At 39.7% G+C, this 113,389-nt stretch overlaps 4 protein-coding genes and 3 non-coding genes across 7 annotated transcripts; 5 read left to right on the forward strand and 2 right to left on the reverse strand.

Moving 5' to 3' along the window:
• The first annotated feature begins 9,011 nt into the window (after nt 1-9,011).
• LOC128383451 (E3 ubiquitin-protein ligase TRIM21-like) lies at nt 9,012-13,004 on the forward strand. Its single transcript, XM_053343071.1, has 8 exons — nt 9,012-9,042; nt 9,628-10,072; nt 10,656-10,791; nt 10,893-10,988; nt 11,230-11,463; nt 11,677-11,836; nt 12,199-12,374; nt 12,642-13,004. The coding sequence occupies exons 1-8, from the start codon at nt 9,012-9,014 to the stop codon at nt 13,002-13,004; spliced, it is 1,641 nt and encodes a 546-aa protein (XP_053199046.1).
• Nucleotides 13,005-15,416: 2,412 nt separating this feature from the next.
• On the forward strand, nt 15,417-18,852 carry LOC128383452 (carbohydrate sulfotransferase 12-like). Its single transcript, XM_053343072.1, has 5 exons — nt 15,417-15,519; nt 16,211-16,386; nt 17,551-17,694; nt 17,833-18,140; nt 18,612-18,852. The coding sequence occupies exons 1-5, from the start codon at nt 15,417-15,419 to the stop codon at nt 18,850-18,852; spliced, it is 972 nt and encodes a 323-aa protein (XP_053199047.1).
• Nucleotides 18,853-19,351: 499 nt separating this feature from the next.
• ndufb11 (NADH:ubiquinone oxidoreductase subunit B11) lies at nt 19,352-22,046 on the reverse strand. The gene is made up of 3 exons (XM_053343365.1): nt 21,810-22,046; nt 20,353-20,483; nt 19,352-19,566 (listed from the first exon to the last, which is right to left on the reverse strand). Exons 1-3 carry the CDS (start codon nt 21,978-21,980, stop codon nt 19,437-19,439), a joined length of 432 nt encoding a protein of 143 aa, XP_053199340.1. The 5' UTR covers nt 21,981-22,046; the 3' UTR covers nt 19,352-19,436.
• A 2,345-nt stretch (nt 22,047-24,391) lies between these two features.
• sema4f (sema domain, immunoglobulin domain (Ig), transmembrane domain (TM) and short cytoplasmic domain, (semaphorin) 4F) lies at nt 24,392-75,680 on the reverse strand. Its single transcript, XM_053343351.1, has 15 exons — nt 75,227-75,680; nt 34,095-34,240; nt 33,519-33,578; nt 29,253-29,351; nt 28,950-29,061; nt 28,694-28,813; nt 28,420-28,574; nt 28,151-28,332; nt 27,851-27,989; nt 27,536-27,749; nt 27,310-27,419; nt 27,046-27,191; nt 26,550-26,605; nt 26,193-26,383; nt 24,392-26,059 (listed from the first exon to the last, which is right to left on the reverse strand). Exons 1-15 carry the CDS (start codon nt 75,312-75,314, stop codon nt 25,334-25,336), a joined length of 2,544 nt encoding a protein of 847 aa, XP_053199326.1. The 5' UTR covers nt 75,315-75,680; the 3' UTR covers nt 24,392-25,333.
• A 5,235-nt stretch (nt 75,681-80,915) lies between these two features.
• On the forward strand, nt 80,916-80,987 carry trnaa-ugc (transfer RNA alanine (anticodon UGC)). Its single transcript has one exon. It is a non-coding gene; the product is annotated as a tRNA-Ala (tRNA).
• Nucleotides 80,988-86,797: 5,810 nt separating this feature from the next.
• Nucleotides 86,798-86,869, forward strand: trnaa-cgc (transfer RNA alanine (anticodon CGC)). Its single transcript has one exon. It is a non-coding gene; the product is annotated as a tRNA-Ala (tRNA).
• Nucleotides 86,870-87,058: 189 nt separating this feature from the next.
• trnaa-ugc (transfer RNA alanine (anticodon UGC)) lies at nt 87,059-87,130 on the forward strand. The gene has a single exon. It is a non-coding gene; the product is annotated as a tRNA-Ala (tRNA).
• The last annotated feature ends 26,259 nt before the right edge of the window (nt 87,131-113,389 follow it).

Below are 113,389 nucleotides of genomic sequence, written 5' to 3' on the forward strand. Positions count from 1 at the left end.
CTGTTTCTTACTGTGCATCTTTATTTGAATGTTTCAGTGTAAAACTATCTGGAGTGATACAAACTGTTAATAAATACATTTAGAACACATATGTATTTACAATATAGAAAAATACCAAAACAATGTGGATTGTGATTTTGTTTCATCTTGCTTGTTTGATGGTTTTCTTGCAATAACTATACTGTCTAATTTACATTTTAAATATATAACTTGGTTTTTATTTAGCTATACTACAGAATATTGGTAAAAAATGTCTGCTTTAAATTCAAGACTGTGTGAAACCCAAATAAATTCAATTAGCGGGAACTCCTTTTGTCATTTGCTGTATTTCTTTGTAATCTTAAAATATCTTTAAAGCACAGACTTCAGCTTCTTCAAATACAGTATTGAACTGTAATAATATGATAAATAGCAAATGATGTACATATTATAGTCAGCAACATGATACTGTGTGTTTCATCCACTGTGGTGGCAGCTGGTTGGCTGTGACCCTGGTGGTTTAAACCAAGGAAGAGATAGAGAAATTAATAGATATGCAGTATCTGGTACAAACCTTAGACTCCTCAACTATGAATCCAGTATTTCAGGATTTTTCCATCTGAACTATATTCCATCAAGCATTGTGCAGAAGGTGTTGACATTTTTAATCTGCATATCAACACTGACCAAACGTCTAGCTTTTACTTTGTGTTTTTATGCAGCAAAAACTGTAGGCTATTTGATGTAAACCACTGATCTGTACTTCCTTTATTATTTAATGCTATGCTATAGGTCTCAGCAGAGTCTGTTACTGGGCTTGGTGCAGCCTGGCTCCTGGATGGTGAAGAAAAGTAAATTACCCGATGACTTTCCACCAGTGGATGGATTTCTGCAGAATAACTGCCTCAGTTAGTGACATCTGCAGAAAACATCTGGAGAATCTGTGACACAAAGGCAGATAACCATAATATGCCAGACTCTGAAAAGATAGCCTTGTTGAAACATAGTTTAGTATCCTAACAAATACATGCATATAAACTACAAACAGATGTTTGTTTTGTACAGTTGTTCAAGCATTAATATCACTCTGCTTCAGCAGGGTGTTTCGAATCCCTTCCCCTTCCCCATCCCTAATCTATACATATTATTTTACCTGTGCCTGGTTATGTATGATGTTCTGATTGTACACTGGTGGTCCTTGGTAACCTATAGGAGCAGAGTGTTCAACATTAGTCCAGGAGCAGACATCAGTGGACTGAAAGCTGAGTGGAACTGCTCCCACTGGGATACACTCATTGTATCCTCCTGTAAGACTCTCCACTGGTTCAAAGTGTTCAGAGGAGGAGTTGGAGATTGTACTGTGGAGTTGAGTGTGTCGCTGAACATGTTTATCACATCCTGGAGTGTGCTAATTCTGCACGGTACATCTCATTTGCAGAAGTTGTGTGGGCTGTCTGCTGGGTTACAACATTTTTTCAGGCACACAATAACAAGGGTCTGTGTCTAACTCTCTGCTGGCAACAACACAATGTCACAGAGCCCCCTAGTGGATTATATACTCTCGATTTTACACTTACAAGGTCTATAAGTGAAAATAATGTTCAAAAACGTCAGAGTGAAAGTTTCACATAGTGAGTATGTTGAGAAAAGAGAACTGACATATACTGGAGTTAACATTGTGTAGACTTTACTTTCTTCCATTCAATGTGTTATAAATAGTTACTGATCAGCCTAAAAAGTAACTACAGATGCAATATATAAACTTATAGATTAATTATTTAATTATTTGCACAACCATGAATGTGAATGTATTAAAAAAGGGAAGATTTCAGATTTTTGTATAACCAAGCATTATATCCAAAGGCAAGGGCAATGTCAGTACAACACAAAGTACAAAGTTTCTGATGTTACCTGTAAGGTGAAGGGAGGAAGGGCTTTGAATGACGTGACACACCACTTTAAATAATCTTGATGTATGCTCCCACAAGGCATAGGATAGTATCTGCTGGCTCCCATTCCTTATTATCTTAAAGCTGCATCTTTTTTCACTTTTACTTTCATTTTTTTACATAAACATTGGTGGCACTTTACAGGAAAATACTGGCGTCATTTGATGTTGTTACATAACACAAACCACAGTCACACAATAACAATATTACTGTAATGTATATCAAATGTATATTTCATTTAATATATTCTTCACTGCTGTATATTACATAACATGTTATGGTTCTATCCTAGTTTGGCTCTCAATTTATATTACAGGCAGGTTTAATATTCAGACCACTATGCTTTATAGATTTATTGGTTCTTGTTTATCAAGAACAAATTACCCTTCTAGTCTTCATGGTAAAGGTTTCTAGGCTTATTCAGTGTGACTGACTGTCTGTTTTTGAATGGTTTTCCCCTATCTGCTCTTCCATCTATACCTGCCGGGAATTCAGTCTCGTTAGCCCTGCCCTGCTCCCTCCTGCCAGCCAATCATCTCCCAGCCTGCCCTTCTGTCTCATCCCTTGTCCCTTGTTGTTATTTCATTGGTTCAGTTTGGATTTATGTAAATTGGATCCTTTAATCAGTTTGCTCTATCTATTCTGCTCTGTTCAGTTTATATCTGTCTGGACTTGAGCCAAATTTGTGCGGGTGCTGAGGAGTTCAGGTGAAGTTGATAATGCTACTTTTTTTAAATCTATATTTAGATAGTGCCTTTAGGTATCTAATGTTTTATTATACTATTGAAATAAACTGGACTTCACTTGTTAGCTTTCTGTAATACCCCCCAGGAGTTTAGTTGTTTGTTTTTTTACAAATAAATGTAGCTTAAAATATAAAGAATGTCTCTCATGTAGATCAGTTAGTTGGTATGTGGTTACTGATGGAGTCATATTCCTGTAAAGTGAAACCGACAATCTGAGTTACTGCTTAAGTGAAACTTAAGGGACAACTTCAGTAGGAAGATATACAAAGCAGTGCAGCCAGGTGAACATGTATATTACCAAGCAGGTTAGGTGGGAAGTGCATCCATGCCGACTATATAAAGCATTATGTGCGCTGTCACCTTATCATTCATCCCTCCTCAGCTATACTGTAGCTCATCTTCCATTCACCTCACAGGTAAGATCAGAAACATTGTATCGCATTTATATTGCAGATTGAATTTTTAAAAAGTTATAGGTTAAGTTGCAGTTTGAGGACTTCTGTTCAAATCTTCATTTATACTCATTGTGTTATTTCTTTCAAGCTCATACACAGTTTAATTGAGTACAGCGATGGCAGCAACACGCATCCAAACCACCAAAGACCTGTACTTCACCTTCACTCTGCTGTGTCTGGTTTGCCTTGCAAGTTCACTGATGACCAAGGATGAACTGGTAAATAAATTGTTGCTTTCTATAGAAAACAATGAGATATTCATTGTAAGATGTTTTTATCTCCAGTGTTCTATTTGAGCTGCTGTCATGTTAATGTAACAGCATGTTGATTCTCACTCTGGGTTTGCAGGAAAAGCTCAAGCTTAATATCCAGGAAATACAACAACAACAAGAAGACAGCTTAAAGGTGAGTCAGTCAGACTCCATGTTGTTTTAGAGTTACTTTAATCATAGAACTAGTACTCTGACAGGTTGAGAGAGTTGTAACCACTTCATAACTGACTTACTGTATAACCATGCATTGGGCCAAACAACGGCCCTTATCTGTGATACAATTATAATACACCACTGTGCGTTGTGAAATATTACTTAATTATAAAATGCAGTGGAAACAACTTAATTATTAACTGTGACATTTCTTGAAAATGTTTTATTTTTACTGCTTTAGGTAGTGCACGAGTCAATTGTCCGTAATTTAGGGTTCCTTGATGACCATCTGAACAATACGGAGAAAATAGGAGCCTGGGTGAAGAAAATTGACTTACCTGATGACTTTCCATCAGTGGATGGACTTGTGCAGAATACCAAGGACTTCATTGAGAAACTCAAGACTGAAATTGGAAGGAGGAATGAGGAGTTTGATGAAAAAATTGAAAAAATTGATGAGAAAGTCAGAAACATAATGAAATTAATTGAATTTCTTCAGGAGAGTCAAGCTGAATTGTAACAGTTTCCAGTTAGTTAGTGCCTGTATCACTGATACTATGTCTACGTTTTAATTTTCTATTTCTTACTGTTTCTTACTGTGCATCTTTATTTCAATGTTTCAGTGTAAAACTGTCTGGAGTGATACAAACTGTCAATAAATACATTTAAACACATATGTATTTACAATATAGAAAAATACCAAAACAATGTGGATTGTGATTTTGTTTCATCTTGCTTGTTTGATGTTTTTCTTGCAATAACTATACTGTCTAATTTACATTTTAAATATATAACTTGTTTTTTATTTAGCTATATTACAGAATATTGGTAAAAAAAAAAGTCTGCTTTAAATTCAAGACTGTGTGAAACCCAAATAAATTCAATTAGCGGGAACTCCTTTTGTCATTTGCTGTCTTTCTTTGTAATCTTAAAATATCTTTAAAGCACAGACTTCAGTTTCTTCAAATACAGTATTGAACTGTAATACTATGATAAATAGCAAATGATGTATATATTATAGTCAGCAACATGATACCGTGTGTTTCATCCACTGTGGTGGCAGCTGGTTGGCTGTGACCCTGGTGGTTTAAGCCAAGGAAGAGATGGAAATTTGTGCGGGTGCTGAGGAGTTCAGGTGAAGTTGATAATGCTACTTTTTTAAATCTATATTTAGATAGTGCCTTTAGGTATCTAATGTTTTATTATACTGTTGAAATAAACTGGGCTTCACTTGTTAGAAATGTATTCACTTTAATTAAAGATTTCAGTTACATCTTATTTAGTTGTCTTTTATTATGAAATACAGTCAGATAGCAATAATATGGAGTTAGATGACCTTACACCTTTGTCTTCTGTCCAGGTTATAATGAGGATATATATTGATCCTCATTATAACCTCATCCTGATATATCTTATCAACATTTGTTTGCATTAAGGTCTCTTTTATTTATGGACCATCACCTTGTCCTTTTTTATTATTTATATTTTCAACAAGCTACTTTTTTTACTTTACTTGAGTACATTTATACCAGTACTTTTAAAATGTCATCAAAGTAGTGGTACTTTTACTTGAGTAGAATATTTCAGTATTCTTTCCACCAGACTATTTGCCTGTGTAAGACTTGACTGAGAGGGAGAAGGACAGATAAGACACATCATATATTATTTTTAAGGGACCACTTGATATACTGTTGCTTGCTACATTCACTCTCTACATTCTATTATGAACCAACCAACATTTTATTTCTAAATTCACTTGCTCTCAAATTCAGGGATCTGGTGGACTTTACAACTGCACAGTTAATGTATGAGGTGAAAAATAAGTTGCTTCCAGACTGTACCCAGAGGCTGTTCCAAATTCAAATGAATCATTATGAATTAAGAGGAAATCAGCATGTTTACAAAACTAAAGATTAGAAGCAAAGATGTTTATCAGTGGAGGGAGTTAATTTGTAGAACATGCTTTAAAATTAATTTAAAATTGTGTAACACACTTTATATATATTTTTTTTAAATTTAAAAAAAAAGAGGACAAACAAATATAAAATTGAAGCATAAATGTTATTGTACATGAACTTTAAATTGGATTGCTTTTAGGGATATATAGCCATGCAAATGTTGTGGGGTGTGTGTGCAAGATGCCTACACTTTTGTCTTCTGTCCAGGGTTTAATGAGGACTGTAGTAACATATCAGAGGCTTATGTTTAAAAAAGAAATAAGAAAAGAGAAAAAAGGGACTTTATTTCTTACACCAAAGAATAGCTGCGCAGCTAGCTACCAGCATGTCCGCAGGCACACATGGCACTTCTCTTTAAGCAACAACACAATGTCACAGAGCCCCCTAGTGGACTTGTATTATACTTTTTCTCAGTACTTTATGGCTTTGTTTGCATTAAGGTGTCTTTTATTGTAAAGAAGCAGCAAAAATAAACCAGCAAAGGAAACAGAAATACACTGTTTAAACTTCACTGTCAAGCTAACACCAGTCACCAAACAACAAACAAAACAACAGAACATAATTGTATACAATTTAATATGATCAAGTTATCAAAGTAACAGCATGTGAGTCAAGTGTGTAACATTAAGACCTCAAATTTGTTCATTTTCAAGATGTTTGTATATATCACAACTCCAATGTCCTGTGTGAAGTCCTGTTACAATAGTCAGTTTAATTTTGCACCCTGATAAGTAATTGAGAGTGATTCATGATTTCAAGACCAGTTCACAGAAACAATATGAAAGAAGAGTTTGATGATACAACAGATACAATAGCAAATATTAACAGACTTGGATGCTGGTTACAACTCATTGTGCTTCTCCTCAAGGTATTTTATCAGTTGCTTATATTCCCTCACTTTTTGTTCACTGCTCCTGAAGTGTGCAGCCATTTCCTCACCGCTTTTATCCGTGTAAGCCTTGGATTTCTTCAAGAGGATCTTCAACTTGTCCATCAACTCCAGCAGTGGCAAGTAAGGCGCTGTTTGCTTAGTTACTGCAATCAAAGGATCCATGAAGCTCATGTATTCATCCATCATTTCTGAATGGAAGCCATGACTTGACTCATATTCTGCCTGATGTAGGAAAATAAAATAACTTATTCAGTACATACTTCAACAAAACTAAAATGTACAGTGCTCTCTTTTCATACATTCATAAATAATGATGATAAAATGGTGGACAAATACATTTCTAGCAAATAGATTACATACATGTTGAAATGGACCAATGAATTTTAAAAAACAGCACGGCTTAAACTTATTCGATTCTACAACATATGCATATATTTCTGCAACATATTTTCCACAACCTGCAATGACAAAATTCAGTTAATACAGGATAAGGTCCATCCACAAAATATACTGCATGGCTACACAGAGGGAAACACATGTCCACATGGTGCAAATTCAACAGAGCACTTCTCTTGTTCACACTTTCTGGCTCTGCAAAAATTACACTGAGATACAATTACAAGAATGTATCCTGAATGTGTTATGAGCTCCTCATGTAGCATTTGTAATTGAGTTGTACTTAGTCAGTTTGGTATTTATTTTGTATCATTTTGTGTTATGTTGGTTTGTTGTATGTTATATGTGTTTCTGTATTGTTCTTATGGAGCAAATAAGCAAAACTATCTCACCTTTGCTTTCGCTGTTTTTTGCTCTAGATTCATCAGCATTTTCTTGGCTTTTTCCTGAGAAGATCAACATTTACAGTTGCACTTAGGTCATGTGAAAATCTGAAATCAGCTGTAACACACTGAAGCACCTGAGCACGGGTAAGAAACAAGTAATTTACCAGTCTTTCTGTAATTGTGAGAGAACTTGCCAGGCAAACCAGACACAGCAGAGTGAAGATGAAGTACAGGCCTTTGGTGGTTCGGACACCAGCCGCTCCTCTGCTTCTTGACAAGGCTCCTGCTGCCATCGCTGTTCTGATTAAAATAATGTGTTAGATGGGAAAATAACAGACTTTTTGTCAGTACAGCACAAAGTACAAAGTTTCTGATGTTATCTGTAAGTTGAAGGGAGGAAGAGCTTTGAATGACATGACACCACAAACAAGGCTTTAAATAATCTTGATGTATCCACCCCGAAGGCAGAGCTGCATGTTCAGTTTTACTTTCATTTAGTAGACATTGGTGCCACTTTACGGGAAACACCTACGTTATTTGATGTTGTTACACAACACAGACCACAGTCACGCAACATTACTTATTACTGTGTAATGCAAAATATACGTTTTATTTAATATATTTTACACTGCTGTATATTACAATGTTCTAGTTCTGTCCCAGTCTGGCTCTATGTCTCTCCACCAGTCCACCAGATGCCCTCAGACTTTTTTGCCTGTGTAAGACTTGACTGAGAGGGAGAAGGACAGATAAGAGACATCATATATTATTTTTAAGGGACCACTTGATATAATGTTTCTTGCTACATACTCAGAGTAACAGGTGTTTTTCAGTCTAATTTATGTTACAGGCAGCCTTAATATGCAGACCACTATGCTTTATACATTTATTGGTTCTTGTTTATCAACAACAAATTATACTTCTAGTTATGTTAAAGGTTTCTAGGTTGGCAATGTATGCTTAATAGAATAGAATAGAACTTTATTGTCCATGATGGTGGAAAATTGTCTTTGGCATGTTGTGGACTTCTTTTTGGCTTATTGATGAAAGGTCTGTTTTTGCATTGCTGACAGCAGTTACTGACTTCTGTGTTTTTCCTTGTTTCCCCAGCCTGCCGGGAAATCGGTCTCGTTAGCCCTGCCCTGCTCAGTCAATCAGCTCCCAGCCTGCCCTTGTGGCTCTCACTTGTCCTTTAGTGTTGTTTCATTAGTTCAGTTTATATTTATTCAAGTCCTCATTTTCAGTTCTATATTGTCAGATCCTTTAATAAGTTTGCTCTATCTGTTCTGCTCTGCTCAGTTTATGTCTACCTGGACTTGAACCAAAATAAAGATATCCTTCTGCTCTGTTCTTGACATACAAATGCAACACAAGCTAAACTTAACAAAGTTGTTGAACACAATTTAAACCACAGCTCAGCCAGTCCACAGCTGACTTCTTTGGCGCTCCTGTTGTTTCATTTCCTTCATGGTATTTGTGCCACCTTATCATCAAGTATAAAGTGGAAGTGTTTTATAGTTTAAAGTTATGGTCAGAAGTTTAAAGGGAACTAAACGGTTTCCATTTCCATGAAAAATAGCTGACGAGAGTAAATAAGATCTTAATGTTGCATGACTGACTGTAAGCACATTATGGGAAATACCTACATTACCGACTGGTACATGATAACATCATGAAGTGAGCATCATGACTGTCTGTATTGTCATGGATTCTTTCAGTTTCAAAGTGTTCTTACTGGAAATTCCTATCCCACGCCTATTGTTGCGGACAGATGCAGGCAGTCAGTTGACATTCTTCTCCAGGTATAAATAAAGGCCAGGTGCGGATGGACTCACAGAGGAACACAGAGAGACAAGGTAAGCAATCAACTAATAATTGGATCATGAAATAATTGCCAACACACACATATGTACAGTTAATGCCTTTTTCCTTCAATTACAGTATTATTTTTAAGAATATGTAGTATTGTTTGGAGTAATACTAATACACTATGGTAATAGCATTGTTGGTTACTATGTGATACTTGTCATTATTACCATTAGTGGCAGTGGTTGTGGCACTAGCAGTGTATTTGTATTTCTATATTATAGTATTAACATTCATGTTGGTGTTAGTTTTATTTTACTATTAGCTTTCATGTTTCTCTCACTGTACCAGTTTATTGTTATTGGTGTCAGTATTGCTATCATCAGTGTAAACAAACCAACAAGCCAGATCCATCAGACTGGTTTCATATCAAGGCCATATCACTAGTAACTTTGGTAGTGGTAGCTGTAATTATATTATATTTAAAGTAATCTTGACATCGGTCTGTCTTTTCATGGGGAGGTACTTTCTTCCTTTTCTAATAATCATGCTTGTGAGACCAGCCGTCTTAGTGTCTTGTATTTGTTAGCAATGGAAATCGTTATCACAAATTTGATCTTGTCTTTTTTGAACAGGTGACATACACACAATGGCCACCACCACTTCTCACCAGTCTATTTTCAGATGTCCTATTTGTCTTGATGACTTCGCTGACCCTGTCTCCATCCCTTGTGGACACAACTTTTGCAAACTCTGCATAAACACCCACTGGGATTCAGCAGACATTATCCTGTGTCCACTTTGTCAGCAAGAATTCAAGAAAAAGCCGCAGTTGAGCGTTAATGTCCTGCTCAGAGAGCTCATTGAGCACAAACAGAGAGATATTCAGAAAGTTCCAGAGACCGAGACCAAAACTCAGGACATTTTTTGTGATGTGTGTACTGGAGAGAAGGTGATGGCAGTCAAGTCCTGTCTGCACTGTGAGGACTCTTTTTGTTCTGAGCACCTGAAACCTCACCAAGAAGATGCTGAGCTAAAGACTCATGAGCTGCTGGATCCTGTTGGCAAGCTGAAGGAGAGGTGAGGCCTGGACATGCACTTTTGCACAGTAGTTATTTATGTCATTCTATTGTAGCATGTATTATATAACAATGGTTTTCTGCAAAGCAATCTGTAACTGAATGCTTTGTCTTGACAATCTATCCAATGGTTGTGGTATCTTACTCAAAGCCACAAATTTGTCAACGTCAATGTGGCACTTGTATGTATGTATGCATCATCAGTCAGTAGATTCATCCTCTCGCAACCATGGATGGCTGGACAGAAGTCCACAGTAATCCATCTAAAGTGGTGGGTAGACCAAGTCCACCACATTACTGGATGTCCAGACAAAAAATGCCCTTTGGTTTTGGCACTTGAGATCCATAATTTATAGGAAAAATAATTGTGCTTCAATTGGTCTTCAGTTTCACACAAAAGCAATTGTGTTTTCTTCAAATATTACAAGACAGGTCGACAGTTTATTAAACATCAGCAGTAAACAGCTATTTACATTTTACAGGCTTTAGTCAAGAAAGGTAATCTATAAACTTATATGAATTAAGCCCTCCATAAATATATATGAAATTCCATATGAATGTGCATAAATGAATTTCACCAACAGGGTCTGCAAAAAGCACAGAGCTCCTTTGGAACTGGTCTGCTATCAGGACCTGACTTGTGTGTGTTTGTCATGCATCAAATCAACTCACCAAGGCCATAAGTGTGTCCCATTGAAGAAGCGCCTGAATAAGAAGAAAGTAGGACTAACAGAATAACTATAGCTGATCACACTATTAATAATGTGTTGACATAGCTTCATTTGAAGTTTGAATTATTGACTATGTTTTTTTCTGCTCAGGCCCAGATAGACAAAGAATTGGCAGAGGTGCAGCAGGAGATCAACTACAGAAAAAAGCTGGTAGATACGTTTGACAAATCAAGGACATTCAATGAGGTAAGCTAATATGGATGGGTGGGTGGATGGATGGATGGATGAATGAATGGATGGATGGATGGATGGATGCATGGATGGATGGATGGATTTAGCTTCTGAAAAGTAACAATCCGTGTGTGAAATCTTAATTTTTGCAGTAGCTAGTAGCTTTGTTAGAGGAGTAAAGTAGGACTAACGTGAAATATACTTTAGGAGTTGAGTTAAGTCAAATTTGTGACTTCTGAAAACAATTCTATCACAGGAGAACACCAGAGAAGACATTACAGACACCCTGAAGATCTTTACTCACATGGTACAAGTTGTAAAGATGAATGAGGCGACACTTGTGACTGCCCTCACCTTGCTACAGAGAAAAGCTGAAAATCGCAATGAGTCTGTCAAAGAAAAGCTTGAAGAGGAACTCAGTGAACTGAAGGAGAGAAAAAGTGAGCTGGAGCAGCTCTCTCAAATTGGGGATGATCTCTGTCTTCTTCAGGTACTCTGTGGCATTTTTCTTCCGCTTTTTCATATTTTGGAACTTCCTTCTTTCTTCAGTGTTAATAAAATAAAAAAGATATTACACTTTGATTGCTATGGTCTTCCATAGAAACAAGTGACTGTATGTTCAGTGATGTAATGATCAAATCATGCTAACTTTGTTGCACACACAGCTTCAGATTCAAGTATTTGTCCTACATTGTCACTACAGAGTATGAATTCTCTATGTGAACCACCCGATACCAACGACTGGTCTGATGTCAGTGCCTACAGCGATTCAGCAGTGGGGTCCATGCGATGTGCTGTCAGTAAGACATTAATGGAGCTTCACGTTGCAATGACTGCCAAATTGAAAGAATTGGTTACAAAAGGTAAGGCCAAGTAATGTTGTTTTCTCTCTTTTTTGACATACATAAAATTACCAGTAGTTGATATTTGACATGTTTGTTCAGCAGTATCCAAGTTTACCTTAAAATGTGCAATCCATCATCCAAAGTATACGAAGTCATGTGTTTGTTTTTCATGCCTATTCACTGTCATTAATCTTTTTCATCTATTTGTTCATGAATGCCCATACAGAGATAAAGAGAGTTCAAAAATATGCAGGTGAATCTTATATTTTATATTACTTATTAATACACAAATGCTGTTTTTCTTTTGTTTGTTTTTTTAAGGATTTTTTTTTTTTTAACCAATAAATGTAAACTCCTGTTGTTCTTGTGCTCTCTAACAGTGGATGTAGTTCTGGACTCCGATACAGCAAACAGTCTCCTCATTGTGTCAAATGATGGGAAACAAGTGAGGCATGGAAAAACTCCTCAGAAACTACCAGACAACCCAGAAAGGTTTGACACTCTTCTCGGTGTCCTGGGAAAAGAAGGCTATTCATCTGGTGCCTTCTACTTTGAGGTCAGTGACTTTGTAGTTTCATTAAGACTCATGAATAGCAAATGATAAGACAAAGCACTTGTTTTATTTCTTTCTTAATTCTGTCAAGTAATTACCAACCAATTACTTAGATGCTAATATTCCATATGTTGACCACAAGTCTGGTTTGCACCCAAATACAGATACCATTTGAAGCTAAAATATACCAATGCAGATTGTAGCTTTGCTTCATTAATGCAGATTTTACAATGTGTGTTTATTTCAAAATATTATCTTCATCATCCAAAGGTGCAAGTTGAAGGCAAGGCTAGTTGGGACATTGGGGTTGCCCTGGAAACAGTCGACAGGAAGAAGCAATTTGATGTCTGTCTGAGCCAAGGTTTCGCTGTCCTTATGCTGCGGGATGGGAAGACACTTAAAGCTTGTAACCAACCCCAAGTGGAGCTTAATCTTCCCATGAAGCTCAAGAAGGTCGGGGTGTTTGTCGACCATGAGGAGGGAGAGGTTTGTTTCTACGATGTCGAGAATAAGGCCCATATCTTCACCTTTAGTGGCCAGTTTCCCAAGAGGAAATTACACCCTTACTTCAACCCCCGTACCCAACATGAGGGCAATAACTCAGCCCCAATGGTAATCACTCCCATCAGTTAAAAAAGAATAAATGACCTAAAGATTATATAAAAGGTGGCAGTTTTATGTCAGAAACACTTTGTATTTAATCAGTGTGTTTATGTATGAGCTAGCATTATGACAAGTTTCAACACCAGTATGAAAACTAGTCAAATCAAAGAACTAAATAATGTTTTGGTATTTTACAAAATGATCAACATACTCCATTAGTCTGTTATAACTGTGGTGATCAGATTTCTTTGCATTGAAATCCACTGACCATATTTCATCAAATGTGCTAATGAGAAAATGTAGAATGTGGCTTTGTCAGTAAACAATATTAATATAAATGAGTGTGAGGGTGTATTTAGGAGAAACATTTAACAAAGAAAGATGTCACATTCCTTATTAATTGCTGTGTTTCATTCATGTATTTTTGGAAGAATCTTCAGCTTTTGGAAGAAACTGTGTAGTAATTATTTATTTTTTGTAAGTCTGTATGTCTATGTAAGGATGGAGTCATTTGGTGTATATAAAGGCAGGTTTTAAATTCTGCCAGCAAGAACTCAACACAAATGCTGTCATACTGTCATCTTCATCTAATATATGTGATTTTACTGTACTTAAAATCAAGAAATACTAAGTAGTAAGTAAAAAGTAAGCAGTTTTTTAAAATGCAAAACAACCTATTACTATGTGCTCTTTCAGTTTAATTTTAAAAAATATAGAGCGCGCTGCCCAGACATTCAAACATCAACAAAACTATATCCAGAAATAAAGTCTTTGATTTTTGTCACTATTGTTCTTGCGTTTTTAATGTTTTTTTTGTCTTTTTTACTACAAATAAATGAACAAAGAAACAAAACAAATTAAAGTTACAAGCAGTGATGAATGTGCCCTCGCACCTCACAGGTCAAAGGGAGCAGCAGCTGTGAGATGGCTACCTGACAACTATTGACACAGCTCTAAATATTGAGGATTATCGGACACTGTATGGGTAAATATTTACTGTGTGCAGGACGTGGCATTGGAGATGACGTAATAGAAGCTATGTATACATTTGATGACCTACGCCTCATTTAGGCTTCACTTCCTGTTGCCTGTAGGCAATACTACAAAAATGAAATATTAATGCAGTAATATATTTTCCAGAAAGCAACTGACATGGATACACATTTTCAGAGATAACAATCACCTCCTGTGACCACTACATGGCGCTAGATAACACCCACTTATTATATGTCATGTTGCTGTATATCGTGTAGACCACACCATGTAAATCTCATGTCATCTCTCATGATGTTTGTAACATAAGGCTGACTTCCTATTGTCAGGGCACTATGACTATGACTCAATATTGGCATGTAGATGTGTTCAGACCTGGACTCTTATCAAGCAGGACACATTTGGGCCAGATTGGACAATGTAAAGTAACAACAACTATGGAGTTAGAACAACTTCCTGTTTCAAAACTCAAAAGCTTCACAATTTAAGGTCATTACATGTCACCTTCCAAATTTGAAGTCAGATTAGTTCTTGTCAAAGGGGGGCTGACTTCCTGTTGGGCGAAAAAATGTAAAAATGGAATATGTCAAGAATGAGCAATAATCCTACTGAATTTCAAGAACATCAAAGCAACTTTACTCCAACCTGATCCTGCATTTGGGGGCATTATGGTGCTTGCTGGCCAGAGTTTTCAAGCATCCCAAGCCCCTACAAAATGCAGAGGTGTGGGGGAATAATGATCATCTTTACAAAAACTAAAGGATATTTCCATTTTCAGCACCAGGGACTGTTGGCCACACCTGCTTGGGTCCTAATAAGTGACACACCCATTTTTATTGGACAGAGCATTTGGCACTCAATACGCAAAGAGGTGTGGATGAGTTTTAAACACTGGATAAGCTGTGCCCCTCTATTGTTACACTCATATTTGTTTGTCTTCTGCTTAATGGAGTTCACTCTGATCTCAAAGTCATCATACTGCAGTGGTGATGAAACTTTTGCCGATAAAGATCTCAAACAGTATTCAGGATTCCAACAGTATACAGACATGTTCCTGTAGGCTGAGGCAGTGATCAGTGATTTTCCCTCTGAACTTTGCAGCAAGGTGAGTGATTTGATGATTATGTGTGATGTTTTTACTGAACTCTAGAGCATAAATAGAATATGTCGTGCTCATTTGAAGAACAGTGAAAGTAATGCATGTGGCTTCAGCTTCAGTTTAAATGTGTACACCATGTTTTTTGCAAAGTGTAATATATTATGTAAAATCCTCAGTTTATCTGTACTGTATGTCTTTTGTGATGTTTTTATAGAGTAATTCATTAAGAAAGGAATATTGGCTTAATCACTTTTACGAGAGTAAGGAAGTGCTCTTAAAAGTCTGAACACTGACTGTCATTGTTTCTGGTTTATCAGTAAAGGCTGTAACATTGTAAAACTGCAGCTGTAATGGCAGCACACAGAGGATACCTGCTCCTCCTTGGATTTCTGGGATTCATATTCCTCATCATTTTGTTCTATTACCAATGGGACATTTCACAACAACAGCGAGGTACAATATTTTTTCCACGTGTATGTGTGGGCAGCTGTCTTTCTATCTTTGAAAGAATCAATTTCAGTTAAAAAAAAACAACATTGTGAAGACATTTTGGCCGGTCCTCAGGACTTCAAAGGGCAATTTGAGGGTTAAGACTTGGTTTTAATGTTAAGGTTAGAATTGGGTTTCAGGGTAAGAGTTGGGTTTGGGCTTGTAGTTGTGATGGTTAAGGTTAGGGTAAGGGGCAAAAGAATGCATTATGTCAATGAGTGTCCTCAGGGATATAAAGGGATACAAACATCTATCTCTGTCTCTGTCTCTGTGTGTGAGAGAGATAATAAGGATAATATTAACATAAGGATATACTGTAAAGACAAATGAGTCTTCCCACCACTGCTGCTCTTTAAGAATGAACATGGTTTGTGTGATGTACGTTTTGTTTGTATTTTATGCTTCATAGCCAGTGCAACGAATAGGTAAATAATAATCCATCAGGGGATAGTGAGTGGTAGCCTCACCCCTGATTGCTTTTGGATTATCATGGATTACATTCATTTAACATAATTCCTGTCTTTAGCCAGGCGGGGGCTTTGAAAAAGGCAAATGTTTGACTTTGACTTTCACCTGAAATCATCAGTCATCTCCACCATAAAGCAGACTAAATTTAGCACTCATAATATTACTATTTTGGTTCTTCTTATCACAGCAGAGAGGACGTATCAGCAACAGGAGCTGAGACAGCAGCTGCTAAGAGAAATGTGCAATGGTGACAAAGAGGCATTCTCTGAGGGGAAGTACAGTTTAGATGACTTAAGTGACGAAGAGATGAAGAACTTAATTGTGGATGACAATCACGGCATCATCTACTGTTATATTCCCAAGGTGATAAACACATAAAACACACTCACAGTACACAATGTGGACACACTGTCCTCAACAACTATTCAAGAACTTGCTCAATTTAGTCTTTTTTCATCCCTAGGAACTCAATTCTTTCACTCAGCATTTCAGGCCTAAACTCCACTTACAGTACTTGATGGCATTTTGCATTTGAACTCATCATATTTGGTTCTTTCTGCTACAACGCAACCCTTAAGTTTAAATGTAAATGTTTTTTTTTCTTTGTATATTCAGTCAAAGTGATGATAATACTATATCTATACCTGTCAAAGACTTGTGGATTGAGTTTATAGGTATCTGTAGTATAAAATATAGTGTATGTTATTGTCAGGTTCAGGCAACCTAAAACACTTAAAATATCAAACAAAGGAAGACAAGACAACAGGATTAGAGTTTCTACTTGCAAGGAGAACGGACAGAGATCTGCTCAGTTACAATCTCCAACCCGCTCTGAGCAAACCTTGCAGAACCCTTTCTTTTTATTGGCTTCAGGATTTCCCTAATTTACATAGTCATTACTGCTCTAAAGGGTGGGGGTCACAAGTCGGTCACAAATCGGTCACAGGTGGACACACACACTTCAAAGACGTCCTGAGCAGGGTCACAAGTTCTGAAAAACAATTTTAAAACAACATGCTGGTAGACTATAAAGGTCAATGTTTATAGAAAGGGGTAAATATGAGATAACTTTATGTACAATAATTCCAACAGTCAGTGAAGGACAGAAAGACTATTACCTTACTGTGTATATACGTATTTACTGAAATTGATTGGATTTTTTAGTTAGGGAGGAGTATGTGGATTTTATATGGTAATAAGACTTTTAGTGAAAAAAACCCATATCAGACACAGATTATTGTTCCAAGCAGAATATTTTTATGTCTAAATACATGGTCCTTGAGGGGTCTTTAACTTGACAGAAGAGCTAATTAGAAATGTCTAAATACATGGTCCTTGAGGGATCTTTAACTTGACAGAAGAGCTAATTAGAAAATGTAGCATTCTAACAAGCTAAACTAAGATGGTTAACGATACCCGTTAAACATCAGGATGTTAGCATTGTCTCTTATATCACTAAGCTCAAAGCACCACTGTCACATCACTGCTAGCATGGCTGTAGACTCTTAATGTTGTTCTTATCTACAGGTGGCCTGTACCAACTGGAAGAGGGTTATGTTTGTCCTGAAACAGGGTGAGCCATATGTTGACCCCATGTCCATCTCTGGTGACTTGGTCCACGAGGCAAATGAGCTCACTCAACTAACCAACTTCTCAAGAACAGAGATAAAGGTCAGTTCATACAGTGACATTAGAAAAAGAAAGTGTACCTGTCTTTGTTTCTAGAGTAATTAGACTTAACAAGTGTAGTATATTAGTAGCTGATTCAGTGTGACAGAGGGTTCATATATTCTCATTTGTTGACTACAGGTAAGGCTGAAGTACTACAGCAAATTCATGTTTGTCCGGGACCCGTTTGTCCGTCTTATCTCAGCCTACCGAGACAAGTTCCTGCGGTACAATGAGTACTACTATGAAAACTTTGGCCGGACCATTCTGCGTCTGTATGGGAATAATCCTGATCCACCACAGACTTTGGAGGAAGCGTTCGCATCAAACATACGCCCCTCTTTCTACAACTTTATTCAGTACCTCCTGGACCCCCTGACAGAGAAGCAGGAGCCCTTTGAACCCCACTGGAGGCAGATGTACCGCATGTGCCACCCCTGCCTCATACAGTAAGATCTTTTGTGTGAATGAGCTGTAGCTATAAAGGTAACATCCTCTGTGTTGCCTCTGGACTGGACCTTGCAGCACTGTTTACCATGGTTGAGGTTTTCAATCAAATCTAAATAGAGGTGAATTATTCAGCTCAAACTCCAAGAACTGTGGATCCTGCACTTTCCATAATGCATCTCGATAGCATATCTTTGTTAGACCCTTCCTGCCAAGCAAATAATTTTGTCTTTCATACTCCACACCCCCAGTTTTAATGCAATATATCTTTTAAAGAGTTATAGCCTCTGAGCCAAAAGCTCAGATCACCCCAATGACATCATTAGAGTTATTTTAGAAGATGTCAGAATGCTTCTTCAAGACCCCAAAAGCCGTTGACAGTAAAACTGTGCTGAATAGTATTACTAATAAGTAAACTAATGTAAAATTGGTGGAATGCACTTTTAACATGAAATTGATTTGTTTTTTTCCAGGTATGATTTTGTTGGCCATCAGGAGACTCTTCAGGACGATGCCGAACTGCTGCTAGGTAACCTGCAACTGAAGGATGAAATCAATTTCCCGCCTTCTTACGAAAACATGACATCCCCTTATTCAATGTCGGATTGGTATGAAACAGTGCCCCTAGAGGACAGGAGGAGGTTGTACAAGCTCTATGAGGAGGACTTCAGGATGTTTGGCTACAGTAAACCCACCACATTGCTTGATGATTGAGATGAAGTCACAGTCTACATTTCCCTATGCAACCAGTGAGCATAGTAATAACAATATTTAGATCTGAGGCAAGAGTAATCAATAGGATTTTATACAGATAAATTATAAAAAGAAAATAATAAATATTTGATTAACTGGTATTCTGTCATCCATAAATTATAAGCAGCATGGTTGCATATCAGCTTTCATTTGTTTAGTTAAAAGTATGAAATAAAGTGAAATGGGATCAATTTTGATTTCAGGCTGGAGGTTTGTAACACTTTGGAACACAGACACTGCACATGTCATCAGCTGTAGTATGTATTTAGTTCTAAGAGGAAAATATTAGCTTGATAACACTCAAGAGATGTTAGTGCTGTGCCTGTCTACCTGTCCAGTACCAAACAGTAGACAAGTTAGCATCTGACTTAACATAGAGGGACCTTTAGTAGCAAATTCGGCAGACACCAAAAGATGGAGGAGAGTAATATTTCACAAACTCATTGTCCACTCATAACAGTTACACAAGTCAACATGTACAATATTTATTCTGTCATAGAGAAATACAGTTATCCTGAAACACATTAAGTTGGACGTTGGACATCCTACTCCTCTCCAGCAGTGGGCAGAATAAGCTTGCTTGGGTCATAGTAGTTCTCCGTTATGAGAGGAACACCCTCTTTCTCTTTCTGCACGATCAGACGCTCAGCCTCCCTTCTGGCCCACTTCCGCATGCTGGAAAACACAGAGAGAGAGAATATTTTACCACTATACATCAATAATAAACCCAAGCTTGACTGTAAACTCCCTTTAATCCTCCCACTGAGACCAAACCTGTTCAGATGCACCATTTGCTCGCCAGCCAATCACATTTACAACTGCTGACCGAAGACCTGAACCACAAAGCAAGTTCAACCTAGTCTGGCTTTCTTTTTTATTTTGGATAACCTGTATCACAAACCTGATTATCAACTAGCTGGGTTTTCCAGATTCATTTGTTAAAGCAAAATTTCTAGTTCAAATTGCTGGTTTCAGCTTCTCAAATGGGATTATTTAATGCTTTTTATTTAAAATATACATGGCAGTACGACATACGTGTTCCTATATTACTGTTACTGCTGATATTTTGTTCTACATTGTGCTAAACAATATTTCTACTGTTTCTACACTTTGATCACTGTTAAACTATTATGTCACCGGTCAATGTTTTTTATGCATAGTTGAGTTTATGTCCTTTCACTCAAGTCTCCTGAACTAAATGTGAAAAGTGCACAAACTGTAATTTTGTTGTGTATTTTATCATGTACAAGTCTAGACAACTCTTCATTATAAAAATTAACAGATAATTTATCGATGTGTGTTCTCATCCATTTTTGTTCAATATAAATCTAAGAAAGCCAAAATATTTGTATTTGAAAATAAATCCATGTTTGGTTTGTTGTGATAGAACTGTTTTCATCTTTTTTTTTTTAACAACTGCAAAAGTGATACCAGATATCAAAGCCTGAAGAGAGAACTCACCCGTGGTCTGGTAAGTAGTTGATAAATGTTCCTCCGATGACAAGAACCACTGAGATGCCAAAGAAGAAGCCCACTTTCATGTTCCAGTCATCCACCACGGGATCGCTGGAGAAGCCATGGTAGTCTGGATTCTATGAAAACACAAATATATGACATGATCACACTGACCTCCTGTAACAGCTACATGAGTGTCAAGTTTGACCTGTAAGATTCAAGTTTTAATGTTGTTGTTCATCATCAGTGTAACAAGTGTGCTTCCTGGTAATAATTCAGTTCTAAAATCTAAATGGCTCTAAATTGGCTACTGACAGTGCTGCATCTAAAAATGTCACAAATTTAGTCATTGAAAAAGGAATACTCAAAACAGGTTTATTGAAGTAGCCTAGTATTTAGAGACAGTGAAAACACTGATTAGCATGGGGTAGAACAGAGGTGTCCAAACTATTCCATAAAGGGCTGTGTGGTCTGCAAGTTTTCATTCCAACCAAAGAGGAGCACACCAGGTTTGACTCATTTAATCAACTGATCTCAGTCTTCAGACAAGCTGACTGGTCAAATCGTGCCCTCTTGATGCAGACGCACGGTCCTTTATGGAATAGTTTGGACATGCCTGGTGTAGAACAACACTGGTGAACATAACATATAGAACTGTGGAATTAGACAAAAATGGGTATGGAAGAGGAAGCTATCACTGGAGTTGTACAGCATCAGCCCAGAGAGGGACCTCCATTCTCCTGATAGCTGGAGATCATCTTCAGGTCAAGCACAGACAGACAGAACAGAAAAGCCTATATCAGACTTTGCTAACTCTGAGTAACAGCACACCAGTGACTGTGTTACTTGGTATGTTTGTTTGATCCACATAATTGAACTGACTGCAGCGTAGACAGAGTAAGTAAGCCTGATTGGACGTGACACGCAGTGCATTCTGGTTGTTGTAGGATTGCCCTTTAATAGTAATATGGAGAATCTACAAACTTTTTCTGTTGTCTCTAGACATGGGAACCAATTTAAAATATAAAAATAACTGTTCTTCAGCTTAGGTGACCTAGTTTTAAAACAAAGTTATACACAAAGCAGTGAAATGCCCCTTTAATTTAATGCATGTTCTTATTTTAGTTTATCACTTCTTCTGCGCCAGTTCTTAGTTTTTTTGTTTGTTTTTGACTCAGCACCTGGACAAGTGTATGTTCTTTAAAGTCTATTAATAAATTCAAATTGGCATGCCAATCTGTGTAAAAAGCAAAAGTCATAGTCATCCACCATGAGTGTTGTAAACAAAGGGAGCTGAAGCTGACAGTAACGCGGGTAAAAGCTGCATACAGACCTGTAAGTTAGCTCTGATACAGAGGACAGAGGGACACGGTACATTTTAGTGTAATAACACGTTTAATATGTCAGAGCCACTGTCTGCTGTGTGTGTGAGTGTGTGTACATGCTCCATGAGAGGAACTCACCTTCACATAGGGGCTGACCTCGCCGTGTCCGGCCTCTGCAGCGGGGTGCAGCTCTGTCACAGCGGCCGAACCGGCGGCTCCGGTAGGTTTCGACTGTGACACATACCGAGCTTGAACATTCGAGAGTAACCGGGGGACAGCGGGCCCGTACCGCGTCAATCGGGTCAACATGTCGCCGCTATGGCTGAATCCAATGTCTACCCTCTAGACTTCTGGACTAAAGCCGTAGCGAACTTCCGGCGCACGTACCTTGACGTTTACGACGTCACTACGTCTAGTCTGCGGGGACTTCCTGTGGCGCCACCAAGTGGAGTGGAGTGTAGATGCGGCATCGAACTATAAAATAACTAATTATATTAATACTTTAAAGAAAAAAACCTGAGAACAAATACAATTGAGAAAATAACGCTCTTTAACTGTATGTCTTTAAGGTTCAGTATCAGTTCCCTATCTCAGCATCATATTTTGGACAGAAATGCAGAAAACTATAAAAATAACACTTTCCCAGATTTACTATTTTAAATAATGTGCTGTTCAATCCTGTATGACTAAAACACATCCTGGATTTGTTTATTTTTTCTAATTTTTCTTTGAATTTTGTGCAATCACCTTCCTTTTCTCTCTTCTTCCCACTGCTTTTGCCACCTTCATTTCAGCTTATGTTTTATTGTGATATTCATTTCCATTTGTCAGTGTGATTAATTTTTGTGGCTTCCTTTTCCTGGCACACTTGTCAGCTATTTCATTTGCATTGATTCCTACATGTGCTAGTATCCATACAAATGCTATAGCCTACTTGGTCACACAATTTCAATTATATATAAAGTTGGGTATATCTCTATTTAAAACTCCTGTTCTTAAAGCTGGATAATAGCAAGCTGGAATGAGAGCATATGCATATATGAGAGCATTCTCAAAGGTGTCCATCCCTGATTCATTTGCTAATTTTTTTAGGTTTAGGTTTAGGTTTAGGGTTTTTTTTATAGGTTTTTATTGTCTATGGATAGAAAATAAATGTCCATTTTCATCAACAAAATTGAACAACTTCCTTATTCTTACTTGAATTAATCTTCCATTGAAAAAGTCCTTGATCCAACTTGACATCAGGCCTTTCACCCCAATATACTTAAATTTATAATTCTTCCTCACACATCACATCATGGGTCTTCTCATCTTACTAAGACACTTTATGTTGTTTTTTACTTTAATTTGTCTGTATGTATACCATTAATGTGAAGGATGGGTGGGTGGAGGATTACATACTGTACTGAAATATGCATCACAGCCACCATCCATAAAAAGCCTGGTCTCTTTAAAGGATGGTGCCATTTCTAATGGAAAATTCTTTGTCTAAATTTTTAATGAATATGCTCTATGGTACATGCAAGTTAAGGGTGCTACATGCACTAGAACATTTTTAAAAGTTATTTTTATAATCACTGTAATACTTACGTCAACTTATCTTTTCCTATCCAAACTTTTAATATCCATTGTCAGAATCCATTATGTTATTTCTAACATTAAAAGCAAACTGGCCTGGCTGTCTTAAAGTTGTGATGCAACTAAGCTTGTACTGAACTGCTGGTTTAATTTTATTCTAATTCGCTGTCATTTGAGTCAATTTAAATCTGCTTTCTCAATGTAATCCTCTTGTTCATACTGGCTATTAAGAGATCCCCTTCAACACCACTTTTAATATAAGTGATGGGGGGCAGAAACTGTCACACTGAATGATATCAATACACATTTATGTCTGAAACATGACTATTCATGGCTTTGTGGCTTTTGGCTTTTATCCTGCTGAATGTCAGTTTCTATTACAGGCCATATCCTGTCATTTCCCCACTGACACTATTATACTGTCAGGAAGCATTAGCTCAATTAAGGAGAAGCACAGAGAATATTTCATCTCCATTTTCTCCTGTGATGTTCACTGTGTCTGAAATGAGCTTTAATCTTATTTAAATCATAACTTAGAAAGATGATATTTGATAAGAAAGCTTCTACTTTCAAATATTCAAAGTATAATGTCTTACACTTGTACTGATATGTCTTTACTCAGAGAGGCAGATGTTTTTTAATCTTTTTATCTGAATTTTAATCAGAATATCTGTTTGATTCAGGGGCAATTTAGAGTTTCCAATCAGCCTAACCTGCATGTATTTGTGCTGTTGGGGGAATCCCAAGCAGACACAAGGAGAACATGCAAGGTTTATGGGTAATTTTCCAAGTCAAGTGTGGTGAAGTTTGCACCCTATGCAGACTCTTGGGTAGTCTTCAGAAAATCCACTTAAGCACCCTTGTGAACTTCATGAATTGGGTATGAACTCACCATTTTATGTCTTAAAAAGATACACACATACACCCGTAGCCACATAGACAACTTCACACACACTCACACACACAAAAGGTGCAGAAATTACTTTCAAATCAGTGAACTCTCTCACAGTCAGACTTTCACCAGACATCTACCAGATAGGAGCAACTTTTTTAGGCTTTATTACAAAACAACATGACAAAAACAATACATTGTGTACGTTTTGAAATCCACACATACACACAACAAGGAGATGGTGGTTTTGTGTCTGGACAGGTCCATTCTGAGAAGCATTTGCACTCTCTGTCAGTAACTGTGAAAATGAACAGTGGCAGATCTGGACAGCTGTCAGTTCTTTGCATGCTGTGCATTCTTTGTTTTCCACAGACATAAATCTGACAGGTGACTGTGAACCTTATCATCCTCTTGACCTTTGCAGCAGCGTAGGCAGGAACAGCCCCATCATGGTCACTGTGGCTCATCTGCTTCCTCAATGAATTTATGGTTCATTAGTCTCTGACAGTGACATCTCTCAGTCTTATGCCCAAGATCAGTGCAGTTTGACTGGGCAGTCTATGGCTCAATAGTCCTTTGGTGCCTTTGGACTCATCAAAGTCTGGGATTGTGTTTAATTTGTGTGTCAGAGAGAGAAACAGAGATAGACAGAGAGGTGCTGAAAAAGTCAAATGTGCAATTTTTTTTCTTTTGCAGAGCCATTAGGAGAAGAAGAGAATTAGACAGCAAACCACAACAGAAGACAAGGAGAAGGATAGTATGGCTTTTCTATGCCTGCACAAGCAGACATATAGTCTTTGATTTTTTGAAACATTTGAATTGTGTCTTATCACGCTCACTTTCAGACTGTTTATATATACATTTATATGTACATCTGACACACTTATTTAGCTGTGGCTCCCATCCTGAGTGACTGACAATAAGCAGTCTATTCCAACAATTAAATATGTTTTCTGTCTCACAGTTCTCTCCATATGGAATGATTCAGCTATCTTTCTCACATGCTTAGACATAACTTATCATATATTTCTTTTATATCTCTTCACTCTCTCTTCATGCCACAGCTCCCATCCAAAGGCATTTGGCTACAGCCATTTTGAGGCCCGTTTTGCATTCCTCGCACTGTTATCAAGTTTATTTGGAGGATGCAAAATGGTTTACTAGTACAGTAGAGCATATTTGGATCACCTTTTCATATTGAGCTTTCTTCACACTTAGCCAGGGGTGCTGGCGATTTATACACAGGAAGGTTTGCAAGTTCCTCCTCTAGTCCTTTTAACCCTGCTAATCCATCCCCCAGCCCTTCATCCACCTCGCCCCCCTCTCCCGACTCCCTCTCTCCCCCCTCAGGCCTTCCCCTCTCCCTCTCCCCCGTCCTTCCATCCAGCATGTCTGCATCTAAAATTTCGGAGGGGAATTTCAGATGGCTGTTGCTTGTGTTGCAGTTGGAGTACAGGGAATTCCCATGGCCATTGCTGGAGTTGCTGTTGATCAGGGTGCCGCTATAGCTGTTTCCATGGTGACCACCATTACCCTGGTTGCTGAGTAACGTTGTGGTCGTATTTGTGGTTGCTGTCCCATTCCTTTTTTCAGTCAACCGGAATCCTTCAGACAGCAGGCTGGCACTGCTGGGTGACTGTGGAGTGGCTGAGGAGCCAAGCAGATCCCGCCCCTTCTCTGACGACAGCGAATTATCTGGCAGGTGGTGGCCCTGGCGCCCAAAACTGCGCCGATGTATAACCAAGCAGTAGAGAAATACAGCAAATCCTATACCACCTAAGAAGAAAACGACATAGAAGGCCATGAAATGACGACTTCCTGCTATCGCCACTGCTCCTCCAGCACTGGGGCCCTCTAGTGTCAGATGATAGGCTGCTCTGCGACAGGGGGTGGGGTCTCTGACACTTGGCCCTGCCTCCTGCAGTAGATAGATATGACAGAGAATAGGAAGAGAGAGGTGTGACTTAGTATTTTCAATCAGCTGAGAAACAGAATTTAGTGAACACGGCCTTTTAACGGTAGGTGTTCATATGTGCATGTTTTCTCTGTACCTGGCACGTGCAGATGTATTTTCCCAGGCTTTCCGTGGTGACGGTCACCTCGAGGTCAGAGTGGTGCTGCCTCGTGTGTCTGTGGGGAGGATGCTCCCAACTACAGGGCCTGGGAGACAGTTGGAAGCATGGCAACAGGAGGCGTAGACCTATGGAAACTCGCAGCTCCCTCATGGATGGGGAGCAACGCCCTGGAGGGGAGAACAAACAGGAAGGCTTGGACTTAGACTTAGAGACAGATATTTCAGGTAAATATGCAACAGGGAATAATAATTATTAATATATTCCTCTTTAAAAGCGATGAAGAACTTGACAGTTACATTGTCTTTGATTAGTTTTCAAAGGGGAAAGCCTTACCCTCCGTTGTATCACATTTCCTCAAGGAATCGTCGACCATATCACCTGGAACAGGTCTGCACACACACAATACATATAGATATATAAACAGTATAATACACAATGGCTGAAAAAAATCATTGAATTGCTTATTCTCTCTTTTTGTGTTGTTGGTGACACTGCATAATTTGTCATTGTATGGAGTAAATGACACATTTATGAATAAAAGACAAATTAATTAATTCATATACTAATTTGTGATTTTATAATGTGACAGTCTGCTAGTGCTGAATGTAAAGGAAACACAGGTGTGCTTCCTAACTTTACAAACTCTACATTTCTTACACACTACATTACTTTACTATTGTGACTATTCTAAAAGTGTGCTTAGGTGTTTGGAGAATCTTGGTAATTCAAAAAGATTAATTATCAAAAACATACATACAAATCATTTCCTGCCTTTGCCTTTCACTTTTGGGGGCCTTCAATTTCTCTATGATGCTAACGTAGTACTTACTCTGCCGTTGTGTACTGGCAGGCATCTTCCTTCCACACGCAGCCCAGTCCTCTGGCTCTGGCACACACCTCACAGCTGGGATACACACCGCAGCCTTCAGCATGGACACGAGCCAAAGACAGAGGGCTGCCCACCAGAGTCCGGCCCTGGAAACAATAGGAACCATTACAGAATCACTGAGCACAAAGACTGATGTTTCCAGGCACTGTAGATGAATACATGGAGGTGTGTGAATGTGAGTGTAGTGCTGTGCAGATCATTTACCTTGTACAGTAATATATTATTAACAGGCTCCTGTGATGTGAACAGAGGAATCTCATGCAGTAAGGTGGCATTTTGTCCCACTACTGCCACACGATGGAGCTCCCCACGGTCTGCAACACACAATGTTTGGTTTATTTTTGATTTACTTGTTTTATAAGTCAAATAATGAACTTGAAATTATGACATAAACTGTTTTTAGTATCCATGTCAGTGTAATTTCTATCACCTGTTCCAAGGTGCAGCACTGCTCCCCTCCGCTCATCTTTGCTTCCCGTCTGTGTTACAGCCAGTTTGGTGTATTTGATCCCTTTTCGGACCAGCAGGGGCGCTGCAGTAACACTGTTCTCCATCAGAGGGTACTCTCTCACAAATGTCAGCACCTTGTCAGGGAGTTTCAGTGAAGATTCAAACCCTTCAGCCTTCATAGCGTTGTTCAGACACTGTGAGAAAAGATATTGTCTGAGTCATTTACAGTAATATAACGCAATAAAAGACATTGCAAAAAGCAGATACAGCAACAGTAGAGGTGAAGGTTTAGTACCTGGCCGGGCCTTGGTGTGGGGACAGGTTCAGGGCTGATCCGGTTCTCGCAAGTCTTTAATGCTTTAAAGGGACCGTACATCACTTTGCTGATGTCAGACAGACTGAAAACACACACTGCTGATAACTCCTCGTTTTCCCTGTGACACAGACACAGGAACAAAGAAAGGAAGGTCAAAGTGATGTTACTTTTGGAGGCAAAACGTTGTACGAAGTCTTACTATCCTTTAAACTTTTAATATGCAGCTACAGTCAGCAGCCTGTTAGTTTAGCTTATGTGTTAGTGTGTTCCTCAGCTCACCATTGAGAGGTGAAAAGCCCATAGAAGTGTGTGCTGCTTGGGTCTCCTGGCGTGTGTTGAGTGGTGAAAACATCGGTCAGGATGTTGTAACGCTGGTCACTGGGTTTGTCCTCACACACCAACTGGGCCTTGAGAAAGGTGGTCCAACGCCTCTGCAGGGTCTTCATCCCTCCCACATCCGACTGAAGGAAAGACAAACCCAAATTAATGCAAGGCGATCAATTGGTCAATGAATCAATGAATCAATCGAGATATTACCAAGAGCTTACCTTGCAGACTCGTGCCACCCTGGGCACCTTGACTTTGGTATATAGGTCGTACTCCCTGGCCACCTCATTGAAGAAGAAGTAGATCTTGTCATCATCTCCTGTCGGGTTGCTGTCTGCATTCTGCTCTATGAAAGCTGAGCTCACAAACTCTGGGTCTGTGAAACACACACACACACACACACAAATGTACCTGTTTACACACTTGTTCTTGTGTGAATGTATGATAAATGTACGGATGCCTGGTGAAAGTTGTGTGCAGATGTGTATGTCTTACCATTGAGCCAGTTGCTGGATTGTTCAGTTCGGATGCGCTCCTGCTCACGACCTGTTGCCCGGGAGATGTCGAAGAGTGTTCCCAGGAAATTGCTGGTGGTTGCTGTGTACAGGGTGCCACCTATAAAGATAAGAAAAGAGAAAAAAGGTGAGTTTTATTTAAATACTGCATATAAGCCTTTATAATGATATATTAGATTGCAATGATATGCTGATCAACAAACAAACAAGTCATCAGTCCTGCAATCCTGACTCACCTGCCATAACAGCCGTGTAGTGCTGACTGGGCTCAAAGGGACACTTCCCCTTCCCTGTCTCCATCTTTGTCCCCCCATTCTCCACTTTCTCCAGAGTGAAGGAGGAGATATCCTGCAGGACGACAGGAAAAGAGAGAGAAATGTTAGAACTACAAAGACAACATCTAGATGCAGAAATAAAGAATTCACTTTTCTCTGCAGTCTTGTTTCAATGTGATCTGTTCAGGTTGCATTTCAGTTAGGATGAATGTGTGTTTCCATGCAAACACAGACCGACAACAGGATAAACACAACCACACTAACCAGGAAGGCACACTGGGGGTCGAAGGCGTAGGTGCCACACACGTAGATGCGTCCATCTCCTAGAAACTCTAGCAAGCGGATGTAGTTGTAGCAGTCCACCTGCAGGGGGAGACAAACATCCAGAAATCAAAAAGTTGAACATCCAGGTTCAACTACAAAATAAAGGAAAAACAAACAGTACTTTTTAAATTTGATTTTATTATCAATAGTCTGACTCAGTTTCTGGGTATGAAACATCTTCTCCATATGAAGAGGAGCTTCTTTTTACAGTTATACAATAATAAATACGAGTTTAAAGTATAGAACTTTATCATGTCTTTAAATTACAATTTGATTAGTGTTTACAATACATAACTACAGAAATATTCACAACTCAGAGGATACGAATATAAACTAATATTTATTACAGAAATCTATAGTATTATACATTCTATTCTATTCTATTATATATATCACTATTATATTGTATTAAATATTATATACTGTATTAAATTAATTAATCTGTGTTGGTGTCACATATTTTTGTAAATTAACTATCTTGTTTCAGAACCAAAATCGAAGCTCATGGAGTTTGGAGAGGATTCTCAGAATAGCTGGAGTATCAATGATTCTGATTGGAAACCAGAGACCCTCACTGCTGCAAGAGACACTCGAGACCCCCATTTATACCAGCAGAGACCACTCAATCACACACACGCACACACACACACACACACACACAGACACACACACGCACACACACACACAACCACAGACACACACACACACACACACACACATACACAGACAGACAGAAACACACAAGCATGCACACTGTAACAGAAAACCATTATTCTCATGCATAAATCATATACAAATGCATAAAAAAACAGCATTTTGTGCTCCATTGTCCCATAAATACATAGTGTAGATTATGTATTTGTTGAGAACACAAGCCCCCCCTTCTCTCTTTCTCTCCATCTCTCCTTTCTTTTACAAATACAAACACATTCAGTCCATATCTGTTATGGAAAAATACCCTCCTTTGTTCCTCCTTGGTAACCGTGAAACCATGACGCAAGCAATTTCGGTGAACTTGTGTGTGTGTGTGTGTGAGCCTTTGCGTGCAAAAACACATACAGTATGCCATCCTGGATTAGCTTCAGGCATGAGTCACCTTCACTCCAGGGACCTGATCCTGTCTGATGCCCAGATCATATCCCCCAAATCACTACCTAGCCATCCTCAGCACATACTAACCTTCGCGTAGGTACAGCTCCACGTAAGACGGACAGAGAGCCACATAGAGACAAAGAGAGCTCAGGTTGGTAACAACGGGATCATCTTGGGATTATCTACTCCTTCAGCTCAAATTAACCTCAATTTCTACTAATAAGCTTCATTTCCAATCCAGCATGAGGTGAATCGAATGGATCTATTCTATTCCACTCTGTTCTATGCCAGTGTGTCGGAGGCCATAATTCAAACTAATTATGCTTTCTTATGTTAAAAGCTTCCGTGACTTCAGTGTGGACAGTGAAAATTAAATGACTCGCCACCAAAACATCTAAAAAGCTTTAGTGACACTAAGAGCAATTTAGTAATAATTACAGAGAATTACATGTGTGTGTGCACATGGCAGGACTTTATTCTTTTTTCCTCCTAATGCTTGACTTTCAACCTCTATTCTCTCACTTCTTCTCCTCTGCTAACTTACTCTTAGACAGTACTTTCTTACACCAGATTTCATAGCAGAGTGATATTATCATAAAACAAGCTTACATCTTTTTTTCTTTTAAAGCTGCTCCAATCAATATTTTTAGATCAACAATCATGTGTAATATGAAAGGTGTAATTCATATTGACAAACCCACAGAGTATTATCACCCAACTTTGCATTGTTTCCGTCTCTTTTAGCTCACTGTTTGATTTGAGTTTTATGGCTTTATTGCTATGTTTTTATCTCACTGCCCTCATTGTCATTTCCCACCACAACAGGCAGCTGCTATCAACAAAAAAGCTATAAAAACCCAATTTACAATACATGACAGATAAAGTTAGTGACTAGCTGGTGAGCTTAGTGGAGCATTTAGCAGTTAAAGAGTGTCATATTTCCTACAGGAGCTGATGAAGTCCAAAAAAGGTCTACTGTATAGGAGAGTGGATAAGTTGAGAGAATACTTCAGTGATAATGTGTCAGTGTTAGTTCTAACAGCTTGTTGCACTGCCCTCTAGTGGCCACAAATATAATACAGGTTTAAGCATACAAACAACTCCTTTCTGGTTTTAAAAAATTGACCAGGCACGCATCTTCATTTAGGAGTGTTGATAGCCATCTTTTAACAGCCCCCACAAAAACATGTACATTATCTAGGAGAGTCTCCAGTCAACACCAGATAATATCATCTTATCAGTCAACAGATATTGATACGGGAGTCACAGGATGTTTAATATTAGATTCCAAGTAGGCTAGGATGTGGTGGATATTATTCCAACAGAGATTTGTGTGTTACAGTGAATGCAAGTCCAGTGAACTAGCATTTTATTTTATTTATTACAACATCCCTAATTTCCAGTGTGTAGTAACATCTTGGTACGAGCAGTGAAGGATTTTGCAACATGGCAGACGTGTCCTGATTTGTCCTTCTGAGCCTATGAGCGAGTTAGTTGCAAGACACACACACACACAGAGACACACACACACACACACACAGAGACACACACACACACACACACCACGTCTCAGGTACTGTCTTGTTATGTCTGTAGTCTTGTCCCTTTTCTCTCCTGCACTGCATCTCGCTCTATCTCATAACAATGCTCCTCATCCTTTGTTGCTTACTCCAGTCTATCCACCCCCCCCCCCCCCTCCCCACCCACCCACCCACCCACCAACCCCCCTTCTTACCATTTCCTTCCTTCTCTCCCCTCCTTCTTCTTCCAACAGACTCACATATAATCTTATAATCAATGTCTTTGGAAAAATACAACCCTTCTCTTTACGGTCATTCACCTTTTTTTATCGCCTTACAGTGTAAAAACGATAACTACCCTGATGATTGTATAAAGTGAGTCAGAACTACTAAAGCTCTTTGTTTCCTTGAAAACACTGACCTTCCATTGGCTTTGTTTATCTTTACACTTGACCTAATTTTGCTGAACTTGGAGGCATTTATCAGGCTTGTTTTTTTTAGCATTATCAGGTCCAGTTAGCATGAGTATACAGTAGTTGAGGTATTATTCTCCATTAGAAGGATAGATTGTGACACTTAATACTAGTACTGCCTGGAAAACTGTCAAAGCAAACAGAGTGAGACATAACTCGACAAATAAAGCTCCAGTGTACAGTTGGTTGACTGTAAACAATTTGGTTGATTTCCTATTGTTGACAAAGCATAATGAGATGTACAGCTTGAGTGTACGGAGCGTCCTATTTAATCACTTTCCTCAGACGGTTTATTGGACATCTGTGGCTTCACATACACTCTCTCTTACTCTTACTCTCTTTTATTACAGAGATCCAGTACAGACACACACACGCACACACTCACATATATACACACACACGCATATCCCTGATGAGGACTTGGCGTGATTCCCAGAACTTCCCATCCCATTCCTAACAGTAAAGGGTTGTGACCCCTACATAAGCAGCCATGCTTGAACACACAATACAGGCACCAGCACAAAAAAAATTGCACATTTCAAATGTTTGAGGGCACTTAAAACCAACAAACCAGCGTTGCTAGAGTTGGGATTGGGATTTGAGAGCACTTTATCACATCTAGATATCACATGTAGATTTAGCTTTCAATAACTGCACGAACAAAATGATGAAATAGTGTATTATTTGAAAAGTAAATCCTCAAAGACTGACACTAAAGCACTAAAATTCAATAATAGATTTGTTGGACTTGACGTTTCATAAAGGAAGATGATATTACAGAGGTTCAGTGAAGTTTCAGAACATTTAAATGACACAACACACGTTATCTGGACCGGTAAAAAATTCAGAGGTTGCGCTTACGAGGATATTCCTGGATGTTTCAATAGCATCATCACTCACAACAAGGTTACAACAGGATTATTGGAGGAAAGAACTACTGCAAATACTGTGAGTCACTGTAAATCACCCATCAGTCATAAGTATGTGTTCCCAGTACCTTTCTTACAGCTCTAGGATGAATACAGTGCTCATGTGATGCAGATATTACTGTAAACTGAATTAGACAACAGGAAAGGGTGTGTGAGAGGAAACACACACACACACATACACACAGTGCTCACCTCTGTCTTTCCCTTTGCGACACATGACCTCCTCTTCTCCTCTGGCACATCCCAAACAATCTGAAGCAAGAGAATAACATTAACAATGACTCCTTTCTAATGAACTCTACAAGTATCTGGAATCTGAAGCAGTTAAATGGAATTCAGTCATCATGTATATTAGTATTTATTCCTGTTAGTCCTGCTGTGACAGGTCAAAACAGACAAAAAGGATGTTAGCGCAACAGTTAAATGCATTCACAATGAATTTTCCAGAGACTCCTAACCTCTACCTACGCAAAAAAACTGTAAAATTGATTTTTTTTTTTTTTGACCATGCAAACATCACTTAGCATTTTGAATCCAGTCTAATAGTCCCATATGATATTTTATGGTTAAACATAACATCACTGCAGTCTAATATACTACTCTTTGCCCAAAGGTCAAGCAAAGGTCTAACTTGGATGTAGCAATATTAAGTGGATGTAGCAATAATAAGTGGATGTACTGTAGCAATATTAAGACCCCTTAAATCAAATATGATAACTACTGAGGTCCCACTCAAAAACCACAGACACAAACACACATCTCTTCTACCTTGCGCGGTTTTTGGTTGAGTTTGTTGATGTCCACGGCCAGTATGGCGTCCCTGGCACCGAGGAAGAGCGTGCCTGTGCTTTGGTCCAGTAGGAAAGTGCTGAAGTTGGCCACGCCCTCTAACTTGTCCGGACCCAGCATGATGTCTGAGGACAAAGAGAGGGAGAGGTGAGATTTTCTGTTTTCATTCATCAGATCTAACATCAGTTCTAATGACAGAATCAGTGGACAGGAAGCTTGTGAAGCCGACAGGAAGCTGTACAAACAACATAGAACAAAACAAATCTCTTTATTTCCTCCTTTAGCCATGGAAATGTGAGGAGGAAAAAAAGGTTGCCAGGAGGAAATCAATCAAACACCACATTCCCAGCAAGTGGTTTAAAGAGATAAAGAGATGAGGGGTGAGAGACCCATGTTTCATTCTGCCCTCGCACACAATCACAGCTACAGATTAAACCCTTTAATCCTTCACAGCGTAACTCTTTATCATTCTTTTTGTGACTTTATTTCTTATTTCCCTTCTTTACGATCATACAGACGACAAACAACGATCTCCATTACTCTTGAAACGTCCTTCTGGATCTCTACATGCTTGTATATCAAATATTTTTTCCTACATATTAATTCCAAGTCAAATCCACTGCGGGAAGAAATACAATAAACTTAATTATGCATAATCATGACATATAATGAATAATGCAATATACTTGTACATAATACATGATGTGTAATCTCAGCTATATTTGTCTCCTTAATCTCAAAACTATCACATGAATCAAATCCCAAAAGCTTCCAAATTGTGTTTCAGTTCTTGTTTCTCTTACTCTATCCGTCTGCCATCATCCACCACGGGACAAAGCTCTGTCTGAGTATGAATGTGTGTGTGTGTGTGTGTGTTTGTGTGTCAGTGTGTCCCAGCTGCTGGGAGGAAAGAGCACAGCTGTGTACTGAACTTCTTTGGAGTGGTGTAGCATGTGTGTGTGTGTGTGTGTGTGTGTGTGTGTGTGTGTGTGTGTGTGTGTGTGTGTGTGTGTGTGTGTCTGAAGAAATCCTCAGGTTTTTTTTTTTTGGTTTTTTTTTAAGTCCTACACAGCTGATCTTTTTTGACCTTAATGAAAAAGGCCAGACATGCTCAGAGAAAGAACAGAAAATCCACAAAGACAGTTTTATTACCAATGAAGGTAGAACCGGTAATTGGTTTCTGAATTGCTACATCCCTGTGAAACACCCACACACATGCACAACCTCATCACACACTACAAAGAAAGGAACACATTGAGCTACAGATTAACTCAACAGGGGACAGATTAAAGACTAATGCTAATGAATGAAGCCTGTGAGATTAATTTAACCTCAAACGAATCAACCAAAGCTAAAAAAAAAAAGAAAAAAATTACATACAATTCAAACAACTAATGAAACATGACTAAACACTCGTACTTGTTCACACACATGAGCAGATGTAGACTCAAAAATTAATTTAACGTACTGCGCTAAACATCTGGGACAACACTCACACACAAAAACATGAACACGCTAATGAACTACTCTGGCAAACTTGAACCAAACCATATTTTTGATATCACAATGACTCATAGCTGAGTCCGAAATCACTCCCTATTTACTTTATGGTGCACTACAGTATATTTAACAGTCCCACCAGGCAATGTGCAGCATTTTAATGATGCAAAAATTACAGTATTGCAACACTTAACCCCTCTGTGATCATGTAAAGTGATGATTTTCTTATATTTTTGTCAGAAATCTCAATTTAAAGCTCATTACTTGAGTAAATGAGTAATGAATGAGTGAATCAAGGACTGATTTCAGACACACACACACACACACACACACACACACACACACATACACACTCTCCTCTACTTCATGTGCAGGTGTTAAACATAAAAAATAAACCATTAAACAAGCAACAGAACAAACTTCTTCATTTTTGTCATGTATTGGCAAAAACACTCACATGCATGATTTCCTCCTCAAATATAATTATTCCCTTTCATATAATCAATATAATTGCTCATGGGGGATCATAAGCAAGTTAAGTATTATGATTATGATTGATTATGATTATCTCAAATGGGTAGTTTTGAAGAACATGATCCCCCCACTTTGGCAGAAGTCCACTACCATCGCAATCATCCTGTCTTCCTGTTATGGTGGACCCTACTCAAAATACCACATCAGGATATTCTAACAAATGATGCTCGGCGTTGACATGGTTTTCCACTTAGAAAAAAAAAAAGACCCCAATACGCTGACATCTGCCTGTAACTAAATCACAGACATCTTCTCTCTCCCCCTGCCTCCACCCAGACTCCCTCATCCAGTCAGTCTGTGTCTGTTTCCCGTAAAAAAATTCACATGAATGTCATTTCTCATTCACTAAGAAGCCATCTGTTCAGCTAAAAGCCTCCTGGCAGTCAAACAGCGAGCCCCGCTCTGATTTGCTCATCGGATGGCCATCACTTCCTGAAAATCAGCCAGTGTGAGGAGAGAGACTGCAGTCTGTTGTAGCAGATGCATATGACAGACAGAGACACACATACACACACACATACACACACACACATTTGTTTTACTATTCCTCAAATATAAAATATGTGGGAGTCTGTTTGTGTAGTTTAGTGCCTTTTTTCCACTTTTGCACACCAATGAAATAAACACTTTCCCCTTCAATTTGTCAATCAAAGATGACTTGAAATGAAAAATGAAGGAGATGGGAAAGGCGGCGACAAAAACAATGGAGACGTTTCAGTCTGTCTGTCTTCTTTTCATACTTCTGTCTCTTTTGTCTCTTCTTTTCTTCTGCTCTGTCATCCATCCATTTTTTTTCATCACCCTGCAGCCTCACTCAGCCATTCACTCTACAGCCTCTGTCCTTCTGGTGGTCTAATACATACACACACACACACACACACACACATATATGCTTCGATGTAGACATAAATGTTAGTGACACAGGCCAAAGGCAAGGTCTGCAGAGATGTCCTTGTAAACTGGTCCTTGCTGGCTGTGTAGGACGTAACGACAGACACACACACACACATATATATGCACACACAAACATGCACGCGATGCCACCACCTGCCGTGCACCCTAATGCAGAGAGATGATTCCTAGAGCTACACCATCTGCCCCTCTCTCTCTCTCTCTCTAACACACTCACACACCTCTAACCCTACACATCCAGACACACGCCAAAAAAAAAAGGCACGACGCATGACTCAGAAAGAAAACAGAACATACAAATGACTTCTTTTTCATCTACTCTTTCTTTGTCTTTCATCTTCACGATGACATACGTAGCTGTTTGTTAGCAGCTCATTATGAATAAATTTGAGCTGACATGTGTCACAAGGGAGGAGAAGATGCTCTGCAGGTTGGTTAAATGCCTCCTCTTTGACAGCGGCAGCCTGCAGCTCACCACGTATCAAATATCACGTCCTGCTTGTGTGTGTCTTTGTGTGTTCGTTCAGTACCGATTCATGTGTACATGCGTGTGATGTGGTTGCACGAGCAGATGTGTGCGAGTTTGGTGTTGACGTCATGTAAAAGGCCACATGTTGCAGCGGAGAACATCAGGTCAGGGTTTTCACTTCTAATTTCTACAAACTTCACACAGCGCCTTTTTAAGAAGCTATGATGCTACATCTTTGAACAGAATCATTTAACAGTACAAGAGTGATAGGTTCATAGAGTGGATCTCATGTCAGTAAGCGCCTTTTATCAATTCATTTGACATAATAGAACATGTCAGCCAGGATCAAACTATTTTCAAGTATGCTCTTTGTCTTTAATAGAAAAATACATTTATGATAACTGTATCTGTATTTTTATTGCCATGCTTTTGTTGTTTCTGGGTAGCTGAGAAGAACCTTCACTTTTATAATACAAGAAATTCTCTATTTTTTGGCCACTTCAGGGCCTTAAAACAAGCTGTAAACAGAACCCTGGACATGTAACCCCATTTTACAGTACATATACATGGTGATATTATTATACTTTTATCTGATGAGTGGAATACTCACTCCCGCTCTGTTCACCTGATAGACGCTAACTAACTCTGTCCACTGTTTGGGGCTGGTTAGTCATACTGGGTTTATCAGAGCTTATTTGCTGAGAATAGCTGCGCTTGGAAATGAGGTTGATGAGAGCGGTGAGAGAGGAGCAGAACTGTGAGGTTGTGGGCTGTAAAATCAAAGCAATGATCTAAAAAACCTTAAAAGTCTCAGTAGAAGTGATAGAAACAGCAGATGTGGGTGATAATTCTCTTCAGATTTGTTACTAGGAGTGACACCTTTCACATTATCTATAGTCATTTCACCGTTAAAGTAAAAATAGTGATATGGCAGATTTAACTATGCATGTGAAGCAGGTTGTTGCTAAAAAAAGGATTCTTCGCCCACACACCTTCCCTGTCCTCCCTGGATGAATAATATTACAAATAGGACAGTAATAAATAAAGGGCTTTTTAAATGCTACAATGTGGACATAACTGGAACAATAAAAAAGACAGAAAATTAGGAATGGCACATCAAAATAATTCAAAAGTGGCGCAGAAAACCTGGCAACCTGACAGCCTTTTAAAAAAAAAAAATCACACACAGGGTATAATTTTAAAAAGCGACTGGTGTGAGTATAAATGAATAAGCAGTCCTAAAATACAAAATCCTCTCCCCTGCCATGAATCTTTCATTCATAATACATTAAACATGACTGAGGGGCAGCCAGGGAGAGAGACCAACTGTGTATGTGTGTGTGTGTGTGTGTGTGTGTGTGTGTGTGTGTGTCCATTAAAGGTTTAATAAACTGGCTTTTGCTCTGGGGGACCAACTCAAGTCTCTAGCTGCAGGGCATTGCGGGTTAGGACCAACCAGGAAGTGATAAATTATACACCTCTCTCCTTCATCTGTCAGTCAAAACTGACGAGATGGAGAGAAAAGATGCAAAGAGGTGCACACAACATGCTCCTGCCCCCACATTTTTTTTAACACACACACACACACACACACACACACACACACACACACACATACACACACACTGGCCCCTACGGTGAGACAGGACACAGCTGCATGAGTCCCACACTCTGCAGAAACACACATTTATAGCAATATTATCCACTCAGCCTTTTTCCAGCTGCTGTTTCCTCTGAATTGTTCCGCTGAAGTCGATCGCAGACAGATGTCCTCCACAGGTTAAAGGAATACACCAGCTCTTAGCAGACTGTCCCATTAGAGGGCGTACCCATTAGCGGCCTCCCTTGCGTCATGCTAACACTTCAGCATGCATTATGTTAAGTGACAGCAGACAATAAGCATCATCTTAAGTGAGACAACTGGTGTGTCTTTTACACGTGGCTGTTAAGGCTGACTGTGTTTTTCATAAGTAGAAAATAAATGATACAAATTATGATGATTTATGACTACTGTTTAAGTCAGTGAAGACAGCTGAACATCTGGCAACATCATTTCTGAGGACACTTATAACCAAAATGCACCAAAGGAACACAGGGTAGCCATCAGTAAAAGCAAGTAAACTCAAGCACTATAAAGGCTGTTCAGAGAATAAAATGAACTTCCATTGACTATATTCTGTTTGTGCTGTTCAGACAGGATGAAATCTATAATAAACAGTAGTGTCATTTGAATATGATTCATAACAAGAAAACTACAGTGTATGCTCCAGCCTCCAGACAATAAAAAGGGTTTCTTACATTGTGCATGTGTGTGTGTATGTGTGTGTGTGTATGTAATGTTTGGTTAACCCCTTCTTATTGTTCCTAAATGGTTCATTGTCTTAGCTTTGATTGATGACAGAGGTCAGCTATTCAGGCATATCCTGTCTCAAGAGCTGTTTCTAGAGTGTCAAAGTAAGACAGAGGGAGGGGAGGGGTCAACGAAGAGAATGTGAATTGAAAATGCAAAAATAAATATAAATAGGCCTGCATCTGTTGTGTAGACAGATATTTTCCTGTAGATTTGTTGTGTTTCTGCAGTAGAGACAACATCATCTCTTAGTCATTTATCATGTGTGACAGAGATGAAGAGAGGGAGAATGAAAGAGAGACAGACAAGCATCCTCTTGTAGTGGTCATGGTCAATTTCAGCCTTTTTTTTTTCTTCTTCCCCCCCGGTCAATAAATGGGCCTTACACAGGCATCAAAGGATCAAAGCTGTGTGCTCGTTAGATCTACACAGAGAACACTATAGCCATCATTTAGCTCCTGTTAGCATCAATCTATACGTACCAACACAGCTGAATGCTACACAACAGCCAAAACATGTGACATTTTCTATATGGGGAAATACTTCATGTTGAAAATGATTTAATTTAATTTAACTGAAGTCTTTGCAGCTGTGGTTTGATTCATTTACTGGCAATCAATCAACTGTGAGGAGCAAGAGACACACTGCAAACAGAATGTGCAATTGCCCAAAATAAGATCAATGTTTCATCTTTCTTAAAGACTGAAGTTTCTGAAATATTAATTGTATTGTCGGTAGGAGCAACCATGTCTAAACAGAAGCAGCATTAGACTGTGAAATGAGCAATTTATATACACACTGTCACCATTAACTAACTAAATTAAAAACTATATGTAGTGTAATATACTAAATATATGGGAGAATACAAGACTATACTGTAGACCATATAGAACAATGTCACTCTTATAACTCATAAGTGAATATGCAGACACATTATAGACTCCTCTATCAAGGTCTTATTTTTCCTTTAAGTTTGATATATTAGAGTCACAGTAAAGCTTTGCCCTTATACTAGTCTGTCTGCAAACTTCATCATGTCCAATTTAATAGCTTGTCAGAGCTTTTATGGCAGTTTTAATAAACTATAAAAACTAGTTTCCCCTCTGGAATAATATTCTAAATGATAAACCAGTTTGTCCTGTCAGAGTAAGAGCGTCAGTGTGTGCATGACTGAGCAGATTTCTCACTAGAAAAACAGCATACATAGAAAGATGATTTTTAGGACCTTAAGGCACCTATCTTCATCTTCAGTGACTACTGTTGATTTATGCTTTGTTAACTGCTAATGAAGCATTGACTAACAATTTAAAGATAATTTAGAAACCATGCATTAAAACACATTTTTAGGTCAGTACAAGGTTGTAAAAAAATCCCTTTGGCTGCCAGCAGGTGTTTATTTTTTTTGATTTAGTAGTGTGGTTAAAGAAGTTTGGTAATAAATGAATAAATGTTTTATGCAATAATCGATTCAATCTGCAGTTATAAATGTAATTAATTGTACTTTCTTCCTGATTAATTAAAGAGGTACAAAGACAAAGCAAGTGTGGAGGTGAAGAGGAGGAGGTGAGGATGTACAAAGCACCAAATGACCCTGACACACAAAGCCGACCTGTCTTTTGAAGTTCTGCTTTGCTGAGAGCAAACGCACATGCACGCACACACACACACACACACACACACACACACACACAGACAAACAAAGTTAATGTCCTGAGGGAACCTGGAGGATTACCAGGCAGAAAGAAAAGAGGGTGAGAGAGGAGAAAAGGGGAGGACTGATGTAAGAATGTAAGATGTAGGAAGATGAAGGAGAAGAAATAGCATCAGAGAGCAAATGATACAAGGACACAGGGAGAGGGAGGAGCAGAGCTGTAGGGAGGAGGAGGAGGAGGAGGTCCAAGGTTGCGGTGGCTGATTGCCCACTTCATCACTTAATGCTCCGCTATTCTTTATCGTCTTCTTCTGTGTCTTTTTTTCATTATTCCCTTGTTCCCCTTGGCGTGTGCAGCTGTGTGTAGTTGTGTGTGTGTTAATATTTGGATGATTTTCAATGAGCAAAAAAAAAATGATGATGCTGGATAACAAATTCCTTTCTGTGAATCCAAATTGCTATACATTAAGCTCGTGCCACCTTCTCCCAGTTCCCAACCTCCCACTACCTTTTCCGCTTTCCCAATTTCTCTCCCACCCCCAACCTCCCCCTCTCTCCCTCTTGCTCTCTCTCTTTCTCTCTTTCTCTCTCTCTCTCTCTCTCTCTCTCGGGTAGGAGGCTGCTGGCTCTGGGTGATAAGCAGTAGCACTACTAATCAGGCTTGCCCTAAATTCGCCCATGCCCTGCAGGATTAGTATGTGCATGTGCGAGTGTGTGTGCTATATGTGCGTGCGTGTGTGTGTGTGTTGGTTTAGAAGCCCGGTGCCTCCAGCAATCACCAGCCCTCACACAGGAGGTGCGTGCATTAAGCCCAGTGTGTGTATGTGTGTGTGTATATGTGTGTGTAATGGAGAGTGTATCTGTATGAATGAGCTACTGTATCAACACAATCCAGTTATTTTTATCTTACAGTAAAACTGTACTTCTAGATATTATAAAGCTGTTGCATAATATAAATATCTCAGTATAATCCTACGCAATCATGAATCTTTAAATATAGTAGATTATCTTTTGCTGTATAATGGGAGGAGGCAGAGAGGCATTAAAAAGTATGGTGGAGTTAATATAAAAGTATATGATACAGATTGAGGACATCTAGTGTTTCCCTCTATAGGATAGGGTGGGAAAAAAAGGTATAAACCCCAAAACCTTACTGCATTTTTTACATCTACAAGTCAATCTGACATAAATCTTTGTCAGTGTACAGTACAGAAACGTCTTTCATTCAAAGACACACACATATCACTCACCTGCCTCTCTGTGTTTAGGTTGTGGTCGATGGATTCAGACTAAACAGTGAGAGAATCCGTGTCTCCGAAGACAAACAGAGAAGAAGTAGCCATAACATCTGTTATACTAAAACAGTGGTTCGGAACTTTTTTTGGCTTGTGAAAATACGACAATAGCTACTTATGACCTCAGCGCAGACGTGGGCTGTTTAAATAAGAGAGTAGATTGTTTCATTGGATGGGTGTGTAGAGATATGACATGAAGGTTCCATGAAGTAGAGACATGAAAAAAAATCTTTTTAAGAAGTTGTAAAAGCTAAACATGATTCTGTGTAAAAGGAAGCTGGACAATAGGATAACAGAAGTTGAGATAACAAATGAAGCAATGGAGAAATCAACGCAACAGGTGCTGCGATAGTCGATGGAGGGCAACTGCCGGCTGCTACTGATAACTGCCAACTGATGCTGATCCTGCAGCTGAGGAGGATCCCAGGACTAATCATTCTTCGCTGTGCCACTGCAGCTTGTGTTATGCGCTCTCTTGTGTAATATTGTTGCTACAGATGTTTCCCCTCGGGTACAGTGAAAACAACAGGAGACTGAGCGAAAAAGAAGGAAAGAAATGGAGTTAGACTGGCAAACGCAGCATGAAAGAGAGGTATCCAGGCAAAAACTAAACCTAATGGCGTGAGATTAACCCACTTGCGCCAACACCACAGGGACCTTAAAGCAATACACAACATACACACACACACACACACACATACATACCACCTGATGTTTTTGGCTGGTGGCAGTTTTAAATTGTGGGTTTCAGTTTGTGCTACTGTTAAATCCAGGCCAGTACACTTACATACAGACACACACACACACACACACACACACACACACACACACACACACACACACACACACACACACACACACACACAATGTTACCACTCACTGTAGAGGCTATTTTATTGCAACTACATGTGAGGTTGCGTGCATATGTGTGTGTGTGTGTCATATGCTACTATACCATACTGTGTAATTGGATATTTCCATGTGATAGCTTTAATTTCATCAGCAGTTCTTCTAGACTTAAAACCTAACTAAACGTCTTTATCCGCTGCACACAACCACACAAAGACCCCACACATTTCTCATTAAAACAGCGGAAACCTCAAAGTTCTAGCTAACATCTGCATCGCATACATTCTCTGTCTCTCTGTCTCTCTCTCACACACACACACACACACATTTAAGTGGTGAAGCAACAGCTGGTCAGTGTCACATGAGAGTCACTGATGACCTCTGGGGTCATAAGGCAAAGGTTGGAGTTGACCTGCTGTTCAAGCTGGGAGATCAATAGGATCTGAACCCAAGTGCACAGACTCTAGCACACAATCTGCTCTTTTTAGTATTTAATCTGTATTATTGCACACCAGTATTGTGTTTTTTCAGCGAGTCCTTTGGAAAAGTGTAAAAAAAAAAAAAAAAAAATGAAAGAAGAAATATTTTACAAATGTTAACCCTATGAAAAAAGTCTGAAGCTGCGGAGATCAATATTTGATACATCATGTTTAAATCTGACATTAAATGTTGAAGATTTCACTCAAAGGACAAATACTTTCAGTCAAGCGGCTACTAATTCTCTGAAACACCAATTGGACCATGAACTACCTCAGATCTCCTTTCCATGGAAAACCACACGAGCAGTCATGTCGGTTTAGTGACAGAAAAACCCAGGCCTTCGACTGAAACTGGAACCACAGAGTCCAGCAAGAAGGTCAAACAATGACTAGTAATGAGTGGGAGCCTGTATGTTACAAGAAAAACTCCCACAACTAACCTTAAATGTGACCAGAATAGTTTAACAATTAACAACCCCACTTTTTAGCAGCAATGACACAATGATCACACAGTTCATCCAAAGTCACTTCCTTTTTTATGTTGTTTCAAGACACAAAAAGTAACAAAGGGATCATACAAATGGACAGCAAATGACAAAAGAGAGAAAGAGAGATGAGAGAACAGGTTTTAAAAGCAAGCCGGCAGCTTGTCTATTAGTGGACCAGATAGTAATCGAGGCTAATAGGGAAGAGAGACTGAGCTAATCAATAATAGATATGTCAATTAGCTGCCTGCTGGCCTGGATAGCTGGGAGGAAAGAGATTTTGGATTATGTTGACAAGGCATTAGTGTAATGGGAATGTGGACCATTTGTTTCTGTCTCCTCTTCTCCTTTTCTGTATTCTCTTTACGTATTAAACTCTGAATCATCCACCTTCCTCTCCGTAATCCTGTTTTACCCGTGATGTCATCACTCATGCCCTGAGGGATGAATCAGAGGTTAAAGGTCAAGTCATTAATAGCGAATTAGACATAAAGAAGTGGGGTGTGTAGGTGTCAAGAGCAAGACAGAGGAGTTGTTCCTACGTCAACACTAATGACAAAGGGTAATAATATATAAGTGCATGGCAGCTGAGTCTAGCTCTTCAACACACAGGGAGTGGAAACAGAGCGTGGAACAATTCAAATGTGGGAAAATATTTGTCAAAACCAAAAAAGTTTACCTCTCATCTGATAAAAATAAAATGTCTTCCATTCACATAGTCAGCCAAACCCACAGAAACACATTCACACACATACCAGGTGACCCCACACATACCACAACCCAAACCCATCATCAGACAAGCGCTTTCATGATCGTCTGCTTCTGTGAACCACATTTGTTTCCATCCTCTGCATTACGTCATCTCGAAAATCCAACTCTATCTCGATAATGTGCCATGGCAACAAATTTGTTTGTGGCTACTACTACCTCGTTAAGATTAAAAAACCGCAACAAACCTCTCTTTAAAAGCTGATGCGTGCATTGAAAATTAAACATATTGACTCCACGTTTCCTCCAAAACACCCATTGTGCTCATGATGTCTGGGGTTGGGTCCATTCTCCACAGTAGAACAAAGTAGCCAGTGTGTCGAGCTGAATTCGGCCACTGACACAGACCACAGATCAAAGCACCCAACATTTAACCACTGACAAGTGACTGTCCCTGAGGGGATGTGTGTGTGTGTGTTTGTGAGAGGAGCTGTGTGTATGCATGAGTGTTTCTGCCACATTGCTTGAAGCCATCAGTACTGCCATTTAAGCAAGTGGCCATGTCAGTGTTTAATGTCTGTCAGTGTCAAATTTTCTATAATTTTCTGGCTCTATGGATCCCAGAATGGCTCCACCTAAATGGATAGAGACACTCTCAGTTCCCCCTGTCTCTGCTGGTTCTCCATTTCTCTCTCTTCAGCTTCAAAGTGAAGAACAATGGGGCGCATTGTTACAGAGACACAAGTGAATCTCACATTACCAAAATATCTGCTTCTTTCTGCACACTGGAGTCCAAGCTACATGTTTAGTGTCACAGAGTGCGTGACACGGAGCTAAAAATCACACAAACACACACCTCAGCTGCGTGAGCGTCAGTGTGTTTATATTAGAGGTTCCACTCGAGCAGTTCTCACCAGATACTGACACAAACATGACACCCTCTTTGACCTGTGACCCTTCTCTCCATGTCGCCTGATCCTTTCACACACTTTTAACGCCACAGTGACTGATAACAGTGTGGAGTCCGTATCGTTGTGAATGTGTGTGTGTATGTGTGTGTGTGTGTGTGTGTGTGTGTATGGTGGCAAAGAGTGGACAATGACCTTGCAGCTGCACAGAAACCAGTCTCGCCAAACACCATGATGAAAACATGGAGAGATTCCAAAATACAGAGGCAGAGACACAGAGGATGAGAGAGAAAGAAACACAAAAATCCTTTCCTCCTGCCTTTCCTCGCCTCTTTTGTTCTCTTTCCTCCTCTTTTTCCCTGCTGCCCTTCTTTCCCTCCATACTTGGCTGGTTTATCAAGGTTAGCTGGATCACAGTTTGTTCAGATGCTCCTTCAAATTGGATTTGTTAGAGACTCGCTACCTCCCTCGCTATGAGTGTGAGCGTTAGTGTATGTGTGTGCAGTTTTAGAAGCTATTTAGCATACCTCCAAATCACACAAGAGGGACTCCACAGGGGGGGAGAAAAGAAAAAGGGAGAGAGAGAAAAAGAGGAAGAGGCATTGGGGAATCTGAATAAATAAAGGTACTATAGAGAGTGAAAGGAAAGTGGAGAGAGAGGGTGAGTGAGAGGGAGAGAAGCAGAGAAGCAGAGACAGGAGAGATGGGGAGATGAAGGGTATAGAAAGGAGAGTCCAGGAAGTGAAGAGCAAATACAAAAAAAGCCATCTGCACCATTCCTGTAGAAAAGTCTGTGATTGTGCCAATAATCCTCATAGTGGTACTAAAATGAGCAACTGATAACATATTGCAATCCAATGAAATAAACTATACAGTATTGTGAAGTGTTCCTGTTATTTTGTGCAGCACCCAATTACTATTTGATATGCAGCTAACTTTTATCATTATTATTGATTAGTCAGTTTACTCATTGTATTTTTCAACAAATTAAATGTTGGAAAATAGTGAAAAATACTCATCATAATTCCCCACAATGAATAGATGCAAGACATTTTCATAATACAGTAAATTTATCATACTGTAAGTGTTATGAGTGGGATATATGAAATAAATTCGATTTTAATTTGAAAATCAAGTTATTACAATATGTAGAAAAGGTTTACTTTCAGTCAAAAGGTAGCATACATGATAGCAGGAAGTCTTGAGTCATGACAGAGGCGTAAACTATTACTACTACTACTACCACTGTGTGCGTGTGTGTCTGCCACTACGGGACTGTCATGACTCACAGGTGTCTCCAGACTCCAGGTGGGTAGCTGGCTCTGGATATCTTGAATCATATCTAATGGTGGCATGTACAAAGTTTAAAAGGAAATAAAAAAGGTCAGTTTGTGTGTGTATCATCTCAGGTATCATCTCTGGTTACATGAAGTAAAGCCATTGTCTACATCTTCTGCTGGGAAACCCCCTGCTATGATTGTTTAACTAGACCTCTTGAACTCACTTACTGAATACAGGTATGCAAATTCACCTACTGTATATAAAAAGCAGTAATCATTATCAATTAGCACGCACTATTTATATGATCCTACAACCTTTTCAAAGATTCTGAATATCTGTATCGAAGAGAAAATCAGTTTGAACCCAATAAGGACCGATAACCAATAAGGTTTTCTTGTTGTATTGCTTGTACAGCAATCCTCTCTGTCTCTCTCTTCCTCTGTATAGAGCAATAAGGCACAAACTCACTGACCTGAGAGCAAGAAAAAGCTGCAAGGTAGACACACACAGCTTTGTGGTGAAGCTATAGGGCCATTTTCTGAGCTCCCTTTTATGTGCAGCGCTGCGGTCGTTCAGTGTGTGTGGGTGCACGTCTTAGTTGATATATAGCGGTAAAGGTCGACGGGTTAAGTGCTCTGTTCATGTGAAATGGGTGCTGAGGGTCCCTGTGTGTCTGCAGAGCTGATATCTCTATCTGTCCTGCAGGCAACTCTCAGGATCAACAGAGCAAACTGGAAGAGCAGATGCAGGGTCGAACAACATCCACCTCTGTTCCAGACATCAGTCTTTTAAATACTTATTTATCTGGACATGTTGACTAAAAACACACTTCAACTCAGGGTTGACAGTATGGCCATATGGAGAAATAATTATCTTTAATTGAAGGTCTGTCAATAACCACTACTGATGATGGATATTGCAGATGACAGATGATGTTGTTTGTTTGATAAATAGGATTTTTCTGGGTCTCAGTATTATCCTTTTTTCTGGAGCTTTTTCACACTGAGGAGAGTAAAGCATTGCAATTATTAGTTCTGAGTAAATATTAGCTATTAAAACCTACTGTGTCGTCCAAGTGCACACAAAACAGCAGGGATGTTAAAACAAGAAAATAATTGTATTAAGAACTGAGGCAAACTGATTGAGACCACATTTGATTTAACCCAGCAAGTGCTCTATTATGGTTTAATAGTTCATTTCTAATATGTAAATTAAGACATATACCACTTTCACTCAGTAATAAATAACTTGTATACACTGGATGGAAAGTTTGTTGCATGGCATTTTCCAAATGTCAGCTTTCCAGGAAATGAATGAAACACAGCTTTTAATTTGGCTGGATGTCCATTCTCCTTTGAAATTGAATTTGTGCTGGATTTTCAGAATCCCAAAGGTTATTAAACTTTGTCATTTAATCTTAAGAGGGAGATCAGGGAGGCAATGCGACACTGCCAAATGGCTTTCGAGCCCCACGCTATCAATCAGCTCATACAAAAACATATAAATTAAAAACTCGTCAGCTGGAAGGTATTTCAGAGATTAAAGATACAGAAGAAAGAGCGAAAGAAAAGCTAAATGTTATCATGTGTCAACAAATGTGTGCGTGAGAATTTGAGAATGTGTGTGCATAGTGTCATGAATCTCTGACCCCAAATCATTGTCTACCTTGACTTCTCTTGTTGAGTTGAGTGACTTACGAGCCACACCTCTTACACACATACACACACACGCAGTCACCCATGAATAAAACATGTGTTAAGAGATCAGGGTGTGAGTATGTGTGTGTGTGATTATGTGTCACAAACAATAGATCAGTGGAAAGTCACAAGGGATGAATGCCCTCATATAAGTCTATGGCATACAGTCAGTTTTATTTATTCATTGTCTGCCATGGTCAAAGGCTACTGCATCACTGAGACAGAGACAGTCTCAGAATGCTTGTTGTCCTTGCTGGATCATTGACCAGCTTCATACCATCCACACATACTTTTTCTTTTCTCTCTCTCAAACTCTCCTTTTCATCCTTCCCACAACAACTTCTGACATTTTTTGAGTGTCAACACCATTGAACGTCTTCTAGGAGAGACTGTCCAAAAGTGTGTGATGTACAATTCATTGTGTCGAGGCTACAAAGACTCACAACAAACAAAGAGAGATGTGTGACTCATCATGGCCATTTCAGACAACTGTCAACATTTTTTTCCATGTCATACAACTTCATTCAAGCATACTGATCCTTTACAGAGGACATAAGATTATGAATGGTTTTTACTTCCAGACCGTAGTCAGTTCGATGTCTTCAATCAAATACTGCAAATATATCAATAACTTGAAATAAGTGAATACTGGAGACATGGCTGCCAGAAGCATTAAAATGTTGGACTAGAAAAGTTCTTTAGTATGTTGCTTGAAAGGACAGGCACTTCTTAAAGGCATGCTTAATATATATAATACAGATTCAATAGACAAGAGTTTGTCCTTAATCATAGATAAAAGATCTGCTGCAGTTATAATACTTTAAACAGTCCTGCTGAGAGACTGATTCATTTAATTTTTTTTTTTTTTTTAACTTTATTTTTTGGGGCTTTTTGCCTTTAATGTACAGGTTAGTAGAGAGAGACAGGAAATGGGAGGCAGAGGCCTGCAGTGAGGACTGTAGCCTCAACACATGGGGCGGGTGCTCTACCCACTAAGCTAAACACCGCCACCTGATTCATTTAATTTAATTAATTCATTTGGCTCAGCGGTACAACAATGGATCATCCTCATCAGAATATAAAGAGATGCTACAGTTACAAATGTAAATACATGTAATGGACTTATTTTGCAGTACAGTACATGTTGTGTTACTATACATTTCCATTGAGGGACATTCAGTTTTAAACATTGTGTTTCTTTGGTATGAAGTGCAGTTATGTTCAATAAAGACTAAAGGCTTGTATCTATTTGGGTTGTATAAAGATGCACGTTTAAGCTATTGGTTTTCTTCCAACTGAACATCAAGAAGAGTTAATACTATTGTGTTATTATTATACATTATTAATAGTTACATAAATATTAATACATATGTAATTCTTAATTTGTTGGTCCTAATGCTGATGTCATTAAGCCAGTTCTTTGGAGGGTTCTGTTTTGACATCATGATGCTTCTAGAATGCAGAGAGAGCATTTACAACACAATCCTTCAGCACAGAGCATGTGAGCCATCAAATCACTGCATCTTTCATCCTGTGAGTGCAAACAGATAGAGGTAAGTTTGGAAATCAGTGTCAAGTGTATATAAATACAATTATTATCAGTGTTATTAAGTCTACACACAAGTTTTGATCATTACAAGAATATTAATAGTATTATTAGAAATCATATTTTTATTTTTATTTCAATTTAGAATTTAATCACTTCTATATGTATTGTTTCAGTTTAGTTTAGTTTATTAAGGTGATTGTCCAAATATTCTCTCTCTTAGTATTGTAAAGGCGAGGATTCCCTCATGGAAGCATTAAGAGAGACGATGACCAGATTGACAATTAGTGAAAACACACTAGATTGGAAAATTCCCACTGAGGATGGTGTCATGGCCATCACAGCGGTCATGGCACGGCACATGATAAGTGGAGAAAAACATCCAACTCCTTCAAAAGTCTTAAGGAGGGGGAAGTCCAAGGCCATTGAAAGCCCCAGACTGATGACCACCAATGGTGAGCCCACCAAAGTTGGGAGGACTCTTATTGAGGATGCAAAAGTCTGGTGGGACACAGCCGTGCTGCCCCAGAAAAAGGTGCAGCCCTCCCTTCATTCAGAGGTCCAGAAGGAGGCGAAAGTCAACATCCTCTCAAGGCCTGATGCAAGCCCCACACCAAAGACCACTGACGGTGAGCCCACCAGAGTTGGGCAGACTCTGATTGAGGATGCAAAAGTCTGGTGGGACACAGCCGTGCTGCCCCAGACAGAGGTGCAGCCCTCCCTTCATTCAGAGGTCCTGAAGGAGGCAAAATTCAACATCCTCTGTAGGCCCGATGCAAGCCCCACACCAAAGACGACTGATGGTGAGCCCACCAGAGTTGGGCAGACTCTGATTGAGGATGCAAAAGTCTGGTGGGACACAGTCGTGCTGCCTCAGAAAGAGGCACAGGGTCTAAAAGGACCTAAAAGGAGGTGGGAGGCTAATGATGCAGCTGACAGCAGAAGGTAGATGTTACATTATTTTGTTGTGCTGATTATTCATTGATGTAGATTCTAGAGATTAAAACAACTGTTCATGTTTATGCAGAAGCTCAGACAGACCTGCAGAGAAGAGGGCCAGGAGTAGAACAGTGGTCAATACAAGTGGCACCAGCACAACATACTGCAGCAACCACTACATGCCATAGCAGGAGCATGGGGCACACAGAAGAATGTAAAATAATGTGTGCTGTGTAAAATACTTTATGTAGACCTGCTCTATGACATGTGCATTGAGAAAAATGTAAATATATGTATATATTTTTTTAATGGTTTAGTGCTTTAATTAAAAAAAAATGACATTTCCTCAATGTGTCCTCTTATCTCACTTTCCATTTGTGTCTAGCTGTGTCAGTTACACTTTTCCTTTGTGTGCAATTCTATTTTTTAAAGATGCCTCTTTCAGTATGAAGTTATGCAGAAAATGAACCACACTAACATGAAACCCACTCACATGGAAGTAACAAGAGCTCTTATTGGTCAGGGACAGAGGGGTCTTTCAGCCCTCCAAATATAGTGAAAACGTGGAGTTTCATTGATTTGGGCATTTTCTCAATAAGCAAGCAGAATGGATTTGATAATGAAACACAGCGCTCTGAAAACAACACTGAATGGATAGACTGATGCACTGATTTTCAACATGGTAAAAGTGGGGGGTCTAAACTCATTTTGACTGGAGATGTTTTCCACAAGCAAACGGTATTAGAAAATAAGTGAGTCTGGGCACATATTTTCAGTCCTTGTGCGTGTGTGTGTGTGTGCGTGTGTGTGTGTGCGCAGATCAGTACGATCCCTATCATCAAACGTACAACATCAAGTCATATGTCTCTGAAGATGCTGAAAATGTGTGCCTTTGTGTGTGTGTGAGCATCAGAATGATCTTTATCATCAGATATTGCGCTGTCACAATTCACACATCTCTCAGTGTGTAAGCTGGAAATGCTGAAATTGAATGCCTGCGCTGTCTGCCTGTGCGTGTGTGTCTGTGTGTGTGTGTTTTCAGACTGAGATTAGATGATACATGACAGTAATTAGTATCTTTGTTGAGACATTTACTGCTAAAGAAGGTAATTTTAGACAGGTGAGAAAATAATCTATTCTTACCTAACGTACATGTATCACAAACACACATGTTAGACACATTTTTAAGACATGATGATGAGAGCTTGGACTTTGAACCCTAAACAGACATGCACACACACACACACGAGCAGTCGACGCTAAATAAATGATGTGTATTGTTTCCACATGGCTGAAGCTCCTGTGCTGATTCACTGTCAGTGAGCTGGAGTACACATGCACACAAACACACACACTCTACATGCATGCACACACCATTAAGCTCAACTGAAACATTAAACATGAAGCACGGTGTTTTCATGAACTCATGTCGCCTATGTGAAAGGCAGTTAGAGCATTTGAAGGCGGAGGGAGGAGTGAAGGAGTTCAATGGGGAGGCAGGAGTCGAGGCAGATTGTTTATATAAAACATTTAAAGTGAGGCGGGACGAGAGGTGACACGAAGTTCAGCCAGCAAGAGGCCACGGGGCCGCAGCTCTCAGGCCTGTCCTAGCTGTAGAGTATGACGAGTGGCTGTATATGCCACTGATGTCTTCCTCGTTCATTCAAAAACAGCAGTTGATTCTCTGGAAATGTTGTCACTCAAGCTTACAGTCACAAAAAACCCACGGTAGATTGAGTTTCACGAGTTGTTTACATGCCGTATGTATCAAGTTTACTTCATGATCGGCACTTCCCTGCAGGGGAAAACAGTCCTTAACACAGAGGTACAGCTGGAGCTCCGGTGTGTATCTTTCTATCTTTGCATAGAGAGAAGTGTAAGCTGCACATTCCTCTTGTGTCACTTTCCTGTTTAAAACACTTTTCACTTGATTAAACATAAACCTGAACCTGCGTCCAACTTCAAACAGGAAATGTCATTTCTAAAGCCACTTCAGATGGTGAAGTGGACAGTCAGTCTTCAACTCAAATGTTGCCTAACACAAGCTTAAGTTAGGTGTTTTTGGCTTTAACTTCAGTATGTCAGTATTTCATTTTTACCATTCTCTTGTAAACAATAATAAATATAGTATTTAATCAAATGTCTGAGCTGAGAAACATCGTGCAGTTGTTATTGACCTCTATTCTGACTGCATCTAAAGGCTGCAGCTGTCCTGTATCTATTCCAGTGAGAGAACTGAAGCTTAAAGTCACACGTTCAAAATACAAATACTCAACCTATAAAGCCCAGAAATCCCATCAATCAATAAATAGACATTATCTCCCCCTCTCTCTCTCTCTCTCTGTCTCTCTCTCGCTGCATCATATGATTACTGCCTGACTAGAAATCAATACTCTTCACTCCGATATGTGGGTGGATGAGAGTGAAGGGTTCTTCATTTACTGCACTCTGCACATTCCACACGCTCTGTGAGCACCACTTCCACACTTGGATAAATGTTTGTAAGTTCAAGACAAGAATCTGACAGTGAGAGCTGGAAAATAGCACAGACACTTAACCGTCTGTCTCTGACGCCCTTTACTGCAGGACGCGTCTGCTTTCGTCTTCTGTTCGCTGCATGAGATGCTGATGTAAAACTGTAATTGGCAGCGCATCATGACTACGCACACACACACACACACACACACACACACACACACACACACACACATCTACATAAATCCTATATTTGCCTGCAGGGTCAAGATAATGCAAGTTTGACATTTAGAAAATATCGGTTGTTGAGAGGAGATGCGAGAAGAGGATAAACAGTCAAATGGAAAGATAGAGGAAAATAGTGCAAGAGCTGTAAGAGCAGACACACACACACACACACACGCGCACACACTCAGTGGGATGTGTTAGATGGATGTTGGGTTTCACCTCTCTGTATCTCTACAGCATTACCCATAAGCTATTTCCCTCCCCCACATTCAGGCCCCATATGTGATAGCAGCATCCTCACATCTCCCTCGACATGCTTGGCTCTTCAATTACATATGATCCATTTTAAAATTCAGCTTGTGCATCTTTCAGTTTGTCTCATATGCCCTACGTGTCTTTAAATTCTTATGTCGGGTAGTATGACACCAAAATAAAAACTAATAGCACATATCTCATGCATATTTATTTTTTATAAATAGTTTCCCTGAACTGAACTGAACTGAACTTCTGCTTGATGTACTTATTAGGCAAGCAGTGTCGCTTTCAGTCAGGAGCTAATACTCATGTCAGGACTGAGTGATATTTCTCGTAACTTCTCAAATGCGTCATTATTTTTTATTTTGCACATAGCATCTGCTCTAATAGTCATGCTGTGCCTAAATAAAATACAGTCACACATACCAAATTAACATCATGAGAATATGACAAAGATTCCGATGCACACTTTTGGCACTTGACAGTTTTTGATACTCAGTGCTGAGGTTACTGGATGAAGAAACTCAGAGTCAATACGCAGCAATGTTTGCAGATAAAGTAAATAAGTACATGTTTTAGTCCATGGAGGCCATTTTTCATGCACTTCTTTGCTCAGCATTTATTTATCACGTGGATGTAAAAACTCAGCTAGAGTAAATACACAGTAAATGTTGCTTACTGTGCACAGCAGCACACTTCATTTTCCTGAGCTTCGATTAATGTTAATACAATCCTGACACGTACAGATTGAGGTGAGCATTGACACACTGGGGTATACACACACACACACACACACACAAAAGTCTAAACACTTGAACGCAGCAGGCCTATGTCTAGTCGTTAATCATGTCAGTGGGGTTACCTCCATCCATTTATCTAGCCCCTCACCCCTTTCCTCACACACACACAGACAAATAGCTGACATGAGGAGAATATTCCAATACCTAGAGATGAGATTCCCAGTCCCACAAGCCCAGCCCCCTTAACCTGATTTGATTTATCTTCCTCTTTTTCGCCCTCTCTCTCTTTTGCATACACACACACACACACTAACAGGGTTTGTAAATGTATGTGTGTGCGCCTGCGGAGTACGTATGTGAACATCTCGTGTGCAAGGGTCTAAAGGTCATTTCCCACGATGCCCCCGCAGCTCGAGGGTCCTCTGTAACGTCATCGTCACCCTGGGCGACAAGGGGGAAATAAAGAGGCGGGGCTTTCCTTCCTGACCCTCTCTCCAATACAATGGAGACGCACACTCAGTTTTGGTCGAGTGCAGGAAAAGCTCTCACATGGGTTTATGCAAATATTGTGTGTTTTTAAACGTGTGTGTAAGTGTGTATATGTGTGTGTGTGGGTATTCTATGTTTTATGAACTCCACTGTGCTGTTCCTGTTGGAAGGGTGAGTAACGAATACAGAACAAGGACACACACCTTACACCAGATCTTAAGGAGTTAAAGCGTGACTCATTTCCATACAAGGGGAAGTAGAACTAAATCTCAGGTGCAGGTGGTCGTCAGGTGGAAACTAGAAAACAGAAGTTGAAAGTTTTTGGTTCTTTGTCCCCCATGTTAAAGAAAGAGCATAAACAGACAAATACTGAACCAAAAGCAAAGAAAATGTCAACACAATACTGCAATGACTGAATGAAATGAGAGGAAGTAATGTATGACACAGTAGTGTTACCAGTTTAATACTAAATAAGAAAATAAACATATTACAAATTCTGATTTTTGAAAATAGGAACTGTTTTATAGGATGAGGAACCAACACATTTAGTAGAATTTGTTTGTGGATTTCTAGAAAACTGACCTTCTCAGGTTAAAAAGCAGAAACAAGTTTGGCTGCTCTTCAGCACTTCTCACGAAGCTCATTTTACACAGTTCGTCTGAGAGACTTCATAAAAGTGCGGGTGTGCCAATAAGGTCACACACTCCCACACACACACACACACACACACACACACACACAAATTAAATTTCAATCAGGGACCACCAGTTTTTGATTCTACAGTTTAAACATGTTTTACTCGGCCTTCAAGTGTCTCAGCGCATCCAAAAGTGGCCTTTTCCTGCAAGAAGATGCTGACCGACATAGTTTACAAGACTAAGTAAGGTCCTGTATTGAGCTCTCCAACTCTTTTACTAACATCAGATGAAGTAAAAATGGAGAGAAAACACAAATCAGCTGCTTATTGTGCACAAAAGTCCATAGTAAGTAAAAAAAGAGTAATGCAATGGTGTTTTCCTAATCAGATTTTTACCCTTATTTTTAAAAGTCAATTTTGCAATAGAAAATCCCTGATTATTATTAATAATACTAAACACAACAAAGTATCATATAGAGAGATACACACACCAGCAAACCATATTCACACGGTGATGCACATATAGATGCATACATACTGTACACTTGCCTTTAGGCTGTTTTGGAGAACCTGTATCCCCAGGTGCATTCCGCCTCCTCACTCTTTCCTGCCAGTCACACACATACACACACACACACACACCTGCAGGACCTGCTCTACAACTGTCCTGATTGTAGTATGTTGAGTAACACTAAAATTGGGTCAGCTTGGGTGTGTGTGTGGGGGGGGGCAATCATCAGCCACAACCTGGCAGATTGTTCTAGTGCCAAAAAAACACATTACGGATGAGAGAGAAAGAGAGTTTATGGTTGCTGTGATACAGTCGTACAGTGTGTGGTAGCTAATTGCATTAGTCTTTTCCTGGAATGCAACTTTTTACGGTGGCAACATCCTCCATGTGTTTCCTCTAAACTGCCTGGCTAACAGACATTCTGCTGCAGGACTTGACCTCTTTTTTTCCCTCTTTTTTTTAATATACTGTACATCACCCCTCTAAACTGTGTTTGCACCTTCATGTGTGTGAGAAGTGTGCTGGTAGAAAAAACAGATTCTTCTACTTTAATAATGGTGACCATACCAGATAAACCAGAGAATCAGCAACCATGTGTTTCAAGTATGCTTAAGCAGCCCGATTAGACTGTAGAGTTCATGCATTAAATGTTTAAACTATAAAATAATGATGGTTGTTGATTAAAACACAACTGTGAGAATACACCCTTTTTTTAAGGAAACTATAAAAGCATGAAGCAGAGATGGATTTTGCCTCTATAGCAACTCTAACCAGCATATTTACAGTTTCAAATGAACCAGTTTTCCATATTGTTATCATGGTGGCTCAGATCGCCCTGCTCCTCCTGTGAGTGGTCTGATATGTGTGCTGCTTCATTAGTGCAAGGAAGCACAAGGAGGCATGAGTCAGCACAGTGCAGCATCACAACACAGGTGATTTACGTTCACCTTGCTGTGCTGCAGCCCATAACTCCAGATCAGAGCAAGCAGCTCGCTGAAGTTATGCCGGCTGAAAAAAAAATGGGGGAAAAAAAAGGAAGGAGCAGCCAGGACTTTATAAAGTATTGAAAGGATGAGTCTCATTACATCCTCCCTTAGCCTGAGGAGAGAGTGTGCTGGAACAAAAACTCCAGAGAGCTGCTGCGTCGTTACATAATCAGCACTACAGATCAGTCATTCATGTGTGAGGACATTTCTGTGTGTGTGTAGGGGTGGGGTAGCAGAAACACACACACACACACACAAGAAAATATGTGCACATGCTTTCCAATATGTATACAGACTGTGTACAGAGTCTCTTTCTTTCTCTCTGTGTCTGTCTCTCACATACACACATACACACACACACACACACACACACACATGTACACACACACACACACAAAGCAGTGTAATCATATTGACATGGACAGCACCAGCAACCACTGCACATTTAACTGATGTTGACCTTCTGAACTGAGACAGCAGATCTTTGCGGTGCCTGTAATTCACTTTCATGTCACATTAATTAAAAAAGAATTCTTCCTATCTGTCACTTTCATCTTCCTCCAAGGAAAAAGGTAGTTTCTCTTCTCTTCTGCCCTCCCCACAGTGCAACACCCCCCCCCCCCCCTCCCCCCCTCCAGCCACCTCTCTCTGTCATGAGACGGCTCCATCCACTGTGTAAGCCAGCAGGGGTGGTCGCTCACATCTAATAAGCCCCTGTCACACAGATTAATGCCCGCTGATGATAAATATCCCCCCGGAACGGGTCGAACCAACTGTCTGCTTGATTAAACCCAAAGGGAGAGTCAGAGCAGGTCACACAAGGAGAGAGGGAGAGGGAGAGAGGCAGACAGAGAAGGCAAAAAAAAAAAGGCAAAAAAAAAAGAAATCTCTCTTTTCATCTCCTCTCAGGCTGCCATCAGTCTACAGGACATGACAGCTCTTCTTGACTTCCTGCCCTTGTTTCCCCTTTCTTCCCATCTTCTTTCATTTTCTCCCGGTGATGAGAAAATGTCTCGCTCGCTTCATTTTCCTCCCACTCGATCCCCACCATAATTTCCATCCACTGAAAATGAGCTAAAACTATTCTTTTTATCTCCTCCTGTTTTTCCTGTCCTCTCTTTCCAAAATTTGGCAGGATGAGACCTCACTCTTTTCATCTCTCATCCTCTACTCCTGGCAACACCTCACCTCATCTTTTTTCACAGCACCTCATACAGGCTGAATGCAATTATATTTAATACTGAATTCTTCTAATGATACTTCTCACTTCTCTCCTCATGTTGTATATTCAGGAGCACAGAAATATCTTGTAATTTAAGACCAGGGCCTAACCTGAGCTGGATTATTCAGGCTGATACTAAGAGTGATTAGTTGCCCCGATAACGATATCAGTGCTGGTTTTATATTTGGTTATTGTGACCAAAATGTGATCAGAGTGGCAAATTTTAGTGGTGGAAACTGACAAAGTACATTTTAACCAATTACTGTACAGTTTTAAGATACTTTCACTTCTATTCCATCACATTTCAGAAAGAAATATGGCACCAACACAGCCCATTTACCTCACTTTTGGTTATTCACTGGTCGATATATACTCACATATATACAATTTACCTGGGATAAGCTAAAATTGGATCAATATAATGTATCAGCTGTATTCTAATAAAGATCTTACATTTAAAAACAGCTTTGTGGTCAAAAGAAAATCAAAAGAAACAGCACTTTTAATCTTCTCTATCTCTCGCCTTCATAATCACTAAAAGGCATCAAATCCTCTTGTTTTCTCCACACAACTCATACAATCATCTAGCAGGTCTGATTTGTTTTTGTGGGTGTGTGTGTGTTTGTGTATTACACTTTCATAACACAAAGGCACGTGCAAACCCACAAATATTACGCATGCTAAAGATGAGTGGACAAAAACAAAACATATGGAATTCAGTTCAGGCAGCTCCGCCCTGTCAAGATCTGTTTATTTGCACATTGCAACACACGCACGTACGCACACACGTGGTTGCACCTGTATGTGACGACACACCTGAGCACAGAGAGAAGCTTACGAACGATAACAGAAAGAAGCAGAGGAAAGCTGAGAGAGAGAAAGTATTCACTTGCAAAAGGAAAACAAGGACTGAAAAGGACTGTGTCCCAGACAGAAACTTTTCTCTACCCTCTTTGTGTGTGCATGCATTCATGTGTGTGTACATATGAGTGTGTATATAAATCAGCAGTCAGTGTGTGTATGTGAAAGTGAATTTGGTCAGTTTGCTCCAAGCAGAGCAAGATTAATCACCCTTAGCTCATTCCTGGCAAACGGTCAAATCTGTGTGTGTGTGTGTGTGTGTGTGTCTGTGTGGGAATGACTTAAGCCACTTTCAGGGACACAAACCAGACTTAACACCAGTTGACAGGGGACAGCTTGTGCAATTGGGGACAAAACTAGTGAAATGTGGATTTTTGTGTCAGTGGTTAAGGTGGTAAGGGCTGGGATTGGGCAATGTCAGTCTATATAAATACCCCAAAAGTTACTGAAATAAGTGTGTGTGTCTGTGTGTAAGTGTGTGTGTGTGTGTGTGTGTGTGTGTGTGTGTGTCTGTGTGCCACTTGCTGATCAGCTTATGTGCATCAATCTGTTCGATCTCCCATGCGCCTTGATGTTGTATCTTGCGTCTCGAAAAAGAGACATGGAAATCTCGGTTTCAATCTCTGAACTTGAAACTGAACTTCTTGTATATGTCTAAAATTAAAAACGTAGCACTGGCTGCTTCCTCTCTGAACTTATTTCCATAACATTAGCAGTGCATGTTACTTGACATCTTTATCAGTGGTTGATAGCTGTACAGCCAATATAACAGCACTGACTGCTTCACAATGGGTTGGTTGGCCTGCTGACAAGCCATCAGCTAACACACACACACACACACCCACACAGACATACAGATAAGCAAAGGCACATAGACAGACACAACACTGGAAAAACACACACACTTACATTATGCTATGTGTATAAAACATCATGCATGAACTCAAACATGTCTCATAATGATATTCTCATTCATGTATCCTACACAAGGACTCTTCATATTCTACATCAGAACCTAACAGCATTCAAACACTCATCATACAGCTCGCACGGCTCTCATGAAGTGACACACACACACACACACACACACAAAACACACACTTCAGCGCACAGTTAAAGCTTGTCTGAAGCGATCGACTAAAATAACAGAAGGTAAAAAGGTTAGGCGTGAATAATTGACTAATCCATTAGCTCTCTTTCCCTCACTCCCTACAGTACCTCACCTTACCACTGGTCCACATTTCTTCCTACCTTTAACTCTCAATCTTCTTGAATGTCTATTTTAGTTCAAACATTGCAGTGTTGAATCATCAGCATTGTTTAGTGTTGGACTGGCATATTCACTGTAGATTCATTTCTCTGACTGGAATAGTCCGTTCACACCATAACCTTTGCACATGAAGCAACCCTTAATTGCCTGCTATGTTGTTTAATTCTTGCAATGCAATCAATATGTGAGTGTGAATGACATCAGTGGTTTCGATCAAGCACTGAACATAGCCTACATATGAAAATACACATTCTGTGAAAGGTAAAGGAAGTTAGATTAGCTAGCAAGTTATTTACAGACAGCGTGATGTTGTTGTTGCACAGAAAGTTGAGCAAGAACAGCTAGAAGTACAATAAGCTTAAAAAGAAACCTCTATTTTCTGTTTTCTTTGCCCTGTACAATAGCAAACCAATATATTTTATTACGTCACCTTGGGCTTTGGGAAATTTAAAGACCAAACAACTTATCGATTCATTGAGAAAACAGTGGACAGATTTATCAATAGTGAAAATAATCATTAGTTGCGGCCCTACAGTAAACAAGATGAAGGGCAACTTAAAGCTGACAACATATAAAATTGCTCTTACCCCTGGAAACATCAATAGTCAAATTGGAGTCAGAAAGCTGAAGACCAGGGAGCTGAACTTAGGCTCTTTTTCTAAATATTTTAAGAAGGCCTGCTTTATTTCACCAGCCCAAACAGTTACCTTAGTTACTGCCCTGATAAAATATTAATAAGACTAAGTTTAGCTTCCTTTTTTAAAACCTGGATTCAAAAAAGGAGTCCTTGACCCCTCTGTACCGACACATAGACTGTGAATTACTTCTGTCTCAATCCGGCTAACATACACCAGCTTACAGTAAGAACTAATTTGTCTGTTACACCCTTGTTCAACCTTCAGTTGATATGTTAGCTCCATATTTCTCTCCTTGCACTATAAATAGCGTCGTAAATGGCAGTTATGGTGGCTGTTAATGGAACTGTGCCTTTAACACTAAGATAATGCAGCACTTTGTACGTCCCACTCCTCACCTTCAACTGTCATCACCACCACGAGTCCCTGTGTGTATTTTGTGTGTTTGTATTAAAGGAAAAAAAGACTCCAGGGTAGGATTTGGAGTCAGCTGACACACTATACTTGAAAGCATAAACACACAGTTGTATTGAATGTACACACAGGAATATACTGAAGGGACAGGAAAAAGAAATGTCATTTTTATCAGTGAGAACTATGAGAAAAAAGCAACAATACTGAGAATACAGAACCATTTTCCTCTAGTAGTCTCATACTTTTTCTCCCATAAAGATTTTCACAAGTTTGACTGCAAAACCTATTTGCTTCCAAATCTTTGTTTAGGTTTGAATGTGTAACTCTTTGGCTGTTTTGAGCACATAAAACAATTCAATAGCCTGTAAAAAAAATTTGATTTCCACTGAGTGACTGACACACTGGTTTCCAAAAATTACCTTATCTGTTGAAACAAATAGCTGTTGCACTGTTAGGAACTGTGTTAAATAAAGGGATGGTTAGCTCAAAATCCGGTTTTACAACACAATTCAATACATGGGATTATTTGTACAGGTAGGTAAATAATAGCTACCTGGGCACCATGAATAAGCCATTATTCTGTTAATCATTAATCATCAACTCAAGTCAAGTCATAAACACTTCCATGCACACACACTCAGCAGGACAAACCAGGATGTGTGTGTGTGTGTTTGTGAATAAGACACACACGGACACGCTCAGACAATCACAAGTGATGCATAAAGAGCCTGTTAGTGTTTCTTAAAGTAACCACCTACCAACTGTACAACATCATCAGCTCACACACAGGCATTGAATAAAACTCATTATCAAAGTAATTCACAAACTTTAATCTTATTAACTAATGTCACACCCCTAAACACACACACACTGATGCAAAAGTCTGACCTAACCCATATGTTGGGGGGAGGATAAATCCAAATCACCTCTTAGTGTCTTTAAAGCATTAAATCCTTCCTTTAAATTCTCTGTCAATGCAACAGCCATACACACACACATGCATGCACACACACACACACACACATACACTACACACTACAATTAACAGATTACAATCCATTCAATACCCAGTTAGTGTAATAGCTGGAGGCCATCATTTACCAAATGTAACTTTGACTTGAAGCGCATTTGAGCATCCATCAAATTCCAGTTTTGAATAATTCGACTGCACATGCAAATCACTTCCATGCAGTTTTTCAGCAGTGATGTAATGGTAACAGGTGAGCTCAGCAAACCATCAACAGGAAGTACCCTACAGTATATGCCTTAAAAAATACTACTGGTAAACAGTAAAAACAAATGCATGAAAAGTTTTCAAGAGCTCTTAGAATTGTTTATTCTTTAGTCTTTTTTAAGCAGTAGAGTAATCAAGAGTCAGTTAAAGGGAATTCTCTGTTATTTTTATACTGTTATAATATTGGATGTTTATGTTAAATATGGTCCAAAATATGGGGTGAATGTACTTATGTAATTGGAGGCCTTAAAGAGACAGAGGCATGAGGAGCCAGCATAAGATAACTAAGGAGACTTTAACTGTAAATGACGTACAGATCTTCCAGTAAAGCCTCATAATATATAATATACACCCGCTTTAAAAAGTTCACCACATACAAACTATAAAATTGGGTTTATCATTTATCATAAACTATAAAAAGTCTATTTTTGTACGAGTGCTTGAATTAAATATCCGCACACAGCACTGTATATTACACGTTCCTTTAGCAACATATCAGGCAGCATGATATCAATCTAATCTAGACTGCTGGGATCTCATTTCCATTCAGCCCCATGTGGACAAAGGGGGCCGTTATATAAGAGCACTTACACTGATGAGATGGGCCAAGATGCTGGACGCTGTGATGTCATGATACCATCTGATGGACTGCACACTCTGCGGGTATGATGTCACAGCGGAAATTTTTGATCATCTCTTCTAATCATGATTGGATCAATTTCATCATGGGACTGTTTCATATTGTTTCTGATATCAAGAGGCCTGTACAGTAAGTATATGGTATCGATTTTTAACCTCACCTGTCTCTCATGGATTCCATTTATTTGAAGTCCCAGAACCCAAGTACGTTGTTCTGTCATTTATTTTAATCAGCATCAGTCCTAACTTTGATCTGCACTCTCTCTCTGTGAAAAACAAAGACTCACTTAACATGTTCTTACTGTGATGCCACCATTTCTGTGTAGTGCTTTGTAATGCCGACATGCTTTATACATCAGTGTGATAATGCTTTCAGGAGGCTTTTCCATCATCTGTGATGTCACACACACACATACACACACACACACACACACAAACACACATTTTAGGCACCCTGTCTTCTATTGTAATGTTAAGCTAAAAGATGAAAGTATGGTGTCTGTCTGGCTCTAAAGACCCTCTCTCCCTTTTTCTATTCCCACTGGACACACACACACATACACACACGCACGCACAAAGTACACATACAGGCTCAGCAGACACCTCAATTATGATAATGTGGATCAGCATTAATGTATCCTTACAGCACGGCTGGCATTCAGAAATGTGATGTGTGTGTGTGTGTGTGTGTGTGTGTGTGTGTGTGTGTGTGTGTGTGTGTGTGTGTGTGTGTGTATGTGTCCCAGACAGCCGGAGAGGAGGGGCAGCTACTGTATCTCATTTAACGCAGGTTACTCCCCCCCCCAAAAAAGCGAAATGCCACAACCTTCAACATTTCTACCTTTATGCACAGCACATACATATACATATAGACTTTTAAATGAAAGTTTGTTATGGATGCAACAAAGGGAAGGATGCACAGAAAGATGGGAAGCTTCATGAAAATGCTGGAGCCTGTGTCTGCTGAGAAAAGGAAGAATCCTGTTAGACAAAGAAAAGGACAAAATGACAAAAGGAGTGAGTAATAAACAGAGAAGAGGCACACAGGCAGCAGATCGATTAGTTGCCATCTATTAAATGAATCACCAGCTAGTCTGATAATAGATTCCATTTGAGTCATTTCTTTCTCTGCTTCTCATATATCAATATTGCCTCAAATGTGAACACAAGTCAAACATATTCTGAACTATGTAAAACATTCACCAAGAATATGCAGCAGTGTAGTACAGCTGATATTTTCATTGTTGATTCAATATTTTCTCAATTCAATACATTTTAAGCTTATTATATGTCATGAAATGAAGTCTTCAAGCTTATTTTAACTGCCCATTCTGATTTGAACACATAAGACAAAGAAAAGCAGCAGATTTTCACATCTGAGTCTGGAACTGGGGAGTATTTGGCTGTTTTTCCATAAAAACAACCTTTATGGTTAATTGATTATCAAAGTAACTGCAGCTCTACAGCACAGTCACTCACACAAATGTTTTATTTGAACAGCCAAACTATTCATGAAACATTTACAAAGTGAGCATAAAGTGCACTCAATGAACCAACACACCTTTGCATAGTAAGTATAAACCCTCTACTTAAGGCCTGTAGAAGCAGGATGAACAATATAAGAGAAAACTCCTTTTGGTCAGTTCTCAACAACCACCTCATTTGAAAGGGTATCTCCCCTCTCTCGACCCTTCCACTACTCTTTCATCACAAACAGGCTGTTCCATACCTCACCTTCTCGTCTTCCCTCCTTCCTCCTCCCCCTCTCCTCCCTCCTCCCTCCCCCTTCCTACTTCCTCCCAGCCCCAGACTCCCACCCTCCCTGTAATTACCACCTCAGACTCCAATTAAAAGAAACCACAATAAAGAGAGCGGAGGAGAGAGACCGAGGGGCGGTGAGGGAAAGAGAGAAGGGACCGCGGGAGAGAGACTTAGGGGGGAATTTAATGAGAGGTTTGCACACACACACACACACACATATATATATATATAAGCATACACACCAACACTGGTAGCACAAGTGGGCAATGCAACATTTAAAAAGTTAACTTTAAAAGTTAATTTATGTTTGTTCATGAGTGAGTGAGTGAACGAGTGAGTTAGTGAGTGAGTGAGTGAGTGAGTGAGTGAGTGAACGAGAGAGTTAGAGAGCAAGCGAGTGAGTGAGTCAGTGAGTGAGCGAGCAAGGGGGACTGCTGACAGTTTTTCCTTTGTTTGCCCCTGCCTGTTTCCTGCCATTAAGGTTCCCCATGTTGCTCTCCTTTCCTTAGCAGCACACACACACACACACACACACACACCACATACACACACCACACACACACATAGACAACATTGAACAGAAGGTCAATATGTAGAAAGAGTATGACAAAAAACAAGAGAGGGTGAACAGGAAAACAGGTCAGAAAACAACCCAGTCGATATGTGATTTTTAAAGCTGACCAGTGTGTGCACACATACACACACACACCACACACACACACACATAGAAAGACTAGTTGACAGTAAGGGCCACCCTGCTGTTCCTACTTTGTGTTTATTGATTGTTAGTGTCTTCCGCTGTGGAGAGTTTCTGTGGTAATATTGTGCGTGTGTGTGTGTGTTAGTGTGTGTAAAGAAGAAATGGGCCTCATGGTTGTGTGCCAACCAAGACTGCCAAAAGACACACACACACACACACACACACACAAAAGAGTGGGAGAGAAGGAGTGTAGAGAGGTGGTTTGATTTACTAGGCTGCCAAAGAGAGAAGAAGTTCAATACGCAGAGAGGAAATAAATATCAGGGTTCATTACAGTACACAAGCGCACACACAAATACACACACACACACACACGCACACATGCACACAAGTTTATCCTTTTTATTTGGAAGATCCGTTACTCAGCTTCTCTTTGTAGACTATTAGTGTGTGTGTGTGTGTGTGTGTGTGTGTGTGTGTGTGTGTGTGTGCATGTGTGTGCACGTGTGTGCATGTGTGTGCACGTGTGTGTCAAGACAGGAGTCACTATGCTAATTTTTAAGACCAGGTCTTCTACCTTGATCACAGCAGGAGACCTTAACTTGCTCTGTGTGACACACCAAACACCCTGTGGCGCGTGTGTGTGTGTGTGTGTGTGTGTGTGTGTGTGTGTGTGTGTGTGTGTGTGTTCGCATGTGTTTGTATGAATGCAAACTTTCCTCTCCAGCTATAGCTTCATTGAACTGTAAATGAACTACATGCCATGTTTGCTGTGTTTCTATTTTCTCTAGAACTGGTTGAACCAAAGAGTGACAGTGACGTGCAAACCAGTTTAACCTGATGGTCCAGTTGTGGTGAAAGGTACAATTTCAAAGAAAAACAGTGTGTAATTACCCGAGTGACCCAAATATTAACACATGTTATCACCTGACTAATAGTATCTATAAATAAATGGAGGGTGGGAGCGGTTTATTTATTTATTTATTTACGTACATGTTACTATAATTATCTTACAGGTAAAATAAGGTAACGAGTAAACAGCTGTACTAGCTTTTACTGCATACACACTCTTTAACTGCTTTGTCATGTTGAGTGATATTGTGGTTTAGTGGTGCATATTCCCAAACACATTTACAGTCAAATTAGAGCAAACTAATAGGTAAGCAGTGAAGCCAGAAGCTTTCAGTGCTTGATTGATACTTAAGCCTGGGATCAACCCAAATTTCCATTTCATCTAAATTCAAGCAAAGTGAGGTTAATGCAAAAAATAACACTTTGTGGCAGCTTTGCTCAAGTGATTAATCAAAAATAGACAACTACAATTAAGCAACTCATCCATGGCATTTCGTTGTCCCGGGCTGCACTCATAATGTAGAACTGTAGTTACATCATGGTCACTATCATATTGGTGCTGAGGTCAGAACTTGACAGTGGTGGCAGTGTGTTTTTCAGCATTAATATTATTTCAATTTGACTGAATGTGTTAATATCTTTGTCACTCACTGGGGTATAATCCTGGCACATCTACAGTACAGTATGTTAATGATGTTATAATTAAATTCAACAACAGCTTTCTGACTATAAAGTTTTTTCCCCCAATTAAAGTGAAAGTTAAATGTAATGAGGGGTGGACATTGCCCCAGTTATGTCATCGTTATTAAATTTTTTCATCTAGTGAAACTAATTTTGCAGTTTTGAGTTTGCAGGGAAACATCAGTGCCGTGAGAAAGCAGCAAAGTCGAAATTTACAACACATTTTGTTCAGTTCTCAAACTCAGCAGTCTGCACACGGTGGCTTCTTGCAGCTTCCAACTGTCACTGAGAAGAAAAAATGCCATCCGGCACAAATCTGGAATAAGCTGACTGCTTGCTACTGCCAGTGCAGCGCTGATGTGAGGAGTTTCACCACAAAATGATCAAGTGTCCACCTTCGAAACAATGCAACACCTCTTTTGATACAAAAACTGAGACAGTAACACACTATTCATACAGTTTTATGTTTGATTTTGGGTGCTGATGCGACTGAAATACAGAAATCAATAGCCAAAAACAAGTATGGTAGATGAAGTGTGTGTGTTTGTTTGTGTGTGTGTCTGGCTGGAGAGGATCCAAGGAAATATAGCAGTCTACCCATGAGATGAGAGAGAGAGGGTTCTGTGTGTGTGGGGGGGGGGGGGGGGGGGAGGGGGGGGTTTCCTTCCTTCCCTTCCATACTCGTCCCCTGCCTTAATGCTGACAAAGGTCCTGTATAAAGAGCATCACATACACTCAAAGCCTTAAATGTAAACAATTCACGTTACAATCTCAATCAGGTTAGTCTATCGATTGATTGATCAGCATCAATAATCCTGCTTAATGCCACATATAAAGATTAGTATCATAAACTGACTGAAAAATGAGAAAAACACTAAATTTATACATTTATTCGTGAAACAGATGTGAAGATGGGTAAACAGATGGAACGTGCCTTCACATTCCTGTCTTTCCGTTAATGGATACACTCACCAGACTGAAGACACACACACACACACATATGTAGACACACAGCAAAGCCATCAGACATAAGACAGACATATTGACTGATAGGCTGATTGATTGAAGACTTTTGTTGATTCTAGACTTCCAATTAGCCACCAAATCTCAAAAGGACCGTCTCATTGTGACTGCAGTTTGCATGTGTGTGCTAGCAGGTTAAGTGGATGCTGTCAGTTCCTAAACATGAACAAGGTGACCCAGCATGACCTCTGACCTTGTCTTAAGCCTGTGACGCCCAACAGTTCCCGTCTGTCCGGTTGCTTTTGTCCTGAACGAGACGGATCAATCGCACCCTTCGCATTTCATCAATAACAAATACTTTCTGTCCTTTTTCCCCCAAAAAGCTTATCTGATCCATTTCCAATTTTCCTATTCTCTTGCTCCTCTTCCTTTTAATTTCACCCTCTCCTCTTTCTCTTTTCATCTATTTCACCCTTTCATCTGTTCAACTGCCTCCTCTCTGTCCTTCCTTGTTCTCCTTTCCTTCACCTTGAGCCGATGAACGATATGATCAATACTGATTAATAAGACTGATGATTGGTCCCAAGCACACCCTGCGTTATTGAACAGTGTGGCCTCTCAGACAAGAAATAGTCCTCCGATTGCGTGAAATAAAAGTTTAAACCCATAATGCCTCCAGTATTGTCTACGTTTGATTAAAATACTAAAAAGGCTGCACTTAACCGAAAATTAAATAGAACAAGGGGCAGAAAAAAACCTAAGGCTTAAGTGTACCCCTCTGTGTCTAAATGCTGAAAACTGTTCTCTACGAATTATAATTGGTTTCAACTTGCTTTCTATCAGATGGGATTTTCACGCAGCAGAGGGCTGAAGCGGAGAGAGTGATGCGGGGCGAAAGCAAGGAGTGAATTCCAATGTCTTCATGATATATATGTTTGAGCTGGGCACTGCAATCATTTCTTCTTTCACACTTGCGTGCCCTCTCCGCTACACCCTGCGAGACTTTAAATCAGGAACACTCAGCAGACTTTAAAACGCCGTATCGAACGTCACGACACGGCACTTTTTTTTTTGGCAAGATTTTTATGCCCGAGGGAGTAAGAGCACAGCTGGAAGGAATAAGGGATGGTGGAAAAGATAAAAGGGCGGAGAAGAATTCCTCAAACTCAACCTACAATATCAGAGTACTGTATCACTGATCTTTGAGTGCTTTGTGTTTAAAGTGCACACAAGTTGGGGATAGATAAAGAGATGCAGAATTAAGGATGGAGCGGCAAAGAATCCCAATCATGACAACGTCCAAGGGAATGCAGAAAAGACAATCTGCTTGCGTAGACTGTGTGTGTGTGAATGAATGTGTGTGTGCGTATGTGTGTGTGTGGCCTTTGACATCTGACTCGGATTGACCTTTACAGTGACAAGCTCCAGTCACAGGAGTGCTTGTGTGGGCCGACCGTTCGCAAACAACGTGGGAGAGTGCACGAACAACTATGTACGTGTGCGGGGCTAATGTCATTCTCAGAGTCAGAGCTGATGTCGGGGATCTTATAGAGAGAGCATTATGAGCCAAACGCGTATGAGAAGCTAATGAACTTTGCTGACGAATGCAAGAAGGAGGGAGAGAATATTTTCTGTAGGTGGCGGATAACGGTTGGGAATTTACTCCTCTTATCCTTCTTTCATTCACATCCTCACTTCCTCCTCTTCTCATTCACATTTTGCCAACTTTAGCAAACTTTTTTCCCCACAAATATAATATTACTAAGCCTTCACACGAGTCCGTAATGCTCAGCAGAAACGTTTTCCACTGGCAAAAAAAAAAAACACTCTAACACTTTGTTTATGCTTTAGTCGGAGGTTTAGCATCAGCTTAGTCTCCTTTTCTCTGACGCTTCGCTCAGTAAAAAAGAGAGAGAAAGGAGGATTTGGAAGATAAAACATGAAGGATAATAAAAGCAGAGAAAACAGGGGATTTGGAGTAAACAGAAAACAGCGAGGAAAGAGACGAAAATAAAAAATAAGAAGTAGCAATAGAAAGAGACGCTAAGTTCGGAGTCAGTTACGAACCACGCGAGCAATGGTGGGAACGTTCAACCCAATTGAGAAATTCATGACAGAGTGAAAGAGAGATAAAGATAGGGGAACAGGTTTTAAAGCGTCACAGCTTTATGTAGTGCACTCAAGCTAAGCAGAGAGCTGAGGCATATCAGAAAAAAAATAAAGGAAGTGCTAAAAGCATTTCTGATGCCTTGTCTCCATTCCCATGGTACCACTCAAATCCACCAGCGCCTATCAGCTACACTTAGAGGAAAGAGAGGGATGAGGGTTGGGGAAACAATGACAGAGAAAGAGAGAGAGAGAGAATGGGATGGAGGGATGAGAAAGGAGGAAAGACTGTTCTCTTGTCTTTGCATAACCAAGTCATATTCCCTGGTGGGAGACAACAATGCAGCCTCCACACGAACACATAATCTAGTGTAGTCCGCATGTGTATTCTCATAAGCACAGCCTGCTTTAGACTGTTTAATGTGGTTATGCTCTTATTGCCATAATTCCCCCAAGCTTTCTCTGATCTGGAAACATTGCAATGATGAGAATTTAGATTAATATATAAGTTGACTTTTTCCATGCTAATATCAATCAGCAGCAACAGTTTTACCTGGCATGAAGCACAGACTAGACTACTATAATGAAACTTCTCAGACTGCCTTGAGTAGTTTTCTTTTTCTTTTTTTTTTTACAAGGAAGTACCTTCACACTCTCACACAAACACATACTTCACAGCTAGCCAAGTACAAATGTTGGCACCAAAACAGAAAAGTACAATAGGGCAATGAACGTCCCGTCGCTGAAAGTTAGTGGAGCGATAAATGTTTGAATAGAGATTCTGTTAAGCTCCTGTTGACTGCAAACAAAGAAAAGTATAGTTTTGGTGAGCAGGCAGGCGGGCTGATCTGCTAACAAAGCAGGTGGTACTGTAGATGATCACTGGGTGGTCTTAAGAGGAACATCATGCTAACTACTCTCATGTATACCTGCGTAGTTTCTGAGTAACTACGCTAACCAGATTAGACACATGTCCTCTCTCCTTCGCTGTAAATGGACATTGATCCATGCAGTCGCTGCACCGCTGGGAGCCAGACCCTCCCCTTGTGTGCTGACACCCAAATGAGTTTCACGTGAGGGGCATTAAAACGGCTGCTAGACCAGTGAAACTGACTGGAGCTGGAAGAGAAGCCACAGTGCTCCTGTTACAGATCCACACACACACACATACACACAATGTAAAGCCAAGTGGAGATTTGTTTATAACACTCATGAGGCATCTGTAACAAACCACACCTTGACTAAAATGTGCAGTACATCTATATGCTGTTGCTTTAGATGATTTTAATATCTTTAAAGCTACTTATTAGAGAAGTGCAGTTTCACTTTAGCAATTTTTTTATCCAGATGTTAAATTGCATTTAAAAGCACAGTCATGACCAACTTAATAGGTTTGTTTGTAATTTCTTTGAATTACAATCCCACCCTCTCATGGTAACTTCATTATGCAGTGGGTGTTATTTCATGGAAGCAGTTTTTACGACTTTTCCCTCAAATACTTTGCCAGAGAGCTGGAACAATTCCTCATCAGTCTAATTGGCCAACACAACCTCTTAGAAGCACAACAAATAAAGATGTATCATGATATCAGTGACACAGTGAGACATGGACATCATACATAATACATGACAATGTCTAGAGCCACACGATAGCCCTGTGAGGCTATAATGATAATTACACACCAGGAAACAAACTTAATAAACATTTGAACTTCTGGTGGTGCTAAATGAAAAAGGGGGGGTGGGAATCACCAGAGTTATTAGGATTCAGTCTCATAAATATCAGCCAGCATGGAGAGGCTTCTAGAGGAGCTGCAGCTGCAAGCAGGATGCATTACTGTCAACACTCATCTGTCCCCTACTGTGCATGCACACCAAGTACATACACAGACAAACACACACACACACACACCACCTGACTACTTGTTCATAACAACAACAATGCCTTACATAATAGGATCTAATCATTAATCATAACACACATACAAGCACAGAAGCATGCACACACACATGACACACACCCTGATGAGGATGGCATCTATGTTTACCTTGTGACTTCCTGTAAAATGCTTGCAAGTGCATGTTTGTACACTGCAGATAACACCTGTGTATCTAATTGGATAAAATAGTAACAGTTTATATCTACACTTATAAATAAAGAGACTGTGGGGGATCATATTTGAGTGTCTTCCGCTCCCATTGCTGTTTACTGGCACTCGCTCTGACTGTACTTGTTGTGGGGCCAGCGTGCCACAGACCACTGTTGCATAATGATATACAGAGAGAGGCAGCTAACTTACAGACACTGCATTCATTCAGCTCGTGAGCCTGATTCAACAGCAAGAAGAAACTGAAGAATGCAGGCTGGTCACATATTGGAAATACAAAGGGTTAAAGCAGCAGTGGCTCAAAGCCCATTACTACAGTCAGGTGACCGGCCGGAGCACAGGCTCATGTTCAACGGACAACCAGTGACGCAACCTTTAAATCTTTCCCTCCTCACTGAATCTGGCTGTAAACATCATCACAAGGTGGAGAGAGTCAGAGAGGACAAGGAGAAATTCATCTGACACAATAGTGAAAAGGGAAAGAAAGGAAGACGAAAATGTGGAAGGAAGAAACAATAAGGTCAAATACACAGAAACACATTGCAGTTCTGTATACAAAGAGAAAACATTCAAAACATGTATAAACAAACACTTTGCACGCACTGCAATCCAATCTCCTAAGGGTCACAAAATAGCTCTGTAGCACTATTTCCCCATAAGCTTCTTATTATTTTGTTGTGATAGATGTCTCCTTTCATTTTACAACTTCCATTTCAGCAGTCTGTCATTTTCCAGAAAACAGGAAGGCTGGCGAGTCTGAGCCGATGACCCTGCCGGTCACAACACAAAGAGGCAGCTTGTTAGAGAGCCTCGCTTGTCTTTCACTCACTGAGCCCTCCACATCTGTCTCTGGCTCGCTCTTGCTCACCTCATCATTTTCTTGCTCAATATATAAACACGCAAACATAATGCAATCACATAGGAGACGTGACTTTGCATAATAGCAATGAATGTGATGCATGCAAACCACTTTCTAGGAAAAGTGATGGCAAGTTTGGATTGGGGAATGAACTCAAGACACCCACCCTCTAAATCTATAGTTCAGGCTCTTGCACCCACTCTGCTGAAGTGTCCCCCTGAACAAGATGCTGAATCACTGCCAGCTTACAAAAGCGGCTGACCTCTGCCCTCTCCAGAGGAGGCCAAATGAAGTGACAAAATTCCCTGCAGGCATCAATCCCTACTGACTGAACTATCCCTTTAAATTTAAAAGCCGCTACGTGTTTGGATGAAGTAGCCTGGTGTTTCTGCCCAGTCTGTTGCACTTGTTGTTGGCTTTCAGCAGAACACGTCTGGCACCTGCTTGCTTCGCCAGCATCACCATCTATCAAAGCAACAATAAAGGCAGAAGGCAGCGTTTTGGCACTGCGCCCCCAGCGCGTAAAACAGCAGAGCAGAGAGGTGGACTGCACAAATGCTGGTTTAACTTTGGATAAAACGATTATTTGCTCTCAACACAGCCAAAGCTTACCAGACATAATTTAAGGGATACTCTTGAGGCTGTGCATGTGGTTAAATAGTATGAAACAACATGTGCAACTATGGTGAAGTTGCTCCAACGATTTGTTTTGGTACCTGTGTTTCCACTGAAAAGGCGTAAAAACAGCCTATCAAATAGAGAGAAGTTATTTCTATAGAGAAGATGAATCGTTTTTTATCACATAAGCTTTGATCACCACTACTAATGATCAATATTGTCGCTCTGAGTTTGTGTTTTCCTCCACCATGCCGGTTGCACTCACCTCTCTGCCCGCTCAGAGTCGCCGCGGAGGCTCCTGAGAGCAGATAGCACACCGGGAGCAGGATCAACACCACACCGCCAGGAGTCATCGTGATTCGGGGCTCCTGTCCTGGTCCCCTGGTCCAGGAGGGAAAGGTAGAGGTCCGCCCTCTCTATCTAAATTTCAACACCAAAGTCCCGAACTCGTGGTTTCAGCTGCTACGCATCCTGATCCTGATCCGCTTCTCTTAAGTTCTGTCAAAAATGCGCAGGGCTCGGTCCAAGATGAAGATGAGGATGAACAAGTTGAGGGTGATTACTTCTGAATACAATAATGTCTAATCAAATATTTGATTGTGTTATTTTATCACAGATGACTATTTTAACGGAGCTGCAGTCTGCACAAAGCGCGCAGAAGGGCATGCATCCGCTCAGCGCATATGACGGATTGGTTTTCCACTAAAGAAAAAGCGACACAGTGAGAAACAGAAGATATATTATTCTATTTATATTTATGGTGTGTTGCAGTCACAAACTGTGTGCCAAAGTAATCCAAAGTAGTCTATTCTCGTGCAGGAATAACGTCCGGTGTCCTGGGCTATAATAAGCTGAAGCTTCGCTCTTATCACCGGTCTGTGCCCCGGTGTCGCCAAGCCTGTCCCGCTGCTACAAAACAAACCTCCGTTCGCCTTCTGCTTCAGATCATTTCAGTCAATTCAAACAAGAAAAAGATATTCAAGTCCGTGATTTAAAAAATAAAAATCCCGCAGCGCGCCGTGTGGTTTCGGTGAGGCTCGGGCGCACGAGCGGGTGTTCAGTGATCTGGTAGGTTGGTGGTGGCAGAGGATGTTCTGCTGCGAAGCTCGAGCCTGGGAGTAAGGCTCGTGCCCCGCCCTCCGTGAACCAACACAACACAACAGGTAGAGGGGGTGATGTCACGGCGACAGGTGCAGAGCTAGGGTTATTTGTGTTTAAACACATGAGGTCATTTTCTTCAGAAGCCCTACTGCTTATTAATATATAGAGCTAATGCTGAAATTGAATGTATTTGTTTTAGGAGGTTAATATTTTAAGTCATGTGTGGGAATGATATCAATCATAGGTTGAACCTTAACCACTATAACCTACTATTTCCTTGTTGTGGACGTGTCATACAATAATATCAAGGCTTTTATTGGTGAGAATGAAACCAAAAGTCATTTTTAGGAGTGTAACTTGTTGACAAGAAGCCTAATTGGAGACACACCTGACCTTTTCAAATCAATTTGTAACTTGAGACCTAATTTAATTCTCTGTCTCTCTACATTTGTAAAACTACAAACTGTGTATTATGTTTAATAGAACTAGAATGATAAATAGACCTTATTGTTAATATATTTTTCTTTTGATGTATTTCCAACTATGAAACATTCTATGACTAAATCCATTCTGCTCAGGCTTTAATGTGTAATAAAAGCTGATTTGTTACTTAATTCTGAGTAGGATAAGCCACTGTTCAAATGCTTTACAGTGTTTCTCTGCACTGAACTGAACGACCCTTCATTTATGGCTATTGTTGAAATATTTTAACCCCTTCAGTAACTCCATGTGAGAGGGAGTTACTGAAGAGCCTACAAGTTGCGCTTTGGATGAAAATTGATTTTCTTTCCAGTGATTATGAACAAAAAGGTGGAGTAAGTGACTGTAGGGGTTTCTTTTGTTTGTTTGTTTTTATGTTGCTTTTTCTCCATTATCCAAAATGTCCATTTAAAGAATGCACATTTAAGAAGCAGTTTTAACTCTGCTCCTGTGGTCTGGTGTTTCTTAATCCATCTATCAGTCATCTGACATCATGGAGGGGGAGGAGCCTTTAAAGTAAAGATGATTAAACAGTAGTTGTGAGGTCAGTGATCTGCAGGCTTTAAACACACTAATCATCCACAGAGAGGTTGTGCGACAGCAGAGTGTTGTATTATACTGTATATATGAGTGTATTTTGTATTTTCAACATTTTTGGAATAATTGTACAGAAGACATAACTGCAACACAAAAACCACATACATTCTCTTTTTCCCGCTCTGTCTCTTTCTCCCAGGAGAAGCACAGCATAGCTAGCGATGCTGACGAACCGATTTCACGGGGCGGGGGTGCAGACATGTACCCCGTCTCGGGGACAAAAGGGAGGGGTCACAGAGGAGCCCGGATTAGAGGATTTGGTAGAAGAAGAGGGGGAAGGAGGAGGAGAACAGGGGTCAGAGGTGAGGCAGCAACGATAAAGAAAATCCAAGTGGAGCTAAGAAGTGAACGGCGCCGTCTCTAATCGAGCCCGATTAAGCTCACACTGTGCGCATCTCATCTTTACGCAGTCAGTGACTTTTAAACGACTGAACGTTGCCCAATATTACAATGGATGTCTTCATCAGTGACAGTTGCAGCGGGCGTTGGCGCAGAGGGCACTTGAGGAAACCCCACCCTGCCTTCACCCATGACTTCTGGGTGGCTAGTATATTTATCAATGTCAGCGTGGAGATCCAGTTTCACATGTGGGTTAGTTACCATTCATACTGACTGCAGGGCATCTGGGATGAAGGAAATGAAGAGGGTGATAGTGCTTAAATTCAGAAAGAATGAATACTGTGGAAAAACAGTTGAAATTCTAAGAGTTGACTAGAAACTTCACTGCTGCCCCCTTTTGGACAGGTAAAGCAAGTGCTAAAAAAAGGTAAATGATCCAGATGCTCATTTACATATTGCACTAAAACATACCCTATATATAGCCTGGTTCTCCCAGATATCGGTGAATGAGTCAGTGAGATAAGTAGACAAAGAGAACAGCACAGGCGCAGTCACATTGATTGAAGCCTTCAAACTACTATGCACGCATTGGTTCAAATTGAAGCACAAATCTGCATAAATTGGGTGCACAGATTGGCATAAATTAGCTAGAAGCACCAACCAGAGAGGAGTATGGCCTTAAAGGGATTGCCACGGCTGCTTATCTGTCCCCGCACATTAATATTCAGACCCTGATGTAAGGAAGCTGCAATCCGTGACCCTGCACTCCTTTGGCTAATGTGTGTGTGTCAGTGTGCATGCCTGTTTATGCACTGTCACAAGTCTGTAGATCTGTCTTTGTGTGTGTGTGTGTGTGTGTGTGTGTGTGTACAGTATTGAATGTTTGTGCGCGCCTGCATGCACGTGTGCACATATTTGTACAAATTATAAGCGTATGCGTGTATCCAGTAAGACCAGACACCGTATTAGGCCAAAGGTTTTATATGTGTGTAATGGTGTCTGCATGAGTGTGTATATGTGTGTGTGCGTGTGAGTGTGTGACTAATGGTTCGGGGGGCCACTGGTTGAGCTGGAGGGATTGTTATGGTAGGAGGGGATGACAGAAAAAATCAGACAGAGAGAAAAGATGGAGAGAGGCAGACAAGTCGCCTCCTCTAGCAAATGTAATTATATGGCTCGGAATCACAGACTGAGCTGCTCCTTGATCAGCTTTAGGCCAGGCACACACACAAACACACACATACACACACGCATGTGACATTGACCTTGTCCATGGACATCAGGGCAGATAGAGGAGTGGTGACTTTGTTCAAAAAGATGAATCTACAGCATGTTAGGGAGTAATTTTTCATTCGGTCTAGCAAAACAGTGACCGATCTATTAAGTAAGTAAAGCATGCAGTCATGGTTTTTAATTATGTTCCACTACTTATTCAGTAACAGCATGGGTTGTGTGTGTGTGTGTGTGTGTGTATGAGAGAGAGAGAGGGAGAGAGAGAGGGGAGGGAGAGGAGGGTGGTGGTGGTGGGGGGATGAGTAGGGGGGTCACAAAAGGCTGGGGACTTCTGCCCCTGAGGAGCAGACAGACCACATGCACGCACACACACACACACACACACATACACAGAGAAACACTCATTTAGTTAACAGCTTTCATTTCCCTAATTAAATGTTAGACTAAGATATAGTGCACCCAGATTTTCTCTCTTTCTATCTCTCTCTCTCTCTCTCTCTCTGCCCCCTCCAACCTCTCTTACCCCCACGTCCCTGTTTCCCATTACACTTTCCACCTCTCGTGCTGCACCTGCGCACAGTTTCTGCGCCCTCCGTCTGTCTGAATTTATCAATCAAGCTGTCAATCTGAGGGAATATATAAAAGCAGAGGGTAGAAATCTGGTGCTGAATCGAACCATTTCACCCAGAATGCCTGACTAAAAGAGATTACAAGACAAGCATGGGGGTCAATCTCCGCCCTGTGTGATATCCCCTGCTGGTGGTTGTATCACAGCTGCTGCCAGCTGATTTACCCCCCATCCCTCACCTCTGCTGAGGAGGAAATGGAACAAACGGTCCAAAACCTTTTCCACTAATCCTCCAACAATAGATTTTGCTGTTTTATTGAGGATGGAGAAGGAGGGGGATTCGGGCAGTGGGTCTGAACTGTTTTACTAAGGCCAGGTAAGCCTGGAGAATTGGATCTACACTCAGGTTCAAGTATTTAATTAGCTTCATTCCACCAAAATGATTTGGGAATGTGTGAACTTTTGTCCCATTTACTCAAGATATATTGAAATATTAACCTAAAGGTGAAAAAACATATATTTACAACATTTGTGTCATAAGTAACCAATAAGTGGAGAGGGATTCAACTATTCCTGCACATACAGGCAATACTATTAACACCACCTCCACTCCTTTTATTAATAAAGACTGAATTTTAAAACTATGTGTGAGGTCCACAGCATCTCCAGCTGTTATCAACAGTGGAACAACTGATGCTCTCCTCTGAATACTACAAAATACACAATAGTCAAAGATACTTTACATAAAGGCTTTCATTAAAAAATATACTTCCTACTACCTCAAGAGGAATATAGAGGAATATAACAAAAAGGAGAAGCTGCTCTAGCAAATAAAATGCTAGAGGAGCAGGCTTCATTGTCTCCCACTTGTCCTCCAGCTGAATTGTTTTATTATATATAAGAATGGTACTATGAATATGTGCAGACTGAATAAAACACAACAACCCTGGCAGCTTGTGTCAATGTCAGTCAGTCCACTATATCAGTCCAGGCTAATTATTTCAACAACCTAATGAAATTTGTTAAGACAATCATTATCCTGGTAGCACAGGGGGTTTGAGTTTTTATTTATCCAGAAAAATATTGGTTGGATTGGCACTCAGTTTTGTACAGACATTCATTACTCCTAGATGATCAATTCACTTTTTCTCTAGCACCACCATGAGGCTGACAGTTCTGGTTTTAATGTCTTGACAGCCAGTTAGATTTTAATGAAATTTGGTACACACATTCATGTTCCCCTTTATCATCCATTCATGTTCTTTGCTGGATTCATTGGAACCAACCAAGAAATAGATAGAGCACACAACTCCCCATAGAAACACAACTTATGATTTTTCCATTTCTTTTGGTGTATGTCTTAAACAAACCAGATATAACTTGTTAATTCATATTATTTATTATTATTAATTATAAGATTTGGTTACATTTTTTTAAAGTATTCCTTCAAAAAACATGAATAAACTGAACAATATAAGATTTGACACAGTGATTTATAAACCGTTGAATCCGTGGATCTACCATTTTACCTAAATTATTTGTAAGTGATTAGTAATGAATGCATGAAGGACATTGATATGATTCCTCCTGCTTCTTCAGATAAAGTTTGATATATAAAACAAAGTTTTGTACCAGAGGGGATGTAGCTCAGTGGTAGAGCGCATGCTTTGCATGTATGAGGTCCTGGGTTCAATCCCCAGCATCTCCACTTCTTATCTATAATGGAACAAAGTAGGAATCCTGTCAGGATGGGTAAAATGTCCTCCTTTGGGTCACACAATATCAAGATATTCCATGTACTATTCAAGTGCACTACCAATGTAATAAAAACAGATCTGAATCATGAGTCCAGCTGGCCAGCTCATGCAGAGAAAATGGAAAATTCATCATTTGTTATGGATGTAACAGGCTTAGATGTCCCTCAGTTGTCCTCCAACTGATTTTTATTCATTGTATAGACATACTGTAGCATTGAATACAGTTCCATCCTACTCCTATCACTTGTCCTTGCAAACCTTTTATTTAAGAATATCAGAAAAGAGTCAAAATGAAAATGAAGACAGTGCAGGAAAAAATATTTAAAATAATGACTGTAGTGAGTAATATCAATAATATCTCAAAATGCATGAATTTTCCTCAACAGTAAGACTAAGAAGAAATCATTACTGTTTTTGTACCTCCATGCAGAGATGAGATTACTCACTTCATTGTGTTTTAACCTCCCATGAGTGCTTCCATGCAGTAACACAGGTATGTCACGTGACTGTCATATTGGATGTAACAGAATTAGGAGCTACCATACATATCTAATTGAAGCCGTAGCTGTCGACTTGTTCTTTCACTTTCTCCAGCATGACATGAACACATGATTCAATTCATAGAGCACCCAAAGAAACAAAGCGAATGTCCTACATCTACACCTGCTGAGGTGTTGCAGTACAGAGGAAGCCTTTTTGCATCATCACATACAGCATGTTTTGCATTTGAAGTCATGCAAATCAAAATGCATTTATACTAAAAAATCAGCATATACTGTACATGTAAATTTAAGTTTATTTTATTTCTCTGCAGTAACCCATGTTAATGTTCTCCAGAGGGGGCATCCCATCTGAGACTCGAGCACTCACACATGTTTCTCTGTGACTCCGTATGTTACTCTGAGGGAGTGCTAAAGTCAAAAGACTATTCATTTCTCTCAGATTAGTAACAGCTGATAATCAAGTGAGATTTCAAATTTTGAGCTTGACTTCAAGTGTCTAAAATCAGTCTTATATTGAACATACGTTTGCAGGCATGATTTAAATTCATGCTGCTATTTATCCCTGTGCTTTGAATTAAAAATGTTCAAACAATGCTAACCAATCAATTATTTACATGTCATTCACACACATACACGGGCACAATGTAGCCATACGAACGCACACAGACTCCCACACAGACACAGCATACTCTATTAAAACCCCTTGTCTAATTAAAGGGATCATTTCAGCTATAATTAGCTTGTGAGTCTGTGGTGGAGTCATTCTTCAGTGTGAGCTGAAATAAAACCATTATCCTCATCCTTCAAAGCAGCAGGAAGCGCTTTATAAAGACACACATGCTGCTATTGAACAACGGCCGGTCACTTAAATTGAGTGATGTACGCTGATGTGATGAGATCATCGCTTTCATACGCACATTGCAAGTTTCGATACGGTCTTGATTGAAGTAATATTTCCAGATGAAGCATTATTTTTCCGGACCAGCAAAAAATATGACCCCAAAGCAAAAGAATTACATGCACATCATCAGTCTTGTTGTAACTATGATGGAAGAATATTGTTTATTATCTAGTATTAGTCTCCTTATGGCAAACTAAGAAAGGTAAAATGTAATTACCCACTGTTGCTCTAACCTAATTCCTTATGTGTGAAATCCTGGTAGATTGATTCCACAGCAGATGGTGTTATCAATTATTGAGCCTGTGAAGACAGATCTGCCCTCAATCAGATTAAGTAGATTATGCCAACATCAACTCCCTTATGATCCAGACTCAGTTTCTTAGATCAACATTAAGATGCACCCCCCCAATGCCGACTTCTTCGCCCTCTTTTAAACAGTGTCAAACCTCATTTCCCTTTTGCGACTGGGATCTATCTGTCTATCTATCCATCTATCTATCTAAAGTATGCTCTTTTCCCACTACTTGTTAGCATCCCCTGGGTGTATTTGTGTGTGTTTAATGTATGCCATTTTCAAATCTGACCTAAATACGCCACACGTTGAGCTCTCTGAATGTTATCCGACTTCATAGCCATGATGGAGCCACTGCCAACGTCGGCGTTCCACCCAGCCCAATGCAAATGTCCCCTTAATCCTGTTAACCCACTCTAACTGTGTGGAGAAGCAGAGAGAGTAGGAGAGAGCCCGGGGCGAGTACGACATTGTACCCCTCCACCCCGCTGAGATCTAATTGAAGAAACAAGTGCTCGGTACAAAGTAAAGCTCCTCATCTCACTGTGACATTAATTCATGACTAGTGTAAGAGAAAGAAGAAAAAAAAAAACCTTGGTGATCTGCAGCATATAAATCTGAAAAACAGGATTGTGAATGTGGGGGTGCAGAGGAAGAGGAAGCACATTTTTAACATCAGCTTACATTATGTTTAACGGAGCCTGTCCTCCAAAGAACAGTGACAAAATAGGTTGTAATGTCAGCCGCCAAAAACACCTTATATTTACATTTCAGTGACAGGCGCCATCTAGCAGCTGTAGTAATTACGATGCAAAGAAGTGGCACAATTCGGGTGATGTCTACATAAGGTGACAATTTTCCATATTGGGAGGTGGAGGGTTGAGTGGCTGGTTAGATTAAATTGGAGGACTTGGTTTGGTAAATTTGAGGTTTAGAGCTGCTTTCTGGTGGATAATGTAATCCACAGGTGCCACATGTGCGCTCCAGGACCAGCAAAAGCTCTCTCATCAATGTCATCTCAGTCTTACATGATTGAAGTTTGATGTTACGTTGTACAGTATAATGGGCTGAACATCCTTGTCAAGAGAGACTGTCTTCACTTCATCTTGTTGAGATGTTTTTACAGTACATTATCTACAAGTCAGTGGTTACTAGTATGGCTTCATAGTTACGGACAACTTTCCTTTTATTTGTACAATTTGTTGCTTTGAAAAAACAGTCTCCTCAATCAGTGTTATATAATGTAATATTAAATGTAATGTTTGCATCTCCAGACAAGATACCTCATGCAAACAATGTTATAACACAGCAAAACCTATTAGAACAGAGGTTTGGTTGGTTGATTGGATGTACAACCCTAACCCTAACCCTAACCTCTTTCCCCCAACCCGAATTGTGTTTTTTTTAATGATGTGCACATCCTTGATTTTTGCCTGGCTCCTTCCAGTCAGAGTATTTTTTAAAAGCAGTGTGGGGATTGGGGACTATGTGAGAGCTAACATTTGTGCTGAGGCTTGGCACTGTGTTATGTGATCATCCAGAAGATCACAAAGGTCTATCAATAAAATGGTCTTGGCTGTTTCATCACAGTTGAGGAGGTACTGTAGTAGTTTTGAGTACAATATGTGTGTTTTTGAATACCCAAACCTGTGTTTTCACCTGTGCTATGGTTGGTTAACAGAATTTAGCCTTTTATCTATGTGTTTTTGAACAAGGTTACACCCTACTTAATGAAAAAGACAATAATAAACCCTCCCATCATTCCTCCATGGTAAATTTCAACCTATATAATCACTGTCAGATGTGTGTGTGAGGTGATAATGTGGGTCTGCAGAGGGTAATATGTGACAAGCTGTTTACTTTTAGATTTGTAGCATGTGAGGTGATTGGGGACATTGTTCCTTGATGATAAAATCTGACCTCAGATGCGATAAGACGGTGTTGCTATTGTGTGCTAAGCTGTTCTTGGCAGCATGTTAAATTCCTCACCAAGCTAGCTGTCTTAATTGAACAAAAAAAAGGGGTATGGGGTGGGCGCAGTGGGCATCATTAGCAGCCATTAGAGAGTCTGGATGCTTTATAGTGAGAGTAAATGTGAATGTCAGGGGAAAAATGGCATTTAAGTTGTGTCACTATAGATTTTCATGGTAGATTTTTACAGCGGAAACATGCTTGTAAGCACAGTCCCCAGCGCTGGGAGATAAACTGCTGTGGGTGGCTGATAGCAGACAGATTTAAACCTTTTACACTACCACACTTTTTAACACTGGCTGGGGTCGCCTCAGTCGGCTTTATCACTGTGCTGCAATGTGGGCATGAGAAGATGTGAAATATTCCCATTTCAGAGGCAAGAGTTGCTTGGCTGAAAATGTTCAAGGCCTTTCAGTGTCAAAGCATTTATTGTTTGAGGGAGAAGAAAGCTTTGGCTATATTGGAGTCAGGGCTGTGAAACAGTCCAGACTCCAGTTTCAGTAAACCAATCTGATACCAAGACCATTTTTTTTCCACTGACCCATGTTTATATTCTTCGCAGAGCTGAAAACATTTCATTCAGACCTTTCGTACATCTCTGTTCATCCTCCAGCCTGATTTTTTTATGCATTTGTTTTTCAAAACAAATAGAAGGTTAAAATGGCAAATACTTAACCATTCACATATGCTCTTTGCTCATATTCATTTGAATACAATGTCATGTTATAACCCAGGAATACAAGTGAGGAAACAAGATGTCAGCAGTTTAATCCTTGCATACTCATTTACAAGAAAAAATACATTGCAGTCAGACTGTGCAAGATCACATTGGAATAATTACAGCACACAGTAGTGAGTGCTGAAAGGATAAGAGATTATAATTACATGGAGGAAACTGATTATTTCATTCAGCTGATTCAGTGGTTGATTACACAGATTATACTACACCATAGATCACTGATGAAATAATTCACTGTGCATATGTGCTAGTCACAATAGTCCTCCGTCTCACACGTTGAGTGCTGTTAGTTTGAACCATCTCCAGATATGATCTAAACCCACAGACCTTTTACAGGAAAACATGCGTGTAGGATTCTGTTTGTCTTGTTTAACATAAATATGAATATCATTAAGTGACTAGGGAGATAAGTGTAGTAGAGACAGACTGCACACTGTGTGTATGTAGGCTCTTTTATGTTGTTTGATTGGAAATGTTTCTTGCTCTATTTACTGTTACATACAAGCTCATTAAAATGTATTAATATTTTTATGTGGGGACCCAACTGAATTTCACAGTCAAATAGTACTTATAGTAATTTTTTCTCACATGAAACGTGACCTTAATCTGCAGAAAAACTAAATCATACAATGAACTGAAAGTAGTATTGTGATTTTTGTGGTTTTTACTATAAAACCAAAATTGAACCTACCACCAAAAGATTAAAGATACCTTGTTTTTGACCACTAGTAGCACTGTGGACCAACATTTTTGTGTGAGGGTCTGTGTTAAGTTTGTCATGCACACACACGTGGAGATGGGTGGGGCAACACACACATTCCTGTTGCTAGTTTCACTTTAATTCACTGATCGATGGTTGATGGTCGTGCGGCATAGAAATGTGCCAATAAAGGCTCTGAAGAAAAAGACTGCTGGCTGGAAAACAAGGTAAACATTGAACTGTTTCAAATATTCAAAAAAGAGAAGAAGAAAAGTGAAGACGGAGAAAGTCTAGAGAAATATGCATTACGTGTATTTGTTAGACCTTAAGCATACATACAGTACTTTTAGTAAGAAATAGTAACAATTGCTAAACTCTACAGGACACCTCTAATAGTCTATGAAACTAAACAATATTAAAGGAGCATATTGTGCTTATTTTCAGGTCTATATGTCAAAAAGCATATGTCCCCTTTAAATGTGGCAGTCCCTTTAAAAGTGCATTATAATTCAACAAATCTGTGACATTTCATCATATATTTGTAAGCAATAACTGCAGCAAGCAGTAAATGGAGAAAAGGTGGTGACAGTCAGACTGTCTTACCTGCATCTTCAAATAAAGGTTGAATCATAAAACTGCAATCACCAGTTGTAGAGGGGATGTAGCTCAGTGGTAGAGCGCATGCTTCGCATGTATGAGGTCCTGGGATCAATCCCCAGCATCTCCACTTCTTATGTACTTTGGTATGGCACAAGGCACTTTCCACACTGAGTAATGTTCTCAGTTGAGTTACATAAATCAAGGATGGTTTGAATAAAGCTGATACATCGGTTCAGCTGCTCTGAAAGGTTATGACATTCATCCTCTGGTGCACCCTTTGAAAAAAGTCTTAATAATAAAATAATCTTTATACAGAGGGGATGTAGCTCAGTGGTAGAGCGCTTGCTTTGCATGTAAGAGGTCCTGGGTTCAATCCCCAGCATCTCCACTTCTTATTACAACGAAGCAAAGCAGGAATCTTTCCAGAGTGGGTGATGCTCTTGGTTGGGTCAGCAAATTCACAACCCATTGTTCAAGGGTGCTTTATGTAAAACTATTCACCACAAAACAGTTGTAGCCTTGTGTTGCCTCGAAGGTGAACGTCAGCTGCTCTCACACAGAAAAATGTGATTTTCTTCTCTTGAATTTTCAGCTGCTGCAGCTTTCACCAGGGTTAAACAACCCCCGTTGTCCTCCAACTTGAATTTTTCATTCATTGTATACACTGTGATGTGATGAATCGTTACACAGTAATATGAAACATGCGCGTTCTGTTTAATGTCATTTTATCTTAACCTTTACTTATATCCATCTCGCTCTCATTTGTCCCTGTGAGCCCTTTCTTTAAGCAAACAGAAAACAGCAGGAGATGAAATGCAGGCGGTAATAAGAAGGGGGTTGAGACTCAAGAAAGAGGTAGAAGGGGAAGAGCAAGCAGAGAGGGGGTGGAATAGAGGGCTTTGTTGTGTGTTGTACTCGTTGAGAACACTCTAAAATTGCATCTATTAATAAAAGACATGGTTCAATAATCAGCATATGAAAATGGATTCATAATTTCATCTGGAGGGAGAACAGGTTGATCGAAGGAAGGAATGAGGAATGAATCCAGCTGCTCCTTGGTTTTAAGCTTTCGTGACCAGGGACTGAAGGAAGAAATTCAGAGGGAATTAAAAAGAGAGCGAAGGAGTGACAGGAGGGAGGAGGAAGAGAGTGGCGTCTTTCCCACCCAAACATCTGCTGACTGATTACCAGGCCACTTCTAGAAGAGAGGAGAGGAGAGGAGAGGAGAGGAGGGGAGGGGAGAGGAGAGGAGAGGAGAGGAGAGGAGAGGAGAAGAGAGGAGAGGAGAGGAGAGGAGAGGAGAGGAGAGGAGAAGAGAGGAGAGGAGAGGAGAGGAGAGGAGAGGAGAGGAGAGGAGAGGAGTGGAGATGAACAGACCTAAAGTTTTTCTGAGAGCTAAAATAGAAATTGAAAGGTGGGTAGTGCACATAAATCATATGTTCATTAAATACTGTATGAGATTAGAGCATATTTTATGGAGCTTTGAGTCCCTTTTAAGAAAAAAGGGTTCATCCCTCATGAGCAGAAGGCAGAGCAGAGTAGATTCAAACTCCATGTCTCATTCTCAGTCTCTCTATGCTGTGTGTATGTGAGAGAGATCTATCTAGTATATGGGCCAAAAGCTACTTATTGTGTCTGTCACCCTTAAAGATTAAAAAAAGAACATTTAGTACGTATAAACACTTAACTACTTTGTGAGGGAAGTAAGGCATGGCCAAGATGGTAAAATCTACTTTCTTTTTAGATTTCTGTGCAGCTGATACACATTTTTTTCTACAGAGACTGTTCTAGATTATTCAAAAAATGTGACTCATATTTATTTAAAACATTAAAAAATCAGAAATACCTTTTTCACATTCAATGTCCTCTGGTGTTAGGTAGAATTATAGTGGGATAGTGAACTTTTTTTTCTCCATAAGCAAATAGTGTAAAAGAATACAGTCTCATTTTTCTCTGAAAGCTTCACTAAGGGTTAATCGCCCATGTACTAATGAATAAAGAGGTATCAATGAATGAAAATAGATTTGTGGTTCAGAAGTTTGGTATAGAAACCAGCCCAATATCCGTATAGGAATTTTGTCCATATTGGATATTTATGTGCCAACATTCAGTGGCAATGCAGGAAGTAGAGTATCCTTTATGCAGTGATGTGGAAAGTAAGGGTATGGAGGTCAGGGTGGTGGATGGCTATGTAGCACGTCGGACTCTTCCTGAAGGAGAGTACAGTTCCTTTTCTGTATTGCATGACTGCAGCTCTGTGTAGAACTTTAGCCTAAGACAAATTTCTCATGAGACATTAAAGTTTATCTTATTCTGTCATAGCTGCCATAACCATGACTGTCCCTTAACCTTAACCAAGTATTGCAGTTGCTCAACTATCTTTAACCACATTTTATTATATGCCATGTGCAGACATTGCATTGGATGACATTGGATGACAAACTCAGGTTACACTATTGCATGTACATTGCACAAGTATGCTGCACTGAATTGACAAAAGCAAGATATATTTGGTCATAGTGTATGTGCATATCTTTGGATACCTGATGGGAGACTTTTACAGAAAGTATGATTTCATGTGGGAAAAAACTAAGCGTCTAATTGATATCTAAGTGACTAAAGACAATGAAAAGTGGCATTTCATTTTCATTCATCATGTGATAGAGAAACAAAGCCTGGAGTGACACTGCATCTGAACTTTTTTGATAACTTACTGCCTCCATGAATGAATATCTGTTGTATCCCATTTACCTGTTCATGCAGTGATCACAAAAAACACTTAATTTCCTTGATTTCAACCCTGACTGCACTTTATTGAGATTGCATGAGATGCTGTAAACGCAGTAAAGTGCAGCCGAGTGCGTGATGCTGTCGTGTATTCTGTAATACACAGAGATGAATGCTTGACAACAACTTCCAGTATCCGCTGATGTTTTCGATACAATCCCCCTCAACTGCATTGCGGTGACAGTTCATCTACCGTGCCAGCAAGACTGAAGAGATTTTTTTAGACAATGTCAGAAAAAATCCTGCAGTTTTTCTTTTGTCTGTATGAACAGGTAGCTTCTCAGGAGTAAATTTAACCTGACAGCAGTAGTCGCTGGTGTTCCCCCTTGGGCAAAACCCAATAAATACCGATCTGTTCAAGGGAAACAAGGGGGGGGTAACAAGCACAAAAATCACAAGTAAATGTCAGCAAATATTATATCAGGTTAGCCAGTCACTCTTCTGACTCTACCACTATTTAGTTTTTTCATTACTTCTTTGCTCAGATATCCTCTTGTGCCTCACTCCTCTCAGTCCATCCTTGAGCTTGGATGTATTTGTCTCTTTTTCTGCCCTCATCTTCTTTCATCCACCCCACTTTTGTTCTAGAATTCTCAAACCCTTAACCTTGAATGTACACCAGCAGACGACTGGTTATTAAAATTCAGTTTATTGGCTATGGAAGAGAGTAAGAATGTTGGACACAATTTGTTGATTTTGGATATCCTCCTCTCTATCCTCCTCTCTACAGTAAGTAAGTAAGATACACTCTTCAAAAATAAAGCAGACTTCAAACAGATGCCATAAAAGCGCCAGTATGCTTCAAACAAAGTGCTTCTTGGCCTATTCAGCAGTGTTGAATTCCCCTCATCCTACACCTTTCTGACATTGACACAAGGCTGCACTTGACCATTTCTATAACCTTACATACAACCCAACACAATGATTGGCCAGGTGTACGGAGGTGTAAAAGCAGCCTTGTAAAGTACATTTAAAGTTCTTTCCCATTTTTTTTTCTTTTCTTTTCCTCGCCCTTTTAGTGTGGCTGTGCCTTCAGCTTTTGTCATCCATCCCTCAGCCTTCACACAGTGTGCATCTATCAGTAGTAGTGTGGAAGTATCATCTCAGAAATCAAAGAACTTGTCCAAAGACATATTCCCTAGTAAATAACAACGTAATTATAATAAGGAGATGATTTACACAAGAATTTGTACTGCAGCTACTACAGTCACTGTCTTCTAACGTTTGATTGTCTCATTTATTGTCTCATTATAAGTCAATTTGGATAAAAGCGTCTGACAAATAACACAATGTATATGTGAGACCTTTTCTTCATGTTACTGGTCACATAAGAAAAAACTGGTCCATATTTTATATCCTTCCAATTACATGTAAAGTGGCAGCTGAATTGCTCCTGGGCTAACTCATTCATGTCTTTCTCTCATCTACCCACTCTCCAGTATTCCAGGCTCTCATTCCCCCTTCGTGTCTTCATCCCTTCCTCCATCTCACCACCAAACATAAAGTCCTCCCCAGCATCTCCTTTGAGCTCCTTCAACTCCCTGAAGACAGACAGGGAAGCAGGCTTTTGGGGGATGGGGTGATGGTGGTGGTGGTGGTGGTGCTGATGGGAGGGGGGGGGTATAGAGGGAAGGGTGTGAAGAACAGTGTTTCCAGAATGTCAACACCCACACATGTGCCCGTCAACTCACATACATACGCACATCGGAGAGCCAGATTTCTAAACCATACCTCCTGGCACACACACCAACACTCGCACACAACTGCTGCCAATCGCTCCACCCAAAACCCCCTCTGAGGCCCCTCTGTGGTTTAATTGGTGTAATTATATTTGCATAAGGCTGTCCCGTTTGAGCTAACACACACGCACACACACACTCCTGACAAGTTTTAATAGGCAAGATAATTGAATATGGTTCTCCCACTAGTGCCCTGAAGGGTCTATCTGTATATTCTGCATAAGAATGGGCGCTCCATACGTTTACTTAGACAAATAGGACAGCGTTTGCCACTAGATCAGCTGTTAATTATCTACTTCAACGGTTAATGGACTGAAGGAAGCATTTGAGGTCATTTTATAGCTGATTATGAAAGGTAACAAACTGCGTCCAACGCTTCATCAGAAGATAACCTCCTTGATGGTGTCAGTCTGCTAACATAGTTGTTTCAATGCGTGAATCCACGCCTCTTCTGAAAAAACAAGTTAATGAAAAAGAGCAGAAATAATGAAGGCTTGAAGTGGAAATCAACTTGACATTTTCCCAAGTGTATTTTTTTTCTCCTTAATTATTACCAGGTTACAGCTTAATATGTGAGACTGAATGAAAGTCTGTTTCTTGTTCAGTGTGAGCAATAACAAGGGTAACATAATTACTAGCTAAGCAGTGCAGCTGAAGATGCTGATTAAAGTAGTTACAAAAGACATTTAGTTGTTTTCTTTGCTGCTGGAGTAATCGGAGGAAACCTTGAGGTAGTCTATTAAAGGAAAGATTTATTTTATGGATAATTAATTATCATATCAAACAGTATATTTAGAGTTCATGATAAAAAAAAGAGCCTTTGTACTACTAAAATTATCACACCAAACCCCTAAATGAGCTATAGAAGGTTGCATTCCTGAATAAACTGGTTTTCACTTTATAGCTGAATGCTGAACTCACTGGAATGTAATGTAATAAAGTGTAAAATATAAAGAGTCTTTAAACAACTCCAATCTAAGTGTAAAGTCATTTACTGAAACAGCACAAGTTTTTTACAGCTGCTGCTTACCAACATTTTGCTCTGTCAGATTTAAACTCATTGTTTTCATTGCCCTGCTGTTGCTTTCAATCAATTTTATTGCATCAATGTGCTTTAGAGAACTCACAAAGCATGAATGCACCAATCTAGTACAAGGACTCAAGATACTCTCCTGAACTTCTTTTAAAGTTCAATGAAATGTTGCATTCTGGTGAAGTTCAACAGAAGTCTGTTTGTGGGTTTCTTATGATGTCAGAGAGTTTTTATCAAGAAAACAAAAAAAATCCAACATTCACATATCACTGAAGAGACTGGTGTTGGAAAGACCCACACAACCACATCCTCTCAACCTACACTATATGACATCAGGAGAAATATTTACTAGCGATGACTCACCTCCTAAATATCACAAAATGTCACTGCTCCTCGTCATAACATTAGCTATTCCCACTTTCAGTGCAATGATGACCAGCTTTGATCAGTTTAATTAAATTGGGTCATGCACCAAATTGATCCAAGAGAGCAAAATTAAATTGACAATTTCTTCACACTCCAGGACACTGGCCCCCAAAACTTCTTGGCTTGTGACCTTTAATGGACAAGCAATGCCTGCACTTCTTGAGCACACTTTCTACATGTTTCATGTGTCTATGAACTGTGACTCAGAGTGATGCCTTCTCATACTTAATCATTGATAGTTTTTAGTCCTGAGGAGGTGAAACTCTCCATTATTTCTTGAGGAAAAAGCTAAAATTATACAAATGTCTGAAATATTAAACAATTTTGTTCAGTCTTTGCTTCCTCTTCTCCTACTTGGGACCCTTTGGGGCCCCCCAGACGCCTAGTTAGGAACCAGTTCTCCAGTAAACACAATCTAGTGCACTGGTTCTTCTGTGTTAAACCAACTGCTGGCTAAAAATCCATATTGTGGCTTAAAATCTGGCACACATAGCCTTCTCCACTGCTGCTCTAAATTACACACTGCACACTGTTGGACCACTAGAGTAATGTGGAGCTGCTAATACAGTATAGAAGTGGGAAAGGTTTCATTAAATTACATGCAGTGAAATACCTTAAAGATATTATTAACAAACTGATTTTTTTGACACAAATTGCCTTCTAAAGTACCACCGATAGAAATAGCTAAGCGTTTGAAATGATCTTAACAATAAGAAAATGACACCCAATCTTCTGCACCTCAAAGCGATTTCAAATGATCTCTCATGCTGAGACACCTCCACTGGTCACAGCCACAGTTTTACATAATGCCCTGTTGCATTTTGAAGCTTATCTTTTTTTATTCACAGAAGGCTTTTTCCCTTCTTTTGCTTTGTTAACCACATCTCCCTCCCCCCTCTCTCTTCCTCTCTCTCTCTCTCTCTTTTTCATTTATGAACTCACCTCACCTACACTATCCATCCCTACCCCCTTCTCCTCCTCCTCCTCCTCCACCTCCTCCTCTTCATTTTCCACATACACCAAAACCCCTCGCCTAAAAATGAAATCTGATTTTCAGTCTCTCTCACTCTCTCTCTCTCTCTCTCTCTCTCTCTCTCTGGTTCTCTCTTTTTCTCTCTCTCTCTCTGGATAAGGGTCTCTGGGTCTTTTGTTCATCCACCCGCTCATGTGGCCTCCTCTCGTTGCCACGGCAACCGGGTGTATACATACTGTTGCTCCAGGAGAAAGAAAAAATCGACATGGAAAAGAGAAAGGGATGCAGTGAGATGCAGTCAGTTGAGAGGTTGACAGGGATGAGATGGAGTCAGAATCAGGGGAGGAAGAGAAAGAACGATAAGACATAAAGGACAAAATGATGACATGAAAGTGGGAGAAGAATGGAATGACTAAGAAAAGTGAGAAGAACAAGACAAAGAAATACAGAAATGACTGGTTGCATGAATTAGGAAGACACACACACATCCTTTCCCCTACTGCTGCAGGAGAATTTCTTCCCAGCTGTCATCATTTCCCTCAGAATGAAACGACTGTCTAATATCAACCCCAAAACAAATTTATAGATGCGATTCCTGTTTCAGTGCTCAGCATTTTTTTTATTTCTTATCAATTTGTTTGGCTAGAGGATAATTGAATTCTTTTTTTTTTAGATGCACAGCAAAGTTTAATCTAATCTCTTGTCCTGGAACTCATCCCGTGTGTTTCATATCAGAGACTGATTGTACTATTGGGATTTAATCTTACTGCGCTGTAGTCACGTACCGCAAAATGCTCCGAACAAGAGCATCAGCAAAATTGTACAAATTGAAAATGTGCTGCAATGAGAATGCAAAATGTAAAAATGTTTCTCAGCCTGCATGGTAAGCCCTCGATTTACAAGTTAAACTTTGAAGTTGATTAATTTGAATGTAATTACACTACAAAAATCAATAGAGCTGCAATTTATAGTTGTACTAAAACCCCTTAAATGAGAAGAGATGAGAAAGACACTCATTAAATATGCTATTAGAAAACATTTGGAGCCATTAAAAGTGATAAATGATAAATTAATTTAATTGCAAAGTTTTTAAAGCAAAATTGGTTGTTTAAAGCTTCAAATATTATTTTTCAGAAGAGAGAGAGAGAGAGAGAGAGAGAGAGAGAGAGAGAGAGAGAGAGAGAGAGAGAGAGAGAGAGAGAGAGAGAGAGAGAGAGAGAGAGTGTAGATGGAGGGAATAAATTAATAAAGGTGACATGGTGGATTAAACCAATGACGCTGTGAATAGATGATATCTTACTTAATATTATTCTGTCTTATGCTTATCTTGTCTGTCTTCCTCTAGAACATCTCTTTTGTAATTAATATATTAAAAATGGGAACAGACATCACAAAAAGGAACATGCAAAGAGAGGACGAAATGGAATGGGTGGGGAAAAACTTACAAAGAAATGGAATGAGTGAGGACAGAATCAAAGTTTAAATAAAAAAAGAAAAGATTGAGAAAGCAAAAGAAGGAGAAAGAAAGACACAGAGAAACAATGAATAACAGCATCCTCATCCGAGCAGCATCTTTTCTCCACCCAGTTGTCTGTGTTTGCTGTATTAGAGGCCCTGTAGGAATCCAAACCCTGCAGACAAGCAACCATCTGCCATTTTGGCTCCTGGCCAATGCTGTTCAGTGGAGCCAAAATGGCACCCAGTCACACATATTCAAAAGATTCACATCCAAAACTCACAGTCAAACAAGGCATGTTTCATTACATGTCAAGACACGCAGACTTCCAAAAGCCAGACAATATAATAGATAAATTACTTTATACTGGCACATGGAAGAGGAAAAGGTAGACTAGTTATTGCATTTAAATTATATTAAAGCATATACTAAGAATAATGCAGCCTGTGTGTACTGTACACTTAATAACCAGCAGCTGTACATGTCTTGGCTATGAATCTGTCCATATCAAGAGAAGACAAGCAACAATAATGTCAACCAGCTATGCCTATAACACAGAATCACATACGAGAAAAACTGTAAATAGAGATATAGATTAAATTGAGAATAAAATAGAAATATATTACTAACATTGCAAGCAACATAGTAAGCAATGCTGACAAAGCAAATCAAGTTTATAAAAGAGTATGCCAAACCTCAAACACAAAATTAAACAGAGCAAACCTTCGCACATATTCATGCATTGTCAGCAGAATAGGGTGAATTAAAAATTCCAAGATGTTACCTCCATTAGCTAAATGGGTTTTTTTTAAACACGTCACATACTAGCAGCAGTTCATTAACAAGCAAAACTAGATGCAAACAATTAGTGTCAGCTACCGCTCCTTTTTAATTAACAAAGCCAGTGTTTAAATTGGATTTAATGAAGATGTAACTCCCAGTAATGATGGCTTTTTAGACATTTTGCCACCAATTTGTTGACACTTATGTACAGTAGTTCATCTTACCACGTGCATGAGATGATAGAAATTCACAATTCCATATCACAGATAGGAATCAAGGGGATATAAATGCTACATTAAGCAACCATGTCAGAACACCAGGAAATTAAATATGTATTTTAGCTTACGGAAAGCCTCAACAAATATGAATTCTGGATACATTTGTTACTAGTGTCAGCGGAAGATGTTTAACCTAGAGGCTACAATAACACTGTGAATGAATTACTGCTATTATTTCAGAAAAATGAACCTAACCTAAAAGACTACTGTAGTAATATCATGTATGCTAAACGCTTGACCTTTTTCTAACTATAAGACAGGATGCAAGCCTGTTAATAATGTACATGTCCATATTTTGTGTTCAGATTGGTGGCCACACATGCTAACATGCTACACTGAATGCGTAAGAAACCTAGCATTTATAGCATTTAAAATAAGTTATAAAGGAGAAAGGAGTAATGAGAGAGGACAATAGAGGCTGGATATGTGGATATAATGCCTTTATGTGGCAAGGTCAGCATTTACTCTAGCCAACATTTCTTTAGTGCTACATAATGTGTGACAAGAGTGACCATGGACTGGTTTGACAAGTTGGTGGCACTTTGTATGCATGGCTGGTGGCCTGTTTATGACTGATTGGCTGAGCTGAAAGATGATGTAGGAATAATGAGCAGAGGCAGGAAGGAGAGATGGAGAGAGATAGATAAGTTATCAATGTCACAGTGATTAACCATCCCAACTAGCACATACATGCACACACACACACTAGAACTGTATAAGAATCATGACACAACGCTCTGATCTCAGGCTAATGCAGAAACACCCAGACTCACTGGCATCGTTCCATGTCACACACACACACATACAAGCACACACACAAACACGCATACACACTCCGACTTTCTCCTGGCAGTTCTCCATTATAATAATCTCTCTTTCCTCTCATGCATATACATACCCACATGCTCAGAGGCCACCAGACTATAACCAGAATATGAAATGAAACTGTATAGAGGTTCACCCTATTATCCAGGAATATTTGTATTTTTATGCATCATTTAATAATAAATGTTTCTGTTTTAGCAATTTATAAATAGAGAATGTGTTTTGTGAGGAAAGTGCAATGTGATTGGAGCGGGAGGGTTTTAATGGGCCGACAATGTCTTGAAATTACATCTGATGCTGCCCGGATTACGTTTCTTTAATTACCATATTGCAAAAAAGCATTTTTAATTAACTTATGAGCTTAACTAAAGTGCTTACGTTGCTTAACCCTAACCACGCACGGGATTCAGGATGTATACTCCAGTCTATGCTGTAAAATCCTCCACACTGTGCCAACATCATTCCTCCTGACCTCGTCTCTTTGTATCACATGTGGTATATACATGTGACACTTCCAACATTTTCAAAAAACTGGGACATTATACAGGCAGCAGTAAGGTTTCTCAACATGTATCTGGCAATATTAATTAATAGAATACAAATTATTTTGAGGAGAAAGAGATGGATAGACTGGTGCTTGAATGCTTGATGTGGTTGCTAAGTGGTTGCTATGGTGTTACTGGTGTTTGAAAGGTTGGTACCAAGTGGTTGCCTTCATTTAATAATTAATTTCTCGGTTAGAATCAATACCATTTATAATGAATGGATATGTGCCTCTATCTCTCCCCATCAGTCACTGCATGTGCATCAATTGCTTCTATATTTTGTTCTGTATTAATGGAGATTAATGTTTCGGAGGAAGAAAGTACCACCTTGTTTGATTTGTATTGTTTTGGTGTGGAGCTGATTATAACTATTTCAATAGCTGACAATGCTGTTCAGAAATGAAGTGTTGTGATGCTGAAGTGGGGGGAGCAAAGCCCTCATATTAACTACAAAAGTCTAGTTTGCAAAGTTAATAAGCATTTCTTGGGTTTGTGAGATGCTAATACAAAGGGGGGGGGGGGGGGGTTGTGAGATGAAAACATTTACTCATTCAGCAGAACACAGAGACCCAAATATGTCCAAAATCTTTACTCTCTTTCCCTCTGAGCTACATTTCATCTTCATAAGAAGTTATTAATGCTGCCCATTTGTAAAAAATAATCTTCATTTATATCTGGACCTATCTCTGTCTTTACCAGGTCACAGGGATTATATGAGTACCATGTCCAGTGTCTTTATAATTACAGATTACATGTGATTACACAACACACAGAGACATGTGTATCTGTATAATCTGGACATCATTCTTCTGACATGTGGTGAAAGTCAGCATATTTCAGTTGTTAGTTTTATGACTGACACTGAGACAGATTAATTGTGAGAACTTAATCACCTTAATAATTGATGCGTTTGTATGTGTTTGCATATGTGTGTGATTGGCTCTATCCATCTAAAGTCAACAATATGCTGAGTGAGGTCAGTCGTGGGTCATATGCTGATGGTACATGATGGTACATCTGTATGTGAAGGCATGCATGCACAAGTGGAACCAAACATACATGCATGTCATTATGTCAAGATATACAATATTACACATGAGAATATGTGTGCATATCTGTCCACGCTTCAGCTGGTGTCATATAGGCAAACGCTGAGTGCACAGTATCGCTCAGAGGGGATTGACACATAAATATGCTGTTAATAACGTATGTGTGTGTGTGTGTGTACTAGAGTGAGGGGTCTATAATCTGCAGGATTAGTGCCTGTGGATTGAGACTGAGATTAAATTCAACACCAAGCAGGGGCTTCTCCTGCAGAAAGACAGATTAATGAGTGTGTCCATGTGTCCGTGTGTGTGTGTGTGTGTGTGTGTGTGTGTGTGTGTGTGTGCATCTGTGTGTTAGGTCAAAGTCCTGACCAAGGCAGAGACATTCAGAGAAGTGTTTGCCTGCCATGAGTTTGAGGTCATTTTAGGGTCGGAGTCTGGTTTGGGAGACAAGATTGGACACTACAGATAAATTTAATTTAAAGTGGCACTATGTGGAGTTTTTTCAACTCATTTAATTTATTTAACAGGCTGAATAGTACTTCAGTAGAGAAAATATCCTCAGAGATGCAGCAAATTCATCTTAAAAGGACCAGTGTGTAGGATTTAATGGCATATAGCAATGAGGCTGCAAATTGCAACCAAGATTAGTTTCTTAAGAGGCATGCATGAATGATTCAAGATAATTTATAGCATTCATTATACTTAGAATAGGTACAAATAGAACTTACAAGTGGTCCAGACCTTTCATAGGTTATACAACATCGAAATATCATCTCTTCCCTTCATCCTTTGATTTAGAATTATAATGTCTTCATCTGAGAGAAATTGGAGAGATAACAAAGTCAGCTAAAATAAAATATATAACTAAAACAAAATGAATACATTAATATTCTGTGCACCACAGTGGCATCATTGTGGCTGCCAATTTTCTGAAAGGGTTTTTAGATTTAATGATTGTTATTGGCATATTTTGGCACAGAAACTTCTACATTTCAGTAGTTGCTAGGAAACTTCTCCATCAGCTGCCTCAGGTTGTTTCTGCAGGTCTCTGTCCAGTATCATCTTGTGTTACAGCTGACAGTGTAAAATCACCATAGACTATAATATTATCCTTTAATAGATCTGTGATTGTCACATCCCTTGACCACCTTCCATTACAGAGCACTTTGCTTTAGAAAGACAATCTAACTTCATCTTGAAATATTCATTCTTTATCTCTGTCACAGTACAGTGCTGCTCCGCATGCGTCATTGTATTCAATTTCTACTTGTTTTTAGGTTCTCTCAACTACTGACACTCCAAAACTTAACTTGAAGCGCCACAGTGTAAAATTAATCTTTTCACTCTTCAGGCAATTTTAGGCATGCTGATTATGCTAATGATCAGATCTCACAAACACGCACCTCCTCTTAAACAGGTGACATTCAGCAGGCTGAAACAAATAATTCACAACAAGCTCAAGCAGAGTTTAAATGAAGAGAGTTTTAGGAGAAGAATACAAAATGTTCTTGCATGTGGACCATTATCTTCTCCAACCAAATGCTGCAAACATTTACAGTACCTTCATCCTCAGCAAATCCAACATTACCTTAGAAAAACACATTATGTTACTTATATGATGCAACTTTACAGGCTTTTTGAAATAGGTTCAATTGTTGGCTGACGCCTCACAGACATTGTAATGCAAAGAAATATCCAGCTTCCACTGGTGTCTTATGTGAAAGAGAGAGATAGAGAAAGAAATGCATTTCCATATTTTCTCACTCTAATAAGAAAGTCACAAAAAACACACCCACACACATCTCAGATCACTTTTGGGGACATTACATAGACATAACCCTAACCTTTCCTCAACATTTCCTGGAGACTCAACCCTAGCCATAACCAGTACTTGTCTAACCCTGACCTAAAACTCACCTTTCTCCAAATTGAGGACATGGCTTTTGTCCCCAGTTGGAAGAGCTATCCCCAATTAACTGGTCTGAAGTCTGAAATTTGTCCCCAAAAGTAGCCTGTGACAGAAAACACACACACACCAGATCACAGTCATAGACTTCCAATCATTTCCTGGAGACTTATCCTAACCCCAATCACCACCACTACTTATCTAACCCTAACCATAACCTTAAGCTTACCCTTACCTTAACCACTGACCCAGAAATAAGCTTTTTCCCAATTGGGGACATAGTTTTTGTGCCCAGTTTGAAGAGCCGTCCCCAATTAAGTGGTCTGAGGTCTGAAATCTGCCCAAATGTAGCCTGACAGACCACACACACACAGACACAAACAAAATATTTTACTGGCTTTTCTCTACACTGCTCTCTTTTTATTCTCTGTGGTTCCAAAAAAGGTAATTTATCTACATTTAAAGAAATTCACTTTACCTCTTTCTTTACTTTACAAATTTGTCTGTCCTATTCTGCCACACACACACATAACTAGAGTCCCTCCATTCCCTGACCTTTAAATACACTGCCAGTTTTTTTATTTTTTTTATTTCTTTGTTGAGACACAAACTAAACCTGAAATTGCTTGTGGGCTCCTGCTCACAATCTCAAAATCAATGCATTCTGACATTTAGAGGGGGGTAGGGGCAGAGTGTGCGTGTGCTTGTGTGTGCAAGAGACTGTGTGAGTGCATTTTCTTGTGCGTATGAGCAACCAGTAACTAGACAGACAGGTGAGGTCAGTTTTGTTAAAATCCTTTCCTAAACAGCTCCTGCTTACATGTATTACAGTACACATTTCAAAGCAGTGTATATGGTGAGGCTGTAAATGAAACAAAGCCTTGCTGTAATGTTTTTTATGCACTGGCTTGGGCCATCACATATGATTTTCACTCTAATTTATGCAAAAATAAGGTGGTAGAAATGGCTGCTGAGAGGTCTGTATCCATTTTCCTCAAAACAGTGTGCAAATACAATATTATGTAGATGAATTCCAGTAGAATAAATATTGTACAAAACTACATTATAAAGCTGAAAAGCCATCTCATTGCATACAACACAAACACTGTCCCTACACTGCCAAGATCAATACACATCTGATCTCGCCATTACAACTAATGGAGGGCAGCTAAAGAAGCTGAAGGTATTGACAGTATGTGTACAGTACAGCAGCACTCAATCAATATTTGCCATTGAAACCTTAGAAATGCTTATAGTATTATATAATAATACAAAAGAATACAAATAAAGTAAAAGCTGCTATAACTATGTTTTCAAAATGATGCAAATGAGGACAATTTTTGCTACAGAAATACTTTAGCACACATGACCTATTGGAAAATGGGCCTTTCAAATAGTCAATACAGTGTAAAGCACAGCAGAGGCAACACAGTCAATATCAACAATGGGTCGCCCTGCACTCACACTCTCATGCACAGAAGTACATTTATTGACAAGCTCGGGCAATTTAGTGACGTCCTGTGGATAAAGCGCGTCTGACCAAGCATATCCTGGAAGAGAGGATTTTAACTGTGCACTGTTTTGCCAAAATACACACACACACACACACACATACACGTACACACACACCCATACACACACAATCCCATTTCCTCTCCCTCTCTTTCTCCCTCATACTTTATGTGCACACTGACAACCTTTCACCACCTTTCATCATCATTTACTTGTGGCCACACTTGGGTCTAATCATACACCAGCATTGTCAAAACGTCCATCCGACTGCATCTGCTGTTGCCACTTCAATCAGCAATCAACGGGATCGTCACTGTCGTCATTGGTGAGTTCGGGGCAGCGGCTTGTCAAGAGTGACAGTGATGGCGACTGAAAGTGTCAGACCAATGAAGGAGATGGTGAGGATGAAGGCGCCCTCCAGATGTGACTATTTGCGTCCCATGCATCTGTAGTTTTTGACACAATGTCCCTGCGTGAGCTGAGAGCCAAGAATATTGGAGGCATTCATTTTTCATCTGGTGTTATATAAAGTATAAGCCAAGATAATAAGTGAGTGAAAAAGTGTTTGGAATTACTGATAAAAAAATGATGAAGATTCATGGACCAGAAAATGTACTGAATGAAAATAATGGTTTGAAATGTAAAGTTAAGAGATAAGAGTGTTGATTTAAACAAAGATAATAGTACATCTTCTACATCATGACATATCTTTCTTTGTACAGCACAAAACAGCTCAATGCTTGTTGGAAAAGGTCCTCAACTTGCCTCAGGCTGTCCTCAGACTCGTGGTAGGCTGACCACTTAAAGGTTAGGATGTGCTCTGGGCTCGAGTTCATCAAGGTCAAAGTATACAAGGTCCATCTGAGCCATTTTACATGATATCTTTTCTTTCCACTTGCATTGTAATACTTCCCTGAAACAGCCCACCACCTGAAAGATTTACGAAGCAGTAAAACACAGAGAGAGATGATAACGTGACTCACTGCCTCCAAAAACTGCACCTGTAACTTCATGGGCTGTATTTCACCTCCAGTTAATTTGGAAACAGATGCTGGGTTTATAGTTTGGAAGAAAGATTTCCAGAAAAAGCAACACCAAAGTTTTTCCAGGCTAAAAACCAGAGGCAAAGTCCAGTGATTGGTGAATTCATCCGATCAGGTGGAAGAAAGGTTCGTGTCTGGGAGAAGGAGAAAACGGATTTGCTGACATGCTTACTGAGCCTTAACAGACCTCTATTAATAAAGCAAACACTTTTCTAGCTTGCAAGTGTACAAGTGTGAAGAACAAATCGATCAAACAAATTACATCTAACCTATTAGGCAAAAAACATTATATGATATCTATGGTTAACTATGAACTGCAGTCTTTGCTGTTAAGAGCCTGTGTTATTCCAGGAGTTAATCTGTTTACAACATGAAACATCCACTAATACTGTTAAAAATGTACAGATCTGTGTTATGGCTCCAACCATATCCAAACAACATCGAACGAACAACAATTGGCTTTAAGGTTTTAGCGCATTTGACACAAATAACCATATTGTGACAAATGTCATCTGTCTAGACTAGACGGTCACAGAATCACCCGAAAACACAATGACACCCCAAAATCAGTCAACTGAGAGACAGCAATGCCTTAAAGCTACAATGCCTCATAACAATGGGATTTAAAAAAAGCATTAATACCCACGTTCAAAAACAAATCTTAAACCCTCTTATCCCTTTCTAAAATCCTCTTCCTCGTTTCACCCCAAAAACATTTCCCAAATAATCAGCTTAAGTAATACGACAGGGGCTTTTTATTCAAGCACTATTAAAGAAGTAGCAATTCATTTTCCTTTTCGAGAATAATACCACAGTAATTAGTCTAAATAGTTCTAAAAGTTAGTTATTAAATGTAGTTGTCAGATCTTTAATATCAGCTCCTTCCATATTGTACTTGATCTTCTGAAAGAAAGGTTTTGTTGCTTGAATTAGCCTAAACTTGGTCACCCTGACAATATCCTAGTCTACTTCATTAATTCAAACACTGGCTTTGTAATCCATCTGAGCCAATTACCTTTTATTTGGACTAGACTGGATAGTTTTGCATGACTCACAGTCCCAATTGTATCTGTCATTGGCTCAGATTGGATCAATGGGGTTGATTTAATTCACAGTCAGGGCAGTCAATACCTGTAACTAATGCTAATTTAGATGTAAATGATACTATCCAAATTTGCACAGTCAAGGTCATGTAAGGATAAACAGCTAGTGATATGGAAGCAGGGCAATGGTGGAAATGGAGAACAGGTTAAGTACAAGCAGTACAAGAGGAACTAAAGATGTTAGATAGTGTGATATCACCTTCACCACACTGTGACTCTGAGAAACAACACATATGTATAAACGGATAAAGTATAACCCCTGAATCTCATTCTACAACACATAAGAAGATACATGTGGGTTTTTTTCAATAGTTAGAAGTTAGAATTTTAAATTATTCCTTCAAAAATGTCACATTTTACCAATATTTGAATGATCAACAACAACAATTCATCCTGAGCCGAAAATGTATCTCATGGCAACCTGTCTAATAGTTGCTGAGACATTTTACTCCCGGACTCTACAAAATCATTATGCTACATCATCTGAGAACTTTTACAAAACATGATATCCAATAATCTAGTGAATGTAGATGATAGGTCACACCGTAACACATTAAAAAATTACAATTTAGCAAAAACACTAATTGAACAGGTTAAATAAATAATATGCAGCTAATTTACATTTTTTACATTGTATCTCTTTCTGTTCCAGGAAGCATTTTCTCAGCTCAAAGTTGCAGAGATGTCACAAAGAACATGTCCAGTACCATTGATCAGTGCCTTCTTGTAGAAAAAAAGTACAAACAACTTTTGGGGTGCATGAGATATAACATCTGGGAGAAGATGTGCTAAATGATGTCAAACCAAACATCTGGTATTTTTATCAGTAAAAGTCAGTAAAAAATGAAAATGTTGTGAGCATTAAATACAGTAGATAGGTATATTGGTCCTGTGCAATAAGATTTGGATCTCTGTTGTAGTTCTCTTCATCCTAACCTCAAAAATGGCAATTTAAATACTATATGAATGGCCAGTCAACTATGAACCACATGCCCACACAGTAATTCCCCAGTTGAGACTCTGGTATATACTGGTATACTACTGGGACCTGTGTGGGCACTTAAATGGATTAGCTAGCAGGACAACATATTGCAATTGGAATCAGCTAATACATTCTGTTTGACAACAGTGACGCTGGCTAATTCTGTCCTGAGGTAACTGTGTGTGTGTGTGTGTGTGTGTGTGTGTGTGTGTGTGTGTGTGTGTGTGCGTGTATGTGTGTGCTCAGCAGACCACTTTGACCTTAAAACACGAGTTTAATCCCCAAGGAGGAGCCCCTGGTGTCCTGATACATCCTTCAACACACACACACATGCACTCGCACACACACACACACACACACGCACACATAAACACACAGTTGGTCAGTCATGAGGACACACCCCATACGGCGTGGGAACAAATCCTCTTGACAGCCGACAAGAGAAGGAGATAGTGTGTTTTTAAAAATGTGTGTGCGTGCATTTTTGTGTGTGTGTGTGTGCCCCACCGTTGCTTGCTCGGTCACCTGCACACATTAGATCGCCCATCATTTCTGCTTGTGTGTGCTTTAAAGTGGAGCTCGGTGGACGACCACTAACAATGATATCACTTCAGCCTATATAAAATCCCTTTCTACCTCCCACGGGGCGAGCAGCAGTGGGAGAGAAGAGAAGAAAACAGGAGTGTCAGGAATGAAAGAGGAGAGTGTTTGAGCCCGGTGGGTGATGAGTGTGTGAGGCAGAAAAAAGGGAGGGAGGGCTGAGGGGGGAAAAAGGAGGAAAAGAAAGCCACGCTGTTGTTGGCATAGTGCGAGGCATGTATACCAAGGTTGGAAAGGACAGGGGGAAGACTTTATTAAATGACAGCGATCACAAGAGACCCAGACTCTCTGTGATCTGTCTTTTATTCTTTTTTTCTCTCTCTCTCTCTTTATAAGTATCTCACTCGGTTTTCTTTCTTTCTGTCCTCATGGTCTCATGGTCACATTTTTCTGGAGTCAATCAGTCAGTTAGGAGTAGGCTGAGGAATTTAATTAGCTGTGACATCTGAGAATGCAAAGGATCTGATGTTGTCAAAGAGACCACAAGATAAATTGGAGATATATGCCTGGAGATATCTGGAGATGTAACATATTTCTTTTTTAATATGAAACATTTAATAATTCTACCTCTTCATGAGTTTAGTTCATCGCTTTGCTCTAAAGGGTCACAGGCTAACAAGACAAAAAGATTGGGAACCAGGTGTGTGACAGCAAGCGTGGAGGTACCAATTAGCAATCTGCTCAACCCTAACAGTACAGTACAGGTGTTACAGGTGTGACGGTGCAGGTTTTTGCTTTCTTTCATGCTCTCTGACTGTGTGTTCGGACAGAATGTGAAGTAAAATGTTCACCTCGCTTCATTCACGCGTGCAGTTCTGTCCTTTCTTCGCTCTTCCTCTCATCTTTTGTCATTAGCAAAACAACACACAAAGCTCCCCAGGAAGTGGAAAATATATTTTTTTGTGGCATGAACCACACTGATCCTCCACTCACTCATTTCTACATTTTCCTCCTTTCACTTTCTCTCCTCTCCACCTTTTCTCTCTCTCTCTCCCTTTCTTGGGCTCGGTCTTTCATGTACAGATCAGAGAAGCCTGCCACTTATCACAGGAGTCTAGAGAGGCTTTCCAATAAAAGCTGGCATTACATGCCTGATTTAACAGGGCACACACACAAAGGACCCACTATCTCTTTCTCTCTCTGACTTTTTCCATCGCATTCCCATCTGTAGGATATCCCACTCTCTCTCTCTCCTTTTTTCAAGCACACTCTTCTCCAACAGAAATAATGTCACTCACTCATGGATTCTCGCTCTCTTTTGCCCTCTCTCTCACACACATACACACACACTGGCCTGCCTCAGCTCTTGTTCTGTCACAATGGGATTAGTGGTGTGATTCCTCCACTCCTTTTAAGTGGGCACACCACCAATCCACTTACGATAGACTCAGCTGAATACTGAAAAGAGTGAAGAGGAGGGGAGGAGAAAGAAAGAGATTCGGAAGAAGGAGGAGGTAAAAGGAGGGAAGGAGATGAAAGATGAAAGGATATATATGGACTGGAGAAGAATGGAGTTAAACAAGGAGGGAGGAAGAGATGGATATGAGTTCAGGGGATGGGAGAAAAGCTGTAGAGGTCACAGATTATTAATCTTGTGTGTTTTAAAATGAGAAAACAGTTTGGATGATACAATGAACCTCCATGGGAAAATGAAAGAATGGAAAGATGAGAAAGAAAGATAAAAGAAAGAGAAAGAAGCATAAAAGAAAACTAGCATTAGACTTCAATACAGAGGTGAGGCAATCACTGCATAACTCTAACAAGCACACACGCACACATGATTGGACCTGTTGCCAGGGTGACAAGAGGCAGCTCAGCCCCGCCCTCCCCCGCCGCGTTTCACACAGTGATGTCATCGGTTGCCGCCAGCACCGGGCAGGCCCTTGGCCAATAGGACAAAGGCACCGGAGGGCGCAGCCTGCCCTTGTCTGTTTTTTTCTTTCTTTCTTTCTTTCTACCCTCTCAATCTTGTTCTTTCATCAGGTGCTCTCTCTCGCCTGCCCTCTCGTTTTTCTGCCCCTCTTTCTTTTTGACTTATTCAACTCGGTCAGCAGGCGGCCACAGAAGTTGAAGCTTTAGGTCTTTCACTGCTGATGAAGAGTGTAGCTGATTAGACTGGCTGGGAGAATATTTCCCAGCAGGAGAGGCTACAGTGATTGTTCAAATCCAGGAAAAGGAAAGCTATAGATACTAGTTAGTTTCAGTGGTACCCCTCCTGTCACAGCAGTTTTCATTTTTCAAAGCAGGTTTCATTCAAACAAGTCTGAGAGTCTACAGCCAAGCTGGCAGCTATGATGTGGAAATATTCCAAGTGAAAGTTTAGAAACTCTACAGCACGAGATGAAAAGACAAGATATCCCAAGAGTCAGAGGGATTCATCCTCTGGGGATCATGAATGTTTGTACAAAATGTAATGGAAATCCAGCCAATACCTGTTGACATATTTCAGTCAGGACCATAGACTGTATAAAAGAAATGGACGTAACATCCATGACGTCACCCATTGGTTTGTGGACTGCTGCTCGGAAGCCAATAGTTTCGAATCTTGAAATTCGTCTTGAAAATTTCGGGTGCATGCTGGGAAAAATAAAAACATGGATTCTACTTATATGGGCATGAGGCGGGGCCATGGGCGGGGCGGGGAGGTTGCAATAGGTTGCGAGGGCTGGATCTCGAGGACATTGGGCAATCAACCTGTCAATCACAACGTAGCCACGCCCTAATGCATACCCTGCTTTATCATCACATATAAAATCAGGGAGGCCAAAATTTCACAAATGAACATCATACTGCATTGAAGAAGGCTTTAAACTAGCGATTGAGACCATAAACACATTTTGAAAACGTTTACTGAAGTTAGAAATCAAGTGAGAAGTTGGTGAATTCTCCATTGACTTGTATTGAGATGGAAGTCCTTTTGACAAAACGGTCGCCCCCTGGTGGCCTTTTGATAGACTGCAGTTCTAAATTTCTTCCGTGTTGGCCTCATTTCAGAGGACTGAAACTCCCCTCCTCGTCAGGACCAAAGTGGTAAACTGACAGGCCAACAGACAGAAATTGGCATCCACACACAGTGAACGATTACTCTATATAAACGTGTTTCAACAGTAATTCCTTTTTGAAGACTGAGACTTTATAGACTTTAAATGAGCTAAACTTGACTACACATAACCAAACCTTAAGCACAGAAAATGCTGAATCACCTTTTTAGTAATAGTTGGAAGGCACTGACAAAGTCCCCTATTTTCCTGCTTATAGAGGTACCAGATTATATAACATGGGTCATTTGGTGGATTACTTATGCAAACTTCTTGAAGTGAATGGAAACTAACGTCTACGTGGAACTCTAAGAAAATATATCAAAGTGCCATTTCGGTGCTAATGGTTTAATGTCTACCCTTTTCTTGTCTGAAAGGGTAGGAAAAGTGTTGCATCCCATCCTAATCAGGGTTTTCTTTGACTATTAAACTCACAGATGGCACAAGTGTTTTTGTTTTTTTTTGCTGACCACCTACAGTGTTTATTTCCCTGCTCCCCTGACTCTGCAGCAATGGATGCCCTTCTCCCAACATTCAGGACTGCGGTTATTCACTATCTGCTGTCAGAGTATTAAAAGCTCACTTGTCGGAAGACATTTCCCCCTCTACATGCTGATCTCACACAAAGAAATAAATAAAATACCCCGGTCTTACTTCTGCATGTCCTGTAGAATACTAAAAGAAGCCGTGTGACTTATATTGTTTGTTACACTTTAACCGCTTTTGCTCTTGTCATTTTCTTTTTTTGTATTGCACCAAAAATGAGAGGAAAAACTGATTACAGTGGAAATGAACATGAACAGAAGCCTCATTACCTCAAGTGCCTCTTCCATTTTCTGTTATCTTTAGAGGTTTAGTTGAATGTGTATGTGCTTCCGTTTCTCTATCATCCTGATTTACTCTAATATGTTTTTGCACTTGGTTTAACCTTGTTTTAGTCTCACTCCTATTACAGTTTGTCCCCTGACTTTATTTCAGTGTGCTCCTGCTTGCTGTAATCTCCTTTCGTTTGGATTGGTCTCTCCTTCGTGCTATTATCTTATGTTTCTTCCACGCCTCTGTCAGGAGGGAGACATACAACCCAAGTGTTTATTGTCCCAAAGCTGGAGCATGCAAGGACTCTTCACAGTAGATAAGAACTGTCTCCAGACACATTACCCGCTAAGAAAACATCATTTTAGGATGAACATCCATTATGCAGCACAGGGTGTGTATGGGTGCTGTGCATGTGTGTGACACTGCATGTACCAGGTCAGTGAATAGAGCCATTGAGGCGAGACTGATTGTTAATTATTGCGTTGGATGTTGGCGGCATGTGGAGAGAGGATGAGATAATAGGAGGAGCAGACAGCAGAGAGGGCTGTCAAAGGCCTGTACCTGACACACACACAGACACACACACACACATCTAATGTACTGTACACTGCATACATTCATACATGCACTGTGCTTGTTACATTTGTCGGGGAAGAGGTCATATGGACTAAGTAGTACCTCTCTGGGAGTCAGTGCTCCATCCAAGAGGATAATAAACAATACAGTAAGTGCTACAGATATAGAAGATATAGAAGTGCTATTAGATATGTTATATTACAAATATGACTTTGTTTTATTTCATTTACTCTAAAAAGATTTGTTAAATAAATCATATCATATATCATTGTATGTACTATATATTCCTGTATCTCACATTTAATACAGTTATATTGTTGTGACACTTTAAAATGTACATGCAACAATATTTGTAATACTATAATTTGGTCAGCTCAAAACTAAATGAGGATACAGATTTTAAAGTCTAAACCATAGAGTTGTTCCCATAGCAATACCAGTTTTAGAAATGTTTCCAATACTTGCAAAATGTTGGATCATTCAATCGGGTATCGTTGAGTACAGGAATCTATGCACCAATTTGATAGCACATAATTCATCGATAAAATGTAAAGTAGGTTCACACCTGGATGAATCAGAAATCAATTCTTCTTTGCCGCTCCAACACAGCAGCCTACACAGCAAGATTTTCTGTGCAGCCAGTGGCAAATACTGCTTTTAGAGCGGCGGAGAAGAATTGATCTCTGGTAAATAGAGTAGCCATTAGCGTTACCAGCTATCTGGCAATATTTTACACTGGAATCCCAACCAGTAAAAATGCAACGTCTGCAGTGTAACAGGCTTTAGTCTTGAGGGGTGTCACTGGTGTTACCAATTTCAACACCAGCATCCATACAGAGTTAGTACAACACAGATCTCAATATGTTTTAATGAAATAGTATCAGATCTGTACTTGGTATCAACTGATGCACAAGTTTGGGTATTGGAATTGATATCAGAAAGGAAAAACTGGCATAGAAACATATCCACTAAAACATTCTGACTCAAACCCTGTATGTAATATTAATACAGATGTTGCACATAGACTTAAGTGCTGTGAGGAAGTGTATTGGGACTTTTCAACAACTTGACCCCACAGACACACCTATTTTGTGATTGTTGTTGTGTGAGAGGACAGAAAGTTACTTGCTTACCCCTTTGACGTACTCCACTAACACTTTCCTTGTTGCTAAGCAGAGAGAGGAAGAACGTTCTATGACCAGAAGAGACTCCTAGAGTACCTTCTTCCTGTTGGAAAGTCAACAAAAAGAGTGGTGTAAAGTTCAGTTCATACTCTTGCTTGCCTCGCTGACCCCAGTTCTAGCCATAATAATTAGTGTGGGATATCTCGGAGTCTGACACCAGATCAGGGTCAACCTACAGTTACAAAGTACATCCTGTCATAAAATAAAGGTGCTGTCATCCTCCAGCTTAATTTGGCTTGCTGTGCTTGTTTTTAGCCTTGAAGTGTTGAAAGGGTTGAAAGGACACAACCGTGTTAGTTGATATCAGTGTATTATGTTCTCATTTCATCAAGCAGCCTTCTGTGTATAAGTCATCCCAGTATTTTAATTACCTTAAAATAATGGGATAGATCAAAAAGAATGACCCAGGATTGTTTAATGGGACTGAAGCAGCAATATTGCTACAAATGAAAGATCTAGTCAGAGATTGTGCAAATTTGATCCTAACAAGATTAGTTTTAGCTTTTATTGTTGTTGTTTCCACTTATGACACATGTAGTTAAGATGACACTGTCTACCTTTGAATACACATTCAACTGGACTCACAAACTACATGAGCTACAACTATGATGCACACCAGGACAGTCAAAAAGAAAGAAAGAATGTGGTTTGGCAGAAACTATGGTGCAATTAGGGCTTAATGCTATTATGATTCATATATTTACTGCCAAAGATACTCAGGATACATATACTTGGAATACAGCATCCACTTATGTGGTGTTTCTTGAGTGGATGGCTCAGTTGTTATCAAGGCACCACAGACCACCTTTGACTAGACAGAGGTTACAACTCAACCCCACCCGCCTCCCCAAAATTCCACACTTGAGTTATAATAACTAAACCGCCTTCTTCATGATAACCTAGCCCATCCATCTGCTGATGAAGGCTGTGATATGTAGCTGAAAGTTTCAAGTATATTGACCTTGTGATGAATATTTTCTCTCCAACTGCAATTTCCAAGTTCAACAATGAACACTATATTTATTACATAGAAAGGATGAATGAGGAAAGGTTATGTTTTTAGAAACACTGGAATGCCACTGAAAAAGATAACACATTTGATGTATTAAAGATAATCTCGTTCAAATGAAACAAAACTACAAATAGTGAAGAAACATTTTTGAGAGCTGGAATCAATTAGCTGAGCTGTGCAATTATCCATTTTTACTTTTAACTATGTTCTCTGTATTCTGGAGACAAGTGAAATCAACATGGTACTACTTTACAATCATCTCGTTAGGTCCTAATGAGATGATTGTAAAGTAGTACCATGTTGATTGACCTAATGATTAGGAGATGAATCTATACTGTGAGGACACTGTAATCAAAACATGAATATGTAATATAAAAAACATGGATTGAAAAATGCTGCTCTTTTAGGTCTGTGCAAATCCCACAAACCCTTGCATATTGATTGTGCATGGAAAATAAATAGAATCTGACTGATTACAGTGAGTGTTACTAGATAGTATTTATAATCATGCTAAATTAATGGAAATTACCCAGACCAGCTACAATAAATACAATTGGCACAGGAAATGACAAGACAGGCTACAGTCAGGATGCAGCCTGCCATAATGAGAAGTTGATCAATGGATAGACAGGAAACAGGAGGGGCGGCATATGTTGCCTGTGTTCTGAAGTAGCACATTTAAAATTACATAAACTTGTATGAACTGACCGTTATTTTCATCAAACAAGGTCATAAACTCTCACGCATGTCTAACAGAACACATGTTTATTCAGGAAATTGAAAACAGCACAGTGTTCGCTGAAAGGTGATTGAACTGTCTGTCTCCACTTGACGGAAATCAAAGGCTCAAGACACAAAAACAACATCATATGACAGAGGTAGTGATACGCAGCTGCACCAATATCTGTATCACCCCAGGAAGAACAGAGTTCACTGGAGGTAGCATGACTTACTGGGAAAGAGAGAGAAGAGCAAACATGG

Source organism: Scomber japonicus, chromosome 22 (genome assembly GCF_027409825.1).
Source record: "Scomber japonicus isolate fScoJap1 chromosome 22, fScoJap1.pri, whole genome shotgun sequence".
In the NCBI taxonomy this organism is placed as follows: domain Eukaryota; kingdom Metazoa; phylum Chordata; class Actinopteri; order Scombriformes; family Scombridae; genus Scomber; species Scomber japonicus.

Bases quoted from the DNA above. Each gene is read 5' to 3' on its own strand.
- LOC128383451 (XM_053343071.1), top strand. From the start codon at position 9,012: ATGGACTCACAGAGGAACACAGAGAGACAAG. The intron at 11,464-11,676 runs GTACTCTGTGGC...TTGTCACTACAG, and splicing joins ATGATCTCTGTCTTCTTCAG to AGTATGAATTCTCTATGTGA. The intron at 11,837-12,198 runs GTAAGGCCAAGT...GCTCTCTAACAG, and splicing joins GAAAGAATTGGTTACAAAAG to TGGATGTAGTTCTGGACTCC.
- LOC128383452 (XM_053343072.1), top strand. From the start codon at position 15,417: ATGGCAGCACACAGAGGATACCTGCTCCTCCTTGGATTTCTGGGATTC. The intron at 17,695-17,832 runs GTCAGTTCATAC...TGTTGACTACAG, and splicing joins TCTCAAGAACAGAGATAAAG to GTAAGGCTGAAGTACTACAG. The intron at 18,141-18,611 runs GTAAGATCTTTT...GTTTTTTTCCAG, and splicing joins TGCCACCCCTGCCTCATACA to GTATGATTTTGTTGGCCATC.
- ndufb11 (XM_053343365.1), bottom strand. From the start codon at position 21,980: ATGTTGACCCGATTGACGCGGTACGGGCCCGCTGTCCCCCGGTTACTC. The intron at 20,484-21,809 runs GTGAGTTCCTCT...GTGTTTTCATAG, and splicing joins AGGTCAGCCCCTATGTGAAG to AATCCAGACTACCATGGCTT. The intron at 19,567-20,352 runs GTGAGTTCTCTC...TGTGTTTTCCAG, and splicing joins AACTACTTACCAGACCACGG to CATGCGGAAGTGGGCCAGAA.
- sema4f (XM_053343351.1), bottom strand. From the start codon at position 75,314: ATGACTCCTGGCGGTGTGGTGTTGATCCTGCTCCCGGTGTGCTATCTG. The intron at 29,062-29,252 runs GTTAGTGTGGTT...GTCGTCCTGCAG, and splicing joins ACCCCCAGTGTGCCTTCCTG to GATATCTCCTCCTTCACTCT. The intron at 27,990-28,150 runs GTGAGCTGAGGA...TCTGTGTCACAG, and splicing joins GGGCTTTTCACCTCTCAATG to GGAAAACGAGGAGTTATCAG.